The sequence below is a fragment of the Hypanus sabinus genome, chromosome 1 (genome assembly GCF_030144855.1).
Source record: "Hypanus sabinus isolate sHypSab1 chromosome 1, sHypSab1.hap1, whole genome shotgun sequence".
NCBI classification, from domain to species: Eukaryota; Metazoa; Chordata; class Chondrichthyes; order Myliobatiformes; family Dasyatidae; genus Hypanus; species Hypanus sabinus.
This window is the reverse complement of record NC_082706.1, coordinates 176717285-176861463: the sequence shown is the minus strand read 5'-3', so window position 1 is coordinate 176861463 and position 144179 is coordinate 176717285.

Sequence of the window (144179 nt, the reverse complement as noted above, 5' to 3'; positions counted from 1 at the left end):
CAATGGCTTTTGGGTCCATCCGGTAAAGGAAGCCATTGAAATAACATTAGGGGAAAGGAATTTTAACAAAGATGAAGGTTGCTCTTTAAGTAAGAACTGAAATTTGATTGTAAGCAAGGTGGGAGAGTGGAAATCTGATTGGATGAGGACTAATCAATCAGGAAGGATGGACAATGGTGGGTATAAATACCACCGGACTAGACATGTCCGGCCATCATCCCCTATGAAGATGGCGGAGTTTGTCATCGAAACGTTGGTTATAATCAATATCTATAACTGGCTGGAAGCCGAGAAGAGATTATTCAGATTTTCAGCTATTCACACTTACGAAAGGATAAAATAAATCAGTGTTGAATACAAGCTGTTTGGTGCTGTCCTGCGCAGACCTTCGCCAGACCTTTACAGAAGTTTGTTTTCAACTTCTAACTGACCTTGCAGCAATCACTTCTCAAATAAATGTGAAATATAGATAGGTAAGTAATGTGATTCAAAATCAATGATTTTTTTGCGTACTAGCTCCTGCATTAAAATCTCTCAGCCTATCTGATCTGGCTGTAATTACCTTCGACCAAAATTTATTCTTTTGAGTGAATTTCCTTTTCATGAGCTTATTTTCCATAATATTTACTGAGATGCTCACCCACAACAGGACAGTCCTTTCTTTTATACAAAGCATATTTAATGATTATTATCTATAAACACTGAGATTTCAATTTCCTTTGTGCAATCATCCAGGGGCAGCAGCCACACTATGTTATCTTTATTGCTAATGTACTTATTCACATGAATCTTTTTATGATGCTTCACAGTCCAGTTCCCAGCATTCCATTAGAATAACCAATCAAATATACATTCAGTGTCCCTGCGCTCTGTTAGAATAACCAATCAAATACGACATTTTTATTCACACTTTTATCTTCTCCTTTTATATACGTTTAATTTGAAATGCAATTTTCATTTAAACTTATTTTGATACTCTTATACAGCACAAAGATGAGAGCTGTGCAAACACGTGCAACGATTAGTCAGGCTTATCATCAAACAGAATCACAGGTCAGATGAATTTGTGGCTGAGGCACAGGTGCAGGGGTAGTGACAAAGGTTCTTAGTCCATTTGGGTCTCTACTGGGGTAGAAACAATCTACGATTGCACTTGAAGCTGAGAAGGGCAAATATCCTTGAGGGGAAATATGCTGGTGTTACATGAAAGGGTTTAAAATAGATTGCCATGGGAATCCAACGTGCACACAAAATGCTGGAGAGACTCAGCAGGCCAGGCAGCATCTATGGAAAAGAGTAAACAGTTGATGTTTCGGGCCGAGACCTTTAATCAGGACATGATGAAGGGTCTCGATCCGAAACATTGACTGTTCACCCTTTTCCATAGATGCTGCCTGGCCTGCTGAGTTCCTCCAGCATTTTGTGTGTGTGGCTTGGATTTCCAGCATCTGCAGATTTTCTCGTGCTTGTGGTTGGATTACTACTCTGCAGATCTTCCCTTGTTTTAGATTGTCATGGGGCTGGGATTAGTTAGGGAAGTAGGCCAAAGAATGGCAAATGGAGTTCAATCTGTTTAATATGAGGTGATGCAGGTTGGAGGGCGTAGAATTTATACAGTCGGGCATTAAGGAGTGTCATGGAACAGAGGGATTTAGGAATACAAGTACATTGTTTATTGAAAGCAGCACTGCAGGTAGACAGGGTTCTGAAAGAGGCATTTAACATGCTGGCCATCAGTCAGGGCATTGATTATATGAGTTACGATATTATGTTGGAGTTGTCTAAGTCAATGGTGAGGCCACGCTTGGAGTATTGTGTACAGTTTTGGTAATCTTGTTGTAGGAAAGATGTGGAAAGAGTGCAGAAAAGGTGTACAAGGATGTTGCCAGGACGAGAGGGCATGAGTTATAGGGAGAGATTGGCCAAGCTTGGGCTTTATCTCTCAGAGCATAGGAAAATGAGGGGTGACCTTATAATGGTTTATAAAATTATGAGAGGTGTAGATAAGGTGGATGGTAGCAGTCTTGTCACTAGTGTAGGGGAGTTCAAAACGAGGGGTATAGGTTTAGGGTGAATGGGAAAAGGCTTTAAAAGGACTAGAGGGACAACTTTTACACACACAGAGTGGTGAATATATGGAAAGTGGTTGAGGAAGGTACAATAGTATCATTTAAGAAGCTCTTGGACAGGGACTCTTAGAGTTAGGCAGAGGGATATGGACTGAATGCAGGAGTTGCAATTAAATAAAGGAGATTACGGAGCCATGAGGGAAGAGCTGGCCAAAGTTAAATGGGCGGATGCCCTGGCAGGAAAGACAGTGGATCAGCAGTGGCAGATATTCTTGGGTATAATAGAAAAGATGCAAATGCAGTTCATTCCAATGAGAAGGAAGGATTCAAAGAGGGGGAAGGGGCCACAGTGGTTGACAAAGGAAGTCAGAGATTGTATAGCATTAAAGAAAAAGAAGTATGACAGGGCTAAGATGAGTGGGAATACAGATGATTGGGAAAGTTTTAAGGAACAGCAGATCTTAACTAAAAAAGCAATACGGAGAGAAAAAATCAGGTATGAGCTCAGTCTAGCCAGGAATATAAAAGGGGATAGCAAAAGCTTTTTTAGCTATGTGAAGAGAAAGAAGATAGTTAAGAACAATGTTGGCCCCTTGAAGAATGAATTGGGAGAAATTGTTATGGGAAACAGGGAAATGGCAACAGAATTTAATGCATACTTTAGATCTGTCTTCACCAGGGAGGACACAAGCAATCTCCCAGATGTATGGATGGGCCAGGGTCATAAGATATCAGAGGAATTGAAACAGATTGACATTAGGAAAGAAACTGTGATGAGTAGACTGATAGGACTGAAGGCTAATAAATCCCTGGGTCCAGATGGTCTGCATCCGAGGGTTCTAAAAGAGGTGGCTCAGGAAATTGCGGATGCATTGGTAATCATTTTCCAATGTTCCTTAGATTCAGGATCAGTTCCTGAAGATTGGAGAGTGGCTAATGTTATCCCACTTTTCAAGAAGGGAGGGAAGGAGAAAACGGAGAACTATCGCCCTGTTAGCCTAATGTCAGTCGTGGAGAAGATGCTTGAGTCCATTATTAAGGACGAAATAGTGGCACATCTTGATGGCAGTAATAGGATTAGGCCAAGCCAGCATGGATTTACCAAGGGCAAATCATGCTTGACTAATCTGTTGGAGTTTTTTGAGTGTGTAACAAGGATGTTAGACAAGGGTAAGCCAGTGGATGTAGTGTACCTAGATTTTCAGAAGGCTTTCGATAAGGTGCCACATAGGAGATTGGTGAGTAAAATCAGAGCTCATGGCATTGGGGGCAGAGTTTCAACATGGATAGAAAACTGGTTGGCAGATAGAAAGCAAAGGGTAGCAGTGAATGGGTGTTTCTCGGACTGGCTGGAGGTGACTAGTGGGGTACCACAGGGCTCTGTATTGGGACCACAGCTCTTTACGATTTATGTCAACGATTTAGATGAGGGCATTGAAAACTATATCAGCAAGTTTGCTGACGATACTAAACTGGGTGGCAGTGTGACATGCGAAGAGGACGTTAGGAGAATACAGGGAGTCTTGGATAGGCTGAGTGAGTGGGCAGGTACTTGGCAGATGTCATTCAATGTGAATAAATGTGGTTATCCACTTTGGAAGCAGGAACAAGAGGGCAGAGTATTGTCTGAATGGTGTCGAGTTAGGTAAGGGAGAAATGCAAAGAGACCTAGGAGTCCTAGTTCACCAGTCAATGAAGGTGAATGAGCAAGTGCAACAGGCAGTGAAGAGGGCAAATGGAATGTTGGCCTTTGTTACAAGGGGAATTGAATACAAGAGCAAGGATGTTCTTTTGCATTTGTACAGGGCCCTGGTGAGACCACACCTGGAATATTGTGTACAGTTTTGGTCTCCAGGTTTAAGGAAGGACATTCTGGCAATTGAGGAAGTGCAGCGTAGATTCACTAGGTTGATTCCTGGGATGGCAGGGGCTGTCTTACGCAGAGAGATTGGAGAGATTGGGCTTGTACACGCTGGAATTGAGGAGATTGAGAGGGGATCTGATTGAAACGTTTAAGATAATTAAAGGATTTGATAGGATTGAGGCAGGAAATATGTTCCAGATGTTGGGAGAGTCCAGTACCAGAGGGCATGGATTGAGAATAAGAGGTCAGTTATTTAAAACAGAGTTGAGGAAGAGCTTCTTCTCCCAGAGAGTTTTGGAGGTGTGGAATGCACTGCCTCGGAAGATGGTGGAGGCCAATTCTCTGGATGCTTTCAAGAAGGAGCTGGATAGATATCTGATGGATAGGGGAATCAAGGGATATGGGGACAAGGCAGGGACTGGGTATTGATAGTGAATGATCAGCCATGTTCTCAGAATGGCAGTGCAGACTCGAGGGGCCGAATGGTCTACTTCTGCACCTATTGTCTATTGTCTATTGTCTATTGAAATTGGGACCAGATATGTCAGCATCATGGTCAGCACGGATATAAGGCTGAAGGGCCTGTTTCTTTGCTATATTGCTCTGTTTAGAGATAAGTAATACTTATCCTCAAATCATCACCAGATTACACAATAGATGCATTTTCCTAGACAGATGTAATGGAGTGTATGTTGATTTTTCCAGCATTTAACACCTGCAGACTAGCTTTGCTAAAACTTTTTATTTCAAATTCCATCTTCAATAGAAATCTAAGTTACTTGTTTACACTAGTTGACCTGTAAAATGATATTGTATCAATTCTGTGTGGATAATCAGGATGAAAATGATGAATTTCATCTTATGGCATCGCTAAGAGTTTTTATTCCCTGAACACTGTTCTTTTAAATCTCTTCATAGAACCAAGTTTTAAAAACAACAGTTAACATATGTTAGATAATCTTACCCTTGAAATATGGTGTTAGTCTTTACTTCACAGCCAACTGAGAAAGAGATATCTTGGAAGCCAATCTTAAACACAAGGAAGTCTGCACTCAAGGAAGTCCAAAGCAACACAAACAAAATACTGGAGGTGCTTGACAGGTCAGGCAGCATCCATGGAAATGAATAAACAGTCACCATGATAGCTGAACATAATAAGCAAATTTTAAAATGGACATTTTTAAGTCTGTTGAAATAAATACTAATATTGTGCTCTGTTGAAATAAATATTAATATTGTGCTATATAGTGATGTAAATCCAACCCCCAATACCTCATGCAGTTGATCTTGAATATTTTTCAGAGCATCAGAACAAAGCTATTTCCTCAAAGCAGGAGCTGAAACATCATAGTGCCTGGGCAATCTTTTGCACTTTCAAGTTATTTGTCACAAAATTATAGGCCTGTTTACAGGACCTTTTAAACACACAATAAATTCTGCAGGCACCAGAAATTTTGAGCAACACCCACTCAAAATGCTGGAGGAACTCAGGAGGTCAGGCAGCATCTATGGAGGGAATAAACAGTTGACGTTTCGGGCGGAGAGTCCTGCTGAAAAATCATTGCCGGAACAATGACTGTTTATTTCCCTCCATAGATGCTGTCTGGCCTGCTGAGTTCCCCCAGCACTTTGTGCATAGAAGCATTTAATTTGGTTTTTGGTAACTGACACTTCTGTGGCTTATTAACAAGTGTAGTTATCTTGCTTCTGTAAAGTCCCGTCAACAAGTGTGCTATTGATCCAAGTTATAGTGACTCAGTTATCTCTACAACATGTTCTCTCTAGGGTGGAACACCTTATTGTTTGTTTCATGTTCCAGCTTTGGAAGTTGGCACTTGTACTTTAAGGTATGTTTGATGCTGCTTCTGTTATGTTACTCATTGAGGCTGGATTGCTAAATTGGCTCACTGATAGTGAGAGTAATGGCCAAGCTTACAGATCGCAGTCTTACTGTGTTGAGAGGATCATTGCGCCTGATGAGTTCAGACAACTGAGCTGCTGAATACATCTCAAGCTTATACTGCTGTGGTAAAGACATTAAATACAATGAAGATTTTCATTGTGAAACTGGGGCTTTCACAATATCTGCAGAGGTCATTCATGACAAGTCTGATAAGAATGTTGTTGTTCGTCCTTCCGAGTCGAAGACGACCACGACTTCTGTCAGGTTTGTGACTGTGGCTCCCGAGGTGAGTGGTGAGGCCAATCCGGGCCCTGAAAGCTCGCCCACATGTGGGACACATGAGGGTAGGTGCTGCAGTGGAAGTGGAGGTAGTTCGAGCCTCTGAGTTTCCTCTGAGCCTCTGCGGTGTGCTTGATTTCTGCTGCATACGCTCCTCTAAGTGGTCCTGCTCCACCAGGTTGGGCGGTCCAGAGCAAGCGATTCCCAGCTACTGGGATTGATGTTGAGGCCTTTGAGGGACACTTTGAGGCATTCTTTGAAACGTTTCTTCTGCCCTCCAACTGAGTGTTTGCCCTGGCTCAGCTCTCCATACAGCGGCTGTTTTGGTAGTCGACTGTCAGACATCCTGACGACATGGCCAGCCCATCTGGCTTGGGCTTTCTGTAGGAGGGTGTAGAGGTTGTGGGTGCTAGCCTGCTCCAGGACCTCCATGTCTGGGACTTTGTCCTGCCATCGTACCAGACACGGAGTTCCTGATAAGGATAGATATGAGGTAGATCAATAAGGAAAAGTTCATTACGTTTAACCCACATCCTGATTCTCTAACTACCTCTCCTTCAAATTTCACAATAATATAGTGAATGAATCATTTTGAATAAAGAGTTGACGTTTCAGGCCAAGGCCCTTTAAACAGTCCTGAAGCAGGGTCTGGGCTTGAAAAGATATCTTTTTTTTCCTTTCTATAGATGCTGCCTGACCTGCTAAGCTCCTCCAGTATTTTGTGTGTGTTAATTTGGATTTCCAGCACTTGCAGAATCTCTTGTGTTTATAACCAGAATGCATTCTATGTTCTTAGTTCGTGTTTCTTCCACAGCTGAGGAAGGTGTTAATTGGAGAAGTTTTGAGAGAGAATTCCTGAGCTTGTAATGAAGGTAGTTTATTTTCTTTCTATCTGCCTCACCTCTGCCCTTCTGACCCTCAACACAGGTGCCCTTAGGGCTGTGTCCTAAGCCCCCTCTACTCTCTGTATACCTATGACTGTGCCACCACCCACAATGCCAATCTGATAATTAAATTTGCTGACAATACCAAATTAATTGGCCTTACCTCTAATAATAATGAGGCAGCCTACAGAGAAGAAATCATCACCCCGACACAGTGATGTCATGAAAACAACCTCTCCCTCAATGTTGCAAAAACAAAGGAGCTGGTTGTGGACTATGGGAGGAACAGAGACAGGTTAACCCCTATTGACGTCAATGGATCCGGGGTTTGAGAGGGTGAACAGCTTTAAGTTCCTCGGCATATATATCACGTACATACTGGCTGTGTAGTGAAAAAGGGACAATAGTGCCTCTTTCACCTCAGACGGTTGAAGAAGTTTGGTACAGGTCCCCAAATCCTTTCTACAGAGGCACAATTGAGCTAGATAGGTATCTTATGGATAGGGGAACCAAGGGATATGGGGACAAGGCAGGAAGCGGGTATTGATAGTAGATGATCAGCCATGATCTCAGAATGGCGGTGCAGACTCGAAGGGCTGAATGGTCTACTTCTGCGTCTATTGTCTATTGAGACCATCCTGACTGGCTGCATCACTGCCTGGACTGCCCCTTCCACCAGGCCATCAGACTGATTAATTCATGCTGATACAATTGTATTTCTATGCTATATTGACTGTCCTGTTTTACATACTATTTATTACAAATTACTATGAATTGCATGTTACACATTTAGATGGAGATGTAACATAAAGATCTTTACTCCTCATGTATGTGAAGGATGTAAGAAATAAGGTCAATTCAATTCAATCAGTTAGATAATTCAGTAAATACCCAGACTTCCTGGACAATCTGGCCTCATCCTATCACCCTACTCCATTTGTTCATTCCATCATCTCCCTACCATCCTTGTAACTTAAAACTTAAATAGTTTTCCACTTTTCCATATCTGATGAAACAACTTGACCAGAAACTTTAACTCTGCTCCTCTTTCCACACATGGTGTTTGACTCGCAGAGTGTTAGTAACATCTTATGTTTTTGTTTTAAGGTGGAGACTTTGCTTTACCAGGAGCCAGTCTAGTTCAGCAGACCTAGGGTGATGGATGAGTTGCAGTGGAGATGTGGGCATAAGGGTTCTGCATGGTCTCAAGGTTACAATAGTGCTTTGGAATATCCAAATCTAGATTTAGTAAAATATCAACAGCAGATGAATAAAAGAGAACTGAGTCAGTTGATGTATTAGAGGCAGTAAAAGATACATTTGGTGATGAAACAAGTATGAGGTCCAAAAGTCAACTTGGAATCAAATATGACCGGCTTTCCTTTCAGTTTCAGTCAGGGAATTAGAATGCAATATTTCACTAGTGAACAGATTGAGATACAGATTGAAAGTGACTGATTTGGCCTTCAAGGTTTTAGTTGGTGGATATTTTTGCTCACCCTGTGCTGGGTGGCAGGCTGTGCTGGATACAGCCTGACAATTAGAGACTTTGAAGGGCTCATGTGAGTAGTTGGTCAGTTGTTTGATATTTCAAAATGTTGTCCAAATCCTCTTGAAATTTCCTCTAATGATCTAGTCTCTCCATCCTTCTGTGCTAGAGAGTTTCGGAGATTCTCCATACTCTGTGAGACTATAACCATACCTCCTTGTTCAAGACTATCTCCAGATATCAATGCAAACATCGCAACTACCTTGTCAAGTTCCCTTAGAATGTTATACATTTCAACAAGATTCTTCTAAACTCCAAAGAATACAAGTGTTAATTGTTTAGCTGCACACATTAAGACAACCCAATATAGGCCGTTGTCTAGTTGTTAAGTGATACCATTCCTGAAATTAGTTTTTCATTCTGGATTTACTTAACTAACTGAATTAAAACTCCCCAACTGCCACAGTGATTTTTGAACTTATGTCTCCAGATCTAAATGGCTATAGAACTGTTCTCAGTCCTCTGAGATTTGACTGAGAAGCTTGGAGCAATGATTAGTATGCAATGGATTATATGAACTGTACTTATTATTGTTAGAGTTTGTTGGCGGAGGAGTGATCATGTTGTGATCAGTTGGGATTATGAAGGAGTTCGTAAAAAAGATTTTCTTTAAAGATGTATTCACTGACCTTCATCCCGTGTGTGGATTAACTACATTTCCTGCTAAACTGCCTTTCACACATCCGCCTTTACTCTCCAGAGTTTCTGTGGCCAAAGGTGTGAGAAAGGTACATTTTTTATTGTTGATGGCAACTGGAGATTAAGTTAATGCATTTCCAATCAAATAATTTGAGAAAAAAATTGCAAAAGTACTATGTTTGATCAAATAGCTTTGCAGGATTAATTTTACAGCACCTCTGCTTGAGCTGTAAGATGGCTTGAGATGATCTATCTCTGCTGTGTTACCCACTCGTAGAATGTAGTTCAAATGCAAAATTAAATACCTGTGAGGGTTTAGTGATGGTTTTCACCCAGAGGTGACTGAAGGTCATGTAGCATCATCAAAAAAAAGTTCTGGGTGAGTGGGCAAAATCCTGAAAATGTTACCTTAATTCATAGTCCTCAGGTGCAGTGTAAAACCTATCTTGGCCCTTATTTCACAAAATAATGCCTCTACATTGTAAGCTGCAGAGAAATTTCAGTACTCCTGACGGCTAACAGTCTGTTATCAGCTGTCATCTATACCCTTGAGACTCTTTGACTAGTCACTGTTTGCCGCAGAGGGTACATTCAGTATCATTAAAATGTGATGTGTGCACACATCCTTTTCTTTAAAGAGCTCAGTGCTGACGAAAGTTCATGGTTCAAAACGTATCCCATTACCTTGTCTGGCAATACATCACTGTTCACTGGAGGGTTCCCTCTGTAGCTGGCAACATACGGGTCAACTAAATCCATCATAATTGTTGTTAAGTCATTATTAGCTGATTTTGTATTCCTGAAAGATATTTGTCAGGTCATAACTAGCTGATTGTGTGTACCCCACCGTGACAGGCAAATGAGATGGTCAGCAGTGCAGACAAGGAAAGTGATAGTGGTAAATGTATCTTATATAGAAGCAGCAGTGGTTAAATTCTAACAGTTACAAGATTATGTTTTTATCTTGCTGTAATAACAGGAACTGAAGCAGAATGATATATAATTGTGCGATTACTATTGTTAGGCATGAAAACGTGACAGCCAGTTTGCACATGCAAATGTTCTACAAATGGAAATGTTAACAGATTTAGCAGATTCCCTACAAATTTCCCACAAATGGAAAATTTAGCTGAATGAAAGAGCTGATTTTAATAATATTATTTCCAGACCAAAGGGCATTGTGGAGCTTAACGGCTTGGTTTGATGTCTGACGTAAACGGTTTTGACTTTGTGATGCCTCTTTCTCTAGATTATTGACTGCTCAGTGCTCCATGTTTTCAAACCTCCACCTGTACTTTAGTCCAGACCATACTTTCAGATCAGAAGCAAACAAATTCATATAGATGGAGAATCGAATGATGGAAGAAAAGATTTCTCATCTGCATTACCAATCATTGTCATATTTCATTTGATAATCTGTCCATCTTTAATTTATAGATCAGGTTCATCATGCCAGTACTATGATTAACTCAATGCCACGGCCATATTGGACAATGGAAGAGAAGATAGTGAGATCAGGTGGATCTTGCCAAATTTTTTTCTTCTTTATGGTCAAAATCTCATTAGGCCTGGATCTTTTCATTGTAGTGATTCACCAAGAACTGACAAAATTTAAGCCACTTTGATGTATAGTCCCATTTACACTGAAAGTCATGAGACAACATGTTATAGTGCACTTCAAAGCATTACAACCGTTAAAGTTGATCATCTGGTTACTATTTAGAAATTATGCTGAACTGATGCCAATTTTTATAGAAATATCAATTTAGCATCGTTTGTGATGAACGTGGGGAGGGAGGTGAGGGAAGTGGGCAACTGGTGTTTGAGGTAGTATCAACTTGAATACCTGCTATGCCATTTCTACCTGGAACCTGGCCAAGCTGAGGGCTGAACAGAGAAGTCCACGCCACAGTCTCAGACAGAGACCGGTAATCAAGAATTCCGGAGGTCAGAGTGGGGCTGGTGGTGGATGTGGAAGTTGATAGAGGTTATTGGGGGGGGGGGGGTGAAGGCAGCAGGTCAGGACTGAAGATGATGGGAAGAGATATCTGATTGTGGAGGGATGTACATCACGCCAGATTTATCTTATACCTTTGGGAAGGCTTGCTGTTGTTGTAGATCTAATGGCTCTGGTGTTCCCTTGGCAACAGATCTTTTCTCATTTTGGAAGTCTTAAATCTAAATCGCTCAAAAATCTGACACATTTTGCCTCATATAAATAAAATAATTACTGACCATTGTGGATTAGCAAACTCATTCTAAAATGCCTTGGTTTACCTGGAGGCTGATACACTTATGCTGGATTAGGTTCCCTCTTTAAACAAGACACCCTTCCCCCCCGCCTCACGTTGTGGCACTTCATATTCAGATTTATTTATTAATCTACATTTGCATCAAAACATAAAGTGGACTGTGTTGTTTGTGTTAACAACCAACACAGCCTAAAGATGTAATGCCGGCCGATCCTTATCCAGAGGAGTTAGAACACCAACCCCCCCCCCCCCCCCCCCCGGCCTTACCCCTCCTGGGTCACAGTTATTTTCCTGGCTTTAATATCAAGGCAATATATCTGCAGATCTTCAGACATTAGGGATTCAAATATTAATTTATGAGAACATTCCTTATGGTTTGTTTATGTTCCCTTCATGTTGATTGGTGAAATAATTACTGTTTGCAACTGCTTAATGAACTTGTCAAGGCAAGTACAGGGAAAACACCTTCTTTGCTGGGAATATGCGTCACAGATGTACAACAACCTTGGAGTCAGAACAAGGAGACTAAGCAATGAAATAGGTCAGCAACATTTCATTCGAACAATGAAGGAAAGCTGCTCTTTTACCCCAGAAGACTTGTGGTGCTAGGTTGGATGAATTTTTTAAGACTGAAGTTTTCATTGTTCAGGGTATCCACGCGGATGATGGGACGGATGTGTTATTGCACAGACCAGCCATGGAAGTGACCGGCCGAATAGGTTGGAGCCCCTGGACAACCTGTTCCTGCCTTGTAATTTATCAATTAATCTTTTTTTCTTTATCAGAAGCTTGGCTCTAATTAAACCTCCTTAGAAAGCAAAGTTGCCCCCACTGACCCACAGCAAGGCTAAGGTAATGTACAAATGTGGGTTTCATGCATGCATGAGGCATCGACCAGCTCTGAGCCGCCAGGCCTTCGGTATTGGCAGCAGCACCATGGTGTCTGAGACACAGGTGTTAATTTTCTACTGATCGTCACAGATGAGAATCAGCTGAATTAATTGAATGGCTGCGGCGAGAGGTCAAAAGTGGGGTACGTTGTGATTGGTGGCTCCTCAAATTTCATCATCATTTATAAGTCAGATGTATGTTGAAGAATTCACCATTAGCTCAGATGGATGGATTAAGAGGCACATAATGAAGCTCCTTACCATCCAGCAGAATGCCGATGAGTTGGTGACCCCTGATGCTGCAATCAACATCCATCTATCCCTGCACTGTCATTCTGTGTCTGCTTTATTTACACTCCAGGATACATTGCAATAACTCACCAGAGTTACTTCAATGACAGCTTCTCGTGCTACAGCTTCACCCCTCAGGAGTAGCAGGTTCATCAAAGGCCATAATGTTTGTCTGTAGGTCCTTTGCTCGGACAATTACCACTTTTTCACCAATCTTCAGCCAATATCTTGGAATTCCCTAACTTATAGAACCAGGAACCCACGGACAACAGCAGTTTGAGCTACTGTCCTGTCAGCCCAAATATCAAAGGAAACCAAGCACTGTCTCCAGTAATATTTTGCTCTCCAGTTACAGTTTCTCCCAGCTCTTAGGGTGCAGTATAATTGAAGATGGTTTATCTGAGTCACTATTTTTATGCTCCCTGAATGATCTTATTCTAAAGGCATCGAAATGCTTAGACATTTTAAATTAAGAAAATCTCACCTCTGAGCAGAGGGAGACATTTTAGCAAAAACTTTGGGAGCCTGGAATAGGAAAAGTGGATTTTATTACAACATTTCTAAGGCTTCTTATGGCTTTGGTCGTAGCACATTTGGAGTATTGGGAGCAATTCTGAGCCTCACATGTAAGAAAGGAAAGGGTCCAGAGGGGTATTATGAGAATGATTCCAGGAATGAAAGGGTTAACATATGAGTAAGATGGCCCTGGGATTATATTTGCTGGAGTTTAGAAGAATGGGGGGGGGGGGTGTGTGGGATCTGGGATCTCATTGAAAACTGTTGAATATTGAAAGGCCTGGATATAGTGTATGTGGAGAGGACATTTTCAATAGTGGGAGAGTTCTTGGACCAGAGAGCGTAACCTGAAAATGGAAGGACATCCCTTTAAAACAGAGAGGAGGCATTTGTTTTGCCAAAGGGTGGTGAATTTCTGGAATTCATTGCCAAGTCATTGGGCATATTTAAAGGAGAGGTTGATAGGTTTTTGATTAGTAGGGTTCTCAGAGTTTACAGGTAGAAGGCAGGGAATGGGATTGAGACAGAAACTAAAACAACCTTGACTGAATGATGGAGCAAACTTGATGGACCAAATAACCTGATTCTGCTCCCGTGTCTTAAGCCCCATAGCTAGGTTAGGCTAAAATGGGGCTGGACATAACTGCCCTGAGCTGTAACAGATGTCTCTTAATGTTCAAGTGCATGAAAGAGGAAAATCTGTCAATTTCCAATTCCTATCACGGGAGTCCTGCTGGAAAGATGTGCACAGGATTAGGTTTGACTACAGTGTCCCAGAAGATCAACTCACTTGCTAATATTGAGTGCCCAGGCAAGTAAGGAATTGGCAGCCTGGATGAGATGCCAAAGGATCACTATCGCAGAACTGTTCTCTTGCACATGTTGCTGCATTAAGGTCAAAAGAAATTATAGGAAGCATTCGGGGAGGAAATTGAGCTAAAGGAAGGATTGGAAAAGTGAGAAATATGCTGATGTTTGCAAGGAAACATTCAGAACAATATTTCAAGACATTTTCTGGTGACTATTTTAGCAAAGTTACAGATGTTAAATGGACTCTGGTTTTACAAAGAAAAGCACTTGCTGTTTTCACTGCTACGTCAAGAACACTGAAGTCAAAAAGAGACACGATTTCATGGCTTAATAGTTCGCACAGTAATGTGAACTGCAGTAAGGGTAACCTAGTTGAGCTGCGTTGGCTCAAATGATTCAATTAGGCTGGCTGTCCCTATTTGTCACAGCTCAACTCGTTTTAAAATTACCTTGTAGAAGCAATACATGCGGCAGCATAAAACATAGAAATGCACATGTATTATAAATGGGACTTAAAGATGAAGCAGAAGTGTTTTTAAAATATTGTATTGGCAACCTCTGATTTTATCTCTAAACGTGAAACTAAGCTGATTCAATGGCATGAGAGAATCTGTATTTGCCTGAAACTTGCTGCAAGAGAAATTCATATATATCCATTGCATTGGCGTAAAGGAACTGGATCATTAAACCGACACCAGAGTCGTCACAAAACTCGAAAGAAGTTGGAAACTATTCAGATAAAATCAGATCCTAAAATGCATTGTGGGGAGCTTACAAAGGATTTTTTTTTGTTGTTGTCATAAAACTGGATTAGCTCTCTTATGATATTGATAAACTTCTCTGAATGGTGACATCTTTCTTACTTACTGCATGTTATGCCACTGGTGTTTAGGGCAGCAATGAAGGTTCCCCATCTATGTCTGTCTGGAACCAGTTTTGAACTTGCTCTTGGCTGTGTTCAGGGCTTCCTTCATTGTGCCACTAGCTTCTTTCAGTTTTCATGACTGTCAGGCATGCAAGTCCTGGGTGGAGACTCAGGAATAGCATACAGATGGAGAAGGATTCTTCACTGATGTTTCTGTAACAGCTTTTGGGTGTTTGATGCTCCAGATTCCAGCATCTGCCATTTCTAATTGCTCCAGATATCGCCATTTGCTGTCGTTACCTGAAACATCAACTGTCCATTTCCATCCTTAGATGCTGCACTTGCTGAGCTCTTTGAACTTTTTGTGAGTTGCTCCAGCTTCCAGCATCTGCAACTCTTGTGTGTCCAAAGCTTAAGAAATGTTGTAGAGGAAATAAAGGGGGTTACCATTTTGCTCTTGCCTATATTGTGGTTTCCACCAAAAACATATTCACAGCCCTACTTCTATTTAAAGTGATGTGTTCTTAAAATGAACATAAAACCTATGTAATATATATACTGAACAAATGTACCATATTTGCTGTTTGTAAGATTTAGATTCATTGAATATACAGCTTGATGAGGCTTGCAATTTTTTGGTAGGATCTTTAATGATCTTTTAAAATGTTCCAGTTGGATCTTGTTGGATTAATTCCAAGCGATTTCATATTGCCATCAAATTGCAAGTATACCATTCTAAGTGGCAGTGTTCTCCTATGTATATAATGATTCATATATTTCCAAGTTTTGTAGAGAGGCTCTCAGTAGAATAAGGATGCGTTCTGTTTAAAAAAGATGTCTATCAAGTGATTGTAGTCACAATGAGTTGCATCATGTAACCAAGTCTAAACTGCTAATGAAAGCCATACTTCGGAGAAGCCTAGCAATCTTTAGAAATCCATCTGCTCTTACTCAAGGATTCAGGGTTCGAGAAGGTAGTTCACCATTGCCTTCTCAAGAGAAATGAGGGATGGACAACTAAATGCTGACTCTGCCTGAAAAGCATATATCTGGGAATGGAGTTTAAAAAAAGGGAAGAATGAAATAGTTGTGACCACTATTTAATATCCTGTAGAAAACAAGCAACTTGGTATCATCACCTGAATTTGAAAGAATTAGAAAGAGTAGGAAGAGCCCATCCATGTTTGTTTTCATCAATGTTGTATGAGGCTGGAATTCCTCCATTGCCAATTGCTGAAATTGGAACCAGCTTCTACATTGATCTTGGCATTGTGAATTTTGATGCTATTGCCTTGGAATCTCTGCCATAACTGAGAAGCAAAATAAGCAGAAAGCAGCAGATGTAGCTGCAGCCAGTGGACAGGCCTAACGCGTGCTGTCTGTGGGGCCAGTGGACAGGCCTAATGCGTGCTGTCTGTAGAGCCAGTGGACAGGCCTAACGCGTGCTGTAGGTGGGGCCAGTGGACAGGCCTAACACGTGCTGTCTGTGGGGCCAGTGGACAGGCCTAACGCGTGCTGTCTGTGGGGCCAGTGGACAGGCCTAACACGTGCTGTCTGTGGGGCCAGTGGACAGGCCTAACACGTGCTGTCTGTGGGACCAGTGGACAGGCCTAACGCGTGCTGTCTGTGGGGCCAGTGGACAGGCCTAATGCGTGCTGTCTGTGGGGCCAGTGGACAGGCCAAATGCGTGCTGTCTGTGGGGCCAGTGGACAGGCCAAATGCGTGCTGTCTGTGGGGCCAGTGGACAGGCCTAACGCGTGCTGTCTGTGGGGCCAGTGGACAGGCCTAACACGTGCTGTCTGTGGGGCCAGTGGACAGGCCTAACGCGTGCTGTCTGTGGGGCCAGTGGACAGGCCTAACACGTGCTGTCTGTGGGGCCAGTGGACAGGCCTAATGCGTGCTGTCTGTGGGGCCAGTGGACAGGCCTAACACGTGCTGTCTGTGGGGCCAGTGGACAGGCCTAACGCGTGCTGTCTGTGGGGCCAGTGGACAGGCCTAACACGTGCTGTCTGTGGGGCCAGTGGACAGGCCTAATGCGTGCTGTCTGGGGCCAGTGGACAGGCCTAATGCGTGCTGTCTGTGGGGCCAGTGGACAGGCCAAATGCGTGCTGTCTGTGGGGCCAGTGGACAGGCCTAACGTGTGCTGTCTGTGGGGCCAGTGGACAGGCCTAACACGTGCTGTCTGTGGGGCCAGTGGACAGGCCTAATGCGTGCTGTCTGTGGGGCCAGTGGACAGGCCTAACACGTGCTGTCTGTGGGGCCAGTGGACAGGCCTAATGCGTGCTGTCTGTGGGGCCAGTGGACAGGCCTAACGCGTGCTGTCTGTGGGGCCAGTGGACAGGCCTAACGCGTGCTGTCTGTGGGGCCAGTGGACAGGCCTAATGCGTGCTGTCTGTGGGGCCAGTGGACAGGCCTAATGTGTGCTGTCTGTGGGGCCAGTGGACAGGCTTAACACGTGCTGTCTGTGGGGCCAGTGGACAGGCCTAACACGTGCTGTCTGTGGGGCCAGTGGACAGGCCTAATGCGTGCTGTCTGTGGGGCCAGTGGACAGGCCTAACTCGTGCTGTCTGTGGGGCCAGTGGACAGGCTTAACGTGTGCTGTCTGTGGGGCCAGTGGACAGGCCTAACGCGTGCTGTCTGTGGGGCCTTTTGTTTAATTTGATGACTTTGCAACAGAGGCTGCATTTTAACATATACTGAACCAGGCTGTGAAGTACTTTATGAACTCCCAAAGTTATAAAGAAAATATGAAAATGTTTAACAAAAATAGACTGTAACTATGGATGGAGGAACAGAGTTAATATTTCTGGTCAAAAATACTGTGTTAGAACTGGAAACATGAGAAAACAAATTAATTTAAATTGCATGAAGTTTGAGAAGAGATAAGTTGGAGTGAAGATAATGAAGTACACATTGCCACGACAGTAAAAGATTGATGGAGCCAGCTGACTGATAGATTGACTAGGACAGTTAAAAAGAGAAAACAAGCGAAGGAAGATGTCAAAACAGTGAAATGGAGGTAAGATCTCTAGGTAATGCCCTGCAGAATATCTAATGACAGTGAAGAGTATGAAGCTGGGTTACCGCTAATGATAGGTAACTTACAGAAAAATGTCTCCACACTGACAAAAGGCAGTTGCATGAGAAAGGACTTGGACAATAGAAGTGCTGGTGGAGTTGGAAGAGCAGAACAGGGAATTGTGAGGGGAACTTAAGAATGCTTCAAGGGAAAGACATGTATGGTGATGTAATCTCATTGAAGATGGCAGAAATTGCAAGTAATGACCTTTGTACATGGAGAATTGTGAGGTAGAGATGTGGTCTAGAGGAACTCTAGTCTTGTTCTCTCTGTGAGGGGAGAAGTTGAGAGAAAATATCATGGCAGAATATAGCATTAATTCAAATATGATGGCAGAACATAGCATTAATGACAAGACTCTTAGCAATGTGAAGGATCAGAGGGATCCTGGGGTCCGAGTCCGTAGGACTCTCAAAGCTGCTACTCAGATTGACTCTGTGGTTAAAAAGGCATATGGTGCATTGGCCTTCATCAATCGTGGGATTGAGTTTAAGAATAGAGAGGTAATTTTGCAGCTATATAAGACCTTGGTCAGACCCCACTTGGAGTACTGTGCTCAGTTCTGGTCACCTCACTACAGGAAGGATGTGAAAACCATAGAAAGGGTGCAGAGGAGATTTACAAGGATGTTGCCTGGATTGGGGAGCATGCCTTATGAGAATTGGTTGAGTGAACTTAGTCTTTTCTCCTGGAGCGACGGAGGATGAGTGGTGACCTGATAGAGGTGTATAAGATAAGGAGAGGCATTGATCGTGTGGATAGTCAGAGGCTTTTTCCCAGGGCTGAAATGTTTGCCACAAGAAGACACAGGTTTAAGGTGCTGGGGAGTAGGTATAGAGGAGATGTTAGGGGTAAGTTTTCTACGCATAGAGTGGTGAATGCATGGAATGGGCTGTTGGCAGCAATGGTGGAGGTGAAAACGATAGGGTATTTTAAGAAACTCCTGGATGAATACGCAGAGCTTAGAAAAATAGAGGGCTATGGGTAAGTATAGGTAGTTCTAAGGTAAGGACATGTTCAGCACAGCTTTGTGGGCTGAAGGGCCTGTATTGTGCTGTAGGTTTTCTATGTTTTCTAAAATTTGTGGGAAATAGGTTCAGCTAGGGGAGTGTCCATTAATCAATAGACAGTAGGTGCAGGAGTAGGCCATTTGGCCCTTCTAGCCACTGTGATCATGGCTGATCATACACAATCAGTACCCCGTTCCTGCCCTCTCCCCATATCCCTTGACCTCACTATCAATAAGAGCTCTATCTAATTCTCTCTGAAAGCATCCAGAGACTTGGCCTCCACTGCCTTCTGGGGCATTCCACATTCCACATTCCACATATCCACCACTCTCTTGGTGAAAAAGTGTTTCCGCATCTCTGTTCTAAATGGCCTACCCCTTATTCTTAAACTGTGGCCTCTAGTTCCAGAATCACCCATCAGCAAGTACATGCTTCCTACCTCCAGTGTGTCCAATCCCTTAATAATCTTATATGTTTCAATCAGATAAGATAAGACAAGATAATTAGAATTGACAGGGTGTCAATATAAGGCCAGTTTCCTTCCACTTTAATTCTCCTTCCTACTTCCACTCTCGCCTGATTGTCTGGGGTCTCTAGTATTATTCCACGTGGCCCAATATAATCTTGAGGAACAACACTGTACTTCCCATCTTGATGTGCTGGAGCCCTCAGGACATCGTCAAATTCAACAGTAACTCACTTTTTAGGTTTATATCGGAACTGGATCGTTCTGTTGTATAACATCCTTCAGTAATATTCACTTAGTTTCCTTCTCTTCACTGACACTGCCGAAATTTAGCAGAACCCGGACCTGCATTTCACCTTCTATGTCTTTTCAGAATTTTCACTTTTTGTGATTACCACCAGACTGTCTATGCCAGACAGCTTCATCAACAATTTATCAGTGTATCAACCATAGCCTCATCCAAATTAGAGATGTTTTCTTCAACCTGCCCTTCACTCCTCTACCCACTTTGTACCTTAAGACCCATCTTGTTTTTTCTCTTTTCTGGTTCTAATGGAAAGGCTTTGACCTTCAAAGTTAAACTCACTTTCTCTTCCCATAAATGCTGTCTATCCTGCTGGATGTTTCCAACATTCCCTGTTTCTGTTTTCAGATTTCCAGCCTGTACAGTTTCAGATTTTTATTCAGAATGTGAATGTGAGGTTCTTTTTTTCAGTACTTGTAAATACTGTGTGTCATTTGTGAAATCATCTCCCCGCTGACCTAGAAATTGAATCACACATTTTGCTGCTATAAAAATAGCATGTAAACAACCAAGTATCATGCAGCACATGTTTGCCCAATCAAATACAGTTTGTTACCAAGTTGGGAACCTCCATACAGACTCTGTGTATGTGCCAGAATAAGAGCTTCACTATCATATATAAACCTAAATTTCATTGCAGATCCAGTCTGCAAAACTGGTTTGATTCTCTGCAGGGTCAGCTTGCTTATTCACTCATTGAAAGATTTCAGCTTTGATGTATAAAGGATTCATAGTTCCACAGACCAAACTGACCTTTTAATTTTGTTTATGGCTCTTCCTTTGCTTTCTAAGACTGACTTCTGATATTAACAATCTGTTGCTTCTGTGTTGCTTTGATCTGTTGAGTCAGTGACTAGTGCGGAAGGAAAAGGAGTAGCTAAGATTAGGAGAGAGCTGTAAGGAGGGAGGAGGGCACCTCTGGAGCTGATTGTGCACATGGTTTAAATTCTGTTCTCTGAACTGCATTGAGAATCAAAGCCTCGTGAGTTCACGAGGGAGGCTGCCACTGAGACCAGTTATTTGCTGCAGCCCCACTGGAACCGAGACCTTGGCTGAGACAACCCTGCCAATGTACCCTTTAACATTTCTGCAAAGGGCTCCTTTCAAGCTGCAGAGGGTGTCATCGATGTCAACTCCAATTTTCAGTCAGTCAATTTATCAGGAATCTCACTAAGGCTCTCTTTGACAGGAGGTCTTCCCTAATTCCCCCTCCCCACAATGATGCACTGCAATCACCCCATGTTGCCGCAAGTGCTTCACTTAAGCACCTTGACATCTTTTTCAAAGGAGAACAATCTCAGAATGCCTGCTTCATTTCTGCGACCTGACTGTGCATCAATGCCCGCCTGCCCCCAGTTTCCTGGCAGTGGTCACAATTCTTTCATCCAGTGCTCTTTCCCTATGCTGTCTTTATTCCAGTCAGAAAGTTGAGTCACAAACTGGGGGGGTCCTCAGGCAGGGCTCGTATTGTTTGTCACAAACCCCAGCACAGCTGCAGAGCTGCTCTACAAGCAGAAACCTTGGGCAGGGGGCCCGGCTACTCAAGCAATGCTTGCATTGTCAGCCCTTACCATGCACCCTTGAACATGAATGCAGGTTTGTGTTCATCTACTACATGCAACATAAATTTGAGCTAATGAGGGGCTGTTCTCTTATCACTTGAGCAGCAAGACAACACCAGCACGTGCTTTGGGCAGAATGTGGACGCAGTGTTGACTATCACTCGCTCCAGATGCAGGACTCAGAGGAAGTGCATCCAAGAGCTCTTTGAGTGTCCCACCCTCCCATTCCTAACAGTGTACCTAGAAACTCTGCCTTTGGAATTTTTTTGCCCAGTTTCAATCCGGCTTGTGGCTCGTGGGTACATACTGTATATTAACAAAAACATGGTGACCAGAATTAAAATTAATCAAAAAATACTTAGCTGGCCAGTGCTGTAGTGGCATCCGCACTGCACTTGGAGACAAGTGGTCCCAAGTTTTAATCCAGCCAGCTCCTTGCACGCTTTCCATCCGTGCTGGGTTGAGCGTCAAGCTAGCAAATCAACCTCATAAAAAAACAGACAAATGCTAAAGAAATGGCAAGGTTGCTGCCCAATGCTCTGTAAGGCGCAGAGAGGAACAACAAAAAGACTTGCTCTGTGATTCTAGTCTAACTTCATTCAACAGGTTATAGAAATAATTATGAATGATTCATATGTAAATACTTTGATCACTCTTTGAGCTTGTAGGCACTTCTTTCTACATGCACAATGCATATTCCCATAGACTAACAAATAGGAGGTGGAAGGTGGTTGCACGAACACTGGAGGTACTCTCGGTGGCTTTGTTGAGTAACTTCCAGAAATTCTACACTTTAAGGACATAGTTACATGCTCAGAGTAGATGACAGGTAGTTTGAGGTTGAAATGAATATACTGAATAGACATCTTTGTGTGAAGCTGCTGGAGAGGTTCTCAGTGAATATCTTTAATGTGAAGTTGTGAAGACTTCTGAATTTGACTTAATTGTGATGTCTTGTGGATGGTTCATATTACAGAAGAGGAGACGGTGTATAACGTATTAAAGTAGATAAATATTTGGTCCTTGGTCAGGTATATCCTGGATCATTGTCAGCACCTAGAGAAGCAAATCGTGGCTGCCCTGGCTGACGTATATTCATCATTAGACCACAAGACCATAAGATATAGGAGCAGAATTAGGCCATTTGGCCCATTGAGTCTGCTCTGCCATTTCATCATGGTGGATCCAATTCTCAGCCCCAACCTCCAGCCTTCTCCCCGATTCCTTTCATGCCCTGACCAAACAAGAATCTATCAATCTCTGCCTTAAATATACACAAAGACTTGGCCTCCACAGATGCCTGTGGCAAAGAATTGCACAGATTCACCACTCTGTTAGGAATAGGTCCAATGCTGGTAAACTGGAGGGGAACTAAGAATGGTTGCAAAGCAAACCCTAGGAACTATAGACCAGCAAGCCTAACATCTGTGATAGGTAAGTTATTGGGAACATTCTAAGAAATAAGATAGGCAAACATTTGGAAAGGCAGAAGTTGATTAGAAATAGACAGCATGGCTATATGTGTGGGGGAATCTGCCCCACAAATCTGACCGAGTCTTTGAAAGAAGAAACCAAGAAGGTCAATGAGGAGGGTAGCAGTTGTAATCCACAGGGACTTCAGTAAGAACTTTGAAAAGGTTTTGCATGGTAGGGTACCATGGAAAATTATATTGCCTGGGATCCAAGAAGAGCTGGCTAACTGGATACACAATTAACTTGATAGGAAGCAGATTGTGATGGTGGGAGGTCGTCTTTTGGACGAGAGCCCTGTGACTAGGTGGAGTTCCACAGAGGTCAGTACTAGGCCCATTGCTATTTGAAATCTATATCAGTGATTGAAATGAGAATGTACAAGGCATGATTAGAAAGTCTGCAAATGACAGTAAATTAGATGGTATCGTAGGCAGTGCAGAAGGTTACCAGGAGTTACAGAGGGATCTTGGTCGGCTGAGAAAGTTGACGAAGGAATGTCAAATGAATTTTAATTTGGATAAATGCAAGGAGTTGCACTTTGGAAAGACAAATGAAGGTATGATTTCACAGTGAATGGTTGGGCCCTGCAGGAGTGTTGCAGAATAGAGGGATTGAGGAGTAAATGTATGAGTTGCAGGTAGACAGTGTGGTGAAGAAGGTTTTTGGCATGCTGGCCTTCATCAGTCTGGAAATTGAGTATAGAATGTGTAAGGCATTGGTGTGGCTGCATTTGGAATATTACGTTGGGTTCTGGTCCCCCTGTTATAAGAACAATGTCTTTAAGGTGGGAAGAGAGGAGATTTATAAGGATGTTTCTGGGGCTCAAGAGACTCAGTTATAGAGAGAGTTCAAGCAGGTTGGAACTTATTTTTTGGAGTGTAGGAGAAGGATGGGTAATCACGCAGAGGTGGGGGCAAAGGCAGTGAATGCACATAGTCTTTCTCACAAGGTTGGGGAATCAAGAACTCAAGGATAAGTTGAGGATGAGAGGAGAGAGATATAGAAACCTAAGAGGCTATATTTTCATCCAGAGGGTGGTCCATATAAGGAATGAGCTGCCAGAAGAAGTGGCTGAGGCAGATATGTTAAACAGCATTTATAAAACACTTGGGCAGGTACACGGATAGAAAAGGTTGAGATGAATACAGGCCACACAAGAGAAAGTGGAACTAGCTTAGATGGATATCTAGGAAATTATTACATGAAAAGGCTACAAATCCTATGGACCTGATAGTTTGGATCTCCTTTGTTTTGAAAGAGTCATCTGAAGTACAATGGCTTAGCACATAGATCAAAGAAAAGTGGAATGCTATTTGGATGGGAAGGGTTAGAATGATCTTGCTGTAGGTTAAAGGATCAGAACAACATCATGGGCCAAAGGGCTTGTACTGAATTGTACTGTTCCATGCCGAGGAAGTTGTGGACCCAGAAAGGTCAGCAGGAATTCCTGCACACTGTCTCTAGTTTAATAAACTCAGACTCAGAATCAGGTTTATTATCACCGGCATGTGACGTGAAATTTGTTAACTTAGCAGCAGCAATTCAATGTGATACATAACATAGAAGAAAAATAAATAAATCAATTACTGTATATGTATATTGAACAGATTAAAAATTGTGCAAAAACAGAAAAAATATATATTAAAGAAATGAGTTAGTGTTCACGGGTTTAATGTCCCTTTAGGAATCGGATGGCAGAGGAGAAGAAGCTGTTCCTGAATCACTGAGTGTGTGCCTTCAGGCTTCTGTACCTCCTACCTGATGGTAACAGTGAGAAAAGGGCATGCCCGGGGTGCTGTGGGTCCTTAATCATGAACACTGCCTTTCTCAGACACCACTCCTTGAAGATGTCCTGGATACTTTGTAGGCTAGTACCCAAGATGGAGCCGACTGCATCTTCTTTCGGTCCTGTGCAGTAGGACCCCTCCCCCCATACCAAACGGTGATGCATCCTATCAGAATGCTCTTCACAGTACACCTATAGAAGTTTTTGAGTTTTTTTTTTGACATACCAGACCTCTTCAAACTCCTAATTCATAAGGCCAGTGATGTTGTGGGGGTGGAACTGGACTCTCTGACGGTGGTGTCTGAAAAGAGGATGCTGTCCAAGTTGCATGCCATCTTGGACAATTTCTCCCATCCACTCCATAATGTACTGGTTAGGCACAGGAGTACATTCAGCCAGAGACTCATTCCACTGCGATGTAACACTGAGCGTCATAGGAAGTCATTCCTGCCTGTGGCCATCAAACTTTACAACTCCTCCCTCGGAGTGTCAGACACCCTGAGCCAATAGGCTGGTCCTGGACTTATTTCCGCTTGGTATTACTTACTTATTATTATTTAATTATTTATGGTTTTATATTGCTATATTTCTGCACTATTCTTGTTTGGTGCGACTGTAACAAAACCCGATTTCCCTCGGGATCAATAAAGTCTGTCTGTAATGAAGTATACACACTGTGTTGCCTTCTTTGTAGATGCATCGATATGTTGCGACCAGGTTAGATCCTCAGAGATCTTGACACCCAGGAACTTGAAACTGCTCACTCTCTCCACTTCTGATCCCTCTATGAGGATTGGTATGTGTTCCTTTGTCTTACCCTTCCTGAAGTCCACAATCAGTTCTTTTGTCTTACTGAAGTTGAGTGCCAGGTTTCTGCTGCGACACCACTCCACTAGTTGGCATATCTCACTCCTGTACGCCCTCTCGTCACCACCTGAGATTCTACCAACAATGGTTGTATTGTCAGCAAATTTATAGATGGTATTTGAGCTATGTCTAGCCAAAAAGTCATGTGTATACAGAGGGTAGAGCAGTCGGCTAAGCACACACCCCTGAGGTGCATCAGTGTTGATTGTCAGTGAGGAGGAGATATTATCACCAATCCACACAAACTGTGATCTTCTGGTTAGGAAGTTGAAGATCCAATTGCAGAGGGAGGCACAGAGGCCCAGGTTCTGTAGCTGATCAATCAGGACTGTGAGAATGATGGTATTAAACGCTGAGCTATACTCAATGAGCGGCATCCTGACATAAGGGTCTGTATTGTCCAGGTGGGTGGTCTGAGGCCATGGGAAGAGCCATTGAGATTGTGTCTGTCGTTGACCTATTGTGGCAAGTGGCAAATTGTAGTGGGTTTGGTACTCAAAAAAAATTACCTGTAAACTGGGAAAGTCAAATACATCATGCAAATACATGATCTGTTTTGCAGAAAACCTCCATTCAGTTGGCAAGCATGACCTTGAGTTTGCAATTAATTGTCACTTAATTCTCTGTCCCAATCCCACTCTGGTCTTTCTGCCTTTGACCCCTTACAAGGCTTCAATGAAGTTCAATGTGAGCTTGAGGAATAACATCACATCTTCTCTTTAGGCACAGACCAATCCTCCGCACTCCGACAATAAATTCAATATTTTCAGATAATTATCTATCCCAGTCTTATAACTCCAGCATTGTTTATTTGTGCCTTCTCCTCCACTGGCATTTCAGATTTCATTTGGCTGGACGTTTTCCAGAAGTAGCCTGAACACCCTCTTTCAGCTGACTCCAATCTCCTGTAGTCTCAGTCTATATTACAGACCCTTCCTTGAATTCTCCCTGTTCCTCCTCACTTTTACTGTAATTTCAATCTTGTTTGATTTATAAATTTTTCCGGACCTGACAAAAATTCATTGATGTGAAAGATTAATTCTCATTTCTTCACAACTGGGGCACAATCCACTGAATATTTTCTGGTCTCATTTTAGATTTATTAATTTTGGATATTTTTGTGCTTCTAGTACTGTAAAGTGTGAAAACATGCAGCTTCATTTCTCTCAAATTTAACGGACAGTGACAACAAACTGAAGTTATCTTACGTTTTGAAATAGGCTTCAGCGTTCAGCTTTAATATGAACTGCAGAAATTTGCTGGAATATAAAACTCTTCATTTGCAGAGGGCAAATGACTATATTTGATGAACTTGCAGACATTACAAAGAAACCTCCAGGGCACCCAGCAGTGTTCTGGTATTTGAGCCAGAATCCTAATCTCACAAGAGTACATTCTGCTGCTTCAGATCTGACTTTAATTCACTGTGCTGTCCAGCTGGACCTGTTACATCTAAGACAGCTAAATAAGTTGGGCCATAGAATCAAAGCAATTGGGAGTGAGATTATATATTAAACTAGCAAACATTGCCCCACTTTAATTGTAAGTGAGAATGAAACCACCGCTCAATGCAAAATAATTCTTTATGTGTTTCAAGGTTCAGTGAACAGAAATCCACACTGAAAATAAGCAAAATCAATAAAGTGAGGTAAATCACATGCTCTGTTGCAATAATTGTCTACTAATCACTTTATTAAATAGACATAAATACCACAAGTTTCTTTGGAGGTGTCTCTGAATTTCTATTACCAATTTGCCATTAGAATGGTGGACTTTTTGCTTAAGACTTTATCTTAAGGCACTCCACTGATCTTATGCTAAAATAATGGCTGTCAGCTAGGAGAATTTCTGAGGAAATTCCCAGATATTTTTACAGATTTAAGGTTGAAGAACCATAGCTGGATATGAAAATTAAAAATAGAATATTCTGGAAATGTTGGAGGGTGTTATTCTTCAGAAGTGAATCTGTTCTCTTTCAGGTTCTTACTGTCATAATGGTGATGATTCTTCCTGGACAACCTGGGCAGAATTAAAGGGGAACATGTTGCACATCTGGCCCTACACCTCTTCCCTCACTACCATTCAGGGCCCAAAACAGTCCTACCATGTGAGACGCCACTTCACCTGTGAGTCTGTTGGGGTCTAATGTATCCGGTGCTCCTGGTGTGGCCTCCTGTACATTGGTGAGACCCAGTATAGAGTGGGAGACCACTTCGCTGAGCACCTATGTTTCGCCAGAAAAAGCAGGATCTCTTGGTAGCCATCCATTTCAATTCCACTTCCTATTCCCATTCCAACACGTCAGTCATGGCTTCCTCTACTGCAACACTGAAGCCACGCTCAGGCTGGAGGAACGACACCTTATATTCTGTCTGGGGAGCCTCCAACCTGATGACATGAACATCGATTTCTCGAACTTCCGGTAATTGCCACCCCCCTTCACCATTCCCCATTACTCCCTATTATCCTCTCTCACCTTATCTCCTTACCTACCCACCACCTCCCTCTGGTGCTCCTTCTTCCCTTCCTTCCATGGTCTTCTCTCCTCACCTAGCAGATTCCCCCTCCTCCAGTCCGTCATCTCTTTCACCAATCAACTTCCCAGCTCTTTATTTCACTGCCTCCCCCGTCCCGGTTTCACCTATCATTGACTACTTTGTCTTTCTTCCTCTCCTCCCTCCGCCTTCTTACTCTGACCTCTCACCTTTTTTATTCCAGTTCCGATGAAGGGTTTTAGTGAGAACCATCAGCTGTTTACTCCTTTCCATAGATGCTGCCTGCCCTGCTAAGTTCCTCCAGAATTTTGTGAGTGTTTCTTAGAATTAAAGTGTAGCCAGCATTGCTTATCTTTCCATCAAGTTAAATGGAAGATGAATCAGGTGTGGTTGTTACAGAGATGTAATCATAACTGTTCAATGTTCCTTTTTATATCATGCTCAGCTGTTGCTTTTACTCCCTGGTAGATTGCTTGGGCAAAATGCACAGAATTTTCTTTCCATTGAGTCCTTTTTTAATTCTTCCATCCCCTAGATCATCCTGGGCACACCGATGAATAGTGCCAACAGGCTGGTATCTCTGCCTGCAACCATTTTTCAAGAGAGCATGATCATATAATGCTATTATTAAACTATAATTGGGTTGATAATTTCACACACACACACACACACACACACACACACACACACACACACACACTCACACACACACACACACACACACACACACACACACACACTCACACACACACACACACACACACACACCTGACCACTCCACTTCCTTTGCAATTTTTGCTAATTTCTTTCTCAATTCCTGCTAAAACATTGTTTATATTTACATCATTTATTATTATATTGTAATTTGCCCTTTACTGTGCCTATTGTCTTGTTTATTAATTATTGTACTACCTTGCACTGTTTTGTGCACTTTATGTAGTCTAGTATAGTTTGAAGTAGTCTGAAGTCTAGTATAGTTTTGTGTTGTCTCACGTAGTCTAGTGTAGTTTTGCATTGTTTCATGTAGCACCAGGGTCCTGGAGGAACGATGTTTCATTTTTACTGTGTACTGTACCAGCAGTTATGGTTGAAATGACAACAAAAGCGACTTGACTTGATATATTCTGGAGAAAGAGAAGTAATTGTGAGTGTTTCTTCTTTCTGATCTGAGCAGACCAAGTTTAACCCTGTAGAAGGTATCTGGGAATCTCCTCCGAAATTCTCCTAACTGACAGCCATTATATTGGCATAAGATCCGTGGAGTGCCTTGATAAAGTCTTAAGCAAAAAGTCCACTATTCTAATCTGTAGTCAAGTTACTCAGTCCAGATAAAGGCATGCAAGCAGAATTGCTGGAGGCACTGAGTGGATTTGGTAGGACTTGGGGAGAGAGGGAACAAAGGCAACATTTCATAACAAGGACCTCAAATAAGAAGTTAGAGATTTTATAATCATTTTAAAAACCAGTGAATTTTGGAAAATGTGGGTGTAGGAACGGTGAACTAAATAGTCACGTCTATGGATAAGGATTACAGATTTTATTTGAGACCTCCGTACTCTACCTTAATGACCACACAATGATCTATTTCACCACTGAACCACTGAGGGTTGTGGCAAAGCAAATGTTAAAGCATGTAGAATAATATGGGCAATGGTTTGTTCAATATTCAGTGCATTAACTTGGAATTATATACAGAGGCTTGCATTTTCATTAGTGAATGCAAACAAATTGCTTCACCTATGGATTTGCGGTGGCCCTGCCAAAACTAGGTCAAGTTGTGCTCAAATTCCCTGAAAAAAATTGCATATATCTGCATATATGGAGGACATAAATAAATGTAAACATCAAGTTCTAAGGATAAGTGTAGAGAAATTAAATTTTACTGTGTTTTTTTAATATGCCAAGTCAGGTATGATCAGGTGAATTAGTGGTTTATAGAAGGGCAAGTGATTACTCTTCACAGAATCATTAAATATTCCTGTGACGATGTTGTTTTTAAGATGAAAACATTTAGGCCATAAAACCATGAGACGCAGGACCAGAATCAGGCCGTTTGTTATCCCCCTCAACCCCGTTCGATTTGACGGAATATAGGGAGAAAGCAGAGACAGATTACAGAACAGAATGATGGAGCAGCTTGAAAGGCCAATCGCCCTTCTCCTCTTCTTCTCCAGCAAGGCCGGCATGTATAATGTGTTAGTGCAACATGTTCAAAAGAGACTATTTAAGAGAGGGCCTTTATATTTTAGTTATGTAGGAGAGGATTTGTACAGAATTGAAATAAATTCAGAAAGATTGTAAAACTGAGGCTGTGCAAACAAACTTCACTGGATTCTGGGGATTCCATTGTCTATACCGCTAAAGCCATATTTTAATCTAAGTAAATAGGCTGCTTTCTCAAGTACCATATGCTGCAGAGAAATGGGACATAAGTATAGAATGAGATTCTTATCTACCTATGAAACAGTGATACACATTGTTGCTGCATTTAACAAGGCACCAGCTGGTCAATTTTCATGGCTGGTTTTGTCAAATTTCAATCTTTGCATATCAGTGTGATTATTATTTCTTGGCATGTGTGCATAACATAAATAATTTTATGAACAAAACCAAAGTGTGGTCCTGTAACCACCAGCAATACTTACACCAATACACACCTTGCTAATTTGGTCATTTTGACAATTTGTTCTTGATATCTGAATATGCGCTCTGACCAAAAACGAAGCAGTGAATCTGGCACTTCTCCACATAATAGGAAATTAAATGAAATTCTCAGAGTATGGAAATAAAAAGCCATTCTAATTGTCAGCTCCTAACTGGATTCATTCCATTCAATGGTAATAGAGTGAGGTCATTCCACACTACCCCTCTCTTTACAATTTAAACTCCTAATCTGTGTTTTAATTTTAGAACAGAGCACATATGCTTAATTTTTTTTAACAGTATGGTTCCATCTGAAAAAATGTTAACATTAAATAGAAAGCAATTCAGGAAAATGAGAGTGAATTTGCAGTGTTAGATATTTCATTAAATTTGCTTCCTCATTATCAAATGAGAAATGATAATTTTGAACTTGAGCTGTATTCTGAAGATTAATTCCACTCGCATTTTGCTTCACTTTTGACTTGGGCACCAAAATTTAAGTTGCTTAGGTTTGCTTTTTCTTTCTGTGCATAAAGCTCCAATGATAGCCAGTAGAGGGTATATAAAAATTTAATTTGGTAAGGATATTCAGTCATTTGAAATGAATTAAATATATTTCAAAGGGAAGTTATTACAATGTATTAACTGCCAATGCTGCCAAGAAGCTGAAGCTTTTTTGGAGTATTTATTGATTGATAAAGGAAACAGTGGCAGGAGTGTTTGAAGTAAATCAGTGGTAAAATTTAAAGGGCATAATTATCAATGAATGCCTAACTGATTATTTGCAACGTTCAGAAATCGTTCACATTTGAGTGCGAATTGGAAGCTACTCCTTCCACCTTCTGTGATGCCACATACATCAATGTTTTTGAGAAGGACACACCATTTAAATAACCATTCCCTGTTATCCCTTCAGTTTACCAGGTCATTTATCCAGGAAGCATGAAGTTGGCAGATGAAAAATGTGGCCAGGCTTTTGATAGTTTATTGGATATAACTAATTTGATGTGTTTGCATTTCAGTGTAATTTTGAACTGAAGTAAAGACGAGCAGAAGGCTTCTGCTTCCACAGGTAACCCTGGTGCAGCAAAACTATCTGCATAATGCAGTGCTCACCATGCCAAAACAAAACTTGGATCTTGTCCAGCACTTCATTGGAAAGTAATGGTTTTCACTGAACTGAGTTATGACCAGCTGTTTACAGACAGTCTGTGACATACTGATAGAGCATAACACCGTATGTTGCTTTCCAAATCAAATGATACGAGAAGTGTGACAGAGTGGAGAAACATCTGTCATTAGCAATTTTCGGCATGCATCAGTAATTCTGAACAAAATATGGGTAATGAAGTTACCGCAGGAAACTTCAAATACTACTGTCAGTAAAACAAGCCTATAAACTGCCAATTCAAGTAATAGCCTGCAAATTAATTCATTTAGTGTGAGAAAGAAACAAATAAACTCAAGCTATTTGCTTTCAAATATGCTTTGATTTGGTGATCACAAATATTGATGTCAACCAAACAATAGATGAAAGCGTTCAGTTTTATATTCTGGTTTCTGTTCTACGACCTCGTTGTTTTGGATGGTGTTTCCCTAAGGCACTGTATGTGCTAGCAATTTTGCTTTGTAATCCAAAATTATAATTATTGTGTTACATGTCAATAAGATTATTTATTTTAATTGGTGGATATGGTTTCTGCCTGAATACTGATTATTTCTTCCACTTTACTTCATTGGTAAAATGTTCAGCAAAGTGAATCATTATTCGCTATGAAATGAAACACATTTGTCTTTTGGGGACCTGTAAACCACCTTCAACAATGGCACAGATGTCCAGGCTGCAGAAAAGTACTTCCAACTCCTCGATCCATTCCTGTAACACCCGCTCCCCGCCACTTCCACACTCCACCAAATCTTCCCATGCTCGCTATCCTGAGAACATTCCGGGTGTGAGACAAGGAATTAATGACGATATTTTTGTGATGAGGAATTGGATTTACTTGGTCAGATCTTAATTCAAAAGTGATGTTCACTGATAATAGAGGAAGCTTTCATTCTATCAGTTTATATCAGATCTTTGTCTGATTCACACAAAGATTAAAGACCAGAAAAATTGTTTCATGTACTATATAGTATACTATTAATGTTATGTTAAGATTGAAGGTTAATTTCTCTAGTAGATGGGTCTGGAATGGTAGAGGAGGTTTGACCCAAAAGCAGAGCAATGGAGACAATTTAGCATTAAATGATATTTTACTAATAAACTGCAAGATAACAAGCCACAACAGCCCACAAGTCTAACACAACAAGGCAACAAGGTAACTGAAGGCTAGGAGCAACTGGTTAAGGCTGCCTGGTTCGATGGATGAACAAGAACTGTGGATGAGAGCTGGGTTTAAATAGGCTGCAGGTGATGACTAGAAACAAGTGGCGGGTGACTCCTGTTAGCTAGGTAGAGACTCAGAGGTGCCTGTATATTCAGACCTGACAGGTATCATCACCCCTCTCCCACAGCCTTCAGCTGATGGCCCAGGATGATCTGGATAGGTTTGGTGGGATGCCTCAATGAGTGATGGATCCGAGATGAAACTAGGTGGCACTCAAGTCCTCTCCTCCGGGCCATACCCTTCCCAGTTGACTAGGTACTGCACCTTCCATCCATGATGATGTGAAACCATCAACCAGCGAATCATGTACATCAGACCACCTTCCACCGCCCTGGATTCCAGAAGTACAGGATCAGTTGGGTTGAATGGTCTGTGGTCAATGGGGTTGAGGCAGGATATGCGGAAGGTAGTTGTGATCCTGAGGGATGGCGGCAGCTGGAGAGGATAAGAGACTAGATTGATGTGATGGGTGATCATGAAGGGACCAAGGTGAGAGCTGGCAGGAGTTGGTGTGCAGGGGCAGGTCTCCAGGGGACAGCCAGACACAGTTCCTTGGCAGGGCATCAGTGGAGATTGGCTTTGTGGCAGTAAGCATAGTTGGCAACCAGGATGGCCCTCTGTGGCCTTTTCCAAGCTTTCTAGCAGCAGTGAACTAGTGGGATGGACCTCCACGGTTGTCTCCTCCATGGGGAACAATGAGGGTTGACAGCCATGATGCACTTCAAAGGGTAGCAGACCTGTGGCAGAGGAGGCATGCAGATTGAGGGACTATTCAGCCCAGAGCAAATACTTCTTCATTGTGGAAAGGTAAAAGGCAGAGAAGCATTACAAAAATTTCTAAACTTGCTGTTTGACCATTGGCTTGTGGACGATAGCCAGGGGACAAACTCACTGAGGTGCAAAGGAGGGAACAGAAGGCTTGCCAGAAGTGGGAGATTAATTGTGGGCCCTGGTCTGACACAGTGTCCTGAGGGAAACTATGGTAGCAAACTGCAGGTTGAAGAACCAGGTCCACCATCTCAGCAGCTGAGAGAAATTTAGGGAGGGTGATGAAGTGGGCTGCCTTGGAGAACTGTTCCACCATTCTCATGGTAACCATGGCCCCATCCAAAGGTGGAAAACCCATGATGAAATCCATGGCGATGTGGGATCTCGGGCATCAGACTGGTAGAGGCCGCAGGAACCCAGAGGGCCACAGATTGGAGGAATTAGACTGGATACATTGAGGGCTGGCAGTGACAAACTGATGTACAGTACATCATTAGTCACGGTGAGCCATCTGAACTGGTGCTGCAGAAAATCCAGAGTCTGCTAGGCTCCTGGATGGCTGCAGAAGGGTGAGGAATGGGCCCACTTGAGTGCATCAGAGCACACATACATGCAGTTGTCAGGTGTGTCAGGCAGAGCAGGCTCGTGTTTTAAGGCCTAACGGTTCAATTTCTCAAGATCCCAGATGATCAGGGCAAAGATCTGTGAGGATGGAATGTTGGGCTGAGGATTGATCTCTGTTTCAGCTGGGACAAACTGTCGTGGAAGGATGTCCATCTTAGTGTTCTTGGAGTGGGGTCAGTAGGAGATGGTGAAATTGAATTGCTCAAAGAAGAGGGCCTGGAGCCTGACATGGATTGAGCTGGTGGGTCCATTGCAAGGATATGTGGTTCTGGTGGTCAGTCTAGATTAGTGTTCCCTATCAGCCTTTCCTCCAAGGACCAATTAATGGTGAATAGCTCCCTGTTTCCTACTCTACAATGACATCGTATAGAGTTGAATTTGTGCAAGAAGAAGGCACAAAGATGTGCCTTCCCATTTAGTGCTTGCTGAAAGAGGATAGCCTCAGCGTCCATGTTAACTAGTTAAGGAAGCTCTCCCTACCTGCATGAGTGCTGGAGGTGTTGATGGTGAAGATCTTGCAGCCTGAAATGGTTCTGGGAACAGAACTGGGGTTGCGGCTGATGATCTAGAGGGTCGTTCCATACACTTGTTACTCTGAAGGGGCAGAGTGATGAGGCTTTCAAGGTCGGTGAGCATCTTCCAGACAGACAGTTCATCTTTCACATGCTCTGAGAGACCGTGATCGTAACGGGCCAGCAGTGCTTTGTATTTCAGCTACACTTCGCTGCTAGTGTCCTGAATTCCACATCGTAATCAACGCAGAGCATGAGGCTTGACACGGGCAAAGTATTTTATCCACTGCCCCCCTTCTACTTCCCAGATAGTCGAATATCCAGCGTATCTCAGTGGTGAATTCCTCATATTTACAGCAAATGGAGGTTTTATTGTTCCGTTTAGTGGCGGCACAGGTCAGAGTTTGCCCAGTCAGGAGAGAGATGACAAAGGCAATCTTGGCTCGGTCCGTAGAGTACAGAGGTGGCTAGAGGTCAAATTGTAAGATGCACTGGGGCTGGAAGCTGGTAGAAGAAGTGTTCGGGGCTCCGAGGGAAGAGTTTGACTAGTGCAGGGTTGCTGTATTAAGACTGAGAATTGGTTGAGTGTGGTGAGAAGATGTTGGGGATTATGTGCTCCTGTGTCAGAAGACTTTCTTTAAGCAGGAAAACTCTGCTAGGTTCACCATTAGTGAACAATCATTGGTTCATCCATCCTGTTCAGAAATTAAGAGATGGCTTGACCCAAAAGCAGAGCAGCAGAGAGGAATCAGCAGGAAACAATATTTTACTAATAAACATAAAAATAACAAGCCAAGAGGGGCCACGAAACAAGAGAGAACAGATATTTAACATGACAAGGAACAAAGTAACTGAAGGATAGGAGCAACTGGTTGACGCCTGTTGGCTCGATGGGTGAACAAAGGACTGTGGATGCAAACTGGGTTTAAATAGGCTGCAGGCGATGAGTGAAAACAAATGGCAGGTGAGTTCTGTTAGCTGGGTGGAGATTGGGAGGTGCCTGCCTGTGCGGACCTGACATGATGGTTTTATTTATTTTTATTTAGAAATAAAGTGCAGAACAACTCCTTTTCACCCAATGAACGGTGCTGCCCAGAAACCCACCAAAGCCTAATCACAGGATGATTTGCAAAGATCAATTAACCTACTAACTAGTATATCTTTGGACTGTGGGAGGAAATGGAAGCACCTGGAGGAAACCCACATGGTCATGGTACAAACTCCTTAGAGATGGTGCCAGAATTTTATCTCCCATCTGTAATAGCATCACACTAATCATTATGCTGCTGTGTTTTAACATGTGATTTTGAAGAACAGGAGTCTGTGAGAGCTGTGAGAGCTGCCCTCAGAAAATAAAAAAGTTTGAACATTTCTCTCCATCTGTGACATTTAGAATTGAAACTTTCTAGAGTATTGCTCAGAAGACAGAAGCATTGAAAAGTACAAGGCATGAAGAGGCCCCTCACTTTGCTATTTTGTACCCACCATGATGTCATATTAAACCAGTCCCATCTGCCTACATATGGTCCATATCCCCCCATTATCTATTTGTTCATGTGTCTGCATAATGCCTCTAAAACATTGCTACCCTATCTGCTTCTGTCACTTCTCTAGGCACCTACCTCTGTGTCGAAAAAAATGCCTCGCAGATCTCCTTGAAACTTTCTCCCTTTCACCTTAAACCTATGCCCTCAACACTCTGACAATTCCACCCTGGGAACTTATGTTAAAGACTATAGATGGTTTTCTAACTTTTCAGTACAGAACAATTCCAACTGCCTAATTATAGAAAAATGTATTGTTCTACTTAGCAGGCAATCTAAAAGTGAGATATTTCTGTACTGTCATTTTGTAGGATGAAGATCTAAATTTAGAAAAATAATATATTTGTTAAAGTTAGAATAATCATAACTTCATCTTGAATTGGAAACTATTTCTGTCATTTTCCCTGCCACCAAGTGCACTAATTTACATTTGGAGGGTCGTATTTCGCTTGACTACAAGGTATCATTTTAAGTAAGTATAAGAGGAAGAGCAGTCTACATATTTTACACAACAAAACCAATAATTAATTGGGAAATATTATCCCAATGAGAACTGTAACTATTTACTTCCTAGTTTAGATTTTCATGGCAAATGGTTGCCCCCAATGGACTTCTTTTTATTGGTCCTTTAGAACACATCCTGAATTCTGTGTTTAACAAGAAGACAAATGTTCTACAATTTGTTGCTTTTTTAAGCTGTACTTTTTATCGTCTCGAGTGGCTGGGTTAAATTAAGAACAAACATTTATAAATCCAGAAGGGAATTATTAAATTACTAACGCTGTAATGCTGCATATTTTTTAGCAATAAGTACAAAAGTGGATGAATTAAGGAACAGAGCACCACAGGCACATGGAAGCAGAAGGCGGCCTGATTTGTCATCCATTATGGATGATCTGCAACACAACTCAGTTTATCCTCTTTCGTCTAGTGCAATCATATTTACAGGAAGAGTGGACCAAATTTCAATAACCATCATCATGTCTTGGGAAAGCAAAGGACCCTGTAAATGGACAATCTAAGACTTAGAAATAGGGCAAAAGGCATGTTTTTAATGAGGTAAACTAGCTAATAACTGCATAATACTTTCCAAGGCAGTCACAAAAAGTGACCCCAAAAGTCTGGCTTCACATCCAAATACCAAAACTTTTGGGAATGCCACAAGGTCAATGGCTGTTGAGTAAAAAACCATTAGAAGAGCATTTTGACTACACAAATACATACCCCAAATTATCTTAAAGATCTAATTGCTTACATGTGGCATTTGTGTTTCTGTCATTCAGTTACCTGAAAAAAATGACATTGTAATCAAAGGGGTACAGCGCATGTTGAGTGTCTCTTAGTATTAGCACCTTCCCATCTGAAAATCCATTGTATGACACCCCTATTGTAATTGTAACTCCAATGTAACGATTGGGGTTGTGCTTTGCCATCTGGAATGCGATCTTGCAACTTCTTAAGATTGTATGAAAGGTTGATATAGGTACCAGACCAAAGAGAGAGAGAGTCTGGTCTGAAATGGCAAGGAAATGGCCAGGGTGGTGGAGTATGGAGCCTAGTGTAAGATCGAATGGGAAACCGCAAGAACAGCTGGGAGTGGCCAGTGAAGTTTCAGCTTCAGTGTAAGGTTCTCAGCCATGAGGCTTGTTCAGTCAAGTTGTGCTGACTGATTGGAGGTTGACTAAGCTGGTTCGTCATGTGAAAGAGCATGTGCACAGTGCATCAGATAATAAATTAAGTTCTCTGTGATTTCTGAACCTCAAAGTGAAGTATAAAGCTGGGTTGCAGAGCTGCTTCCTGTGAGCTCCTGTGACCCAGGTTCAATCTGTATGATTTCTACTGCTGTCCTTGTTGTGTTTGCCCATTCTTTCTGTGATCCCATAGGTTCCTTTTGCATACTGCAGCTTCCTCCCACATTCCAAAGGTTGACAAGTTCACAGACTGATCTAAATTGTCCTGAGTTGATGGAAATGTGGGGAGAGTAGGTTATTGGGAACAGGATTGCTTTGTGAGCTGGAATAGACTTGATGGGCCAAAGAGCTTCTGAACCAGAGTGGATAGGTTCACTCACCCCAACACTGAACTGATTCCACAACCTATGGACTCACTTTCAAGGACTCTACAAGTATGAATTTAAGGTTAGTGTATGGTGACACATATGTACTTTGATAATAAGTTTATTCTGAACATGAAGTGGCCTCCCTCTATGCCATAAGGAGGTGTGGAAGTAATATTATACAAAGGGAAGCATTGTCCCTTTCTTCGTCAGACATTGGAATTGGTTTTTATTGTCACGTGGACTGAGATGCAGTGAAAAGCTTGCTTTGCATACTGTCCATACAGATCAGATTCTTACACTTTAGATTGAGGCTGAATAAAGTAAAGCAGAATTAAGTCTTATAGCTACATACAGAGTGTAGTGCAGGTATACAATATGGTGAAAAATCATGATAAGGTAGATTGAAAGGTTAAGAGTCCATTTTCTCATACTAGGGAACTATTAAGGGTGATTGATAAGTTTGTGGCCTAAGGTTGAAGGAGTCAATTTTAGAAAACCTAGCACATTTATTTTTCAACATAGCCCCTCCATATTTACACACTTAGTCCAGCGGTCATGGAGCATACGGATCTTGGACCTTCAGAAAGTGTCCACAGCAGGGGTGATTGATGTTTGTGGCCTAAGGTGGTAGGAAATGAGTTTTACAGCTCTCGTTACATGCATGTGCAGTTCAACTCTTTGAGTGATTATGCAGAAATTTTAAAGTTAATAACTCATCGGGGTGATTGGTAAGTTTGTGGCCTAAGGTAGAAAGAGATGAGTTATTAACTTTAAATGTTCTGCATAATCACTCAGAGTTGAACTGCACATGCATGTAACGAGAGCTGTGTAACTAATCTCCTTTTACCTTAGGCCACAAACTTATCAATCACCTATGCTGTGGACACTTTCTGGAGGTCCAAGATCCATATGCTCCTTGCCCACTGGACTAGGTGTGTAAATGTAGGAGGGGACTATGTTGAAAAATAAATGCGCTAGGTTTTCTAAAATTGACTCCTTCTACCTTAGGCTACAAAGTTTTCAATCACCCCTTGTATGTAATAGTGGGGTAGAAAGTGTCCAGGCTTTTTTTGTATCTTCTGCTCGATGGAAGATGGGACAGGTGAGAACGTCTAGCATCTGCAGATTTTCTCTTATAAGTGCCTATACAGCTGATGGTAATTCTACTCCAGTTCTTTGTAAATCTAGCTTGCTTCTGATAGCTTACTGTTGCTGAAGAATTTTAATTGACTATTTAGAAGTGTTTCTGATTGCCAGGAAAATAAAGAAAGTACACAAGTCATCTACCCTCTCAGCCAAGGTCAGTCACTCCATTCAAAATGAACCAAGCTGTGCTGCTTAAACCAACTGTAAGTGTAACTGGGGAGATGCTGAGGGGCAGATGTGCATACATGGTGTTCCACCCTTAGCTTCAATCAACATTAAACCCATGAACACGACCTCACTATCTTTGCTCTACAGTACTTGTTTCATTTAACTTTCATATATACAGTATACTGTACAAGATGCAGTAATTCATTGTTTTTTATGATTATGTATTGCATTGTCCTGTTGCCATAAAGACAACAAGTTTCATGACATATGCTGGTGATATCAAAACTGATTCTGTTTCTGAGTCCAGCAGTAAAACCAGTGAATGGGACTCTGATCCGCTTTTTGCTGATTGCCCGTTGCAATTATTTATGCTCTGTGCCTGCACGCTATTTGACTCTAAAGCTGTAGGTCAATGGGACTATTTAGAATAACCATTCAGCACAGACTAGATGGGCTGAAGGGTCTGTTTCTGCGCTGTAGTACTGTATGAAGCTATGATTCTAACAGAATAGGTGGATCTAGGCACTGCAGAGTGGAACCAATGTAATTTCCCTTTCTAGATCATCCAACAGCCTCTTTTATACAGGATCCCTGCCCTTTCAAGGAGAGTCATGAACAAGAATCGACACCATGCTGCAGGATGAGATACAAGGGCAAAAACAGAATCTGAATGAAGGACTCACTTAAAGGAGGAATGAGAGATAGGGAGTGGTGAGGTTTAGGGAGGGAACTGGAGGACATGGCTGCTGAAGGCACAGCTACCACTGATTACATTGAGGATACTAAAGAGGTCAGAACCGGAGCGTTCAAACACTCAGATTTGCGGTTCTGGAGGAGAATACAGGGAAAGAAGTTTGGAGAACCCGGAAAGGTGTTCCAAAATGAGGATGGGAATTTTAAAACTGGGCCATTGATAAACTGGGCATCGTGTGGGCCATGAGGTGAAAGGGTAATGGGCGAAGGGAGCAGCGCAAGTTATAATAAAGACAGCAGATTTGCATTTGGCAAATTTATGAAAAGGATGGATGCTTTGGCCTCTTTGGAGTAATCACCTGGGTAATAGAGGTTTGGAGAAGAGTTTCAACAGCAGGTGAGTCTAGGTGGGATCAGAATTGGGTGATGTTACAGAGATGAAAGTTATATATCTTACCAATGGAATATCACTTGTCACATTTTATCACTGAGAGAATAAGGCTCCTTGCTACCATGGTTTCTCACCTCCCTCCCAACTAAGTACTGATCCATAGAACAAATATACTCTATTACCATGGGCCACCCATACAGGCACCATTGATAGAAACTCCCCAATATACCATACTAGTGACCTCATTAAAATATGTGATACATCAGATCCCCCTTTTACAAGTGAACACTTAATTATCAGCTGGTACATCCCCAAGTATATTGTCATTATATATTTGCATACATTATACTCACTGCATCAAAATTCTGATAAATATAATGGGACATTAATTAAGGCAACTAATGAAAAGCATTACTCTTGTAGGCTTTTAATATATTCATTCTGTTGATCATCAAAAGCATGCATAAGGACTTACTTGAAGTAGAATTAAAGAATTTGTTCTATTTCAGACCGGAACTGTATCTGGATCATATGTGAACTTAAAGATATCAAATGTAAGTTCTCAAAGTACCAGAATAATCCTGGAGAGTGAGTAGGTTCAGGCCTCACAACCCAAAAGCTGCCTGGCAGTTTGGAGCAAGCAGCCGGGTAGCTCCAATAGTGGTGTGCTTGGCACCAGCCCAGGATGTGGCGAGTCCAAGTCCCAGCACTGCCTGTCACTTCAACATGATTGCCTCAGATGAGTGAGTTTATTGAGTCCTCAGCCAGGATGCCAGATGGAATGACACGTGGAATCAAGGTGCTCCATCTTGGTGAGGGGAAAGCTGACATCTTGCTCAGATTGTGACTCGTTCTGCCACCTGTGGAGCGCGATTGATGCCATGGAAAGCCTGGGATAATGAGCAATCCTTCATCTAAACGGCAACCGAACCAGGCGGCAGGTTCTCAAGGTTCAACAAATTTTTTTACCCAAGGTTATGATGAGGATAATGCATATCCATTTTCATTTAAAGGTGAAGCATTTTAAATTCTGTGCCAAAATGCAACTGTACCAATTGTTTGAACAATTTCATATATTCAGTATATGAATACATGGCAGTTGGCCATGTTGTGCAAGGGGAAACTGTGAAAGCAAGGAAGATAAAATTAAAACAAGAACAAAGGGACAAGATTAATTGAAAGAAATCTCAAATTATTAACACTGTACATCTGAATGGAACTTTCTCCTTCTCTTTGTGCCCAGATTCTCTTATCTCCTATTTTCTGTCTTATATGCTTCATGGATGGAAAATTGCTTTATGCCAAGTGTCCAAATAATAAATAAGCAGCTTTGAAGAATATGTTTAACAATAAAAACATATGCAGAGAAGGAAAATAAAACTTGCACTTCTATGGAGTGAGTCCTTTCATAAGCCTTTTGCAATGCTGCAGAATAATTCATAACAAATATGTAACTTTGAGGAGCGTTGAACAACATGCTGATGGGTGTGCTCAACATTACAGATGGAAGTGGATTTCTAGGCATATCTTTTTGTTAAAAAGTTTGACTGAGAATTAGAGTTTGGATTTAATACTGAGGTTAACTTGTTTGGTTTTCAAGGCAACACATCGACAGGATCTATTATGTCTACCTAAGACAGCAGAAGGAGCTTAGTTTATCATTTCATTGAAAGGTGGTATTTCCAACAGTGAAGAACTGCACTGGAATGTCAGCTTAAATTTGTCTGTACAAATGTCTGGGGTGGGTCTTTAACCAGGAGCCTACTAATTCAGGGGAAAATGTGCCACCAACTGAGCCTCAACTGACTCCAATCTGTTCATCCCAAGGAAAGAAACTTCTTGCTAAGTGGGAAGAGCTCTTTGAAATTAGCACAGAGGACACAAAGCAGGTAAAAATAATCTCTGGTGAAAACATGAAAACAAAGCCATCAGCAAATCAGCAGCTTTTTTATTGCCTTGTCAGATATTCATTCCCATTGTTGAGTTTTGCGCCCTTGAAATGGCTTGTAAAGTCTCGAAACCAGCTGAAAAAAAATTCATTAATTTCATTACTAAATCATGAACAATCGACTCCAAGTGCAGATTACATTTTTCTGCAAATTGCCTTAACATTTATTTGAAGGAGGGAAGAAAAAGCATGCGTAATGAGGCTGTGTAGTGTATGCTATGCAAACATAGGCTTGTATTTGGCATAATGGGCTGCACCATAAGGGCCATAAAATTGTCCATGTGTTAGCATCATTTTAATTATCATGAATGCCACATGTTAAGCAGAGTGTAATACCACACCAGAACAACTAAGACAGCTTAAAAGTCCTAATTGCTGATCACAGTCTTTTAATTACAGTTTTGAACATTTGTAAATCAGTTGCCATAACATCCCCCAACCCCCACAATCCCTAAAATATCTCTTTTAATCTATTTAACATACAGAATTTACAGAGCTAGCCATGATGGGCTTATTTTAGCATTATTTGAAACAATAAGGAAATGAAAAATAATGTACACGTGGAATCAGGTTTTAAAACTTCCATCAAAAGCACCCAAAAGCATCTAACATTTATAAAGGAAAAGCAGCAACTTTCAATCATACAAATGAAGCATCTTAAAAGTTATTGTGAACATCGCAAACTATTAGAGTAAGGATGCAGTAAGGGAAATTGAATCTGCTTGTTTACAGGCTGTATTAATGTTCTTCCAGCACAGCTTTCTATTTAGCAAACCGGTTATCACACCAGAAGCTACTTACACCCATAATGACAGCAAGAATAACATTTAGTTCCTCCAAAACTGGCTCATATATATAAATGAAGGTGATGGTTGTGTAGATTTGATTATGATGAGGAGGAAGACTAAAGAAGCTGACTGGTACCCAGAAAATATTTTGGAAAATGTTAAGAAAACTAGTACAATAAGCTCAGATACCTATTCTCAGATGTCCTGCTTAAAATGAAGATCTTACCAGTTCTGACATTCTGCTCTGCATCATTTGAAAAACCTGCTGTGCAAAAGATCACCAGAATGTAATAATCAACATAATCTCTGAAATTCTAAGCAGCGATCTAGAATTAGCTGGGAGGGGCCCAAGACTTGCTGGTGTCGAAGTGGCCAATGCCCATGCCTTTACCTTGTCTGTGTCCAGAAGCAGAACCTTACTGGCCGAAAACACTCCATTTGAGTGCCAGGACTTCCAGTGATAATTGGTCAGCCAGGATAGTCTTATCCTGTAACCGACTCATGGTAAAGCCCAATCTGCAGCTTTCCCACCTGTCAAATCTATAAAGACATTTGTCAGCACTGACACTCAGAAATATTTAAAGGCAGTTAAAAATAAAATCAAACAATTTAAACGTCTGAACATCAGCAGCAATTTTTAAAGTTAGCAATTAAATCAGCTATGCTTATTATAATTCAGTCATTGCCTGATCTAATGGATGACTCTTGGGGGGAAAAAGAAGTTCTTCGCAAGCCATGATTCCAGTAGTGTCACAACCATGATCTTGGCTGCAGATTTGTGTTGATGGATATCCCAGCCAACTAGACTTTCTTTGTGGTTGTATTTAACTTCCTTCCTTTCATTTCAATCTTGTTAAGTCTTCACCAAAGCAGAGAGTGCAATGCTCCTTGCTTACCTTAATCCACGTTCTGGGAAAGAAGATTACAACTTAGAATGACGCTGTCGAGAAGTGGTATTAATTTCGTATTGAGTTACTGCTTCCAGGCTACAGTGACATGTTAGATTTTAGTTTGAGAGTTTTATTTCATGGCCTTGTTGGCCCAGTGTTCATTATTTTTCTTTGGTTCTGTACAGTTCTTATTAAAACTCAGTGAACTGTTCATTCTGCTGCTTTGTCCCTCCCTTCGGCAAAGCATCGGCCAACATTGGATACCGTGTCAGCAATACTCAATCATCAAAGTGGACCCAGTGGAAAGAGAACAGCTGATCTGGGCTCTGAATTTAGTTGGCCAGGTAGGAGAGAAGTTAAGGTCAGTGGAGACTGGGTTAACAGGCTCATGCAGTCTAATGATTACTTTCAGAGTGGCAAGCCCAGTCTAAGCAGGAGGAACAGGAGTCAACACTCGCAGGGTCTGTCCAGCATCTCGTCACAGGCAGCCAGATTAAGTGGCAGCCATTACTACTCTCACTGTCGCTAGTGGAAGTCCCACTACCAGCATGAGAACCTCCCACAACCTCTACTACAATAGCCTCATTACCCTCAGCTACTATTGCCTTGATTCCCTTTGCAGCTTCCGGACCTGAACCGAGTATTCCTGCTCAAGGCAGAAACTCCAGACACCCCATCGGATGCAGGAACCTTATTACCCAGTGTGAGATTACTTCCCAAGCCCAGCCGGATCAACTTGGTGATGATGTACATAAACTAGCTTACATGGTGAATCATGTTCAATGGTCTATGAGAACAAGGTTCCTCTGCAGCCCAAGTCTTTTCAACAATTTGTAGTTGAGTTCAAGAGAACCTTTGACCTTCCAGTATGCGGCCAAGAGACTCCCCACTGATTCCATCATCTATGCCAGGGGAGAAAGAGAGAAAGGCTACTCAGTAAAGTTCCACACACTTACAGCTGAGACGGGGTTGACTGAGGGATCCCTCATCACTGCTTTCCGGTGTTGGTTGAGCGCAGGTGTCCAGCAGGACAGCGTGGATGACCTGATAAATCTGGTTACTCAAATAGCCGACCGAGAAACGGAGGTGCACAGAGGGAGAGTTCCCTGAGCTTCCCGCTGTTTAGATCACTGCCTCTCTTCAGCCTCTCACTCATCAACCAGTACACAGTCCACGAAGGGCCCCTTGCAAGGGTCTCGGAAGGATGACTGGTGCAGGAGGACAGGTTTTCACCACTTCCAGTGTTCAAATGGAAGGTGCTTTTCTTACCTGTCGCTTGTCTCCTGCAGTGCACAACTATGATGTTTGGAAGCAGGGACTTCTGGTAGTGAAGGAGGCCCTGGAAGCCTGCTGACACTGGCAGGAGGGTGCAGAATGCCCCTTTCTGGTATGAACAGACTACAATAGCCTGGCCTAGATTCATGACATCAAGAGGCCCAACTCCTGCAAGTCTGTTGGGCTATTTTTTTCATCTGGTTTAATTTCATCCTCACCTACCATCTTGGCAGCCAAGAATACCGAGACTCATGCTGTCACCAGTTTGACGGCTCTGAGGATAATGCCAATTTAAAGCCCATCCTTCCTCACTTGAGCATAGCTTGTCTGTTATTTGGGGAATAGAAACGGAGGTGAGGACTGCCCAATTGTCAGATCCTGGTCTAGGTGGGGCCCTCCCAAACTGCCATTGTGCAGCCCAGGGTGTTAGAGAGGGATCAATCTTCCTGTCTGGTTTACCATCCAGGAATTCAATGGACCCTGGAATTATATAAAAAGGTGATTTTGGTGACTGTCAATGTCCCAAGATGTCCACGATGCTGACTCTGCCTGTCCTACTTGTGCCCAGCACAAGGCAACGAGTCAGAGCCCGCTGGTCGGCTCTGCCTGCTGCCTGTGCCCTCACCACCCCACATCCCACCCCTCAGTGACTTTCATCACCGGTCAGACGGGAACACCACCATTCCGGTAGTTTAGGACCAGTTCTCCAAAGCAGCCCCCATCGTTGCTCTCCCCAAGCTCCCATCAGCTCGTGAAGCTGCCACTTTCATAGCTTAACATGTGTTCAGGCTGCACAGCGTCTGATCAAGGACCACAGTTCACATCCCGTTTTTGGAAGGCTTTCTGTATATTAATGATTTAGACGAGGGAATTAAATGCAGCATCTACAAGTTTGCAGATGACACAAAGCTGGGCGGCAGTGTTAGCTGTGAGGAGGATGCTAAGAGGATGCAGGGTGACTTGGATAGGTTAGGTGAGTGGGCAAATTCATGGCAGATACTATTTAATGTGGATAAATGTGAGGTTATCCACTTTGGTTGCAAGAACAGGAAAACAGATTATTATCTGAATGGTGGCCAATTAGGAAAAGGGGAGGTGCAACGAGACTTGGGTGTCATTGTACACCAGTCATTGAAGGTGGGCATGCAGGTACAGCAGGCAGTGAAAAAGGCAAATGGTATGTTGGCATTCATAGCTAAAGGATTTGAGCTCAGGAGCAGGAAGGTTCTACTGCAGTTGTACAAGGCCTTGGTGAGACCGCACCTGGAATATTGTGTGCAGTTTTGGTCCCCTAATCTGAGGAAAGACATTCTTGCCATAGAGGGAGTACAAAGAAGGTTCACCAGATTGATTCCTGAGATGACAGGACTTTCAAATGAAGAAAGACTGGATCAACTAGGCGTATACTCACTGGAATTTAGAAGATTGAGGGGGAATCTTATTGAAACGTATAAAATTCTAAAAGGATTGGACAGGCTAGATGCAGGAAGATTATTCCCAATGTTGGGGAAGTCCAGAATGAGGGGTCACAGTTTAAGGATAAAGGGGAAGCCTTTTAGGACCGAGATGAGGAAAAACTTCTTCACACAGAGAGTGGTGAATCTGTGGAATTCTCGGCCACAGGAAACAGTTGAGGCCGGTTCAGTGGCCATATTTAAGAGGAAGTTAGATATGGCCCTTGTGGCTAAAGGGATCAGGGGGTATGGAGAGAAAGCAGATACAGGGTTCTGAGTTGGATGATCAGCCATGATCATACTGAATGGCGGTGCAGGCTCAAAGGGCTGAATGGCCTACTCCTGCACATATTTTCTATGTTTCTATGTTTTGGGAGCCACAACCAGCCTCTCATCAGGCTTCCACCCCCAATCTAACAGCCAGACTCAGAGTGAATCAGAAGCTGGAGACTGCCCTGCCTGCCTTTTCTCTACCAACCCCACAACCTGGAGCTCCCAACTGGCTTTGGCAGAGTTTTCCCACAATAACCTCCAGTCGCCCTCCACTGGCACGTCCCTCTTTGAATGCCAAAAGGGATTCCAGCCCCCACCCTTCCCTGACCAGGAGACTGATGTGGGAGTTCCTGCTGCTGAGCGACTGGATCAACCTACAAGGGAACGTGTGAATGGGACAGGGCTTCTCTGCTGAGCTCTCGGAAACGCTCTGCACATTCCAGCCAATTAGGGTTGCAACTCACTTCCTTTCAGTTCAGTCTTGTCAAATTGACTGAAGCGACGACAAGGTTCCTTGCCTACCTTAGTCCACATTCGGGAAAGAAGATTAGAACTTCGATTCATGTTGTAAAGAAGGAGTGCCAATTTAGTACTGGATTAAATTACTGACACAGCACATAATGGTGATAATGATTAAGTTACTGCTTTCAAGCTGCAATGACGATGTTAGCTTTCAGTTGGAGAGTTTTAATTAGCAGCGCCCTTGACCTAGTACTTGTTATTTACCTTTTTTTTTGTACAGTTCTTATTAAAACTCAGTGAACTATTCATTCTGCTGCTGCGTCTCTCCCCCTGCATCATCGAACACTGTGTCAAATAGTGTTGTGCACTGAATCTGTGATGAAAACAATGGAAAATATCCTGGAGAACATTACTGGGATCCTAGAGAGAGACATAGATGCTTGAAGAGTTTTGAAGCAGTTCATATTTTGTCATTAGAGACAGAAGATTCAAGTACGTTTATTATCAAAGGATGTATAAATGATACAACCTTGAGATTTGCTTGCTCACAGGTAGCCACAAAGCAAGAAACCCAAAAGAGCCCAATTCAAGAAAAAAAATATCGACACCGCAAGTGTAAGAGAAAAGAAAATACAAATCATGCAAACAATTGATGGGAACAACGACATTCCGAACCAAAAATGGAGTCCTCGGATCCAAACCCTGCAACAGCCTGGAGTAGGCCCAAAGCCTCACTTATCAGTTCATCACATTAATGGGCATAGACAACAGCAGCCGGGGCAGTCTTCATAACCTCAACACCATGGAGATGTCCATCATGGAGAACGAGTGAAACTGGCTCTCGTATGGACCCCAACACCCTGTCTTTTCAGTCTATCTGGGCTTGCATTTAAATGAACCAAGCTATGGAACAATAAAAGGCCTCGGCACCCTGGAGAGAGGAGAGATCATTGTGGAGAGCGAGCGAAATTGGCTCTCGCCTCCGATTTGGGTACTGTATTGTATCTCACACTAAGACCCAGGTACTGCTGCTGCAAAAGGCTCTGGGCCTAGACTACGTTGCCCAGCAATTCGCTCTGGGCTCAGATTTCATCACCCTGCCCGAAGCTGCTCTCAAGCTTTTTAAATCAGCTTGAAGCACAGAGCCTGAAAGAGACTGCGGGCACTGGAAGCTGCAGCAAAAATAACACGAGATACCGGTGGAAGTTCAGCTAGATGAATATCTTGAATTGAAATTTCGGTGCCACCTGTAAGGAATTTGTATGTCCTCCCCATGAACGCTTGGGCTTCTTCTGGGTGTTCTGATTTCCTTCCACATTCCAAAGACATACTGTCTAGTAGGTTAATTGGTCATTGTAAATTGACCTGTGATTAGGCTAGGGTTAAATAAATGGGTTGCTAGACAGTGTGGCCCGTTGGGTCAGAAATGTCTGTTCCTCATTTTATCTCTAAATAAATAAATCGTTAAACAGCTGGATGAAGTCTCTCTCCAGGATCCAACAGGGCATGTTTGCTTCCTCTAGGCCAGCTGAGAACCCTATTCCATTAAAAAACTCAGGAAAACAACATTCAACTATGCCTCCCTTCCGCCAGGCCTAGATACCGTTCAACAATAGGAGGAAAACCAAGTTATCATGGGTAATAAAAGAAATGTGACTGTTCTCTCCCTGCAGCCAATGGCACTTATGCATCCTCGAATCATCGTTGAGAAACTGGTCTGGATCAGCGACTGAATTACCACATTTAAGGCTGCATGCTCCATGGCAAAAGAGGAAACTCTTTACAAAACTTTTCATCATTTACAGGCTGCACAGACAAATAATTCCTTACCTTGAGGAGTGCAGATCCCAACAAAATGAAGAAGTTGGACTTGTTTGAGCTAACTTGGCCCACTTAGTTCTGATCCCCATCATGGAAAAGAGCACAACATTACTGATCATGTTATAGTGTGGTGCCACTTCTGTGCCAGGGCATATCTACTTAGGTGGGAGTGGTGTTACAGAGAGGTCGCTGGGTGAACGGTGGAGGTGTGATACCTAGAGAGTAATGCTCCCCTGTTGGTCATGGGGAGGTGGGTAGATGGTTTCATCTGTTCACTGAACTTGGTTGTATATTGAAGCTCCTAGAACCTTTCTGTGGCATTGTACCCATGCCCTGATGCAAACCTCCTGGCATTGCCTTCTTTGTCAACCTTCTCTTATGGCCACCATTTCTGCTGTGGAGAGCTTCCTCCTCTTCTGAGCAGTGGGAACCTCTATTGCACCCTGTAGGTGCTTAGGCAGTGAATTGTTGAGTCTGTTTGTTTCTCCCTTACTCTGATAAGCACTCAGAAACCTTTGAACAACGTCCAACTTCTTTAAGAGGTTCAGACATAACTTCAAACATCATTAGTTTTTGCCAAACAGGCATGATGACTCCTGAAACCATCCCTACGGATGTCACTAATGTGGAAAACATTGTGATTAGTATTGTTTAAATTCCACAATGATTTTCTGAAATGCATGCAAAATTTTCAGATTAGTCCATCACTGGGATAAATTGGGGAGGGTCTCCCATACATTTCTGATCTATGTTTTTCAGCAGAATCGTATTTCTAGCCGTGGTGTCCTCACTTTTTAAAGAGAGGGTTCGCCCCAGTGTGTCACTGTCTTTGCAGCAATTGACATTTCAGCACTGCTGTGATTACTGAACAGGGTAGTTTGACATTCAAATGAATCTGTCAGCTGAGAGAACCTGCTGCCTCCATCACCACTCAGATCCAATGACATTGATTTGTGAGTGTAATACCTGATTACAGGATGTGTGACAGATAAATTTTATCAAAATTAAAGCACAATTAAACATTTCATCTTCTTAATTACTGGCTGTGGATTCAGCCTGATGACCATGTGCTGTAGGAAATCAGTGACCATTACACATTTTAATGGGACACAGCTGTCTTACAGCTCTGCAATATTTGCACTGTGCAACAGATCTGTAATTTATGATAAAAGGAAAATTACGCTCTGGTTTCTTTTGCCAAAATAGATTTAGGATCCATATACCATGATAAACTTCAGAATCATTTTGTGCTCATTTTCTCTTTCATGGTATGCAATTGGGCTTGTGGAAATTTGAACCCATTACCGCAAAAATGTTATTTGAATAAAGAGCTTCGCTATCGGAAGAGCTTGCAATTAAATAACATTAGGTGATGAAGTCTGCTCAAATTGATACGGTTTTGTATCTGGCGGCTATGTTCTGAGCTTGATATACGCCATGCCATAGAACCACATTAAGGTACACCTTGCTAAGCACAGATAAAGAAAGTTTCTAATGAATAATTTGGAGAAGACATAGAAATTTTTCCTTGTGCAAAATATAGCAATTGTCCTCTCACTGGCGACCCTTTTGCGGTCAGTGTTGGTATAACACCGAAAGGAAGTGGTTGCTAGAAGCATCTGCTGTCCACTCCCTGAATATTTCTTTCTGGTTTTGAAATGGTCGAAATGTAGGCAGCTGTGACTTGGGCAGAAATCAGTCAGGGCATTATGAACCTAAATAGGAATCATTAATGTAATTTTGACCCTGTTTGCTGCCTAGTTACTGCTGTCAAATTCTACCTATCAATCAGGTATGGTCCAAATTTGGAGAAATACAGGTATTCTTAGCTTTTCAAGAAGGATGCAATCCTGGAAAATCTTTGGTAAATCAAAAAGGTTGGGAACAATACATTTGGGCTTCTTGATGTTTTCCTATAAACAGAGGTGACACACTGTAGTGAACAGTTCAAGGACTTACCCTAAAGAGTCAAGATTGTTTAATGTTATTTCCAGTACACAGGAGGAAAGGAGAACTAAATAATTGTTACTCTGGATCCAATACAGCACAAAAAAAAACCATAATTAGATAAGGAACACAATAATAAAAAGAAACACAATAAATATAAATACGTAAGATCACAAACTAGAGCAGATCTGCAGGTGCTGGAAATCTGAGCAACACACAAAAAATGCTGGAGAAACTCAGCAGGCCAGGCAGCATCTATGGAAAATAGTATAGTTGATGTTTCGGGCTGAAACTTTGACTGTACTCTTTGGCCTGCTGAGTTCCTCCAGCATTTGTGTGTGTAAATGCAAAAGATAGCTTGTTGTATGGCCATAAAGTGACACTAGGCACAGGAGTGTCGGTGCAAAAGGTGACTGACAGGAAATGATAAAGTTGTGGTGGAGTGGGTTAGTGGGTGGAGATGTTGATCAGCTTTACTGCTTGGGGAAAGTAACTGTTTTTGAGGCTGGTAGTCCTGGTATATATACTATGTAGCCTCCTCCCTGACAGGAATGAGGCAATGAGCAGGGTGATATTGCTGGCCCTTTTCCAGCACCTATCTGTCCTTGCTGGTGGGTAGGCTGGTGCCGGTGATGTGTTGGACAGCTTTGACCACCAGTTGTAGAGCTTTCCTGTCTGTCGCAGTGCCTGATGCAGACTGTTAGGGTGTGCAGTACTGCTCATCTGTAGAGTGACGTGAGTATAGATATGCATACCGCAGCCTCCTCAAAAAGCAGAGGCATTGGTGAGCTTTCCTGATTGTGTATAATATGTTCTGGGACTATGAAAAGTTGTGTGGGAAGTGCACTTGCAGAAGTTTGAAACTGCTGTGCCACCAATGTAAACAGTCAGTGGCACTATGGCAAGAATTTGGCAGTAGTACAAAATAAAAGAACTTTGGAAGAATTCATCAGATCAGATGTGGAGGCTAAAGTTGTATGCTGCCAAAATGGGGCTGAGACCCAGTATAAGGACTGAGGGAGGAAGAAGACATAGCGTTAAGAGAAAGGAAGGGGATGTTGGGCAGATGGAACAAGATGAAAGGAGAGGATTGGGCAAAGGGAGAAGAAGTCTAGGTGGACAGGTGAATGTTCATGGGAGTAGAACATGGGGGTGTGGGTTACCTGAAAGTGGAAAATTCATTGTTCATACCATTGGACTGTAAGCCACACAAGTGGAACATGAGATAACAATGGAGAAGGCAGAGGACAGGCATGTCGTGGTGGGAATGGGAAGGAGAGTAACAATGATATGCAACTGGAAGCTTACAATCATCAGCAGGGCATTGAAATAGAGGAATACTTGCACTCAGGTGAATCCTACAATATCTTTGGGCATAGGCTTATGGAACAAGTGGTGATATATTTATAGCAGTCACTTAGGTTTCCACCCTGGCTGCAAATTAGCCTTCAATCTAAAAAGAGCATGTGCCACTTGTGACTCCCTAACTGATGTGAGTGAAGGCAGTTCTGTTCTGCATGGACCCATGAGCAGGTAAGCCCATTAGCAGGCTATTCCCAAGCATAAGACGCAGTGCTCAGCTGAGTGCTGGCTCCAGGACACATACACATACCCAGACTTCTGCTGATTTCCCAGCTGTCATGTTGAAATTGGAGCAAGTATAGAGGTCCCATTGAAATGAGTGGTAGAACACAATGAACTCCTTTCAGTCCAATGAAAGTTCATGGACTGGAACTGTTAATGCTGTTTCTGTTAATGCTGTTTCTATTGGTACTGCCTGAGATGCTGAGTACTGTCAACGTTTTTTGTTTTAATTTCAGATTTCTAACACCTGCAATTTTGGTTTTCAATTAATATTCAAAAATGAAAGAGTTTGTGCAAAAAATGGGGCAAGTGCAGAAAGCAGAGATATTTCTGGAGTAAATAAGACAACTGAGAGTGTTATCTGAAATTACAAAAGGACCATACTTGGTTATATATCCAAAATACAAAGAAAATATCCTGAAATTGCTCATTATCTGAAATTGTTGAAGTCAATGTACAGTCCAAAGGTCTTTAATATGCCTAATAGGTAAATGAGATGCAGTTCCTTAAGCTTGTAGTAAGTTTTATTGGAACCATGCGAGGAGCTGATGGCCGAAAGGTGTGAGTGGGAGCAGGAGAATTAAAGGGACGGGAAGCTATGCCCATGTTTTCTTCCAGAAAGGCAGTGTATCATAAAAGAAATCATCCAATCCACACTGATTTCTCCACGGCAAGAATGTGAAATTGTGAGAAACAAGATTTTATTTTCTTCAGATAATTTCAGATAATAATCTGTTCGTTCCAATTGGGCCCATTTTACTCTGATCTGTTGCCATTTAATCACAACAATATTTTGTCCTGCACTATTACCCCCTTCTGGTCTTCTGCCCTTTCACAGAGCAGACTTACCAGCTCGTATTACAGAACATGCCTTCTGAGGATATGCAGAGTGGGCTTGGGCTCTGGAGCGAAAGAGGATGAGATGTAACTAGATAGAGGTGTACAAGATGATAGGAGGCTCAGATTGATTGGATAGCCAGAGACATTTCCCCAGGGCTGAAATGGCAAATAATTTTAAGAATACATCCATTACTTATAAAGGCACTATCTTTTTTTTTTATCTTCCCTCGTTCTGAAGCATATCCTTTTTCTTGACAGCGGGAAAGAGATGCTAATAAGCTTTCCAATTATTGGTCAGTCAGGTATGTTTAAACTCCTTGAAGCAGCAACTTATACAGACTTCAGGGGAGCCTTAGCAGAGGACAGCTGTTTCCTTCCGCTTCTCTTGATGCTGCCTTCTGGCTGTTCCGTTAGGTTTCAGGGCAGTCCTGAGGACAGGGTAACCCACACTCCCAGATCTGGTGCTTAATATGAGTTAAGGAGGTCTGGGGGTGAACTTTCATGGCTGATGCTACACCAGTGTTCATCTGTCTGATATTAAGGTTGCAAATTATATTTCTGAGCTGCAGATTCATTTTGCAAGCCAGGAATTTGCTGTAGCTGTTCAATTCCAACCTCTTCCAACCTCAGCTGAAATGTCCCACAGTGTGAGGATTCATTAAATAAGCTAAAATTATTTCCTAAAGTTATTGTGCTTGTGTGTGGTATTTTCATATAACATTACAAAATCATAACACTATGCTGTTTATTATATTTCTCCTTCCTATGAAGTTTCAGAAACATAGCAACATAAAAACAAAGGAAATGGAAAGGGTAGATCATTCTGCCCCTTACACATGCTTCAACATTCCTGTGGGTAAGATGACATCTAACAACTGGTTGCTTTTTAAAAAGAGAGTTAGTGAGTTCAGGGTGAGCATATTCCAGAAATGGTGAAAGGAAGTGATGACAAAGTTAAGGAACCCTGCATGACAAATATTATTGAGGGTTTGATCGGAATGAAATCAGAAGTGAATGACAAGTATAGGCAACTAAAATACAGAAGCTGGGCCTCTGTACCTCCTCCTCCAATTGGATCCTTGACTTCCTAACCAGAAGACCACAGTCTGTGCGGATTGGTAATAACATCTCCTCCTTGCTGGCTGTCTACACCGGTGCACCTCAGGGATGTGTGGGTAGACCACTGCTCTACTCTCTCTATACCCATGACTGTGTGGCTACGCACAGCTCAAATGCTCTCTGTAAATTTGCTGAAGATGCAACCATTGTTGGCAGAATCTCAGATGGAGTTGAGAGGGTGTACAGGAGTGAGGTATGCCTGCTGGCTGACTGGTGTCGCAGCAACAACCTCGAACTCAATGCCAAACAGCCAATTGTGGAATTCAGGTGAGGGAACATGAATCAATCCTCATAGAGGGGTCAGGAGTGGAGAGAGTGAGCAGTTTCAAGTTCCTGGGTGTCAAGATCTCTGAGGATCTGTCCTGGTCCCAACATATCGATGCAGCTATGAAGAAGGGAAGAAAGCTCCTATATTTCATTAGGAGTTTGAGAAGATTTGTTTTGTCACCTAAAACACTTGAAAACTTCCACAGATGTACCATGGAGAGCATTCTGACAGGCTGCACCACCATTTGGTATGGTGGGGGGGGGGGGGGGGTTGGGGGGATGCTACTGCACAGGATCGAAAGAAGCCACAGAAAACCCCAAGTTGACCTATAACAGGAGCAAGAAGGTCACTAAGAAGATGGAAAGCTCCTTTAGGAACCTAAGAGTCCCAATGTGTGGTGTTAGGGGATGTGGGCAGTTTCGTAAATGAATACTTCTGAATTTACCAGGCTGTAGAATGTGGAGGATGGTAAGTTCCAGGAGGAATACGTTGGTTGTCTAGATCACTTTAACATTCAGAAAATGGAGGTGCTAAATGTCTTGGAACATGTAAATGTGGAAGTACCTATGGCTTGATGAGCTCTAACCCGGAAAGCTGTGGGAAGTATAGGAAGAGATAGCTGGGAACCTGATGCAGATTTGTGTGCCTTCCTTAGCCACATGTGAGGCACCAGAAGATTGGAGGAAAGGAAATGTTACTTCCTATTTAAGAATGGCAGCAAGGATTAAAGAGGGAGGTTCTTGCTGGCCAATGAGCTTACATAAATGCTTGGAGAATTTTCTAAGAGATAGGATTTACATTCAGCATGTTTGGGAAGTCAGGGACTGATTTGGGATAGTCAGCATGGCTTTGCATGGGAGAAATCCTCATATTAACTTAATTGAAATTTTTGAAGAAGTAACTAAGATGATTGATGAAGTCGGAGTGGGGAGAACATTAGACATTATCTATACTATATATCTTGTCAAATGTTCCCTATGGTAGGCTGGTCCAGAGGCTGAGACATATTGGTGAATAGAAATCAGTGGGTGTTAGAAATGGAAGGGTGGATATTTTGATTGGAAGTCTGTAAGTAGTTGTGTTGAGACCTCATGTGATAAATATTAATGACCTGGAGTCTGTTTAAGATGGAACTAAGCTGCAGTTTCTGTTAAGGCTGTTGCTCTGACTTGGTTAGTTTTGAGGTTTTTAAGGATGGTTTTGGGGTCAACAGATTTTAGGGACAGGGACATGGGGAGTTCGAGGTCAGGTCAGAGTATAGAAATCTGTTCTGTGCTCTTGGTCAAAGGCCAGTGACATGGATGCGGGAAGATGATAGGCTGGCAAGCACTGTGGATGAAGACCAGTGAGGTCAAGAGTTGGTGCCCACCCCACCCCAGGTCAGTGAGTCCCCTGTGAGATCGGTGTGATCAGAGGTCTGTATAGGCAGGAAGCATGAGGGCTGGTAACTGAGTCCGCCAGTTCAGAGTTTGAGGCCTGGAGTTTGAAATCCTGTCATCGGTGAGCCCTAGGGTTGTGACCGAAGACTGAAACCCGAATGTCGATTGGAAGCTGAGGTCCGATGTCCGCAACCCTGGGCCTGAGAGTCTGTGAGTCCACTGGAGGCCGAAGGCCATGTGGTGACTTGTGCCATGGCTGGTGGACTGTCTGAGTGTGTGTGTGAGTGGGTGGGAGGAAGAAATGGGGCTTGTTTTGCTGCTGTTGTCTAGTTGCCAGAGATTCTGCTGAACTTTGTGGGAATGCTATGTTGGTGCTGGAGTAAGTGGTGATACTACCAGGCTGCCACCAGCACATCTTTAGGTTGTGTTGGTCCTTTACACACAGCGACACATTTCAATGTATGTTTTGAGGTTCATGTGATAAATAGGTGATATGAATCTGAATGAGATATGAAGAGTAAGTTTTGAGATGATATAAAAATTGGTTGTGCTGTGGAGGAGTGCTTTCTAAGGTCACAGGAGAATATAGATCAGATGGTCGGAGAATTGGCAGATGGAACTTTAATCCTGGGAAGAGCAAGATGATGCATCTTGGGAAGTTGAGGAGGACTTATAGAGTAAATGGTAGGTCACAAAGGGATATTCAAACGGGGAAACACTGAGGTCCAAGTCCATTGCTCTCTGAAAGTAGCAGCACAGGTCAAGAAGGTGGTGAAGAAGGAATATGCCATGTTTACTTTCATAGGTCATGACAGAACATAGGAGCTGGCAGATTATGTTGTATCTTTAGAAATCCGTGTTTAGCCTGCACTTGGCGTATGATGTGCGGTATCATAGTGCCGCATTGTAGGAATGATGTGATTGTGATGGAGAGAGTGCAGAGGATATTCACTAGGATGCTTCCTGGACTGGAGTACTTTAGTGACAGTGAACGATTGAAAAGGCTGGGCTAGTTTTTTCTGGAGTGGAGACGACTAAAGGGTGACCTGACAGAAGAGCTTAAATTTATGAAAGGCCTAGATCATGTAATAGAATAATTTTTCCACAGCAGTGGTATCAGAAACCATAGGTTAACAGTGAATGGAGGGAATTTCAACAGTGATTTGAAAGTAAAGTTTATTTTATTTTATTTATAGATACAGTATGGAATGACCCCTTCCAGTGCTGTGTGCTGTATCGTTCCATAACCCCCAACAATGTTCTTTTACATAGAGAGTATTTGATATCTAGAAATCACTGCTGAAAGAGGTGATGGAGTCAGATACAATCACTATTCTTAAAGGTCATTTAGACTGCCACTTAAATAAGTAAAGCAGAGAAGGATACAGATCTAAATGTAGGCAATAGAGATGGGTGTATATTGGCAAAAAGGGCCGGTAGAGATGCCATGGCCCATTTCTGTGCTATGCCACTCTACCACTCTAAGGTTACGGTTGACCTTTTACCTCAGGGCTATTTTCCTGCATTAACTCCAAATCACTTAGTACCTAGGAACACAGCAAGCCAGGCAGAACCTAGGAAAAGAGAGTACAGTTGACATTTTGGGAAGAAACCCTTTGGCAGGACTGAAGGAAAAAGCTGAGAAGTGGATTTAAAAGGTGGGAGGGGGGAAGGGGAGAGAAAAACACAAAGTGATAGGCGAAACCTGAAGTGAGGGGGATGAAGTAGAGAGCTGAAAAGTTGATTGGTGAAAAAGACAGAAGAAAGGAAAGGGGGGAGAACCACTAGAGGGAGGTGATGAGCAGGTAAGGAGATAAGGTGAGAGAGGGAAAAGAGGATGGGAAACGGTGAAGGAGGGGAGTTCGACAAATTGGTGTTCATGCCATCAGTTTGGAGGCTACCCAAGCGGAATATAAGGTGTTGTTCCTCCAACTTAAGTGCGGTCTCATCACGACAGTGGAGGAGGCCATGGACAGATATATCAGAATGGGAATAGGAAGTGGAATTAAAATGGGTAGCCACTGGGAGATCTCATTTTTTCTGGCAGATGGAGCGTAGATGCTTGGCGAAGCAGTCTCCCAATCTACGTTGTGTCTCACCAATATACAGGAGGCCACACTGGGAGCACTGAACACAGTATATAATGCTAACAGACTCACAAATTGCATCTTTTCCCAGATGCTGCCTGGCCTGCTGAGTTCCTCCAGCATCTTGTATGTGTTCCTCAGATTTCCAACATCTGCAGATTTTCTCTTGTTTGCACTTAAAAACCAGAAATCTTTTTATCTTTGTCTTACGTATATTCTGTGACTGAGCATCCAGCCCCTCTGGAGTAGAGAATTCCACAGCCTTTAGGATGAAGACTTTTCTTCTCATCTCATTTGTCACAACCCCTTTTGTTGGGGTGGTGTTTCTTTGATTATAGACCACCTAGCCGAAATTAAACTTCATTTTGTCATTCCCATCGCATCCCACAAGAATTTTGTTTCAGTAGGATCACCTGATAAACTAAAAGGTTCTTTACTCATACTTAATTCACCTCAAATGTACAATATATCCCAAAATTAGATAATATCTATAACTTGCCCTAATGTTTGTAATTGTATAAATAGTGTGTTTGTTTCTAAATTGATTATTATCCATATCAGTGAAAACCAATTGCTCACAGCTCAGCAAGCATATTTTAAAAACAAAGTGACCAAACAAACTGATAGTTTACTGGCAACTGGGCCAGCTAGTTCAAATAGAGGGAATTTGAACAATGATAAAATGAAGCACAGGAATTTTCCAAATTGCAAGGGACGTTCTTCTAGTAATGAATTATTCTGCAACATGGCATAAAATTGATTTTCAATGAGTCTTTTTAAGCTTCGCACCTTCAAGAATGTACCTTCTTTACAGTAAGGGCAGTAAATATTTGGAATTCTTTATCCAAGACAGCTTTGGTGGTTCAGTCAAAGAGTAAATTCAAGATGGAAACCAATAGATTTTTGGATATTATGGGAATTAACGGATAAAGGGTTAATTCAGGGAAGTGGCACTGAAGTAAAAACCAGCATTCCAGTTTTATGCAAGTTTTTATAAAATGCACATATATGATACGTAAGTGATAAAATCATAATAGTGTCTGTGTTATTAAAACACTCAGTATTTGCCAGGTTGTGAAATTATATAGGTGTAAAGGCATAATGTTGGTATTGTGAAAGTATTGATGGAGACGTTCAGTTTCAATGCTACTGAACGTTGTATTTTCCAGAGTGATGTAATGGCTTTTCTCAGTGTTATAAACACAGCAATGACCACAGGCTCATTTGTGTCATTCTGCTTGCAATGAAGCTTGACAAGTGGTCAAATAGCCGTCTGTTGCCCTAAAAAGCAATCCACTGCCCCAGGTTATAAACATCCTGAATGCACAAAGAGCCACATGACAGTCAGGGCTCCCCACTGTTTACCCCACTGCAGCTGACAATGAATAATGTAAAGGACAAACCATAGGAATCTGTCTGCACTATACAGCAATTCATGAAATGGCTCTTTCTTTTTATATGCTATCTTGAATAAAATTTAGTGAGGTCAAATATACAATTTATTAGCCAAAGAATTCCCGAAGAAGAGTCTAAAATGCACACAGGTATTTTGTTGTATAAACACGAACTGGTTGTGAACATTGTACTATAACTGCAGGCTAGTGGAGTAAGATCTGTGGATTTTAATAGATGTAGTATTGGTTTTAAATTGGTTTGATGCACTTAGGGTTAATTCATAAATAACTGAAGTTAGCTCCATATATAAATGTAATATAATTTGTATTATATTATAAATTTACTTCAGAGAATAATGGGGAAAGGTCACTTTCAGAAATTTAAAATCAGAATAATTGGATCTTAGCAGAAGTAGATATTTACAGATTTACTTCCAGACAAGTATGAAGTATTGTACTCTGAGAGGTCAGATTCTGCTAGGACACAGACAAGGCCCTTTGAAGAGCTCGTGCACAGCGGGCCTTCGAGTGCAAGTTCATAGCTCTCTAAAAATGGTGATACAGGCATATAGGTCAGTGAACAAACAAGAAAAAATCTGCAGAAACTGGAAATCAAAGCAACACACACAAAATGGTGGAGGAACTCAGCAGGCCAGGCAACATCCATGGAAAAGAGTAAACAGTCAATGTTTTGGGCTGAGACCCTTCATCTGGACTGATGAAAGAGTTCTGATGAATGGTCTTGGCCCAAAATGTTGACGGTTTACTCCTTTCCATGCATGCTGCCTGACCTGCTGAGTTCCTCCACCATTTTGTGTGTGTTGATGGGGGTAGAGAAGTTGGCATTTAGCTTGCTCGCTTTCATAGGAAGGGGTCTAACAGCTCATATTACATCATATTGCAACTGTACAAGACATTGATTGGGCCACACAGTGTGTAGTTCTGGTCACCACATTATATATAGATTGTGGTAGCTCCACAAAAAGTACAGGAAAAGTTCACCAAGATGTTCCCTGCCTGGACTACACGGCTTTACAGTATTTACTCGTCTAGGTTCTGAGGAGCATGGAAAGCTGAAAGGTGACCTTATACAGGTTAATAAAGTTATGAAGGCACAGATAAACTGGATAGTTTATTTTTCTGAGGGTAGTCAAGTCTAAAACCAGAAGATTTTGTTTTAAAGTGAGAAGGATTTAAAGGAGTTCTGAGAGACAGGTTGCTTCACACAAAGGGTGTGAAAATGGACTAAGTTTGCAGATAAGCAGAAGTGGTAGAGAGAATCACAGCTTTTAAAATGCATCCAGAGAGGTGCGTGAATAGGAGAGGATTAGAGGGATGTGGGTTAAATGGAGGAAAGCGTGGCTAGGCATCTCAGCCAGCATGGACAAGCTAGGGTGAGAAGCCCATTTCCTCACTCTATGCAGTTCTCAATAGCTGGAAGATGCCCAACTGCCTTGTCTTTGCTGTACCAATTACTGGGAAGGGAATCAAACTTTGTGATCTCTCCCCATGGCAACCACAGTTGTGGGGGCACTTGAGGTGTTAGACGATTAGTGGGGCAGAGATGAAAGGATTTCTTTCTGATGTGGTTATTACAACATGTCAGTGAAAAGGCAAGCATTGATGAGGTTTCAGATATCTTACACACTGAAGACTGAGGTTGGAAGATGTTGCATGCAAAGCAGTGATGTTAGAGTGCAGACCATTTAATAATCAAAGGACCATGTTACTGATCAGGGAAGGTCCTGAATTTCAGCCCAGAGCTGCAGGGTACAGTGTGTGACCTGTGACATACTTAAATGAATAATCAAGGGGAAAATAATGAGTGGTGCTCAGGCCAATGTTCCAAAACTCCCTATTTTACCTTGTGTTCCCAGCGACAGATGAATGTCTTGCCTCTCAGGAGGTCTGCTTCAATGATGTTTTAATCTCAATCTGGATTTTTTCCCCCAATAATCTGATGTGGGGTTTTCACCTGAGATGTCAACAAGTTATTTCTCTCCACAGATGCTGCTCAACCCTTGAGTTCCTACAACAGATTGTCACTCCAAATTCCAGGATCTACAGTCTCTTGTGGCTCAATGAAAGGGTTTAACCAGAAACTAATTTGACTCAGTGTTTCAAATGGTAACTGAGATCATATATTATTTGCCATTAATTTTACTAGCAATTATTTTGAGGATGATTTATTTAAAATTTATCATTTAACTGTTTTACCTATCATTCGATGAGAAGACAGTGCCCCAAAAGTAGAACATATCAACATTTAAAGATTTCATTTGAAATTGAATCAGGGCAGTGCAGGACTTCACAGCGTTAATCTGGGAAGCTAATTGATTCATTACCAGCAAACAGAATGGCCTCAGAAGCAGTTTCCCTCTCCAGGGTACATTAAGGTTGGCTGTTTTGAATACTAGTCGAGTTTTAATCAGAGTTCAGCAGGTGGAAGATGATTGGGGAGTAGGAAGATGGGGAAGTAGTTGCTGTCAGTCAGCCACAGTTTCATTTCCAAGCTTGGATGAGAATTTCTGTTCTTTTAGTTTATTTGGTGATCCTGTTGAAACAAAATTCTTGTGGGATGTGATAAGATTAACAAAGTGATGTTTCCTTGGCTAGCTTAAAACAAATCTTACATCTAATCTGAGGTGCAAAGAGATTTGGGAGTCCTCGTGCAAGTCTCCCTGAGGGTTAATTTGCAGCTTGAGTCTGTGTTGAGGAAGGCAAATGCGATGTTCGTGTTCATTTTGAGTGGACTAGAATATAAAAGCAAGGATGCAATGTTGATGCTTTGTTAAGCACTGGTGAGGCCTCACTTGGATTGTGAGCAGCTTTCAGCCCCTTATATACGAAAGGATGTGCTGATATTGGAGATTCACAACAATGATTCCGGGATTAAAAGGCTTGTTGTATGAGGAGCATTTGATTGCTCTGGGTTTCTACCCACTTGAATCCAGAAGGATGAAGGGTGACATTGAAAACTATTGAATGATGAAAGGCCTTGATAGAGTGGACGTGGAGAGGATGTTTCCTATGGAGGGAGAGTCTAAGACCAGAGGACACAGCCTCAGAATAGTGGGGTGTCCTTTTAGAGTGGAGATGAGGAAGAATTTTTTAGCAAGAGAGAGAATCTGTGGAATTCTATGCCACAGGTGGCTGTGGAGGCCAAGTCTTTACCTACATTTAAAGCAGAGGTTGATAGGTTCTTAGTTGGATATGGGCATGAATAGACAAGGGGAGAAGGCAGGAAACTGGGCCTGAGAGGGAAGTTGCATCAGCCATGATGAAATGGTGAAGCAGACTCAAGGGGTCAAATGGCCTAATTCAATTCCTACATCTTATGGTATTAAATGTTGAGCCTGCAGTTCTTAAAACCTCTGGGAATAATGATGATACACTTTGCAAAGTAGGGTTCCAATACACATTTACTCCCTAATGAAGTGTTTTATTTAAATTAATACTTCATTCTTAAAAGTTGATTCCAATACATCTACACATCACCATTCTTGGTACAAGCCTTATTATTCCAATTATAGTACGTCAACATAGTATCAACTTCTTTACAATAGCAAACAGTCTAAGAAGATTTTACACTTGTTCTAGCTCCTTGGGTGTGCAGTAAAGAGAGGGGCTTGAATTTTGCCCATTCCTCAAAGATCTTTTGCGGCAGCTGCACTAACCTTCATGGTGCTCCTCGCCACATGGTGCTGGCCCAGGGAACGTGTTAGTCTGCAACATTCGGTCTTTGTCAGTTCCTTGCACTGGAAGACCAACAAGCCTTGGGCAGACTTGCGGGTAATCTTCCAGCAGCACTTTGTACTTGTCTTAGTGTGAGTGCCTGGGAACAGCAGACAGAGAAGTCTTATGTTACACAACTCTACACTGCTTTCCAAATCTTGGCAAACATTATTTGGAGAAGTCGATTTCTACTGTCTGTATTCTTTTGCTGAAAAAATGCCTGGATAAAAATTTCAAGTCAAATAAATGTCAACAGAGTAGAGGGTTTTCTTCGACATTAAGCGATCCCATCCCCAATACAGCAGCGTTGAGGGCAATATATGGTAGTGCAGAGGTTCCAGCTATGGAAGTTGGTTCTGACAGGGTAGGGCCCCTTCGCACCAATTAAGCAAGTCTTGGTTCTTGTTTGATTGGTGATGCAATGTTCTGCCAAATCACCATGACAATCTGCTCCGGCAACCATTGTCAGGATCCATCATCGTTTCTTCCCACAGACTTCCAGGACACTCTGCGCAGGCCACACAAAATAAAAGTATTCTTCTGTACAAATGATTCCTCACAGGGACAGGTAGTATGGCACTGTCCAGCTGAAAGGATTGTTGCAAAGCGGGTAACAGGTAAAGCTTAAAGCTCAAGGAATCACTTGGTGCATGGATTGTGCAAGCTTGAGGAAGGGACAACAAAGATAGCCTATTTAAGTATGAAAAAAACAATTTTTTTGCATTTGGCTCAATGCTACAGCCTTTACCACTGTGGCAGACAGGGCACCTTAAATACTGAATAAGCACTTGCATTCCACTTATAGGATGATTAAATGTCGTACTTATCCAATGAAATGGACAGCATACCATTGAATCTCTAGCCCACAGAGTACTGTCTATATTTTTTTGCCTGGAAAAAAATTGAATACATAATTAATTCAAAATAAATAATTGTCAATTAAGCAGAAGGGTTCCTTTGAAGTCACATTTTACTCAAACAATGGCCAACAAAACACAGAGCAATTCCACAGTTGTTTCTAGGTGCATGGGGCAGTCAAGTGAAACAGACAGCAAGTGAATTATATCTGTAAATAGTGACTGTACGTCAGTTAGGATCCCAGTTGAAATTTATTTACAGATCAGTGAACAACATGTTCTGCCTGTTTGTTCCTTGAGCTGTCTAACTAGCTCTCCTGAAAGGACTCTCTGAATGCTACTCAGGAATGTTGGGGAAATGTATTTATCTTTGGAGCTAAACAGAATGTACTAATATACTGCAGGTTGCTGTAATCCTGGGGCTCACTCTGTGTATCACTGTTTTTATTGTCAGGACCTGCCTGTAGTCGATGGTGACATAGGAGCTGGTCAGAGCTGGCCAGGCTACTAACGTTGACTTGCAGTGGTGTCTCCAAAGCAAATGCTTAATATAGCAAGCAAGGGCTAACTCTAAGGGACAGAAATCAGCTCCTCTACAACTGCTCTGTGTACATGAAGAGTTTATCAGCTGTGTGTATTCAGATTACAGAGAATAACAGATTCCTCAGAGACAATCAGAAGCTGAATCAAATGGCAGCAGTGTGGAGAGGTGTTTAGAGAACAACATAAATTATGAGGGACTTCCATTTCATCAATGGTGACCTTGTTGTTTCATTAAAGTACAGCCACATAACCCTCATCCAAGTTCCTTTCTTTCAAGGAATAATCAGAAATCTATTGGCTCCAATTATGTTGTTGTATATTTCAGAATACAGAAATACTTCAAATGTCATCAGAAACAGGGATGGTGCCGGAGGATTGGCATATTGCCCAGGTAGTTCCATTGTTTAAAAAGGGTTCTAAGAATAAACCTAGCAATTATTGGCCTGTAAGTTTGGTGTCAGTGGTGGGTAAATTAATAGAAAGTATTCTTAGAGATGGTATATATAATATATATATAAATATATATATATATATATATATATATATAAAATTATCTGACTAGACAGGGTCTGATTAGGAACAGTCAACGTGGATTTGTGCGTGGAAGGTCATGTTTGACAAAACTTAGTGAATTTTTTGAAGAGGTTATGAGGAAAGTTGATGAGGGTAAAGCAGTGGATGTTGTCTATCTGGACTTCAGTAAAGGCTTTGACAAGGTTCCACACGGAAGGTTAGTTAGGAAGGTTCAGTCATTAGGTATTAATATTGAAGTAGTAAAACGGATTCAACAGTGGCTGGATGGCAGATGCCAGAGAGTAGTGGTGGATAACTGTTTGTCAGGTTGGAGGCTGGTGACTAGTGGTGTGCCTCAGGGATCTGTACTGGGTCCAATGTTGTTTGTCATTTACATTAATGATCTGGATGATGAGGTGGTAAATTGGATTAGTAAGTATGCAGATGATACTAAGATAGGTGGCGTTGTGGATAATGAAATAGGTTTTTAAAGCTTGCAGAGAGAATTAGGCCATTTAGAAGAGTGGGCTGAAAGATGGCAGATGGAGTTTAATGCTGATAAGTGTGAGGTGCTACATTTTGGTAGGACTAATCGAAATAGGACATACATGGTAAATGGTAGGGCATTGAAGAATGCAGTAGAACAGAGTGATCTAGGAATAATGATGCATAGTTCCCTGAAGGTGGAATCTCATGTGGATAGGGTGGTGAAGAAAGCTTTTGGTCTGCTGGCCTTTATAAATCAGAGCATTGAGTATAGGAGTTGGGATGTAATGTTAAAATTATATAAGGCATTGGTGAGGCCAAATTTGGAGTATTGTGTACAGTTCTGGTCACTGAATTATGGGAAAGATGTCAACAAGATAGAGAGAGTACAGAGGAGATTTACTAGAATGTTACCTGGGTTTCAGCACCTAAGTTACAGAGAAAGGTTGAACAAGTTAGGTCTTTATTCTTTGGATTGTAGAAGGTTGAGGGGGGACTTGATAGAGGTATTTAAAATTATGAAGGGTATAGATAGAGTTGACATGGATAGGCTTTTTCCATTGAGAGTAGGGGAGATTCAAACAAGAGGACATGAGTTGAGAGTTAGGGGGCAAAAGTTTAGGGGTAACATGAGAGGGAACTTCTTTACTCAGAGAGTGGTAGCTGTGTGGAATGAGCTTCCAACAGAAGTGGTAGAGGCAGGTTCGATATTTTCATTTAAAAAAAAATTGGATAGATATATGGACAGGAAAGGAATGGAGGGTTATGGGCTGAGTGCAGGTCAGTGGGACTAGGTGAGAGTAAGTGTTCAATACAGACTAGAAGGGCCGAGATGGTCTGTTTCCGTGCTGTAATTGTTATATGGTTATATTGACTGGCTGCGATACAGCTTGGTATGGGAACATCAATGACTTTGAATGGAAGATCCTACAAAAAGTAGTGGATTTGGCCCAGTACATCATGGGTAAAGCCCTCCCAACCATTGTGCACATTTACATGAAACATTGCTGTAGAAAAGCAGCAACCATCATCAAAGATTCTCACCACCCAGGCCCTGCTCTTTTCTCACTGCCGCCATCAGGCAGAACGTACAGGAGCCTCAGGAACAGTTATACCCCTCAACAGGCTCTTGAGCAAAAGAGGATAAATACACTCATCTATTGAGATGTTCCCACAATCAATGATCTTATTTTAAGGACTCTTTATCTTGTTATTCCATGGTCTCATTATTTATTGCTATTTATCATTGCACTTGTGCAATTTGTTGACTTCTATGCTCTTGCTCTTTCATTGATCCTGTTTGCAGTTACTGTTCTATAGATTTGCTGAGTATGCCCGAAGAAAAAGGAATCTCAGGGTTGTGTGTAGTGACGAGTATGCACTCTGATAATAAATTCTACTTGGAACTTATTTGAACTTGTACCCCTAGAAAGATTAAAAATAACACAATAAGCAGTGGAGAGCTGGATTCTTTTGGCAGGCAAAAGATTCTGCTCACAAGCAAACTTCTCACTTAACAGGCAAATATTAGCTAGGTGGGAGTGGGGTTTCCTGAGAATAACTTGTGTAATTACTAACTTCAGGTCTAGATTCTTCTTGAATCTCCTTGTGATACTTGGTGGCTACTTTGAACTCAACGTGCTTGGTAGAAAGCATTGGACAGGAGGTTAGGATTCTGCCTTATTCCTATAGGTGGCAGTTCCAGCTTTTCCTTTTGAGCAGGGTTGGGGCAGTCCATTTAAAGAACGTGTTACATTGCCTTTAGTGTGGGACTCTACACTGGGACACAGCTGCATCTTTAACCACAAGTTGGAAACAGAAAGTTGCTGCGACTCCTTCTCCAGGTCAGCTGGTCACAGCGCCAGAAAAGGATTGGGCCGGACAAAGTCTCTCTGTGGGATTTCTCTGCCTTTGTGACTCAGCTGACTTCCTTCAAAATATTACTCTGATGGATTTGAATGGCTTCTTTGTAGCTCCAGTAATGACCTTCTGTGATCTGAAATGAAACACAGTTTCCATTCAGGCAAACGGGTAACCAGAGTGTCAGCATGCATAGAGCCTTGTGCGACAGAGTATCAGACTGGTTCAAATCTGTCCCAGCAGCCACACATCTGCACCTCTGGCTGGGTGTTCAAATCTGAGCACGAGGAAATCTGCAGGTGCTGGAAATTCAAGCAACACACACAAAATGCTGGTGGAACGCAGCAGGCCAGGCAGCATCTATAGGGAGAAGCACTGTCGAAGTTTCGGGCCGAGACCCTTCGTCAGGACTAACTGAAAGGAGAGATAGTAAGAGATTTGAAAGTAGGAGGGGAGGGGAAAATCCAAAATGATAGGAGAAGACAGGACGGGGTGGGGTGAGGCTAAGAGCTGGCAAAAGGGGTACAGAGCTGGAGAAAGGAAAGGATCATGGGACAGGAGGCCTAAGGAGAAAGAAAGGGGGAGGGGAGCACCAGAGGGAGATGGAGAACAGGCAAAGAGTGATTGTGAGAGGGGCAGAGAGAGGGAAAAAAGGAGGGAATAAATAAATAAATAAATAAATAAGAGATGGGGTAAGAAGGGGAGGAGGGGCATTAACGGAAGTTAGAGAAGTCAATGTTCATGCCATCAGGTTGGAGGCTACCCAGACGGAATATAAGGTGTTGTTCCTCCAACCTGAGTGTGGATTCATCTTGACAGTAGAGGAGGCCATGGACTGACAGATCAGAATGGGAAGGGGACGTGGAATTAAAATCTCTGGCCACTGGGAGATCCTTCTTTCTTTGGCGGACAGGACCAGGACAAACCTACACTCTGTCTGCCAGAGAAAGCAGGATCTCCCAGTGGCCACAGATTTTAATTCCACGTCCCCTTCCCATTCTGATATGTCTATCCATGGCCTCCTCTACTGTCAAGATGAATCCACACTCAGGTTGGAGGAACAACACCTTATATTCTGTCAGGGTAGCTTCCAACCTGATGGCATGAACATTGATTTCTCTCACTTCCGTTAATGCCCCTCCTCCCCCTCTTACCCCTATCTTTTGTTTATTTATTTATTTATCTATCTATCTATTTATTTATTCCCTCCTTTTTTTCCCTCTCTCTGCCCATCACTCTTTGCCTGTTCTCCATCTCCCTCTGGTGCTCCCCTCCCCCTTTCTTTCTCCTTAGGCCTCCCGTCCCATGATCCTTTCCAGCTCTTAACTTCACCCCACCCCCTCCGGTTTTCTCCTATCATTTTGGATTTCCCTCTCCCCCTCCTACTTTCAAATCTCTTCCTTTCTTTTCTTTCAGTTAGTCCTGACGAAGGGTCTCAGCCTGAAACATCAACAGTGCTTCTTCCTGTAGATGCTGTGTTCCACCAACATTTTGTGTGTGTTGTTCAAATCTGAGCTATGGTTTTTCTCTAAAAGGGTGCAAACAAAGATTGAGAATGAATGAGATAATTGTTATGAATTATTTTCATTTCCTATTGGTCTTTAACTGACAATTGCTTCCACTATAACCAATGATGGATGCCATCAGTAAGTTCCCTTATATATAGTTCCAAACTCCCTTGCAACATGAAAAGAAGCCACTTGGTCTACCAAGTCTATACTGGCTCATGGAGCAATTCCATTCCCTGTAACTCTCTCTTATCAAAATAATATTGATTCCCCAGATGTCTATGCTAGGTACACTTTACATAGGCCAATTAACCTACTAACGCAGCAGCACAAACATAATGCTGGAGGAACTCAGCAGGTCAAGCAGAATCTATGGAGGGAACTGAACAGTTAAAGTTTTGTACTGAGATCCTTTATCAACACCTGAGCCCTGAAGAAGGATCTCAGCCCAAAGTATCGACAGTTCATTTCCCTCCAGGGATAATGTCCGACCTTTTGTTTGCCTCCAGCACCGTGTGCATGCTGCTCAAGATTTCCAGCATCTGCAGAATCTCTTGTGTCAGCCAACTAGCACACATGTGATTTGGATGTAGGAGGGAATCCATACTGAAGGAGAACATGCAGAATTCCACACGGACAGCAGTCGAGGTTAGGACTGAACCCAAAGTGATGGAGCAATGAGGCTGTAGCTTTACCAGCTGTACCAACAAGCCATCCTGCTTCAGACTGCAGAGCGGATAATGGAATACTTGGCCAAGTACTTCTTTAACTTCCCATTTATGCTCCAAAAAATAGTTCAGTAGTACAGTCGGTCCTCCTTATCCGTGGGGGATTGGTTCCGGGACCCCTCGCGGATACAACAAAAACACAGATGCTCAAGTCCCCTATTTAACCTTTCTCAGTGCTGTGGACTTTAGGACCCGGTACAGCTCTGAATTCGCAGTGTTTCTGTTCATGAAGATAATCACGATCACAATTGAAAATAAAGTGGAAAATAATAAAGTGATCGGAAAGAGGTGAAACACCATCTTTTTCATGGAAAAGCGTTAAGCTACAGTCGGTCAACGATTGAACAATATTAATGGAGCATGTGAAAGGCCCTGCCCCGATGAAAGCTACAATGATTACTAAGCAATGCAGTGGTTTAATTATTGAAATACATATGTTTCTTAACTGTTTTATATGCATAGAAAGGTAAAATATATACTATATACTAAGAAAAACGTTTGACTAACTGACACTAAATAATACCAGATGTACCTGTTCCGACTTCAAATCTGACTTAAAGACGGACTCAGGGACGGAACTTGTTTATAACCTGGGGACTGCCTGTACTTTTAAATCATCTCTAGATTACTTATAATACCTAATACACTGTAAGTGCTATGTAAATAGTTGTTATACTGTATTGTGTGTTGGCGTGTGGCCAAGTGGTTAAGGCGTTGGTCTAGTGATCTGAAGGTTGCTAGTTGGAGCCTTGGCTGAGACTGTGTGTGTGTCCTTGAGCATGGTACTTAACCACACATTGCTCTGCGATGACACTGGTGCCAAGCTGTATGGGTCCTAATCCCTCTTCCCTTGGTGGTGTGGAGAGGGGAGACTTGCAGCTTGGGCAACTGCTGGTCTTCCATAAAAAAAAACCTTGTCCAGGCTTGGAAACCTTCTAAGGCACAAATCCATGGTCTATCGAGACTAACGGAGGCCAACATACTGTATTGCTTAGGGAATAATGACAAGAAAAAATGGTCTGGTACATGCTGGAGAGAGAAATTCTGGGTTTTCCTGATCTGCGCATGTGGAACCGTGGATAAGGAGGGCTGACTGTCTCCATTGCCTCTAACTTTGGTTCACAGCAGCTTGTCAATGTAACATGGAGGAACTCAGGCTGTAATGTGCTGTAGATTTTCTGTGTTCTGTGTTCTAGTATTGGAACAACACCTTGGGAGGGATCTGCAGACAGATCTTGGGCCGAGTTGTTGGTGCTTTATTCATCTCCAGAGAAGCTGCCTGATCCGCTGAGTTTCTCCAGCTTTTTGTACATGTTGCTCCACATTTCCAGAATCTCCAGAATCCCTTGTGTTTTTGAGAGGGATCACTTTCCTCCATTCACTTCCATGTGTAAAACCAACAGTGCCATCAGTAAATTGGAGCAGCTCATCTATTTTTAATAAAATATATTCATTGGGTTAATGAAAAATATAAACATACTACATAGAAAATAGAAAACCTACAGCACAATACAGGCCCTTCGACTCACAAGGCTGTGCCAAACATGTCCTTACCTTAGAACTAGCTAGGCTTTATCCATAGCCCTCTACTTTTCTAAGCTCCATGTAGCCATCCAGAAGTCTCTTAAAAGACCCTATCATTTCTTCCTCCTCCAAGGCTGCTGGCAGCCCATTCCATGCACTCACCAATCTCTGCGTAAAAAACTTACCCCTGACATCTCCTCTGCACCTGCATGCAAGCACCTTAAAACTGTGCCCTCTCATGCTAGCCAACTCAGCCCTGGGGAAATGACTATTCACACGATCAATGCCTCTCATTATCTTATACACCTCTATCTTATATCACCTCTCATCCTCTGTAGCTCCAAGGAGAAAAGGCTGAGTTCATTCAACCTATTCTCATAAGGCATGCTCCCCAATCCAGACAACGTCCTTGTAAATCTCCTCTGCACCCTTTCTATGGTTTCCATGTCCTTCCTACAGTGAGGCGACCAGAATTGAGCACGGTACTCCAAGAGGGGTCTGACCAGGCTCCTACATAGCTGCAACATTACCTCTCGGCACTTAAACTCAATCCCACGAATGATGAAGGCCAATGCACCGTATGCCTTCTTAACCACAGAGTCAACCTGCGCAGCAGCTTTGAGCGTCCTATGGACTCGGATCCCAAGATCCCTCTGATCCTCCACACTGCCAAGAGTCTTACCATTAATATTATATTCTGCCATCATATTTGAACCACCTCACACCTGTCTGGGTTGAACTGCATCTGCCACTTCTCAGCCCAGTTTTGCATCCTTTCAATGTCCTGTTGTAACCTCTGACAGCCCTCCACACTATCCACAACACACCCAACCTTTGTGTCATCAGCAAATTTACTAACCCAATCCTCCACTTCCTCATCCAGGTCATTTATAAAAATCACAATGAGTAGGGGTCCCAGAACAGATCCCTGAGGCACACCACTGTTCACTGGCCTCCATGCAGAATATGACCCATCTACAACCACTCTTTGCCTTCTGTTGGCAAGCCAATTCTGGATCCACAAAGCAATGTCCCCGGGATCCCATGCCTCCTTACTTTCCGAATAAGCTTTGCATGGGGTATCTCAACAAATGCCTAGCTAAAATCCTTATACACTACATCTACGACTCTAGCCTCATCAATGTGCTTAGTCACATCCTCAAAAAATTCAGTCAAGGTCGTAAGGCATTACCTACCTTTGACAAAGCCATGCTGACTATTCTTAATTATATTATGCCTCTCCAAATTGTCATAAATCCTGCTTCTCAGGATCTTCTCCATCAATTTACCAACCACTGAAGTAAGACTCACTGGCCTATAATTTCCTGGGATATCTCTACTCCCTTTCTTGAATAAGGGAACAACATCCACAACCCTCCAATCCTCCAGAACCTCTCCCGTCCTCATTGATGATGCAAAGATCATTGCCAGAGGCTCAGCAATCTCCTCCCTCGCTTCCCACCATAGCCTGGGGTACGTCCTGTCCAGTCCCAGAGACCTATCCAACTTCATGCTTTCCAAAAGCTCCAGCACATCCTCTTTCTTAATATCTACATTCTCAAGCTTTTCAGTCCACCGTAAGTCATCTGTACAATTGCCAAGATCCTTTTCCGTAGTGAAAACTAAAGCAAAGCATTCATTAAGTACCTCTGCTATTTCCTCTGGTTCCATACATATTTTTCCACTGTCACACTTGATTGGTCCTATTCTCTTACATCTTATCCTCTTGCTCTTCACATACCTGTAGAATGCCTTGAGGTTTTCCTTAATCCTATTCACCAAGGCCTTATCATGACCCTTTCTGGCTCTCCTAATTTCATTCTTAAGCTCCTTCCTGCAAGCCTTATAATCTTTCAGATTCAATTCATTACCTAGTTTTTTGAACCTTTCGTAAGGTCTCCTTGACTAGTTTTACAACAGCCTTTGTGCACCACTGATCTTGTACCCTACCATGCTTTCCATGTCTCGTTGGAACGTACCTGCTCAGAACCCCAGGCAAATATCACGTGAGCATTTGCCACATTTCTTCTGTATGTTTCCCTGAGAGTATCTGTTTCCAATTTATGCTTCCTGCCTGATAGCCTCACAGTTCACCTGACCAGGTTCATTTCCCAATACCAGATCAAGTACAGTCTCTCCTCTTGTAGGCTTATCTACATATTGAGTCAAGAAACCTTCCTGAACACACCTAACAAACTCTACCCCATCTAAATCTCTCACTCTAAGGAGATGCCAATCGATATTTGGGGAATTTAAATCTCTTACCACAACAACTCTGTTATTATTACTCCTTTCCAGAATCTGTCTCCCTATCTGCTCCTTGATGTACCTGTTACTAATGGGTGGTCTCTAAAACACACCCAGTAGAGTTATTGACCCCTTCCTATTCCTAACTTCCACCCACAGAAACTCTGTAGACAACCCCTCCATGACTTCCTCTTTCTCTGCAGCTGTGACACTATCTCTGATCAACAGTGCCACGTCCCACCTCTTTTGCTTCCCTCCCTATCCCTTCTGAAACATCTAAAGCCTGGCACTTGAAATAGCCATTCCTGCCCCCGCCCCATCCAAGTCTTTGTAATGGCCACAACATCATAGCTCCAAGTGCTGATCCACGCTCTAAGCTCATCTGCTTTATTCATGATACTCCATGCATTAAAATAGACACATCTCAAACCATCTGACTGAACATGTCTCTTCTCTGTCACCTGCCTATCCTTCCTTTTGCACTGTCTCCAAACTTCCTCTATTTGTGAGTCAACCTCCCTTTCCTCTGTCATTTCTGTTTGGTTCCCAACCCCCGGCAATTCTAGTTTAAACTCTCCCCAATAACCTTAGCAAATCTCCCTGCCAGGATATTAGTCCCCCTCAGATTCAAGTGCAACCCGTCCTTTTTGTACAGGTCACATCTGCCCCAGAAGAGGTCCCAATGATCCAGAAATCTGAATCCCTGCCCCCTGCTCCAATCCCTCAGCCACACATAAATCTTCCACTTCAATCTATTCCTGTACTCACTGTCACCTGTACTCACCGTCCCGAGATTACTACCTTTAAGGTCCTGTTTCTCAACTTCTTTACTAACTCCCTGTAGTCTTCTTTCAGGACCTCCTCCTACCTACCTATGTCGTTGGTACTAATGTGTATCAGGACCTCTGGCTGTTCCCCTTCCCACTTTAAGATATCGTGGACACGTTCAGAAACAGCCTGGAGCCTGGCACCTGGGAGGCAAACTACCATCCGAGTTTCTTTCCTGCGTCCACAGAATTGCCTATCTGACTCCCTAACTATAGAGTCCTCTATCACTACTGCTATCCTCTTCCTTTCCCTACCCATCTGAACCACAGGACCTGACTCTGTGCTACAAATGATGATAGGAGATGTCTCGTGAATTATTGATAGTAGTTTGAATAGTGTATTGATAACCTATGTGATAGTCAACTGCACAGACCATAAAGGGTTGGAATTTAGGCCTGTCCTGAACCATGTGAGCTGAACTCTGTACTCTGGCTTTTGTGAAAACTGCAGCAGTGGAGATGTGAAAATGTTCAGCTAAATTTCATGACCTATTACAAATTATAGTAGAAAGTGTTTAAATTGTTAATGCTCACAATATGGCAATAACTGATTTGGAAAATATTTATATATTACAAAAGTTGATATATATAGAAAAAGGAGGTGTTAAGGAGTGACTTGTGAAAATTCCCAAGTTGGTGTTAAGTGAATATATACGCAAGTGGTGAAGCCATCCTTACATACACAAGCCCCTGACTGACAGGGGAGTTGAAACAAGCCTACAATGCATCCTAACCATCTGCTATTGTTTTACAATATATACACAAGCTCTTTATCTTCTTGACTCTGCTCACAGAGATTGCTCACCTTTCTGACACAGAGCATTTATGACACAGCTAAGTAGATGACATGTGTTGAAGGACAATTGGAGTGATGTTGAACTCAACAAACACAGCAGATTTACTTGATGTGTACAATATATTAATGTTCACAAAGGCAGAGGGAGAAATAATAAAACAATTTCGAAGGATATTATTTTGAACAATTTTTCTGGAGAGAGGCAGGAATTGGGTTTGTTATAAAATGCATGACCTTTTATTGCAAATGGAGTCTTCTTTCAAATTTGATACTATGTATGGCAATACATTAAAAATTGTATGAGATCATATGCTTAATACTCAGTTCAATAGCTGAATTATCATGCAGCCATTTTTATAAGAAATCAATACAGGGATGTACTGTATAATAGCCAGCATACTGCATGAAGCAGAGACAGTACCACAATAGTGCGATTTTCTCTCTGCTGGTATTGGAACAGGGATAATTGCAGGTACTGACAGAATTTAAACAGCAGAACATATTTCACTTTTTGCAGCTGGGCCTAAGTGAGTGGCTGTTATCCTTTGTAAGGTGAGGTTTGCTGGCAAAATCCCCAAAGTCTGGTTTATTATACACAGCAAGCAATGAAACTACAAATCTTACGTTGCCAATAATTTTCATGGTGGGGGAGCAGTCAGAGATACCTGAGCCCATTTTTTAATGCAGCTGATAAAATACTTGTTTTCTTTTTCTCTCTCTTCCTTTCGCAAATAATCTGGAGGTAGGGTGATGACAGCTGAATAAGGCTGTATTTGCTGAGAAACAGCATGATGCTGGGTTCCTGAGGGAGATCTAATGGTTCCTACCCTTCCTGCACTGAGATAAAGACTCATAATAAGCGTGTATGTTCACCATCTGGCTCTGTGCATGTGGTCCTTATGGAGGCGAAAGCTGCACAATCTGTAAACGATCAGGAGCCATCGTGCTCTCTCCAGAGAATCTCAGATGCAATCAAGGTGACAGATGGCGTGGCCACTGCTGTGGCCTCACAGAGAAGATCAAAATCACCTTCAATAAACTGTGACTGGAATGGGCAAGAACACCTCAAAAGTCAGTTTGTCAGTCAAACTGTGACAGCAAGCTGCACTGGGAACAGTGGCCTGTTCTCTCCAATTCTTTTCCAACCCGCTGAACCTGGACTGTGATCCTTCTCCAGAAGCAGACAACACAAATTGGCAGATTCCTTGTTTTATTGAAGAAAATTGGGAACATGATGTCTTTTAATACAAGGTACAAACAGCTGGCAGTGCCTGGACACCCGAGCACCTTTTGGCAGTGCTTGCAAGTTCTGCTGATACTGTTTCACGCTGGCGGAGTTTTAAGCCACTCCATTTAGTGCAGCACTCCACTGAAGATGGAGGTTGATATGGGGGTGGGGGAGGGTGGACATAGGAGAAACGGATTAGTTTGTACAAACAGCTTAATCTGTTTTACATTTGCATCTAAACGTGGAATATGTTAATGCTTGACAGAGAAAAAAATACCCTCCACCACTCAGCTCCACCAGTTCCTTGCCGAAACCCCACTTCACCGTGAGGTGGGAGAAACAAAACTGGGAAAAAATCAAATTTAATTGACACCTTTGATACGTTGTCAAAAATTAAAATAAAATAAAGCGGCATTGACGCCTAATGTTGGTTCGCTCTTGCTTTATGAAATGAAGGTCAATGATGGAGACACAGTCCCCAGACCTACACTTGGAAGAATATCCAATAATCAACAAAGTCCAGGTTCAATGTTGCAATGGTGTTATCAAAATCTGATGCACTTGTTAAAAAGCACTGCCATAGATAATGAGCAAAGCAGAAATACTCATAAGAAACAGTGGTGGGAGAAGCCTCAATCTAGGCTTTCCCTCACCAAATCATTCTCATTTTAATTTGCTGTTTTTTATATATCTAAACTCCCTCACTTCGCACTCAAGAGGATTGCAGCCTGACATCCTACCTTCCATAAATATTTAGATTAAACACCTGCAATCCTGATTGAGTGTGATTGAATTGTTCCTTTTTTTCCAGGCTGAGGTAATGATTGCCCGGTCATGACGAAGATCGCACAGCACTACTGAATGGGGAACTCCCTGGGTGCCGTGGCAACGAGCTTTCCTCAACCAATTTCACCAAAATAAATTAATAACAGGTTTGGTCAGTTCAACCCTGGTGTGTGTGTTGGTTGCTGTGATTCTAGGTTGATTAGTAATAGCTCCTGAGATGTAATTTGTGGAAAAAGTTCAGTCATGTGATAAAGCATTGCTGTATGTGTAATCATGAACTCATAAAAGGAGGCTATTCATTGTGTGGTGCCGGCTCTTTGCTGGAGAAAACCAATTCCAATCTGACTGCCTGCTTCTCCCACACCCTCTGTTAAAATATTTATCAACTTGCACCATCCTCACCCATTTCCTGAGAAAAAACATGCTGTGCAATTGTTTACATTTTTGAATTAAGACAATCAGATCTGTCAAAATACAACAAATTATATCACACCTAATTCTTACTTACTGTAACAACAGTGACAACACCAGCTTTTTCTAGTCAAGACACTAGTAAAATTCTGATGATGTGGTATCCTTGGTACTTTGGTTGTATAGGTGCTGGTATTAAAATGTTATTTTCACATGTATCAGGATACGGTGCAATGCCAGCCTTGCATTCTGACCATAAAATCAAATCACTACACAGTGCAGTGAGATAGAACAAGGCAAAATAATGACATTGCAGAATAAAGTGTAAACGCTACAGAGGAATGCAGTGCAGAGGAATAATAAAGCGTAAGTTCATACTTCAAGGCAGCACAGTAGCATAGTGGTGAGCACAACGCGTTACAGTACCAGCGACCCAAGTTCAATTCCTGTCGCTGTTTATAGGAAGTTTGCATGTTCTCCCCATGACCGTGTGGGTTTCCTCCAGGTTCTCCAGTTTCTTTCCACAGTCTAAAAGTGTACTGGTTGGTACGTGGGGGAGTCTAGAAGAGGGCACGGCCTCAGGATAGAGGGGCGTTCATTTAAAACAGCGATGCAGAGAAATTTCATTCACCAGTGGGGTTGAATTTGTGGAATTTGTTTTACCACAGGCAGCTGTGGAGGCCAGTCGTTGGGTGCATTTAAGGCAGAGATTGTTAATTTCTTGATTGGACATGGCATCAAAGGTTATGGGGAGAAGGCCGGGGAATGGGGCTGAGGAGGGGAAAAAGGATCAGCCATGATTGAATGGCGGAGCAGAGTCAATGGGCCAAATGGCCTAATTCTGCTTCTATGTCTTAAGTTCTGATGGTCTTAATTGGTCTTTGTAAATTGTAATGTGATTAGACTAGGGTTAAATCAGGTAATTGTTGGGCAGCACAGCCTGAAGAGCCAAAAGGGCCTATTCTGCTCTCTATCTTAATAAGTAAATAAATAATGAGAATGATTGTGAGGTCAAGAGTCCTCATTTTCATACAATTCTTTCAGTAAAGAGTCTGATAGTAGCAGGGTAGATGATGTCCTTGATCCTGGTAGTACATGACTTCAGGGTTTTGCAGCTTGTGCCTGATGAAAGGGTGTGGGACCAGCAGATTTTCTGGACTATTTAATAGACCAATACATTTATTTCACTTTCTTTACTTGTTACCCAGTGGTGTAATAAATGTTGCAGTGCACCAGTGAGTCTAAAGGGGTCAGGAAACGTACAATCACTCCGAATCCTGTCTCTACCTGCAAAGTTAGTGACCGCTGGTGTTTCGGACTCCAACCCGGCTCCCAATACACACCTGACCCACAGTCCAGACCCTGGCCCTGCTTGCAGTGGACCCCTGGCTCACTCTTCGGGATTATGATCACACCTGGTGCAAATTTTACCATGATTCCAGAACAGATAACTGATAATTAAAATTTTACTGTATTAGGAATGTCACTAAGCTGGGGTGCTGATTTCCATAGCTATTCTCTAAGCTCCATTCTCATTAACTTAAATGTGTAAATTCAGTTGTATCTTTGATGAAGGAGATTGCACTGTATTAAAAATCATTGATGCTTCAGGCATGAAACAAAGACATCCTGATATAAAACATAAATTTGAAATTATCAAACAGTTTTGGTGCAGGCCCAGAGGAGGGTCTCCTTTAATCTCTCTCATTAACAAGAAACTTTCACTTACAGAACTGTGGCTCACTGGGTTTCTTTTTGGATTTTGTACCATTCCCTGGGAACTTCAGAGATGGTTTTGTGTGAAGGTCCTAAGGGATCAACGGTCCCTGAGACACTCAAACCACCATGTCTAGAACCAACGATCATTCCACAGTCAAAGTCACCAAGATCAGATTTCTTCCCCATTCAGATGTTTGGTCTGAGCAACAACTGAAACGCTTGTCCATGCCTGCATAATTTCACGCATTAAGCTGCTGCCACATGATCGGTTGATTAAATATTTGCATTAACGAGCAGGTGTACAGGTATACCTAGTGAAGTGCCCACTGTTTGGAAAACAAATAAGAAATCCATTAGAATTGTGCATCTTATATTTGGAGGAATAGAGTAAAAGGAGGTACAACAACCAATGCTGCTAACATACAAAGCCCTGAGGTTCTGATAGTCTGATAGTTAACAAATACTGATAGTTACAAAAGGAGATTATGTAAGCTGGAGTCTTATTCCCTACAATTTAGTTATGAAATGATTGAAGTTCTCAAGGTATTAATTGGAAGTGACAGTCTGGTGAGTGAGAAGTTATTTCTGCCTGATGTAGAATTTAAGGTTCGCGACATAACTAAAAGTTGGTCAGATTTTTCAGGAGTGGTCAGGCAATATCGAAGTCAAAGAGTCAGTTGAAGTATAATTTATTATCAGAGTACATAGATACAATCTAACTACAACCTTGAGATTCTTTTTTTATGCAGGCATACTTAGCAAATCTATAGGACAGTAACTGTAAACAGGATCAATGAGCAAAAAACTACAAATGCAAATGTAAATGAATAGCGATAAATAACGCAAGCATGAAACAACAAGATACAGAGTCCTTAAAGTGAGACCATAGGTTATGGGAACACCAGAAATAGAATGAGTGTAGTTATCTCCTTTTGTTTAAGAGCCTGATGGTTGAGGGGGAGAAACTGTTCTTGCACCTGGCGGTGCGAGTTCTGAAGCAGCAGCAAGAAAACAGCAAGGCCTGGGCGGTGAGGATCTTTGATGATGGATGTTCCTACGGCAATGTTTCATGTAGATGTGCTCAATGGTTGAGAGGGTTTTACCCGTGAGGAACTGGGCCAAATCCACTACCTTGTGTAGGATTTTCTATTCAAAGAAATTGGTGTTCCCATACCAGGCTGTAACGCAGCCAGTCTGCACACTCCCCACCAACCATCTGAGGAAGTTTGTCGAATCTCCAGTCTCCTGAGGAAGTAGAGGCACTGTCGTGCTTTCTTTGCAATTATATTTATATGATGGGTCCAGGACAGATCCTCTGAGTTAGTGACACCCAGAGCTTGAAATATTATTTCATACTACTCACTTCAGTAGTACTACACTAGTTGTGAGATTAATACATCAGTTTATTAAACAGAGCAATTACGAAATCTGGAAAAAGGTGGGAATAAGGAATTAGGTTACAATTCAGCTTTGAACTTACTGAATGCTGGTGAAGTCTAAAGAGACTCATCTGTATTTATGTGTAATATATGTGACTTTTCCCTCAGCTGAAACGCAGATAGACTATCCTTTTCCTTTGTCATTGAGGCACTGAGGTATTTCCAGTGTCTCAGGTCCTGCCTTTCTGCTATCCACTAAGTGGTTCACAGTTGTGGCATCTGACCAGGTGAGTGTGTTCTTTTTTTCACTGTTGTTGTTCTCTTCCTCTTTTTACACCTCCTGATATATTGCAATTCACAGGAATCTGAGATGAAAAAACAGGATGTGAGGGGAGTATTGGAGGACAGTGGGGGTAGAGGTGACAATGTGGTCCATGTAAGCTTGCATGTCCCCTCTGGGTTAATCTTTGCAAAATCCCACTGAGTTCCAGCTCTATTTCAAAACTGAGAGAAATGTGCTATTGGGAGTTGTGGCATCCATTTGTATGATTTGGCTACCACAAATGTATGTCTGATAGTACATAGAACCTGTGAGATATGGTTGTGCCTTATGTGGTATTATTTAGTGTGAGAGAGTATGGTTCTGTGTATGAATTTGTCCTGACCGATTGAGATTATTTTAGGAGACTGATTTGGATGTTATGAGCTGAATGCCAAAGTCAAAGACTGATGGATCAACTGTGCAGAAAAAGGCCCTTCAGCCCTCCTTATTGATGCAGACCATCAAGCACTCATCTAGACTCATTTCGTTTAGTCATACTTGGTTTGTAGTCCTCTATGCCTTGGTGATTTAAGTGCTCTTCTGGACACTCATTAAAAATTGAGCGAGTATCTGCCTGTACCATACACTCAGGTAGTGTAGCTAGTGTGATGCACAATTGGTTCTGATACACCATTCCCTGCCGAAGTTAGCTGCACCCGCCAATTTTGTAGCACTTGTCTACAGAGTCACAAGAGCCCTGCAGATTGACACAGGCATTACTCCCCTATCCACCTGAAACTGAAAACCATGAAGCTGATTCTTTCCTGCCCTGTGCCAGTTCTCACTTTTCCACAAGCCATCGAGGAGCACCTGGCACCTTTGCTCCACGTGTGGTGCACCTGTCCTTCGAAAGAAGCAAAGCAGCTTTAACAAGTGCAAGCTAGCTTTAATTGGTATCAGCCATGCAAAGTATTGGCCCCCAGTTGAAGCATCCAGCTAATGATTATTTTGATGCTACAGTCATTATAATTAGCAGTCAGCATGACATTACCATGCTTCTGATATCACAGTGAAGGGCTGGGTGATTGTGTGTGTGTGTCACTCTCTCTCTCCTAAATGAGAGGCAGATTTTAAAAGGGATTTTGTCAGTGAACAAAATTATCAAATGTTATATTAGATAATTTGTGCTGCACAGGTTGACGCTGTGGTTAAGAAAGCGTACAGTGCATTAGCCTTCATCACTCATGGGATTGAGTTTAGGAGCCAAGAGGTAATGTTGCAACTATATAGCACCCTGGTCAGACCCCACTTGGAGTACTGTGCTCAATTCTGGTCGCCTCACTACAAGAAGGACGTGGAAACCATAGAAAGGGTGCAGAGGAGATTTACAAGGATGTTGCCTGGATTGGGGAACATGCTTTATGAGAGGTTGAGTGAACTTGGCCTTTTCTCCTTGGAGCAAAGGTGGATGAGAAGTGACCTGATAGAGGTGTATAAGATGATGAGAGGCATTAATCATGTGGATAATCAGAGGCTTTTTCCCAGGGCTGAAATGGCTGGCATGAGAGGGCACAGTTTTAAGATGCCTGGAAGTAGGTACAGAGGAGATGTCAGGGGCAAGTTTGTTACGCAGAGATTGTGTGGAATGGGCTGCTGGTGACGGTGGTGGAGGCAGATACTATAGGGTCTTTTAAGGGGCTCCTGGACAGATATATGGAGCTCAGAAAAACAGAGGGCTATGGGTATCCATAGGTAATTTCTAAGGGAGGGACATGTTTGGCAGAGCTTTGGGGGCTGAAAAGCCTGTATTGTGCTGTAGGTTTTCTATGTTCTAAGTTCTCTTAAAGTTTCTTAAGTCTTGTTTATTTTCTGATGTAGAAACTATTCTCTCTTAAAAGTTGTGTATGTCCATAGTCCTTGGTTACCATAGCATTCCTTAGTCATCAGCTTCTTCTCTCTGCCCAGTGATTTTGTTTGCCTTTTTCACATTCTCCTTACAGTCTCCTCTGCTCCAAAGAAAATTGATGAAGTCTATCAAGGTTCTCATCCTAATTGATGAAAGTTGGGACTTCACCAAAGTCTTTGAAGACTCTACAGGCTACACCTATGTTACCCAGGTCATACATTGCACCACTCTCAATATTACAGTCTTATATTGGCTCTAGCTCTAACAATGTTTTGACTTTAAAGTTCTCATTCTCATTTCCCCTCAATGAACCAAGCCTTTCATATTGCTGCAGTGTGCCTCAGGTCAGCACTCCTCCAAAATCCTTAAGCAGCTCCTTTAATTCTAGCCCTTCTTGAATGTTCCTCTCTCCCAATTCCGCCATTAGAACATTCTTCATGAACTAATGCCTTGACCAAGTTATTAGTCATCAACCCTTAAGCTTCTTTACGTGGATGAATGTATTCAACGTTTGATGGTGTTCTTGACAGTTTTTCTATATTAAAGATCTCAATAATTGCAAGTTGTTGTAGTATGCCATGCAATAATGATGTGAGGGGGGATACCTCTGATGTCCTCACACAAAGAGGCCAAAAAACTCAACCACACTTCCACTGGCAGTTGTTGAGTGAATATCAACCACTTCTTCATAAAAATGATGTTTGAATTTGAAGTAAGGAAAAATGATAGATGTCAGAAATCTGAAAACAAAAGCTGTAAAAGTACAGTCAACGTTTCGGGCCGAGACTTTTCTTCAGGACTGGAGAAAAAGAGGAGTCAAAGTAAGAAGGTGGGGTGGAAGGGAGGGGGAAATACAAGGTGATAGGTGAAACCGGGAGGGGTTGAAGTAAAGAGCTGGGAAGAGGTTAAAGAGATGCAGAGCTGGAGAAGGCAGAATCTGATAGGAGAGGACAGAAGGCATGGAAGGAAGAAAAGGGGGAGAAGCAATTGGAATATAAGGTGTTGCTCCTCCAACCTGAGCGTGGCCTCATCATGACAGTAGAGGAGGCCATGACTGACATACTGGAATAGGAATAGGAGATGGAATTAAAATGGGTGGCCACTGGGAGATCCTGTTTTTTCTGGTGGACGGAGTATAGGTGCTTGGCGAAGCAGTCTCCAGATCTACGTTGGGTCTTAATGTTGATATTGAAACTGCAAATTAATAACTTTGACTGTGATCAGTATTCGAGTTTGCAATGAGAGAAGCATTTTTTTCTTTCTGGACTTTGTAAGCAATAAACTCTTGTGCACCTGTTGACGTTTTGAATTTGGCAGAAAGTGAACAGACCAGATGCCATTCGATAATAAAGTAAATAGGTTGGCTGTTTGAGGCACAAAGGGCTGATGGTATTCCATGTGGTGCTATCATCCTGTGACAGAAAAAATTCTTTTCATAGTTGAGCTTTGGCAAACCAAAGATGTGCAATACAAATTTATTTTAAATGCATCAAGGTTGCTCCTGAAGTGATTTTGCACAATGCTTGCTGCTACATAAGCCCATATGTTTTCTCTGCAAAGCCTCAAATCATAAATATCACATAAATTGTATTTTGGTTGAGCTGTGGTTAGCACATTTACTCGCCAATGGAAAATCATACAATTTTTGTCAGACATGCTTTGAAAATAAGGATTTACTGCGGATAATGTTGAATGAATTACAGAAAACCATGTAAGAAATCTGTTGGAATTCTAAACTTGTTAAGTTCATTAAACAAATGAATCAAGAAGAATCAGTGTGAATCATGTTTTCAGACCAATGAGAAAATGTCAGAGTGTGCTTGACCACAACATCATCTATTGTTGTCTCATCACCCAATACAAACTAAATATTTATAGAAGGTGTATTGTGCACTAGTCTTGCTATATAATATGAGAGAAGAAAAACACATACCTTTATTATCCACCAATATCTAAACGGAAGAGTCCATATGAAGTATTTCATCAAATTTATAGAATGAAGTTTTCTCTTCACACTGAAAGCACTGTCGTATTATGTTACACTACATTCATGCTAAATGGGGTAGCATCAGATCAGATCTAGCATCTCACAATTAGAAACCTATGACTGGCTGTGGACCATCAGCAGTAGAAATACAAACCATTACAATTGTTGACCTCATGGTCTGGTGTTTCCTTACTACTGGGGATCATCAAGTTGGAGAGAAGTGGCTTAATAACTAATGAATCAGATGTAACTCTGCATTCTTGCCGCATCACATCACCAATAGTGAGAGATGATTGAGAACACTAATGGGAAGAAGGGGCTTCAAGAACATCCCAGGCTTCAACAATGATGAAACCAGCACGAGAGTAATAAAGGCAGGTTGGTATATTTATAATCACATTCAACTATATGTACAAATTTATTGATCCTTCTCATTTTCTCCTGAGATAAGAGATGCAGAAGACTATTTTTAGATAGCGAACTTCTACTCAAAAGTCCTGAAACTTGGTTCATTCAGCACCGAATGCCTTACAATACATGAGAACACCAAAGAAGCACATATGTAGAATTCAGATTGAATTAACTTCTTTAGCTTCGATTCAGAGCTTTATTAAAATTGGTTCCCAATTTGATTTATTCTCACAAAAATCTGGACTGTTTCGTCAACACTGATTCCAACACTATTGCAGCCTAGGGCATTAATTTTAATTCTTATTCAAAGCTCCACTGGAAATACAATGGCATTCTTTGGATATGGTGAAAACAAAGTCATTTAAAATTACTGCTCTCAGTGGAGAAAAATTACATTGCACATATGTAACCCTCCTGCAGCCAACATTTACATAATTTTGCTCTTGGAAGAGTGACAATAATTTTGGACTGAAGTTAGGCAGAACCTTCCAGATTTATATTTAACTTGAAAGAATGCATTAGACAATTTGGGGTTTCAATTTCAAATTGCAAGGGAATGACAAGGTTTATGGGCTGATTTGCCAATCCATTTAATGTTCAGTGAGAAACTGCCAATATGTATGTAATCCATAGTGACTCATATTCTACATGTACTCTGCAGTATCTGGGAATTTCTGAATTATTGGAAAACAAAAGTACTAGTTGGCGGCAAAAGTAATTATAACCATAGAGGCAACTACACTTCAGTTGTGTTCTGTGTATCTCTTTCTCATCTTCTCTACATCCATTACTTTGTTCCCTTTAGTCTTAACTATTCAAGAGTATTTCAACTTGTGTAGCTTACTCTATGCTTCATAAAAATGAGGTCGTCAAAAACTCCGTTCACTGTATCCAAAATCACTCAAAGACACATTCACCCACCATTTTGGGGTCACTGATCAACACTAGTTCCAATTAAAGTGCTACCCTTTTCCACTGCCTTATGCACTCGCATAATGCTTTATTCTTCTCTATCCCCAGTTACTGTTTCAGTTCTGATTCCTTTGCCATTCCCTTATAAAACACTTTGACTTCCTTTTTGGCCACTACAGGTCTAAGTTCTAAAATTCCCACCATAAACCTTTTCATTTCATGTCCTTTCTTTGCTTCTTTTCTGCTTTGCACCTTCAAAACCTGCGTGCTTTGTGGAATTTTTGGTCAACTGCCCAAGTATTTCATGTGGCATGGTATCGAATCATTGATAATGCTCATAAGATGTGTCTTAGATGTTTTGCTGTATTAAAGGTTGTAAATGTGTATATGCCACTATGACTTTTGCTGCAGTGTCTTGTGTTTAAGGGTGACATGCCTACTGACTAATACTTAAAGTTTTATAGTATATTTACACTGTGCAATCCATGATATGATCATAGAGTAATTTATAGTTTCCACAGCAGCAATGAGTTCATGTCAAACCTTTTTAATATTGATAGCAATTAATGTTCCTCATGTTGTTTTTGATTCTGTGAAAATTTCAAAATGGACCATTGCTTAGGCTGTATAATTAGATAATTATCAATTATAAATATTGATTCATTAATTTTACAGGTTATGCACACCAGCAGGAAGGCCAACACTTATGCCTGTCTCTAATTGCCTGTTTAATTGCACCTAAAATTAATTAAACAAAAGAGATGACATCGCCGTTTACTGACAAGTACTATATGATAATGGAAGCAGTCCTTTACTAAGCTTAAAACTTCATGGAGTTCTCTTCATGAGTAATAGCTACCTCTGGTAGACATGGGGATGTCGGGTGGAAGTTAAGTCAATGACACGATGTTGTCACTGATTCTCTCTTCCTTGCTTTTCAAGGACTTAGTAAATGGTATAATCACTTGAATTTTGAGTAGGGCATACATGCATGCATTTGAATAATGGAGACATCAGAATCAGGAGCAATAATGGTCCAGAATTGTGTGACAATATTTAGATGGGTGTCATGGATATTACTGGCTAAACGTACTTTGACTTAACCTCCTTTGTAGTGCTGTCTGGACTTCAATAGTGAGACACTGCACAGGAGAAAGACCTTGCACATATGAATTCCATCATGTTGGGCAGAAGATAATGTGGGAAGAAAGAAAAGGATGAGCAGGAAAGGGTGGTCCCAGACAAACCCCATCCACTGAAGTGCTGAAAAGAAATTTGACAACAGGTGAAGCTTTCTTGTTCTTATATTCAGAAAACAAAAAAAAAACAATGCAAAATCTGTTAAAAATTGATCAATTAAATGTTTTAGAAATGTTAAAATATAGGAAAAATTAAATCAAAAACAAAACAAATAAAACATATACACAATTTAAAACATTTCAACTCAAAATAAGCAAAATAACTAAAATTACTGGATCCCTCTCCATTCAGATAATTGAGACACTGTACCTGTCCATTCTGATGTGCAGTGCACATAAAACTATAAATTAATGAACTGGTTCTGCAGTACAAGTGCTGGGGAATTCGGGAACTCTGTGTTCCACCATTGGACTCCATGAGCAGTCCATTGTCAGATCAAATGATGACCAAGAGATGGTCTGAACACATAAATTGATGTTGGCCCTCCAAGAAAGTGCCCAGGAAATGCTTCACTGTCTGAAGCATTGGCTTTTGAATAATTGTTAAGTGAAAGTCCTGCAGTTTGTTTTTGGTGGTGTGTCAAAGATTCCTGCGATAATATTTTGTAGAAGAACTAAAAAGTTATCTCAGTAAATTGGCTTGGATTTTTCTGGATTTTTCCATTGGTTCTTTTTGTTACATAAACACTTGATTGGCTGTAAAGCTCTTGGGCCATCCTGAGGTTGTTAATATTGCAAAACAATTCTATTTTTTTCCTGATTTCTGATCTTTAAATGCATGATGTGATAAAATAGTTGATACTCTTTATTAGTTATTTTAGTACTGTATAAATAGTCAAATGGTCAACTTAAAATAGAGTAATGATCAAATCCTATTTCTTAATTTGTACATTAACCATACACTAATGGAATAATAACTGTTTAGGTAACAAATGAAAAGAAATTACATCCTTATCTTATGCCCTGCAATTTAAAAAAAATTTACAAGTGAACAGAAAGATAGCCGCAGGTTTTCCGCAGTTTGGAATCAATATAGATAACAGCAGAAAATATCTGTTCTAATTCCCTCCAGAAACAATCCCAACCTACAATAATTATGATGTATTTTCATTATCTTATACAGGTACATATTAATAGTTTATATTTGGCATTCCCAGAAATATTGACCTGTAAGAGATTATATATTTCATCAATAGAATATATACCATCCCTTCTGCAAAAATTTTGAGAAAATGCAACAAAACTGAATCAATAACTTTAAATGAGTAAGTTTCTGACACAATCAAAATAGGATGTCTTTGCAAGGAAAAAAATAATGGTATATTTGCAAATTGCACTATTATATGATTTTACTTTCACCAGTAGGACAGGGCAGTGTAGAAACTTCATCATGTTGATTTAAGACCAGAAGACCATCAGACAGGAGCAGAATTAGGCCATTTGGCCCATCGAGTCTGCTCCACTATTCAATCCACAAATTCCACAAATTCACCATGATCTGGCTGAAGAAATTTCTCTGCATTTCTGTTTTAAATGGACCCCCCATTATCCTGAAGCTCTGTGTTTCTGTCCTAGGCTCCCCACCATGGGAAAAATCCTTTCCATATCTACTCTGTCTAGGCCTTTCAACATTCGAAAGGTTTCGATGAAGTCTCCACTCATTCTTCTAAATTCCAGCAAGAACAGACCCAGAGCCATCAAACATTCCTCGCATGACAACCCTTTTTACTCCCAGAATAACCTTTGTGAGCCATCTCTGGACCCTCTCCAAATTCCAGCACATCTTCTCTTGGATGAGGAACCCAAAACTGTGCTTTATAAATCCTCAACATCATATCCCTGCTCTTGTATTTAAGACTTCTTGAAATGAATACTAAGATTGTATTTGTCTTCCTCACCATTGACTCAACCTGCAAGTTAACCTTTAGAGCGTTCTGCACAAGGACTCCAAATTCCCCTTGCATTTCAGATTTATGGATTTTTTTCCCTTTCTAGACCATGAACAACATTGTATTTCATTTGCCACTTTCTTGCCCATTCTCCTAATCTATCTAAGTCCTTCTGCAGCCTACCTGACACTCCACCAATCTTAGTGTCATCTGCAAATTTGGCAACAAAGCCATCTAGTTCATCATCTAAATAATTGATATTCGCCATAAAAAAGTGGTCCCAACACTGCACTTTGTGGAATACCACTAGTCACTGGCAACCAATCAGAAAAGGACCCTTTTATTTTTACCCACTGCCTCCTATCAATCAGCCAATGCTCTAAACATGTTAGTAACTTTCCTGTAATATCATGGGCTCTTAACTTGGTAAGCAGCCTCATGTGGCACCTTGTCAAAGGCCTTCTTAAAGTCCTAATGCACAACATCTACTGTAACCCCTGTATCTATCCTACTTGTAATCTCGCCAATGAATTCCGACAGCTTCATCAGGCAAGATTTTCCCTTAAGGAAACCATATTGACTTTGCCCTTTCTTGTCCTGTGTCACCAAGTATTCCATAACTTCATCCTTAATGATTGACTCCAACATCTTCCAATCACTGAGGTCAGGCTAACTGGTCTTTAATTTCCTTTCTGCTGCCTTCCACCTTTCTTAAAGAGTGGAGTGACATTTGCAATTTTCCAGTCTTCTGGTGCCTTGCCAGAGTCTGATGATTTTTGTAAGATCATTGTTAATGGCTCCACGATCTCCACTGCTACCTCGTTCAGAACCCTAGGGTGCAATTCATTTGGCCTGAGTGGCTTATGTTCCCTTAGGTATTTCAGCTTTTTAAGTACCTTCTCTCTTCTAACAGTAACTGCACCCACTTCTCTTCCTTCCCATACTACAACATCAGGCACACTGCTAGTGTCTTCCATAGTGGAAACAGATGCAAAATACTCACTTAGTTCATTTTCCATCTCCTTGACCCCCATTATTATTTCTCTGGCCTCATTTTCTAGTGGTTCTATATCCACATAAATTTCTCCGCATCTCTGTTTTGAAAGGGCACCCCTCTATCCTGAGGCTGTGCCCTCTTGTCCTAGACTCTCCCTCCATGGGAAACATCCTTTTCACATCTACTCTGTCTAGGCCTTTCAACATTCGAAAGGTTTCAATGAGGTCCCCCCTCATCCTTCTGAATTCCAGCAAGAACAGACCCAGAGCCATCAAACGTTCCTTACATGAAAACCTTTTCACTTCTGGAATCATCCTTGTGAACTTCCTCTGAACTCTCTCCAGTGCTAGCATATCTTTTCTAAGATGAGGGGCCCACAACTGCCTCACCAGTGCCTTATATAGCTTCAGCATAACATCCTTGCTCTTGTATTCTAGACCTCTTGAAATGAATGCTAACATGGCATTTGCCTTCCTCACTACTGACTCAACCTACAAATTAACCTTTAGGGTGTTCTGCACAAGGACTCCCAAGTCCCTTTGCATCTCAGATTTTTGGATTTTCTCCCCATTTAGAAAATAGTCTGCACATTTATTTCTACCACCAAAGTGCATGACCATGTATTTTCCAACATTATATTTCATTTGCCACTTTCTTGCCCTTTCTCCTAATCAGTTTAAGTGCTTCTGCATCCTACCTGTTTCCTCAGCACTACCTGCCCCTCCACCAGTCTTCGTATCATCTGCAAATTTGGCAACAAAGCCATCTATTCCATCATCTAAATCATTGATATACAGCATAAAAAGAAGTGGTCCCAACACTGACCCCTGTAGAACACCACTAGTCACTGGCAGCCAACCAGAAAAGGATCCTTTTAGAACATAGAACATAGAACGTAGAATAGTACAGCACATTACAGGCCCTTCAGCCCACAATGTTGTGCCGACCCTAAACCCTGCCTCCCATATAACCCCCCCACCCTTAAATTCCTCCATATACCTGTCTAGTAGTCTCTTAGTTTCTTTTATTCCCACTCGCTGCCTCCTAACAATCAGCCAATGCTCTAACCACATTAGTAACTTTCCTGTAATACCATGGGCTCTTAGCTTGGTAAGCAGCCTCATGTATGGCACCTTGTCAAAGGCCTTCTGAAATTCCAAATATACAACATCCACTGTATCCCAACAGGTTCATCAGGCAGGATTTTTCCTGAAGAAAACCATGCTGACTTTGTACTATCTTGACCTGTGTCGCCAAGTACTCCATCACCTCATCCTTAACAATTGTCTCTTTTCACTGAGGTCAGGCTAACTGGTCTATAATTTCCTTTCTGCTACCTTCCTTCTTTCTTAAGGAATGGAGTGACACTTGCAATTTTCCAGTCCTCTGGCACCATGTCAGAGCCCAATGATCTTTGAAAGATCATTTCTAATACCACCACAATCTCTAACGTTACTTCTTTCAGAACCCTAGGGTGCAGTTCCTCTGGTCCAGGTGACTTAAGTACCTTTAGGTCTTTCAGCTTTTTGAGCACTTTCTCCATTGTAATAGTAACTGTACCCACTTCTCTTCCTTCACACACTACAACATCAGGCATACTGCCGGTATCTTCCACAGTGAAGACTGATGCAAAATACTTACTTAGTTCAGCAGCCAGCTCCTTGTCCCCTGTTATTAATTCTCCTTCCTCATTTTCTAATGGTCCTATATCCACTCTCATTTCTCTTTTATTTTTAACATACTTGAAAAAACTTTTACTATCCACCTTGATATTGTTTGCTAGCTTGCTTTCATATTTCATCTTTTCCCTTCTAATGATTTTTTTTAGTTGCTCTCTGTAGGTTTTTAAAAATTTCCCAATGCTTATCCTCCCACTAATTTTTGCTTTGTTGTATGCCCTTTCTTTTGCTTTTACAATAGCTTTGACTTCCCTTGTCAGTCGTGGTTGTACTATTTTACCATTTGAATATTTCTTCATTTTTGGAATACACGTGTCCTGCACCTTCCTCATTTTCCCCAGAAACACACGCCATTGCTGCTCTGCTGACATCCCTGCCAGCAGCTCCACCCGATTTACTTTGGCCAGCTCCTCTCTCATACCACTATAATTTCCCTTACTCCACTGAAATACTGCTACATCAGACTTTACTTTCTTGCTATCAAATTTCAAGTTGGACTCAATCATATTGTGATCACTAGCTCATATGGGCTCTTTTGCCTTAAGCTCCATAATTGCCTCCGGTTCATTACATAACACCCAGTCCAGTATATGAGATCCCCTTGTAGGGTCAAAGACAAACTGCTCTCAAAAGCCATCTCATAGGCATTCTTGAGATCTATTACCAACCTGATTTTCCCAATCGACGTGCATGTTAAAATCTCCCATGACTATCATAGCATGGCTTTTTCTATTTCCCATTTCCTATTGTAATCTGGTCCACACCCTGGCTACTGTTGTGCGGCCTGTATATAACTGCCAACAGGGTCCTTTTACTCTTGTGGGTTCAACTCAACCCACGAAGTTTCAACATCTTTCAGTCCTATGTCACATTTCTTTACTGATTTGATGCCATTCTTTACCAGCAGAGCCTCACCACCCCCTCTGCCAACTTTCTATTCCTCCGATACAATGTGTAACCTTGGACATTCAGCTCCCAACTACAACCATCCTTCAGCCACAATTCAGTGATGGCCACAACATCATACCTGTGATTGTGCAACAAGATCATCCACCTTATTTCTTATACTCCATGCATTGAGATATAACACTTCGAGTGCTGTATTTGCTATCTTTTTTGATTTTGCATCCTTAATGCACCAGTACTCACCCTGCTGGCTGAAAGTTTATTCTATCATGTGCCTGCCCTTCCCGACAGTCTGACTGCATGTTATCTTTGCTTTTTACCATCGCTTCTATCTGGACTCTTTTCATTCTGGTTCCCATCTCCCTGCCAAATTAGTCTAAACCCTCCCCAACAGCTCTTATAAAAATGATTTGCAAATCGTCTGGAAAAGCTGACAGATGAAAAATCAGATCAGGATAAAACACCACTAGAATTGCTTGCCTCCTGATTTGCTGTGATTTTGAACTATGTTTTGAACACTCCAAGAATCCTAAACCAGCTGATCTCTGTTTTTTTAATGAAGGCAATAATAGTGAATTGGACAACATCAGCTGACATGACTATTTTAAATAGCAAAGGGCTCTCAAAATTTGTGGTCATCTTTCTGTCTCTTCTGGGCTCTTGGTAGATATTCTAACTGTATGCTCCAGGAGATTTTGGGATGCAAGAAGTGACTCATAATATGAATGCAATATGCAGGGAATTATATCAGGAGACATGCATAATGAAAATGAAATAAAAAAGATGTATTCCTGAACATGAAACAATTGAATTATCATAAAATCATAACTGGTTAATGGTAGGAAATCCTGTTATAGTAATTTGGGGTCAAATAAAATTGCATTTTTTCAAGCAAAGCAAGACACTCCCTGAGGCAGACCGCTCTGCAAGAACTCAAGGGGAACTTCACTTGCTTTGGGAAATGCGGAAGGGAGTATCTGCCATTTCTTCCATTATCCACCTACATTCTAAAATGAATTGCATGAAGTAAATGCAATTTACACTTGTCTGGGTGACTCTGTCCCAGATTATAATTTCTAAATGCTTTTCCACCACTGCAGTTAAACTGATTGATTGGTAGTTTCTGGGTTTGTCCTTAGATTCTTAATATTTATGGTTCTTAAGTCATCATATATGGGAGACTATGATCCATATCAGCAATTATTCCTTCCAAAATGCTAGGGTGCATCCTATTGGATCAGATGATTTATCCACATTAAATGAAGCTAGTCTTTCTAGAATGTTTTCATTGCCTATTTTATCATCCGAAATCTCAACTACATCTTTCTTAGCTCAGACTTCCTTGTTTAACATTAAGGACTCTTTCTGGATTACAGCTTCCATAAGATCTCCTCTTCTGTTTTACATATGTGTGTGTATGCACCTGATAGCTCTCTATATACACCCCTTTTGATTCTATCAGTTAATTTAAAGGTTTTATGCTCATTCCTCTGTCAAAATATATTACCTCACTTCCCCGTCACATTTCATTTGGCTGTTTTCACCAGCTTGCTTGCGCTTCCATTAACATTTGATAGGCTGTTACAGTTCTGACATTTCTATAATCTGTAAACTTCAAAATTATTCTGTATAAATCTTGTATATGTTTTCAAAAAGTACAGTATTGTTATAGCAAGTGTTCTATTCTATACTTCCACCTATTGCACAAATCATTCACCAATATTCTGGAGAAGTCAGGAGAGTTTCTGTGTGATTAAGATCAAGATATAATTGAGTAGCTGCAGTTGACCAGAAACTTGGGAGTAATTGATGTTGGATGTGACTGCAAATTAGGGAAGTGATCCAAATTGTCGTGTAGTTGACCAAGGTCAGAATTTGGTCTCGGAGTCCTTGTTGTGATCAGGGAGACAGATTGTGATTATTGAACTGAAGAGTGGAGGGGGTGAGGGAGTGATCAGGAATTTGGGGATGGTGATTGGGGAATCAATGGATGTAATTGGGGAATTGGAAGTTGGTGGAATTACCAATTTTTGTGATTGGGAGATCAGGATTTGAATCGGGATTAGGAATTGTGTTCAGAGAATTGGGATATGATTGGGATTTGGTGCTATTTAGAAGTTGGGATGTGATCAGGGGTTTATTGTGTTGGCGTGTAGCCAAGTGGTTAAGGTGTTCATCTAGTTATCTGAAGGTCGCTAGTTCGAGCCTTGGCTGAGGCTGTGTGTGTGTCCTTGAGCAAGGCACTTAACCACACATTGCTCGACACCGGTGCCAAGCTGTATGGGTTGGCACCTTCCCTTGGACAACAATGGTGGCGTGAAGAGGGGAGACTTGCAACTTGGGCAACTGCCAGTCTTCCATAAAAAAACCTTGCCCAGGCTTGCGCCCTGGCAACTTTCCAAGGTGCAAATCCATGGTCTATCGAGTCTAATGGAGGCCTACGTTACACTACACTGCGAGTGGCCTGGTGGTGACTGGGCTTCCAGGGAATGACTGCGGGGTTTTGATCGGGGCACTTCGGCTATCTCTGGGGAGCTGGGACGCACTTGCCAGCCTTTGGGCTTGATGACATTGAGAAATGTCGGGGCTAGTGGGAACTGGGCAACAAACAGAGGGGCAGTCAGCAGCTACCATCTGACCCAGCAGGTGGTGGTCAGAGATGCTGCAGTCCAGGTGGTGTCCATATGGAGCAGAGGCTGCCTGCCCCCAGCAGTGACCCCTTCCCAACTCACTATGTATAGTGTTCACCATGAAGCAGCAGATCTGCTCACCCTGATCTATCCAACTTCAGCCCTCCCAAGCAGCAAATCACTGCTGGATTTGTGTCTGTGTTCCCAACAAACGGAGTGGAGCAGCAGTTGTCCAGACTCCTGCAGCAGCAGCACTATCAGTAACACGTCACTGGAGCTTATTGTCCCAGTCTAGTGCCCAGTTAGATAGGTGATTTTTTTTTCTTCACATATCTTGCTCACGCTGTTTCCTTCTATTGTATCATTCCTTTCAATATTTAATCTCTCTTGTTTTTCCCCAGAGGATTATTGTTGTCTGTTCCCCCTCCACAGATGCGATCCAGTCTGTTGAGTAATTCCAGCATTTTTATTTTGGTCTCAGATTCCCAGCAGATTCAGGTTTGTTTGTTGTCAAATTCAGCAGGGCACAGTGAGATTCTTGCTCATGACTAGCTGACACAGAAAACTGTACACATGGTAACTAGTACAACAAAAAGTACAGTGACAAACACAGAACAACAATGATTGTAAGATTTAGTGCAATCTGGACTGATGCAACGATATGCTAAAGTAACAATAAGACCATAAGACATAGGAACAGAATTAGACCATCTGGCCCATCGAGTCCACTCTGCCAGTCAATCATGGCTGATCCTTTTTTCCTATCTCCCCCTCAACCCCAGTTCCCATCTTTCCCATATCTAATCTGTCTAGGCCTTTCAACATTAGAAATGAGATCTCTCATCATCCTTTTGAATTCCAGCGAATACAGACCTAGAACCATCAAATGTTCCTCGTATAATAATAACCTTTTCATTGCTGAAATCATCCTTGTGAACCTCCTCTGGACCCTCTCCAATGCCAGTACATCTTTTCTAAGATGAGAGGCCCCAAACTGTTCACAATACTCAAGGTGAGTCCTTGCCAGTGCCTTATAAAGCCAACAATAATGGGTTAACTGAGAGAGATAGAACTAAGAGTCTGAGATTGCGGCAGCATCACCAGGAAAGGGATATGAGGGAGCTGATTGGTTCAGAAGTCTGATAGCAGTGGGAAACTAATTCTAACTTGCCTGAGCTTTCAAGCTTCTCTATCTCCTCCAGGAACCTAGAAGAGAGAAGAGGAAATACCAGGGTGTCAGGCACCCTTGACAATACTATTAACCTTCCTCAAGCAATGCACCATCAAGATAGGCTGGATAGAAAAGGAGTCAATAGTTACAGTAAACAGTGAGAATTCTGAGGCCATGTTTTCATCAATCACAATCATATTGAAAGTTTCAGAACGTTTGAACAAAACTAGGGCTAAGTCCTTCCTTTTCTTATGTTCTTACATGGAAAGAGCGATAGTCAAGTACAGTACATGTGATAACAAGGGGAAAAGTAACTGCAGATGAGACTTAAAGATATGACAAAACCTGAACAGATGTATCACTGGTAGGGAAGAGACACAATTGACTGCAGATGCTAGAATCTGGACCAATAAACAGTTTGGTGGAAGAATTCAGTGGGTCAAGCAGCAACTATGCGAGCAAAGGGAGGTTTGATGTTTCGTTCCGAGACCCTGCATCAAGATTGGTAGGTACTGGAATATGGTGAGAGGCACTGGTGGTAGAGACAGATGCACATTAGGGACTTCGGAATTCAGAATCAGGTTTATTATCACCGGCATGTGACGCGCAGTTTGTTAACTTAGCAACAGCAGTTCAATGTAATACATAATCTAGAAAAAAGCACAAAGTAAAAAAAAATGAATAGACAGATAAATAAATAAATAAATTGCGGTATATGCATACTGAATAGATTAAATCATGCAAAAACCAGAAATACTATATATTAAAAAAGTGAGGTAGTGTCCAAGGATTTAATGTCCATTTAGGAATTGGATGGCAGAGGGGAAGAAGCTGTTCCTGAATTGTGGAGTGTGAGCCTTCAGGCTTCTTGTGTGTGTGATGGTAACAGTGAGAAAAGGGCATGCCCTGGGTGCTGGAGGTCTTTAATAATGAACACTGCCTTTCTCAGACACCACTCCTTGAAGCTGTCCTGGGTTCTTTGTAGGCTAGTATCCACAATTGAAGAGACATTTAGATAGATCTATTAATCTGAGGGAAATGGAAGGATGTGGATGTTGTGTAGACAGAAGGGGTTAGTTTAGTTGGTCATTTAACTACTAATTTATTTGGTCCAGCTCAACAGCGTGGGCTGAAAGGCCATTTCCTGTGCTGTATTGCTCTGTGTTTTATGCAATTACTTTTCACCAGGTTTACCATTAGCCGGAGGCAGGCTCTCATTGTGATTCTGCCATTGATGTCAGTTCAATACGGGCAATGGGCTTTGTTGGTCACTAAAATAACCATGGACGGCAGCTTGGACTAAGTGACATGGAACTGAATCACCAAGTCATGCCAAGACTTTAACACAAGTTTATCACAATAACATGCATTAACATCCGTTTATCACAATACCATCTGTGATTCTAAAATGCATTTAAAGGTAAAATTGCCCATATTCATATCTGAAATTGGAGGAGGCATTCCATTGAATAATTCTCTTTCACCACTGGGATCAATAGATATGTAATTGTTGGTCAAAAGAAGTTTTAATTTAAAATCACACTGATTGATGTGTGCAATTTATGCTGATTAGCAAGCAGAAACACCATAAATATTGTTTCTTGTCTCTAACCATAGGAGGCTTTCTTGGAAACATATAAAGGAGAATGCCCAGTAATTAGCAATAATGTGACCACAGGCACGCATGCACAGAAATTAATGTTCTTCATTAAGGTTGAAGCTCTCTGCTGAAAGAATAAATGTTTCTTTTAAAAATTAAATTGACACAAGTAGTGCAAGGAACCTGTAAAGTGGTAACTAAAATTCAGCCCCATTCTCCTCGTTTTCCTGACGTACATTCTGCAATTGAAAACCTGACCATTTTCCAACAACTTGATTTCACAAATGGAAAAACAGCATCTGTTTTCCTGCAGCTTCACATATGGCTATCATTGTTGCTTAGATGAGCTGAAGCAGGTAGCCCATGAAAAAGTGTCCCTCTGCAGCACGCCTCCTCTTGGGATGGACGCGGCCCGGTCTGTGCTAAGAACTGCTGGGTCCCCAGGCAGATGAAGCCTCATATTTAATTAGAACATGCAGGATGTCTGCCTCTCCTACATGCTGCAGACAAAGTGATCAAACGCTAATCTTTTTCACCTTCTTGTTTTTGTTCACTAATGATTTTTTTGTTTTCACCTAGATATGCTATCACTGAATATAAATTATGGGATTATGTTACAGGAATATTTCATGAGGCACCATCGTCTGAGTGGGATTAATGGTATTCAGATGAATACTAACACAAATAAATACAAATATTTATTTTCAGCATTCATCTTGCATCATCCTCTTCAGTGATGAAATGTGAACAACTTTAGGAGTGAAACTGAATTACTATAAATAATAATAGCATTGTAATATACACCTTTAGGAAAAACAAATAGAATGTTCTTATGTGGTAAACTTTTATCTGACGATTTGCACTCGGCGTGGGGTAGCTAACAGAAACAGCACTTGAGTTCACAGTAAGCATTTAGACACTTGACTGCGTTTCACAAGCTGCAAAACAAACTGATGTTGAGCTCAGGGAGGTCCAGCGGCATATCTCGCCTGTTCGGATCTTAGCTTTGAAACTTGGCACGGGCTGACCAGATAATATAGAGAAGGTGCTTTGTCAAAACACTTGTGGTAATACCGTGGCTGGTCGTGAGCGGACACTGTGCAATGCTTGAGGGTTAACAATGTCAGAGCAAATATTTTATTAAAAAAGGATTCCATTAGAAGTTTGTTAATTAACTGACTTGTAATTTTATGCACAATGTACTTCAGGTCGCACTTAATGGATTTAAATGAAAGTATTTCATTGATGCACGGTAATAACATATTTAAAGATTAGCTTTATTTGTCACATGTACATCGAAACAAGAGTGAAATGTGTCGGTTTGTGTCATAACTTGCGATGTGCTGGGGGAAGCCTGCAAGTGTTTCCATGCTTTTGGCACCAGCATAGGATCCCCACTACTCATTAACCCTAACGATGTGCCTTCAGAATGTGGGAGGAAACCAGAGCACCCTGAGGAAACCTGCACAGTCATGGAGAGAACAGACAGACAGCGGAGGGAATCAAACCCTGGGGTGATCGCTGGTGCCGTAAAGTAATTGTGCTAACGTCCACGCTACCTAAAAGTTGCCCTTCAAGCTGGAATCAAATCAGTGACCTAACGATTTCGAGGTCTCTGCCATTGCAGTTCTCCACTCTTCCAGGTGAGCCATTGAGATTTACTTCAAGTGGTCTCTTATAACTCAGTTGTACCACAAATAATATATGGCTGACTAGTCAACTTGCAGTTTCTCACAATAATTTGCTAAATTGACCATATCTCCTTTAATAACACATGGCACAAAACAACACAATGTGGAACGAGCTGCCAGCACTAGTGGTGCAGGCAAGCTCGATTTCAGCATCTATGGAGCCTATAAAAAATATTGACCCCCTTGAAAGTTTTCAGTTTTTGTTGTTTTACAACATTGAATCACAGTGAATTTAATTTGGCTCTTTTAACACAGTTCAACAGGAAAAGACTTTCATGTCAAAGTGAAGACAGATCACTACAAAGTGATCTAAACTAATTGCAAATATAAAGGACAAAATAATTGATTGCATAAGTATTCACTACCCTTTAATTTGACACACCGAACCATCACTGGTGCAGCCAATTGGTTTTAGAAGTCACATGATTAGTTAAACGGAGATCTCGTTTTGGAGACCTGTGTGCAGTCAAGGTGTTCTAATTGACTGTAGTAAAAATGCATCTGTAAAAAGTGCAACTGCTGGTGAGTCAGTAACCTGGCAAAAACTACACCATGAGGACAAAAGAACACTCCAAGCAACTTCATGAAAAAGGTTATTTGTAAAGCACAGGTCAGGAGATGGATACAAGAAAATTTCCAAGTCACTGAATATCCCTTGGAGTAGAGTTAGGTCAATCATCAAGAATATAGCAAACTGTAAATCTGCCTAGAACAGGCTGTCCTCAAAAACTGAGTGACTGTTCAAGAAGGAGACTAGTGAGGGAGGCCAGCAAGAGACCTATGACAACTCTGGAGGAGTTACAAGAATTAGTGGCTGAGATGGGAGGGACTGTGCATACAACAACTGTTGCTCCGGTGCTTCACCAGTCACAGCTTTATGAAAGAGTGACAACGAGAAAGCCACTGTTGAAAAATCTTACATGAAATCTCGGCTAGAGTTCATCAGAAGGCCTGTGGGAGGGTCTGAAGTCAGCTGGAAGAAGTTTTGAAACCCAAATTGAGCCTTTTTGGCCATCAGATAAAACTCTGTGTTTGGTGTTAAGTCAGACACTGCACATCAGCAAAAGCACAGTATCCCTAATGTGGACCGTGGTGGTGGCTACATCATGCTGTGGAGATGCTTCACTGCAGCAGGGCCTGGAAGGCTTGAGAATATACAGAGTAAAATTAATGCAACAGAATGCAGGGGAATCCTTGAGGAAAACCTGATGCAGTTTGCAAGAGAACTGCAGCTTGGGAGAAGATTTGTTTTCCAGCAAGAAACTGACCCCAAGCTTAAAGCCAAAGCTACACTAGAATGGCTTAAAAACAACAAAGTTACTGGCCTGGAGTGGACAAATCAGAGTCCAGACCTCAATCCAATTGAAAATTTGTGGCTGGCCTTGAAAAGACTGTTCACTCCCATTCCCCATGCACTCTGACAAAGTTTGAGCAGTTTTGTAAAGAAGAATGAGGAAAATTTTCAGTGTCTGGATTTACACCTGATTTAGACCTGTCCACACAGACTCAAGGCTGTGATTGCTGCCAAAGGAGCATCTACTAAATACTGACTTGAAGGGGGTGAATTTATGCAATCAATTATTTTGTGTTTTATATTTGTATTTAATTTAGAGATCTGTATTTATTTTAACACAGTAGAATCTTTTTCTGTTGATAAGTGTCAAAAAAGCCAAATTAAGTCTACTTTGATTCAATGTTGTAAAGCAATAAAACATGAGAACTTCCGCCGGGGGGGTGTTGGGGGGGGTTGAATACTTTTTATAGGCACTGTAAGTGATTTTTGGATAGGTACATGGATGGTAGGGGTATGGAAGGCTATGGTCCCAGCACAGGCTGATGGGAGTAGGCAGTTTAAATGGTTCAGCACTGACTAGATGGGCTGAAAGGCCTGTTTCTGTGCTGTACTTTTCTATAACTCTGTGACTATATCACTCATTGTGACAATATGGTAAATTAATAAGTAGGTTTATTATTGTCACATAAACTGGGGTAGAGAGAAAAAATGATCTTGCAAACTGTTCATACACATCAGTTCATTGGAACATCTTATCCTACTAAGAAACATTCAATATTTGTTTATAATAATAGGACAGAAGCTGCCTTGAGCCTAGTGGTACCTGCTTTCTGGCTTTAATATCTTCTGCCCGATGGAAGGGGGGAGAAGAGAGAATATTGGGTGGGTGGGATCTTTGACTCTGCTGGTTGCTTTGCAGGGGCAGTGAGTATATTTACACTGGAGATCTAATTGAAAGGGTAAGGGATATAAAGAGCAGATTACTGTTGGCAGCTTTTGAACACTTTAGGATTAAAGGAATGTGGGAACCTATCCTCACACCTGAGCTCTAGTGTTTAATGATGGAGTCTCATCCTGATGAAAAAATACGGATGTTTAGTTATCTAATGTAGCCAAGAAAGATTATTTATGAACTATTCTTGTGTCTAGACAAAATAACTCATTTCATTTCCTTTTCAGCCAGTAAGCTAACTTTCCTCTTACTTTGTGTTCTATCGTAGTACTTGGTCTGAGGCATATATACTTCTGCCTGAAGAGCAGAAGAAATATATATTAATCATTATTTTGCAAAGAAAATGTTGGGCCTTCAACAATCATGATCTGTCAGGTAAAACTCTTGGTCAGTAAGAATAAGCCATGAACGATGCTGTAGACTATATGGTGTGCCACTGTATACTGTACTTTGTGTTTAACTTGGCTATCTAACTAATGCAAAGGTACATTATATTGCAATCATTTTGAGCATCAAAGATAGCTGATTATTTCAAAACTCTTTTGCCGCATTCCTTCCTCTAAAAGCATTAGATTTAGAAAAGAAGTCTAAGGAATAAGTATATATCCTGCTGGGGAGAGCTCAGTTCTTCTCTCAGTGAATAGTTATGGATGGCATGTGGGTCATATTTTTAAAAAGGTAGAAAGCAGTAATATAAAAGCCCAAAGAGACAAAGAAACTAAACAAAAAAACCAGCTGAGATTGCAACTACTTAGTACAACTACATTCTCTTAAAGGATGGTGATCTAAGCTGAGTGAGGCACTTGTTATTGATGGGCACCTAATCTCAACATGACGAGTTGGACACTGAGTTTGCCCTATTAAGCTTATTGTCATTCAACCATACACATGAATAAAAACGAAACAGTGTTCCTCCAGGGCCAAAGTGCAAAGCATAGTACCAACAACACACAGCACATATAGTAACGGCAGCAGAAAAACTGTTACGGAAAAGTAATGTAGCCCTGAGTGGCATGCCCTTTAGACTGATAGTGCATAGGATGTAGTCTTCCACCAAATGGGCACTGGAGGGCAGCACTGATAGGAAAAGCCAGCCCCCAACTCTGCATGAAGGCAATGTAGCTCCCCCCCCCCCATCGGTCTCACCAATGAACCAGTGAACCAAGCTTGCAGTATTCAACATTACCAATGTCCAGTAGGAACTTGTGATCATAATGAAAGTGTCCAACACAATCACTGTGCCCTGCCTCTGCACAACAGCACCCAACAAGTCCAGAAGCCAACATGGTCTGCAACAAGTCCAGCTCCACCATTATCGAGCAACTCGCTTATGGTGTAGACCTGCAGTACCTGGCGTTCTTAATATCAGCAGTGTCTTACAATTGAGAAAAAAAAGACGCAAAGGATGAACAAATACATCTTGTTTAGACCCAGAGAAGCTGTTGTGACCATACATGCCATAATCTTACAAGAAACATATTTATATGATTAACATGTTTTTGAAGGTTACAAAATTAACATGCTTTATCAGATCCTTGATATGTTTCATAATTTCTGAGTGCTCAGCATCTCAGAACAAATGCTTCCCAGCCACATTATAAAGGACCAAAGATCTGCTTTATACATCTTATACGTTCATATATTCCATGCAAGAGGTGCAAGGCTTTGTGCCCTTAGTGATCAACAAAATTGATTGAATAGAATTAAGTCCTTAAAGGGTTTCAGCCAGAATTGCTGACGGTTCACTCCCCTCCATAGATATTGGCTGAACTGCTGAGTTCCTCCAGCATTTTCTTTCGTGTTGCTCTGGATTTCCGGCATCTTCAGGATCTCTTGTGTTAACACAGTTGTTGAGTTGTTCCTGATGTGCAGAGGTGCAGGAAGCCTTACTCCTTATTTGAATGTAATCTCTGCTGTCACTAGGACAATGCTGAATGCATGCAGACTCGGCCTTGCGCACTAAAAAAACCTGACCTACCTGAGCAAAGGCGATTCAGATCAAAAAACTGTACATCTTGGCTTATTTCTTTTCATACATTTGAACACTAGAAAGCCACGATTAGTTAAACATTTTGATACAGAAAATCTGTTGGAGAAATTTCACACCCTTTCCATATAAACAGCATCTTTCTCACCTGCGTGTACGCCAGATGGCGCTGTGTTGTATGTGTCAAAATATAATAAACTGTAAAGCCACATGCTTAAATATGTTTTAAATAAGTTAGTTAGAGTTGGGGCAGCAATATTCTTGAGATTGTTAATAGATACATTGGGGTAATTGAGTGACACTGTAGAAGCCCATGTGCCTGTACTGGTTTTGTGTAGGATTTGTTGAATTAGTTACACTTTCTTACTCTTTCCCAACATCCCTGATGGAAGTTTATTGTCAAGTATTCATATAGTTCCAATCTGAAACTTATTACTGATTCAGTTTATGAAGTCACTTTTTCGGACATTCCATACCAAATCACAGTAATCTGTGGTATATATGAATAACATTTAAAAAAAATCTTATCTCCACTTCTTTTGCCTATTATCTTTAATCTGAAGCATTCTGGTAACTTCCCTTCGAGGATCCTAGGTACTGACGTAAAAGTTATCAGAATTTCAATGCACCTCTTTTTTAATCTTTCCTTAAACCATTTATTGAAGGAGAATAAAGTTAATTTCTCCTAAACACAAGGGATTCTGCAGATGCTGGAAATCCAGAGCAACACACATAAAATGCTGGAGGAACTCAGCAGGTCAAGCAGCATCTACGGAGAGGAATAAAGATTCAATGTTTCCGGCCAAGATCAAATTCTGTCCTGATGAAGGGGCTCAGTCAGAAATGTTGGATTTTTTACTATTCTCCATAGGTGCTGCCTGACCTGCTGAGTTCTTCCAGCATTTTATGACTTCAGGTAAGTACCTTGTTCTGGCCCCAGTGTAGTTAACCTTCTCTGCAACTTGTTGAAGATCTTGTCAGGTTTCCACAAGATGGAGTCAAGAATTGGGACATCATTCCAGGTGGGAAGTAACCAATTAGTCTACATATGTGTTTTATCAGCACCATAAACGTGTGCTGTCTTCCACCATTAGGGAAGGACTAAGCCTACATTTTGTAATATGTAAATATAAACTTATGATCATGCACCAATTTGTCTAGGCAGAAATTATAATCTCAGATTTAGATGATGTAAGAGAACAAAACAAAAATGCTGCCAGCCTCCAGTTTGCGAAAAGCTCTTGGCTCCAGAATGTCGGCCATTTTTTTTCTTTTAACAAATGCTGACTGACCTGCCATTTCTGTAATATTTCCAGTCATCATTATTGAAAATGCATCTTAATGAAAATAAAACTTTACATTAGCAGGTTCAAACACCCTCAAGCATCAGCAAGCAATTGATAGCTTGCTAAATTTGCTCTGGTTTACCGAGAAAAAGGAAACATACCTTCTTTTGTTTAAGTGGGAGCTAAATACCTCAGCATTTTAGACATTCTGTCTTCTTATGTGCTTCACAAGATAACATTTTCGCAGCTGTTGGTCTGCTACAAACTGCTTGAATCCTCCAGAGGATTTGTATTTACAACTGCAGTCACCTGTCACAGTAATCCAGAAATGAAATTCAGCATCCTATTGTCCTGATCAGCATTTTCTATCACTGTAAACAGTCTCTTGAGATGATAATTATTACAGGGCATGCTCCTAGGATTAGGTAAATAGAACTCAACCTGCCAGCAAGCATAGAGAAAGAAGTACAGCCTGTGCAATTCTCTGCCAAAAAACCTGAAAGGGCTTGGAGCTTTATTGACATTTAAATCAAAAATAGTTAGCATTGAAAGCAGCTGTTCAGAAGAGGTTTCGTAGGAAGATGTTTGCAGAGTAGAAGGAATATGCTTCGAATTGAAATACAGGCCTCTTGACAAGCAATTTACCTTCTGTCATACTCCATGTGCTGTAGCATTACTGGGTACTTGTTGTGATAGCCTACTTAAAGTCACACATGTGTACAGTTTAGGATGAAAGATTAAGCACAATTTAAAGAGTAACAAATTGCTGAATGTCATTCACCACTGCTGACATTGTCATGCACATTGTGGCATTGCAGCAATAAGGTGTCTCTGTTGTGACTGGCTCATAGAATCAGATGTCACTCATTCTAATGGAGCACTGACTAGCGTAGCTGGAACTATACCATCAGGCAGGCTGAGATTATGTGCATTAATCTGAAGCATTTGTTGACACTGAAGTGGTGACTAAGATCACATTATTCATGAAATGCTATGAGCTGCTGTTAGAAAATGTGAACCTTTATGGTGAGGGACAGCAAGGCTGTGGTAAATACTCGTAAATAGAAATAAACAGTATAATCATCAAATAACGGCTCCCATAGCTGTGTCAATAAATAAGATTGTTTTCTTTACTTTAGGAAGTAGTAGGCATAAAAATTATACTGTGATAAAAAATTACTTTCAGGGGATTTCATGCAAAAGTTCTTTTTTAGGTAAGTAATTAATGGCAGTTTCATACACAATAGGCCAATTTACTAGCTAATGTGATGATAACTAATACTGAGATTAATATTACTCAATAACTGTCAATGCAAACAATAAAACCCAAATAATTTGCCTTGTTGCCATAAATGGCAGCTATAAAAATAATATATTGGCCTCTTGCACAAACTCTTTAAAAAAATGTTTCACTGGCATCTGCAACACGTCCTGTAACGTGGAATAATAACCATATAACAATTACAGCACGAAAACAGGCCATCTCGGCCCTTCTAGTCCGTGCTGAACGCTTATTCTCACCTAGTCCCACTGACCTGCACTCAGCCCATAACCCTCCATTCCTTTCCTGTCCATATACCTATCCAATTTTACTTTAAATGACAAGAACGAACCTAATGATGTGAAGTAATGTTCTTATTGGCAAAGGTCCATTACTGAGACCGTTTTTCCCAAGGTCATCTCTCCAGTAGACGTTATACCACCCCTTGTAGTGACCCTGGTTTTCAGTTGTTGAGAATATTTTGAAATCAGATCAATTTCAAGAAATCATATTAAAATAAACAACATCTATTATTTCAATTATTGTTACAGCTATTTTTTATTTAATACTGAAATCCAGCTCTAGTATGTAACATGAAAAATAATGATTTTAGTGCCATGTTGTCACTGTATTAGATATGAACTGAAAAATGCAGTGGAAGTGGGGTTCTTGTATTAAAGAAAAATATTAATATTAATTAAGTCGTAAATTATAATGTGCTGATTTTTAATTTATAAATGAATTAAAAACAGTTTAATCCAATTCTGCCATCTTACATATTGTCTTTTATCATTAACTATTTTAAACCATATCAGGGGTGCTGATCCGGAATAGAATTCTATGGATGCTCTGTGACCTCTCTGCTTAAATAAGATATGGTTGGGATGGCGGCAGCTGCTTTTCGGCCTTGGTGTGCGGCTGCGAAGGTGGCAGAGAGGAATGCCTGCGCGTTGAGGGGGGGTGGAGACTAGCGTTCCGGATGAAGTGTAACTTCGAGGTTTGAGAGCGGTTAAAACTTTTGGCAAAGTGGAGGTTGTATCATGGAACTTTGATTTTGAGGCAGGTACAGATATGGTGTTAGTGCAGATAAGTGCTATAAGAGGGGCACTTCTGGAGAGACTGTGAGAGGCAAGGGGTGTGCTACAACTGCGGGGAGGATGGCCACTTCCGGAGGGAATGTGAGCGTCCGGAAGCCCCTAGGCGGGCAAGTCCCTGGGTATCCAAGAAGGGAGAGGTGTCGGGACCCAGTGAGGGAATGGCCTGGTGTCTCTAAGGGAACACGTTCCCAGCAATGTACCAAGGAACCCCTGAAATCAAAAGACGCGATTCTGGAAGGATTAGTGGGACCCCGCTCTACCGTGTCGCTATGGATAGAGGGAATCTCTGCGAAAGCCATACTCGACACCGGGTCACGCAACTGTACCGTTCGTTTTACAACCAGTACTTAAAGCATTTGCCATTGACCCCATTCCGTGCACTGGAGACTTGGGGCGTCATTGCTAGGGATTATCTGTACGACAGGTATTTGTTGGTGAAACTGGAGTTTTCAGAAGCTGACGTGGGAGTGTCTGAAGTTTTGCAGATGTTAGCGCTGGTTTGTCCGGACCCAGTTGAGATGTGGGGTGGGGGTGCTTCAATTCTGGTGGGGACCAACACCCCTGTGGTGCGGAGGCTCACAGGGGCCTGCCAGGAGAGGGCGAGTGGGAACTGTTTGGGGGCCCGGGCTGTGCATCCAGCGTTTCATGCTGCTTTTGAGGAAGTGCGGCACCGCCCTGGGCCGGAGACTGAATTTGAACGAGGGACTGTGTGGTGCACCCAGTCGAAGCCTGTGATAATAAGGCTCGGGGAAGTGGCAAGAGTGATGGGAACCCCCAGATTTCTCGGAGTTCCTGATGGCAAGGCCCTTTAAGTGGATGCCCCGGAGGCACAATTTCTGGCTGGGGCGCTGGAGAGGCCCAAAGTGCGGAGGCCTTTGATGGTACAGGCGAGGCGGATAGCTGAGAGTGTCAGGAATACTACGAAGAGAGAAATAACCTTTAAGACAAACACAAGCCGTTCGCCCTAATGTCAGCATTTTGGGCCAAGACCCAATGAAGAGTTTCACCCCAAAATGTTGACTATATATTCTCCTCCATAGATTCTGCCTGGCCTGCTGAGTTCCTCCAGCATTTTGTGTATGTTAGTCAATAAGTTGCTTTAATGCATGTCATCTGTGCACTGAATTAGAGCATTTGCAGAATTCCAAGGTACTGATACTCTTCCAGTCTGTTTCCATACATGCACATGTTATTTCAAATTTTAAGCTGTATGCTGAGGTGTGAAGGTTTCCCTGATTAACTTTAATTTTGCAAGAACACAGTATCAAATCTGTCAAGTCTCACTCATTTTAGTCTCACTGATCTTCATTTAAAAAGTAATATATTTTTTATAACATAGTGTGGAAAATTAATAATCTCAGGCTGTTAAGTGGTTTTGAAATGTATGTTCTTTGTTTCAATTGCAGTTCTCGCCCGAAGCAGTACTAATGCCAACATTGTTGAATCAGGATGCTAATTATCTCACCTGTTCCAAGCCATTTCTACATCTTGTTTTCACCTTACTTTCCCCCTTGTCTGTTCCCATAATTACATGGAGAGAGTATAACACCATACTGTTACAAATGAGTATGACAATTTGTCATTGTTCTTATAGAATCCTTAAGTACCAACACAGCAATTAACAAATAATTTAAACTAGTTAAATTGGAATAATCAGCATAGTACAAACTACATCATGACACTACTCATGCCCACCTACATCCATGGAACTACTCATGCCCACATACATCCGTGACACTACTCATGCCCACCTACATCTGTGACACTACTCATGCCCACCTACACCCGTGACACTACTCACGCCCACCTACATCCGTGACACTACTCACGCCCACCTACATCCGTGACACTACTCATGCCCACCTACATCCGTGACACTACTCATGCCCACCTACATCTGTGACACTACTCATGCCCACCTACATCCGTGACACTACTCATGCCCACCTACATCTGTGACACTACTCATGCCCACCTACACCCGTGACACTACTCATGCCCACCTACATCTGTGACACTACTCATGCCCACCTACACCCATGACACTACTCACGCCCACCTACATCTGTGACACTACTCATGCCCACCTACATCCGTGACACTACTCATGCCCACCTACATCTGTGACACTACTCATGCCCACCTACATCCGTGACACTACTCATGCCCACCTACATCCGTGACACTACTCATGCCCACCTACATCTGTGACACTACTCATGCCCACCTACACCCGTGACACTACTCATGCCCAGCTACATCTGTGACACTACTCATGCCCACCTACACCCATGACACTACTCACGCCCACCTACATCTGTGACACTACTCATGCCCACCTACATCTGTGACACTACTCATGCCCACCTACATCCGTGACACTACTCATGCCCACCTACATCTGTGACACTACTCATGCCCACCTACATCCGTGACACTACTCACGCCCACCTACATCCGTGACACTACTCACGCCCACCTACATCCGTGACACGACTCACGCCCACCTACATCCGTGACACTACTCACGCCCACCTACACCCGTGACACTACTCACGCCCAGCTACATCCGTGACACTACTCACGCCCACCTACATCCGTGACACTACTCACGCCCACCTACATCCGTGACACTACTCATGCCCACCTACATCCGTGACACTACTCATGCCCACCTACACCCGTGACACTACTCACGCCCACCTACATCCGTGACACTACTCATGCCCACCTACACCCGTGACACTACTCACGCCCAGCTACATCCGTGACACTACTCACGCCCACCTACATCCGTGACACTACTCACGCCCACCTACATCCGTGACACTACTCATGCCCACCTACATCCGTGACACTACTCATGCCCACCTACATCTGTGACACTACTCATGCCCACCTACATCCGTGACACTACTCATGCCCACCTACATCTGTGACACTACTCATGCCCACCTACACCTGTGACACTACTCACGCCCACCTACATCCGTGACACTACTCATGCCCACCTACACCCGTGACACTACTCACGCCCAGCTACATCCGTGACACTACTCACGCCCACCTACATCCGTGACACTACTCACGCCCACCTACATCCGTGACACTACTCACGCCCACCTACATCCGTGACACTACTCATGCCCACCTACACCCGTGACACTACTCACGCCCAGCTACATCCGTGACACTACTCACGCCCACCTACATCCGTGACACTACTCATGCCCACCTACATCCGTGACACTACTCATGCCCACCTACATCTGTGACACTACTCATGCCCACCTACATCCGTGACACTACTCATGCCCACCTACATCTGTGACACTACTCATGCCCACCTACACCCGTGACACTACTCATGCCCACCTACATCTGTGACACTACTCATGCCCACCTACACCCATGACACTACTCACGCCCACCTACATCTGTGACACTACTCATGCCCACCTACATCCGTGACACTACTCATGCCCACCTACATCTGTGACACTACTCATGCCCACCTACATCCGTGACACTACTCATGCCCACCTACATCTGTGACACTACTCATGCCCACCTACATCCGTGACACTACTCATGCCCACCTACATGCATGACACTACTCATGCCCACCTACATCTGTGACACTACTCATGCCCACCTACATCCGTGACACTACTCATGCCCACCTACATCTGTGACACTACTCATGCCCACCTACACCCGTGACACTACTCATGCCCACCTACATCCGTGACACTACTCATGCCCACCTACATCTGTGACACTACTCATGCCCACCTACACCCATGACACTACTCACGCCCACCTACATCTGTGACACTACTCATGCCCACCTACATCCGTGACACTACTCATGCCCACCTACATCTGTGACACTACTCATGCCCACCTACATCCGTGACACTACTCACGCCCACCTACATCCGTGACACTACTCACGCCCACCTACATCCGTGACACTACTCATGCCCACCTACATCCGTGACACTACTCATGCCCACCTACATCTGTGACACTACTCATGCCCACCTACATCCGTGACACTACTCATGCCCACCTACATCTGTGACACTACTCATGCCCACCTACACCCGTGACACTACTCATGCCCACCTACATCTGTGACACTACTCATGCCCACCTACACCCATGACACTACTCACGCCCACCTACATCTGTGACACTACTCATGCCCACCTACATCCGTGACACTACTCATGCCCACCTACATCTGTGACACTACTCATGCCCACCTACATCCGTGACACTACTCATGCCCACCTACATCTGTGACACTACTCATGCCCACCTACATCCGTGACACTACTCATGCCCACCTACATGCATGACACTACTCATGCCCACCTACATCTGTGACACTACTCATGCCCACCTACATCCGTGACACTACTCATGCCCACCTACATCTGTGACACTACTCATGCCCACCTACACCCGTGAAACTACTCATGCCCACCTACATCCGTGACACTACTCATGCCCACCTACATCTGTGACACTACTCATGCCCACCTACACCCATGACACTACTCATGCCCACCTGCATCTGTGACACTACACATGCCCACCTACATCTGTGACACTACTCATGCCCACCTACACCCGTGAAACTACTCATGCCCACCTACATCCGTGACACTACTCATGCCCACCTACACCCATGACACTACTCACGCCCACCTACATCTGTGACACTACTCATGCCCACCTACACCCATGACACTACTCATGCCCACCTACATCCGTGACACTACTCATGCCCACCTACATCTGTGACACTACTCATGCCCACGTACACCCATGACACTACTCACGCCCACCTACATCTGTGACACTACACATGCCCACCTACATCTGTGACACTACTCATGCCCACCTACACCCATGAAACTACTCATGCCCACATACACCCGTGACACTACTCATGCCCTCCTACATCTGTGACACTACTCATGCCCACCTACACCCGTGACACTACTCATGCCCACCTACATCTGTGACACTACTCATGCCCACCTACACCCATGACACTACTCACGCCCACCTACATCTGTGACACTACACATGCCCACCTACATCTGTGACACTACTCATGCCCACCTACATCCGTGACACTACTCATGCCCACCTACATCTGTGACACTACTCATGCCCACCTACACCATGACACTACTCATGCCCACCTACACCCATGACACTACTCATGCCCACCTACATGCATGACACTACTGCCCTTGGTACATCTAGAATTGAAAACTCCCACCCACCACCACCAAGCAATCCCCATCCACCACCGCCCTCCTCTGTCCTCCTGCCATCTTAGCAGCGATAGAGTTCCTCTTGTTCTTATCTACAACCCCATCAGCTCCTGCTTCCAATACATCATCCTCCGCAATTTCCACCACTTTCAAAGAGATGTTACCACTAAACATATCTTTACCTCCCTACTGCTTTCCAGAGAGATTGCCTTCTCTGCAATTCCTTTCTCCACTCATCTCCCTCCTGGCACTTATCCCTGCAAGTGGCTGAAGTGCCACACCTGCTCATACATCTCCTCCTTCACCTCCATTTGGGGCCCCAGGCAGTTCGTCCAGGTGAGGCAACACTTCACCTGTGAATCTATTGTGTCCAGTACTCCTGATGCTCCTCTGCATCGGTGTGACCCGTTGTAATTTGGAGGACTGCTTCGTCGAGCACCTCCGCACTATCCGCCACAAGTGGGTTTTCCTGGTGGCCGAACATTTTAAATCCAATTCCCATTTCCATTCGGGCATGTCGGTCTATGGTCTCCGCTTGTGCTAAGATGAGGGCACTCTCAGGGTGGTGGAGCAACACCTTATATTCTGTCTGTGTAGCCTCCAACTTGATGGCATGAATATCAATTACTCCTTCTGGTAAACTAATTTCCTTCTCCCGCTTTTCCTCTATCACCCACTTTGACCTTTTACTCCTTCTGACTTGTTTATTATTCCTGCTAGATCCCCTCCTCTATCCCTTTCTCCTGTGGTCCACTCTCCTCCCTATCAGATTCCTTCTTCTCCAGCCCTTGACCTTTCCCACCCACTTAGCTTCACCTATCACCTTCCAGCTAGCCTCCTTCCTCTACCCCCACTTTTCAGTCTGGCGTCTTCCTCCTTTCTCCTCAGTTCTGAAGAAGGGTCTCAGCCAGAAATGTTGGCTGTCTATTCATTTCCACAAGCGCTGCCTGACCTGCTGAGCTCCTCCAGCATTTTGTGGGTGTTGCTTTGGATTTCCGATGTCTGCAGACTTTCTCGTGTTTATGACACCGTAGAAGTTGTGTTTCAAAAAGAAAGAGGAGCAGGAAGAGACAATTTGACCTCTTGCTCCTGCACTATATCATTCAATAAAATCACAGCTGACTTTATTTTTATCTGATTGACACTTTCCTCCACTAAGTCCCTATCCTTGATGGCCCTTGCACTCTTAGTATCCAAACTATCCTCCACCAGCTTGAAAAAACTGAGTGAGCAATACTTCTCAGCCTCGTATGTAGAGAATTTCAGAAACACATCACACTGCAGGAAAAAGATTCTCACTAAATTGTCATATACATTAATGATCTGGATGATGGGGTGGTAAATTGGGTTAGTAAGTATACAGATGATACTAAGATAGGTGGCATTGTGGATAATGAAGTCGGTTTTCAAAGTTTGCAGAGAGATTTAGGCCAGTTAGAAGAGTGGGCTGAACGATGGCAGATGGAGTTTAATGCTGAGAAGTGTGTGGTGCTACATTTTGGTAGGAATAATCAAAATAGGACATACATGGTAAATGGTAGGGCATTGAGGAATGCAGTAGAACAGAGTGATCTAGGAATAATGGTGCATAGTTCCCTGAAGGTGGAATCTCATGTGGATAGGGTGGTGAAGAAAGCTTTTGGTCTGCTGGCCTTTGTAAATCAGAGCATTGAGTATCGGAGTTGGGATGTAATGTTAAAATTGTACAAGGCATTGGTGAGGCCAAATTTGGAGTATTATGTACAGTTCTGGTCACTGAATTATAGGAAAGACGTCAACAAATTAGAGAGAGAACAGAGGAGATTTTCTAGAATGTTACCTGGATTTCAGCACCTACATTACAGAGAAAGGTTGAACAAGTTAGGTCTTTATTCTTTGGAGTGTAGAAGGTTGAGGGGGGACTTGATAGAGGTATTTAAAATTATGAGGGGGATAGATAGAGTTGAAGTGGATAGGCTTTTTCCATTGAGAGTAGGGGAGATTCAAACAAGAGGACATGAGTTGAGAGTTAGGGGACAAAAGTTTAGGGGTAACACGAGGGGGAATTTCTTTACTCAGAGAGTGGTAGCTGTGTGGAACGAGCTTCCAGTAGAAGTGGTAGAGGCAGGTTCGGTATGGTCATTTAAAGTAAAATTAGGTAGGTATATGGACAGGAAAGGAATGGAGGGTTATGGGCTGAGTGCGGATCGGTGGGACTAGGTGAGGGTAAGCGTTCGGCACGGACTAGAAGGACTGAGATGGCCTGTTTCCATGCTGTAATTGTTATATGGTTATACAGTTAAATTGGTCCTGAATAACTGAGTCCTTCCTTTGTGATTGTGTTTGCCTGGAATAAGCCATCCCAAGTTCAGGGAAACATTATTTCTAAGTGTCTCCTGTCAAGCTGCACAAGATAGGGTGGCAGAGTTAATCCGCAGATAGTCCTGCTGTCTGACAGTTCCAGGGAGCTTCATTCAATCCTGAATGTGGGTGCTGTCTTTGTGAAGTTGGCATGTTCTTCCTGTAACTGTGTGTGTCTCTCCTCAGAGCTCCCTTTTCTTATCACAGGACAAAGATATCCAGGTGAGTGGGTGACAGGTGAGTGGGTTGGGGAAGGTAAGTTGTAAAAGATGTGAATGGAAACATGGGGTTACTGCATTTGAATGTGGAGAGCTACGTGCATATTCTCCTTAACCTTCTTCTCAAACAGCAACCCTGCCACATATACCTCCTAAGTATATGCCTGGAATCAAACTGCTAAACTTTCAATCCATGTTCTGGGTGTAGTTTCACCAGGTCATGCAATCCTACTGATATCCTCATGCAATTTATCATCTGCCCTCCTCAATGCTTGATACCAGAATATTAATTTGATAATACTCCTTTAAGTTGGACGATCACACATTTTTCCACATTTTGTACTTTTTGCCATAACTTTGCATCTCTATGCCCCCTGAAGATGCTTTGCACATCATTATTTAATGCACACTCTGAACAGATTAGTTTCATCAGCAAATCTGAATATATAGCACTAGGTTCCCACAACCAAATCATTGATAAAAGGCTGTGAATCTCTACAGCCCCAACTCCAAAATCTGCGGCACAACAAAAACTGTTCATTTCTTCCAGTTCTCTGTTTCTGTGCTTTAACCAACCCACATCAATAGTTTGCCTCCCTTTCCATGTAGTAGGCTATAATATTGTTTAAAGTTTTTCTTGTGCAGTGTGTTATTGAAGGCCTCGTGAAAGTTCACACTACCAGCTTCTCTTGACAAACACAATTCTCTGCCCAATCTAATTTTCTAAGTGCACTGTTAACACGTACTTAATAATAGATCCAAGCACTTATTTCACTGTGGTCTGTAATTTCCCTTTTAAATGAGTTTTATTTGCTACCTTCCATTTTGTTGAAACCACACTATATATTATATTGGAAGTTGTCAACCAATGAGTCCACATTCTCATTGCCTTTACTTTCAAAACCTTGGAAGGCAGATGATCAGATATGGGTGGATGAAAACTAGCTTGAGGTGTGGCAAGTTGATGAGAGATGACCAGTGCTCTTGGCTCAGCAACCCTGTAATCGGCCACTGGTTGTTACTGTATATTCTATGCCATGCATGTTGACTTGAAATTGTGCTGATGCTCAGAGCCTGTAATAAACCCATTAGCTCTGTACATCTGAAGCACTACAGGGGAAGCAACTTCTGCTTAATGTTGTAGATTCAGAATAGCGACTTCCACTGGGTGCTACAGGAGCTAATAGATCAAAAAGGTTTCATATTGTTCCTCTTCAAATAGATGGAGAACCTAGTAAATGGATATTGCAAGCACAAGAGATTCTTCAGATGCTGGAAATCTTGAACATCACACACAAAATCCTCGAGAAGATCAGCAAGCCCAGCAACATCTATGGAGAGGAATAAACAGATGATGTTTCAGGCTGAAGCATTGGGAGTGTATATTATCTTCTACTCTGCTTGTATTTACAGACAGTGTTGACAGCGCATTTCCATCTTTGAACTATGATCTTCCAGATATTACTTATATTCTATATTATTTTTAGAGGTTGAAGTTGAGTGTAACACTAAATGAGCCCCTGTCTGCTGCTCTGATGCAAGCAGATTCATTGTGCTGATTTATTTACATAATATCTTTGTGAGGATGTGCTATATGTGACATTTGTTCAGGTCATTGTCTTAGTGAGGAGTCAGTGTCATTAGTTGTTGATGCCATATAAAATAAACCTGTACATCTTAAACTGGAGATGCACTGTAGAAGACTTTGGCAGGTGTTCTGGAACTTCTGACTTGAGGGACATTGAAGAAAGGCACATCATGGAAGATATTGGCTCCACTTTTTTCTAAAGGTACAATGGTGGTAAAGTAAGAAAGGTGTTCTTTTTCCAAAAGACCCCAGATGACATTTTCCTAGGTCTCTGTTAAAAGATCCCTCAGACAGCTGCAGCTCATTCAGAACGCTGCTGCCAGAGTCCTCACTAAGACCAAAAAAGTAGAACATATCGCTCCAGTTTTCAGATCACTACATTGACTTCCTGTTCCTTAGAGAACTGAGTTTAAAATATTACTACCGGATTATAAAGTACTGAATGGTCTAGGGCCAAAGTACATCTCTGATCTCTTGCTGCATTATGAACCTTGCCAAGCTCTCAGGTCATCCGGGGCCAGCTTGCTTACTGTCACCAGGGTCAAAACTAAACATGGTGAGGTAGCTTTCAGTTACTATGTTCTACATATCTGGAATAACCTTCCAGAAGATCTGAAGTCTGCCCCAACTTTAAGTTCTTTTAAACTGAGACTTAAAACTTTCTTTTTGCTGTGGCTTTGAATTAGAATCTCCTGCATTGTAACTTCTCTTTATCATATCTATTTTTGTGTGATTTTATTCTTGTATATATTGTCTGAAACTTGATGTTTGATTTTTATATCTTGTTCTGTGTAAAGCATTTTGAACTGCCGTTATGTTTGAAAAGTGTTGTACAAGTAAACTTGCTTCCTTACATTGGACAGTATTAAAAGGGGACAACTGTCAGAGATCAGCTTCTGAGAATTTGGATCTCAAACCCTGATTAAGGACAGTGAACGTACCTTCAAGTTCCATGTCTCACCAGCTACACCTTCAAAGAGGCTGAATGAACTGCCAACCACCAAGGTCAATCAGGCAGAAACCTTCCTGTTGGCCAACAATCACACATAGACAGAACTCAGCATGGTTTCCTTAAAGGAAAATCCTGCCTGACAAACCTACTGCAATTTTTTGAGAAAATTACAAGTAGGCTAGACAAGGGAGATGCAGTGGACGTTGAGTATTTGGATTTTCAGAAGGCCTTTGACAAGGTGCTACACATGAGGCTGCTAAACAAGATAAGAGCTCATGGAACTACGGGAATGTTATATACGTGGATAAAGCATTGGCTGATTGGCAGGAAACTCAAAGTGGGAATAAAGGGATCCCATTCTGGTTGGCTGATGGTTACCAGTGGTGTTCCACAAGGGTCCGTGTTGGGTCTGCTTCTTTTTACGTTGTATATCAACAATTTGGATTATAGAATAGATGGCTTTGTGGCTAAGTTTGCTGATGATACAAAGATAGGTGAGGGGGCCAGTAGTGCTGAGGAAACAGAGAGTCTGCAGAGAGACTTGGATAGATTGGGGGAATGGGCAAAGAAGTGGCAAATGAATTACAATATCGGAAAGTATACGGTCATGCACTTTGGTAGCAAAAATAAACGGGCAGGCTATTATTTAAATGGGGAGAGAATTCAAATTTCTGAGATGCAACAGGACTTGGGTGTCCTCGTGCAGGATACCCTTAAGGTTAACCTCCAGGTTGAGTCGGTGGTGAAGAAGGTGAATGCAATGTTGGCATTCATCTCTAGAGGAATAGAGTATAGGAGCAGGGATGTGATGTTGAGGCTCTATAAGGCACTGGTAAGACCTCACTTGGAAAACTGTGTGCAGTTTTGGGCTCCTTATTTAAGAAAGGATGTGCTGACATTGGAGGGGGTTCAGAGAAGATTCACTAGAATGATTCCGGGAATGAGAGGGTTAACATATGAGGAACGTTTGACTGCTCTTGGACTGTACTCCTTAGAGTTTAGAAGAATGAGGGGGGACCTCATAGAAACATTTTGAATGTTGAAAGGCATGGACAGAGTGGATGTGGCAAAGTTGTTTCCCATGGTGGGGGAGTCTAGTACGCGAGGACATGACTTAAGGATTGAAGGGCGCTCATTCAGAACAGAGATGTGAAGAATTTTTTTTAGCCAGAGGGTGGTGAATCTGTGGAATTTGTTGCCACGGGTGGCAGCGGAAGTCAAGTCATTGGGTGTATTTAAGACAGAGATTGATAGGTATCTGAGTAGCCCGGGCATCAAAGGTTATGGTGAGAAGGTGGGGGAGTGGCACTAAATGGGAGAATGGATCAGTTCATGATAAAATGGCAGAGCAGGCTCGATGGGCCGAATGGCCGACTTCTGCTCCTTTGTCTTATGGTCTTATATATTGACCACTCCTCAAGGCTCACCCTGATGCTCAGCTTGCACTTCTTACCATGAATGTTGCAAACACTTTGTTGAGACTCACTGGTGCATACCTCTCAGCAGGACAACAAGGCATGTCGATGCAGGGAAAGAGGCTCTGTGGTAAAGCACAGCCTCATTAGCATTGTCCAAGCTCCTAAGAGGAGACAGTGATGGTCGTTAGCAGAGTAGCCATTGCTGGAACTAAAATCACAGAGCATCATTGTGCATAGATGCATAACATCATAAAATCTTTCAACGTGAAAACAATCCCTTTAGCCTAAGCTTCTGTACCTATTTTCATTAATCCTAATTTAACTCAATTTCTCCTGTTTCATTCCCATCATCTCTCCCCACATTTCACCTCCCCCCCAATTCTTCTACAACCTTCCTACATTAGGAACAGCAGCCTGTCAAGCATTTTTACCTTTTCAACTGTGAACAGAGATTTCTCACAAATAATTCAAAGTATATTTATTATCAATGAATGTACAGAATATGTTCATACACTACATTGAGATTCATCTTCTGGCAGGCATTCACAGTAGAACAAAGAAATACAATAGAATAAAAAAAGCCAAAGTATGTAAATACTACTAATAATAAATAATACTGAGAGCATGAGTTGTAGATTCCTGAAAGTGAGACCATAGGCTGTGGAATCAGTCCATTGTTGACGTGAGTGAAATTATCCACAATCGTTCAGAAACCTGATGGTTGAATAGTAATATCTGTTCCTTACCTGGTGGTGTGGGACCCAAGGCAGCAGTGAAAAGAGAGCCTGTCCTAGATCAGTGTTATTCAACCTTTTTTTAGCACTTTCATACTTGCCAATGTCCCTCTTAGGCACAATATATATTTTCTGGAGCCCTCATAGTGTAAAAACATATCTACCATATACAAACATGAAAAAAATGATCCTGCTTCAAGTTTTATTTGTCCTCAAACCTAGTTTACACAGTACCTATACATTGCATAGCAGCTTTGATATCTGGGTGATCCTTGAGCTTGATGGTTTTTAGCAAGAGTTGAAATATCTGGTTCAAGTTGTGACCACAAAAGCCTTAAGTCCCCATGCATAACAATGTCCAAGTGGTTTCCATGTTTTGTGAGTATGTGGTTCACCGCACTTCCAACAAAGTAGGAGGATGGAAATGCAATGAAGAGCAGTTTGGCTCTTCTCTAAAGACCAGGAAACTTCATATGCCAGTGTAGCCACATACCACAAAAGCCAACATTTTTTAATGCATTTTTGTTTCTTCATTATTCTGAATTTCGATAATTTCTTATTGCAAACTTTCTTCCGGATCTTCTACCTTGCACAGAAATGGGTTAATTACCCAGTCTGGAATTTTCAAATCTTTCAGATCCTTAAATCAATTTGGAAAATCCTTCTTCAGTGACTCCAGGTGTAAGCAGCACTCTTGCAAATCACCATCTGTGAAAGAGAATGCCATACTTCCCATGTAGGGAAACTGTAAGAACATTCTTCTCCCAATGTTTTGCTTATAAACTTCCAATTTTCTGATAAAAGTGGACACAGCACTTTTTGCCTGGATCAAATTGAAATTTTCACCCTGCAGTTTCATATTTAGAATGTTCATTTTGTCATACAGATCAGCTAGGTATGCCACATCTCCACGCAGAAGTTCAATCTTGTTTCCCAAGCTCTTGTCGACTTTGAGCAAAAATTCAACCACAGTGTCAAAAAGATCAAAGAATGTTTTGAAACAGCAGCCTCTTGACAGCCAATGCACTTCAATATGAAGAAGCAGGCGTTTAAAGTCTTCACCGTTATCATGGCGTAACTGGCGAAATATTCTGCTATTTAATGGTTGAGCTTCAATTTTGTTGATAGCAGATACTACAAGAGACATGTTTGAAAAATGTCACTGGCTGAGGTTTTTGGCTGCAAGTTGTTGATGATGAATTACACAATCGATTGCAAGCTGACTTGGAATTTCTTTTTTCATAAATGCCACTAAACCAGCATGGCGATCTGTTATATATGGTGCTCCATCTGTTGCACAAGAAATTATTTTCTTAATTGGAGTACTTTTATCCTGAATATACATTTTGAACCTGTAGTAGATTCATTCTCCATTGATATTTGTTTTTAACTTTTTACAAAAGAGAATCTCTTCATAAACTTTTCCATTTTTGATAAACTGTACATATGCCATTAGCGTGCTTTGTTGTCTCACACAATTGGCTCAAGCAGTTGTATCCCAAATTCTGTTCTTTTGTAGCTCTGTGCATAGTTGATACTCAATGTTTTCATTTCGTCAGTGCAATGAGCTACAGAATTATTACTCAGAGGAATTGATTTTAAAATATTAGTGATTTGAAACAGTGGTGAGTATCTGATACAGTGGGCATTATTAATATTTCCCCAATTGTATGAGATTTTCCACACTTTGTTATCATTTTGGAAATGTTATCAGAAGCAATGAGACTACTATCAAGGTAATTTTTTAGCTTTCTTGGCAAATGATTCAAGTGTGCAATGCTTATCAAATGCTTCTTTCATCTTCTGGAACTGAGTAATACCATAAGTAATCTTTTCAGGGTGTCTTTAACAGAAGTGTTCCTGCAATCTTGATGTTTTTGTGGTTTAGTTAAACAGCACAGTATTACAAATAAGACACGTGGAGCATCGCTGATCTGATGGAACAGAGTAAAATCATATTCTTGGTACGTAATATTGTATTGATACACTTTCTGTAGTTTCTCTTTGTTATCAGGATTAAACTTCAAGCTTCACCACCTTCAGGTTCATAGTGATCATGCTGTACATATTTATCCAACATTAATGGGGCTAAATTAAAATTAAAAATTAAGACAAACTGGCATTGCCTATTGGATGTTGACAATGGCAGCGATTTGACAAGAATGGAACGATGGTAGCGGAATGGCAAGTTGAGGATGAAGATGATCACAACAGCGAAAATTATGTTGACAAAGATTCAGATTGCAATCTGAATGTTAGACAGGAATCTAACTTTATACTATTCCAGTTAGTGCAATTAACCAATCAGATAAGATCGCATAATCCCCAAAGATGGTTCTTGACCGCACAAATGAACCTAAGGCCACTTTGAACACTTCAGGAGGAATCCTCAGGGTCAGCAGGTTCACCGATTGGCTCTATTCCACCATTTGGTTCTGGCTAGCACTGTATCAATGCATGACCAGTATTCTGTAGATCTGTAGAGAAAGTTGAGAGGATGTACTTGATTTAATGACTGTTAAATTGTATGAGCTCATTCTGTGACGTGAGTCAAGGGGAACTGTTGGACACATTGGTTGCTAATTTAAGCATCCCCAATAATGTCTGTTCGCTTATTAAGGCTGGATGAGATTGCTGAGTCTCAGCCATGTTGTGACCATGAGTGTTCACTGTCACCAGAGCTACGGCTCTTCCTGTGTTCCAGTGCCTCAACCTTTAATTATTGGAAGTGCCTGCTACACTAACAGTCGGTCAGGGTTTGTGCCTCAAACTGGGGTGCCATTTATCCCCACCAAGAATTTTGAATGCCCCTAAGGACTTCTATTTCCCCTAATGCCCGCTTAGGACATGTACCACCCCTGTGGGGAATCACTGGCTTAGATAGTGGTGGTCCATGATGATGGATGCGGCTTTCCTGTGATAGCACTCCTTGTGGATGGGAGTAATGGTGGGGATTGCTTTAACTGTGATGGACTGGGCTGTATTCACCACTTTTTGTTAGCTTTTTTGTTTTGGGAATTGGTGTTTCCATATCAGGTCATGAATCAACCAGTCAGGATACTCTCCGATGTGCATCTATAGAAGTTTTCAAAGTCTTAGATGACATGCCAAATCTGAGCAAACTTCTAAGAAATTAGAGTTGCTGTTGTGCCCTTGAAATGGCAGTGACCTGCAGATCCTAGGACAAATCCTCTTACGTGATAAAGCAAAGGAATTTATAGTAACCTCTCCATCTCTGATCCCCTAATGAGCACTGGCCCGTGAACACATTGTTTCTTACCCCTGCAGTCAATGATCAGTTCTTTGGTTTTGCTGACGTTGAGTGAGAGGTTGTTGTTGTGGCATCGTTTAACCAAATTGTCAGTCTCCCACCTATATGGCAGTTCATCACCACCTTTGATTTGGCCAGTAACAGGTCCTCTTCCCCACTTTATCAGTCCACTCCCTTTGGATGGGCCTTCTGGTACATAATCTACATACAATCCTGTTATCAGCATTTAAAGTCAGTTTCTGCATGAATGCTGGGTGTTAGGTCTGCATCAGTTTGCATCTCTATATTGTTTGAATTCAAATCATTCTACTCTCTACACATGCTACTGTTGGTTGTGGATCCATGCCCATCTCACCCAATCACTTAATCTTCTCTCTCAGCTTCCTATCAATTTTCCTTTAAATCTTTTGGATACTAAGAGGTTACTTCAATATGTCTGGGAGAAAACTGGAGCACCCAGTGAATTTCAAATAACCATAGGGAAAATATCCAGGACATCTTGAAGGAGTGATGCCTCAATAAAGTGGCATCCATCATTAAGGACCCACATCACCCAGGCCATGCCTTGTTCTCACTGTTACCATCAGGAAGGAGGTACAGAAGCCTGAAGGCACACACTCAATGATTCAAGAACAACTTCTTCCTCTTTGCAATCCAATTTCTGAATGGATATTGAACCCATGAACACTACTTCATTACTTTTCTCTTTCCATTTTTGTACTACGTTTTAATATAACTACTTTTTAACTATTTAATATAGTCTTGGCCATGTTTTGGTCAACGTAGCGTCTGCGTACAATGCTCCCAAGGTTGGCATCTTCTGGATAGATATTGAAACCATATATTATACTTCTTTTATGTCTTTAACATTTATTTTTTGTCTTCAACGTGATTCTGGAACTGCTGGAACCTGTAATTTCCAGTTTAAAGATTGTCTGGGTGTTTCAGTGTTCTGCAGTCTCCAAGAGGAGTAGTGTGTGCTATCCTCATGGTGAGAAGACTGCAGGACAGGGTGCAAGCCATTTTTCGACTCTATTTCATGGATTAAAGCTTCCATTGTTTGCTGATTAAAGCAATGAGGGAGATAGAAACATGGAGGCAATGCAAAAGATGAGCGCCGGCTTCCTGCCTTTTGACCACTGGTAGGATTGCTCTGCTGCCAGAGGGGGAAGCCTGTGTAGCCTGCCATTGTGCCCGAAGAATGTTACCCAGGTTTGAATCTGGGCTTGCACTATGGACTTCTTCTCAGTCTTATAGTTTTTTATATTCGGTGTTTTTCAGAATCAGAATCAGGTTTATTATCACTGCCATGTGACATGAAATTTGTTGACTTAGCAGCAGCAGTTCAAAACAATACATAATCTAGCAGAGAGAAAAAATCTAAAAATAATAATAAAGAAGCAAATAAATCAATTACGTATATTGAATAGATTTTAAAAAATGCAGATACTGTATATTAAGAAGAATTGAGGTAGTGTCCGAAGATTCAATGTCCATTTAGGAATCAGATGGCAGAGGGGAAGAAGCTGTTCCTGAATCACTGAGTGTGTGCCTTCAGGCTTCTGTGTCTCCTACCTGATGGTAACAGTGAGAAAAGGGCATGCCCTGGGTGCTGGAGGTCCTTAATAATGGACGCTGCCTTTCTGAGACACTGCTCCCTGAAGATGTCCTTGGTACTTTGTAGGCTAGTGCCCAAGGTTGGATTGTCTTGCCTTCTTTATAAATACATTGATATGTTGGGACCAGGTTAGATCCTCAGAGATCTTGACACCAAGGAACTTGAAGCTGCTCATTTTCTCCACTTCTGATCCCTCTATGAGGATTGGTATGTGTCCCTTCGTCTTACCCTTCCTGAAGTCCACAATCAGTTCTTTCATCTTACTGACATTGAATGCCAGGTTGCTGCTGCGGCACCACTCCACTAGTTGGCATATCTCACTCCTGTACGCCCTCTCGTCACCACCTGAGATTCTACCAACAATGGTTGTATCGTCAGCACAAAACCATTTCTCATTTTTCTCATTTTTTTGTGTGAAGGGGAGGGGGAGATTGGGGGTCAGTGTGCCTGTTCTGTTTTTGTATGATTTTTTCTGTGGGGGAGGGGGGATTTAGGGGTTGCTGACTGTGCTGTCATTCTTTTATTTCTTAGTTTTGTGGCTATCTGGAGAAGAAGAATTTCAGAGTTGTATAAATTGATAATTTATACAATGAATGTATATTTGTTTTTTTTCTATTATTATGTATTGTATTGGTACTGCTGCCACAAAGTCAACAAATGTTATGACATATGCCGGTGATATTAAACCTGATTCTGATTTGGATCCAAACTCCTGACAGACAACACCCAAGATGAGAACCTTGGTCCCTGGAACTCTGAAATTGTGACTTGCTGCATAACATATTATCATGACAGTTCTATGGTTTGCTATATAGTACTGACTGGTATTTCCATATTAAACCTAGCACCATACAGGCCCTTCAGCCAATGAACTTTTAATATACTCTACAATTAAACTGACCTTTCCCTCCTATATAGTCCTCTATTTTTTAATCATCCATGTGCCTGTCTAAGAGTTCCTTAAATGCCCCTAATGAATCTGCCTCTCATGATAATCCTATGCTTTAATAACACAATTAAATTGAAAACCTGACTGAGATATATGTCGAATGCACATAAGCACTTTAGTATTTTAAACAAGTAATTCTGAAGGAAATGCTCTCAGGTAGCAGCTAAATTATTTTTCTGCATCATCTCTATGTATAATTCTTAAGTCTCTTCCAGGCATATATCAGCCTTCATCTGTCAGCTTAGAACAGTTACAGTCAGTGATGCAGAATCTCATCTAGGCCATAAAACATTGTGTGTGTAACTAAAAGGTTTTGATCACGATATGCCCATTAGGGGTTGTGTTTCTGCAGTGTAATTAGGTAGATGAGGCAATGCTTCCAAACTTTTTATATCACCAAATAATTTGCTGAAAGGATTATAAAAGTTTATGATGTGTTGATGAAGCAATTAGTTTAAAGTGCCCACAATACTAGACATAAAGAGAATTCCAATCTTAAATAAATTATGATAGGTAGAAATGTTCTTGAGCAATATTAGGAATAGTGTAATCTAAATAGGTCCAAATGTGAATCATAATGTTCTCTTTTGAAAGTTACATGTGTTTAATGTTTTATTTGTGAAGCAATTTAAATTATTTCAAAGTTCAAAGTAAATTTACATTTTGTCAAAGTACATATATGTCACCATATGGAACTCAGACTTTCATATTCTTGCGGGCATTTGCAGTAAATGCAAAGAAATCAAAACAATGAAAGACCGCACTCATCAAGACGGGCAAACACCAATGTGCAAAAGACAACAAACTGTTCAAATACAAAACAAGAAAATAATAATACTAATAAATAAATAAGCAATAAATATCAAGAACATGACGTGCAAAGTCCTTGAATGTGAGTCCATGGGTAGTAGGAACAATTAGTAATGGAGTAAGTGAAGTTGAGTGAAGTTAGCTCCCTCTGGTTCAAGAGCCTGATAGTTGAGGGGTAGTAACTATTTGTGAGCCTGGTGGTGTAGGTCTTGAAGCTCTCGCACCTCCTTCTAACGGCAGCATTGAGGAGAGAGCATGGCCTGGATGGTGGGGGTCCTTGTAGTTAAAAGCTGTGTTCCTCTGACAGCACTCCATGTAGATGTGCTCAGTGCTGGGGAGGGCTTTGCCTCTGATGGACTGAGCAGCATCCATATCTTTTTGTAGGATTTTCCATACAAGCACACTGGTGTTTCCATACTAGGCTGTGATGCAACCAGTCAATATACTCTCCAGAGCACTTCTATAGAAATTTATCAGTGTTTTAGATGTCATGCATATCTCCACAAATGTATAAGAAAGTAGAGGAGTGGCTGTGCTTTCTTTATAATGGTACTTATACCATCACCAACCTCTCAAAGCACTTCCATCGCAGTGGATATAAGGGCAACTGGGCCATAGTCATTGAGGCAGGTTACCATGTTCTTCTTAGGCACTGGTATAACAGAAGCCTGCCTGAAGCAGGTGGGTACCACAAACTGTCTGAAGCGAGAGGTTAAGGACTTTGGTGAAGAATCCAGCTAATTCATCAGCACAGGTCTTTAGTGCTTGGCCAAGTACCCCGTCTGGGCCGGATGCTTTCCATGCGTTCACCCTCCTGAAGATGCTCTCACATCGGCCTCAGAGACTGAAATCACAGGGTTACTGGGGACTGTGGGAGTTCATGAAGGTACCTCCATATATTGACTGTCAAAGTGAGCATAAAAGGCATTGAGCTCATCTGGGAGTGGAAGGTTGTTGTCACCTATGTCACTTGTCTTCACTTTGTAAGAGGTGATAGCATTCAAACCCCACCCACGACTGTCAAGCATCCTTCAGTGATTCAAGTTTGGTCCAGAATTCTCATTTTGCATGTGAAATGGCTTTCTGGAGGTTGAAGCTGGACCTCTTTCATTTTACTTGGTCACCAGACCCGAACACCACTGATCTGGGCCTCAGCAGATTGTGGATCTCATGCTTCTTCTGTCTGGGGTCTCTGGCTGGGGAAGACCAACCAGATCTTTTTACATGTGATCTTTTTAAAGATCGTGAGAAAGCCTCTTTATAATTTAAAACTGGAGCTTAGAATCTATCCCAAAATCTAAGCTATTTGATGTTTTGGAAAAACTGTTTGGAAATTTCCATTTGGCAATCTTGAAACACTGGACAGCTGTTTTCATTTGGATCTTGGTAACAGAGCTGGAGCAGCTTCAGCTCTGTGGCTGAATGCCCAAGCTTGTCATTGTGATATGCTGTTGTCCCACAATTAGCTGATGAAGAACTTGCTGGCGGCCAGCATTCTGGACTAGAGCAGTATTAGTGCCTTGTATAACCACTCTGGGTCAGATGGGTGGCCAGAACAAACTCCACCAGCACAGGCGCACCATAAGGCTGCCTGCATAGGCCCTGCTTTTCTCAATTTATACCTATCATTGTAGGTTAAGTACAGATTCAATGTTATATTTAATGACACTGCTGCTGGTTACATCAAAGGTAATAATGAATTAGCATGTACAATAGGAGGAAAACTGTAAGTCTGGTTGAGTGGTGCCACAACACCATCCTCTCATTCAATGTCAGCAAAACCCAAAGGGCTGATTATACGTTATAGAAAGAAGAAGGTAGAGGACATGTGCCAGTTTTCTTACGGGATTCAGAGATGGAGAAAGTTAGTAATTTTAAATTCCTTGGTGTTATGTATTCAGAGAATCTGTGCTGGGGACAGCACATAAATACCATCACAAATAAGACACAACAGCACTTCTACTTTCTTAGAAGTGTGTATAGATTTGGCATGTCATCAAAAACTTTGACAAACTTCTGTAGATGGACAGTGGAAAGCATCCCAACTGGTTGCAGCATGACCTGGTATGGAAATACTACTGCCTATAGAAAATAAGTGGTAGATACAGGCAAAGCCTTCCCGCCATTGAGCATAGTTACATAGAGTGTTGCCACATAAAAGCAGCATCCACCTTCAAAGACCTTAGCTCTGCCAACACCATCCACGCCATGCACTCTTCTTGCTTCTTCCATCAGGAAGGAAGTACAAAAGCCTCAGGTCCCACATCAACATGTTCAGGAGCAGTTATTACCTTAAAACCACCAGGCTTCTGAGATGGCGTTGATAACTTCCCCTCAACTGATTCCACAACTACATACTTACTTTCAGGGACTCCACAAAAAGTTCAAAGTTCAAAGTGAATTTATTATCAAAGTACATATATGTCACTATATACGACCCTGAGATTTGTTTTCTCGTGACCATTCACAGTAAATACAAAGTAACACAATAGAATCAATGGAAGATTGCACTCATTAAGACAAATACCAAAAGAGAACAAATTGTGTAATCGCAAAGAGAAAGTAAGTAAGTAAATAAATAAATAAATAAATAAGCAAGCAAGCAAGCAATAATAATTGAGATCATGAGGTGAAGAATCCCTGAAAGCGAGTCCAAAGGTTGTGGATCTGCTGCCACGGCCCACACTTTTAAGGAATTCAAGGGACTCTTCGTCACCACTCTCATTTTGCATCATCTGAACCCCTCCAGACCTTTTGTGGTAGAGGTGGACCCACAGACGAGGGTGCTGGGGCCATCCTCTTTCAGTGAGGACTGAACACTCTCATGCCTTCTCCTCAAGCAAGTTCAGCTATGCACAGTGCCTTTATGGAGTAGGAGACAAGGAGCTACTTGCCATTAAATGGGCCTTGGAGGAATAGAGACATTGGCTGATGGAGTACACTGAACCCTTCCTGATCTGGTGACCATCAGAACCTCATATCCACACAACAGACCCACCAATTCCATCCACGTCAGGCTCGCTGGACCCTCTTCTTTGAGCAATGCAACTTCACCTTCTCCTACCGAGCCTGCTCCAAGAACAATAAGGCAGATGCCCTTTCTCAACAGTTTGACCCAGATGAAACGGAGATCGACCCTCAGCCCATCATTCAGTTAATGCAGATCCTTGCCTTGATCATGGGGAATCTTGAGAACCAGCTCCGCTAGGCCAACACACCTGACAACTGCATGTAAGTACCAGGTGCCATGTGTTCTGAGGCACTCCAGTGGGGCCACTCCTCACCCCTCTTCGGCCAAGCAGGTTTTCTGCCACACCAGTTCTGGTGGCCCACCCTGATCACAGGTGTACACCACTTCATTGCTGCCTGCCCTCAAAGTGCCCAGTCAATTTCTTTTTACAAGTGGCTCTCAAGGCCCCTGTGGCATCTACAGGTCCCCCAACTCCAGTGGTCTTACTTCATCAGGGGTTTTGTCACCTTCCGATGTGGCCATGGTGATCACGACAGTGTTGGACTGGTTCTCCAAGCCAGGCCTCCTCTCTGCCCTCTCCAAACTTCATCATTTGCTGAGATGGCAGACCTGTTCTCCAACATGTAGTTTACTTTCATGGTCTCCCTCAGGGCATTGTGTCGGTCTGGGGCCCTCAATCCCTCTCACACTTCTGGCTAGCCTTCTAATCCCTCCTCTGCACATCGGTCAGTTTGTCCTCTGGCTATCATCTGCCGACTGACGGACAGTCAGAAAGATCCAATCAGCAAGTACAGAAGTCTCTGCTCTGTTTCACCACCCCCAGCTTCCACATAGAAGAAATATCTGCTCTGGGCCGAACACTTCCACAATCTACACACCTCTTGTGCCACGGGTATGTCACCCTTTGAAGTGCTTCATGGCTACCAACCCCCATTGTTCCTCATGGTGGAGCCAACATTAGAAGCCCCATCCACCAGGGCCCTGGTTTGCTGCTGCCAGATGCTTGAAAGTAGACACGGAACCCTAGCTTGCAGCCACACCTACTATCACTAAGCCAAACACTGGCAGTGCCCAACTAGCCTACTCTGGCCTGGGGACTGTGTCTGGCTGTCCTCTGCTCACTGACTGCTGCAAGCTTTCTCCCTGGTTCATTCTCCCCTTCAAGATCACTCATCATATCAATCCAGTCACTTACCATCTCCAGCTGCCACATTGCTCAGGCTCACAGCTGCATTCCACATGTTCTGCCCATCGTCCATGGACCATTGGACACACCTGATCCTGCACCTCTGGAAACTAGAATGACAGAAAGTGATCCAGTGTACACAGTTCACACAAAATGCTGGTGGAACGCAGCAGGCCAGGCAGCATCTATAAGGAGAAGACTGTCGATGTTTCGGGCCGAGAGCCTTCATCAGTCTAACTGAAAGGAAAGATGCTAAGAGATTTGAAAGGTAGACCTGACGAAGGGTCTTGGCATGAAATGTTGACAGTGCTGCCTGGCCTGCTGTGTTCCACCAGCATTTTGTGTGTGTTGTTTGAATTTCCAACATCTGCAGATTTCCTCGAGTTTGCAGTGTACACAGTTCACCAGTTAATGGATTCACACAGTCATGGATGGGGTGTATAGTACTTGGTCAAATGGGATGAGTAGATAGATAGATAGATAGATACTTTATTCATCCCCAAGGGGAAATTCAACATTTTTCCAGTGTCCCATACACTTATTGTAGCAAAACTAATTATATTAGTTTTAGTTACAAAACTAAAAACTAAGTATGGCTTGGAGGAGAGATCTTGGGTGATATCCAGTTTCATCTTGGATCCATTGCTCATTGAGGAGGTCCACCAGACCCATTTGCTTTGTTCTGGGCTGTTGGGTTCTGGCCATGGGGTGGGTGTGGTCCTATCATGTCGGACATGCAGGACCTCCCAGTCTCTACCCAGCTAACAGGATCCACGTGCCTCTCATTTCCAACTCATCACCTGCAGCTATTTAAACCCAGCTCTCATACACAGTCCTTGTTCACTCATCGAACCAGACAGCCTCAACCAGTTGCTCCAAGCCTTCAGTTATCTGGTTGCCTTGGGTCAAGTATCCATTCTCTTATGTTTTGTGGCCTCTCATGGCTTGTTACTTTGCAGTTCATTATTAAAATGATCGCTCACTGCTAAATCGTTTCTGTTGCTTTGCATTTGGGTCAAGCCTGCACTACATTTCCTGACAATTGGAGGAAGCTGCAAATTAAAAGAGTAGGAAGCAATGGAGCAATTTGAAAATAATGGTGAGGGCAAAAACTGAGGCAATACGAGATATAAATCAGTGGGTATAGGGATGATGGGACACATAAAGATTGCTGGAGGAACTCAGCAGGTCAGGCAGTATCTATGGAAATGAATAAACAGTCGATGTTTCAGCCCAAGACTCTTCTTTAGGACTGGAAAGTAAGGGGAAGATTCCAGAATAAAAAGGTGAGAGGAGAAGAAGGAAGACAAGCTAGAAAGTGATAGGTGAAGCCAGGTGAGTGGGAAAGGTAAAGGCTGGAGAGGAAGGAATGTGACAGGAGAGGAGAGTAGACTATGGCACCAAGGCAAGAAGGAGGAACACCAGGGGAAGGTGATAGGCAGGCCAGGATAAAAATTAAGAAGCCAAAGTGGGAATAGAGGAAAAGGGAAAGGAAGGGAAAAAAATTACTGGAAGGATAATTCAATGTTCAAGCCAGCAGGTTGGAGGCTACCTAGACAGAAGATGAGGTATTGATCCTCCACCCTGCGAGTGGCCTCATTGTGGCAATAGAGAAAGCCATGGGCTGATATGTTGAAACAAGAATGTGGATAGAAATTAAAATTGTTGGCCAATGGAAAATTCCACTTTTGATGGATAGAACAGAGGTGCTCAACAAAGTTGTCTCCCAATTTATGTCGGGTCTCACCAATGTAGAGGAGGCTGCATCAGGATCAATGGACACAATAGACAACTCCAAATGATTTGCACCTGGAAAGATTGTTTGGGGCCCTGAATGGAGATGAGGGAGGAAGTGAATGGGCAGGTGTAGCATTTCCGTCGCCTGCAGGGATATGTGCCAGGAGTGCGATTAGTGGGGAGGAACAAATGAAAGAGAGTCACAGATGGAGTGATTCCTGCAGAAAACAGAGATTAAGGGGGTACAGAAAAGATGAATTTGGTGGTAGGATCCTGTGAAGATGGGGGATGCTGCAAAGAATGCTGTGTTGCATGTGTAGGCTCATGGGATGGCAGGTGAGGACAAGAGAAAGTCTATCTCTGTTAAGGTGATGGGAAATGGGGTGAGCGTGGATGTCCGAGAAATGGAGGAGGCACGGGTGGACGTAGCATCAATGGTGGAGGAAAGGAAAGCTCATTCTTTGAAAGAGGTGGAATATCTTCTGTCTTGGAAAGGGACGTCTCATCCTGGGAACAAATGCAACAGAGACGAAGGAACTGAGAGAAGGGAATTGCATTTTCACTGGAGACAGGGTGAGAAGAGGTATTGTCAATGTTGCCGTGGGAATCAGTAGGTTTATAAAAATGTTGGTAGACAGCTGGTCTCCAGAGATGGAGACAGAGAAATCGAGAGAGGTGTCAAAAATGGACCAAGTAAATTTGAGGGCAGGGTGGAAGTTGGAGGCAAAGTTCAGCATGGGAGAATGAAGCAGCACCAATGCAGTCGTCAATGTAGTGCAGGAAGAGTTGGGGAGCATTACCTCGGAACATGGCTTGTTCTACACAGCCAATGAGATGGCGGGCATAGCTGGGACCCTTGAGGGTACTGATGCACCATCAATAACTCACTCTGAAACGTAAAGGCGAGATATTGGCTTTTATTGACTGGAAGAAGGAACAAGCAGTGAGTGACCACCATACTACATCCTGGAGACAGAGAGGCCGGGCTCAGGCCTCAATCGCCTTTATACAGGGGTCTGTGGGAGGAGCCACAGGAGCGGTCAGCAGGGGGAGTGTCCAGACAGGTATATGTAGTTCACCACAGGTACCCATGGCTACCCCTTGAGTCTGGAGAAAGTGAGATGAGCCAAAAGAGGAAGTGTTAAGGATGAGGACTAGTTCTGCCTGATGGAGGAGGGTGCTGGTGGAAAAGTGGTTGAGAAAGAAGCAAAGAGTTTCCAGACATTCTTGATGGGGCTAGAAGTGTATAGGAGTAGATATCCATGGTGACAATGAGTTGGTCAAAGCCAGCGAGTTGGAAGTTGTTGAGGAGTTTGAGAGCATGAGAAGTGTCGTGGATGTAGTTGGGAAGGGACTGAACCAAGGGGGTCAAGGTAGGTGGACATGAGTTCAGTAGGGCAAAGACAATGGACCTGCATGGACAGTCATGTTTGCAGATCTTGGGGAGAAGGTAGAAATGAGCAGTGCAGGGTAAGATAACTATGAGTTTGGTGGCAGTGGATGGGAGTACTCCTGAGTTGATGGTGTCGGAGATAATTTTCTGATGGTACAGAGCGGAGTCCTTTTCAAAGCGTAAGTAAGAGACGGTTGCCACCTACATCAAAGTAGAGGTCAGTCCACCACACTAAAACAGCACCCCCTTTGGCTGTGGGTTTGAAGGTAAGGTTGGGATTGGTGACGGCAGTGCATTCAGAGGGGAAAGGTTCAAGGAGGAGAGAGGAGTGCTGAAGTCAGGCCTCATCAGCAATTAGAGTTCAAAAGACACAGGGCAGGCAAAGAACCACAGAGAGGTCTCCAAAAGAGGAGGAAGGTTGGAGGTAGGAGAAGAAGCCATTGGTGTGGGGTGGGGAAACAAGTGAACTTGGAGGAGAAATGCTTGGCATCGTGGCTGGCACAAAACTCACTCCGGTGTGGGTAAAGGGGGCAACGGTAAGGCCCTTGCTGAGGACAGTATGTTCTGCCTCGTAGAGGGGAAAGTTGAAGGGAATGGTAAATTCACAGCTGGGATCAGAGCTGGGAGAAGAGCTGGTGGCATCTGAGGAGGGGGAGGGTTGTGATGTTCAGTGAAGATAGAGTGGAAGGAAGATGGGAGCTCAGAGTATCTAAGAAGAGATGGGGGAGCCTGGGAAACCCAGCTAGAGATTGATGGTGTGTGGGGAAGGGGAGCCCGGGGGCCAGGTGGCAGTGAGGAAGGTCTTGGCCTGGAGGTGGTGGCAGCCAAGGTCCAGGCTGGAACCAGAGCTAGAGACTGTAGACATTCAGGGTTGTTTGTTGGAATCGGAGTTGGCAATGATGATATTCATGATCTGGAAAGTCCAGGGTCATCAGAACCGGAGTAGGAGATGGCAGGATCTGCTGTCTGGATGGGTTTGATCAAATCATTGTCCAAGTGAGAGATGGCAGAGACCACAATCTGCATGCATCGGGGAGCCTGGGAACTGGAGATGCCTCAATTCAGATATGCCTGCAGGGCTTTGTTTATTTTTGAATTTATGGAAGATGGGAATAAGATCAATAAGGAATAGCCATGTTGAAAGTAAATGATGGCATTGCTAAAATGTTAATCTACAAATGGTCTGAGAGGTCTCAGATATGAGTACTGAGAACAGGATTTTTCTGTCATTTTGCTGACAGAATGGATACATGCTCAGAAACTGCAAACATATTAGCGCATCATATAAAGACCACTGTGCTCAACCTGGCTAGTCCCTATGTTTGGGACATATTGCATCAAATCTTTGCTGCCATATTTTAATTTTAATCTCTTTTGAATCAGATATGATGCTACCATTCTCCTATTGTGCTTTGAAAAGGTTGTGTAAATTGTTTTTAGCCATCCTGTTTTCTGCAATGTTTACAAAATGATATGAAATTCTGTGAAGTTTAACAAGGGATTAATTCATTTATTTGGGCACTATCGCTAGTTAAAAAAAAAAGCAACCTCCAACCAGAAGAATTAGAGCTAATGATGATACTGAAGGTCGAATCAGAAATGGATAGGAAAAGCCATGCATATTTTTTTCAGGAATATTCTGTGATATCCTGAAGCAATTTTGCGCAGTTTGATTGAAATGTGCACATTTCTTTTCCTGATCATTTGATGGGTTTAAGGAGTAAGTGAGCTATCATATAAAATTATTTTGAAATTTGCCATAGTTGTAACAAGATTTTCAGCTAATCACATGAAGAAAGGTGAAAATGAGGTGTTGGAAGTAGGCTATGTATCATAGTGATACATCAAAGTAGCAAACCAGTGAAAGAATAAACATATCACCAAAATAAGCATGTAAATTAGTTACTTGCCTTCTTTACTGAACACCAGAGAGAACTGGTTATTTTATACCGTCATTGAGAGCATATTATTATTTCAGATGGGGACAACTAAAACATTTTGCTTCTACATAGTTTGTAAAGAATATAACCAAAGTTTTTCACTAGAGCATAAGTAGAAAAAAAATTTCAATGATCTTGCATCAGTTTTGTGTTTTTTTTCCCAGGTCTATTAGATGCTACCTGTCAATCGTTATGATTCCAGGTACTTGTTTTAAATGATTCTATAGAGAAAACTTCAATATTTCATTTGAATTTAAAGTAATTAGATTATTACTGCCTTCCAAAGTTCCTTTTTCTTTGCTCTTTCCATAGTTGTGACAACAAAACATCATCTTGGGGATTGAAAGGCTGCAAAAAAAAAATTTCCATCAAAACATTCCTGAATACCCAAAACGCTCACCAGGGATCTCTCTGAATCAGTACAGAATCAACAAACGTTGCAATTAATTAATGAGTGGATCATAAGGGATTCTCTTTAAACAATACTGACAGCCAATGCCTCAAGCCCAATAACACAAAAAAGTTGCTGTTGGTTTGAAGGGAGCGATTCATTTTCCCAAAGCATCGGCCACCTGCATTGGATGCAGTAAATATCTTTCTCTCACACAGTCACCACATGGGTATATTTAATTACCAAATTACCAAATTAGGTGATGCTTCTGCACATTAGAACCCTGAGGTGAGCTAAACGAAATGGCAACTGGTGTGCATAGTATATATATAATGCTGAAATTAGAGAGGGATTTGAAAATTGAGTTCTTTCTCAAGTTGTAATGAACTAGGACAGATGTTAGAATAAAATTACATTTAACACCTTTCAATTTAATTGGGTAATAAAAATATCAGTAATGGGCAATTTATTTTTATTTTCAGGCTTGCCATGTAATGCTGTTAAAACACAATTAATGAATTTACTTATTCAAAATCTTGCAACATGCCAAAACATTTAAACGTTCTTTGCACTTACATGCAATTGTTGATTTTTTTCCCTGTCAAGTAGCAAGACATAAGCTAAACTTAACTGTGAATCTCAGAGCTGGTTGATGACATCAGCAGATGTTTTGTTTTTATCCTGATAACTAGATTTAGAAACATAAACTTATAATTAGGTGGGGATGAGAAAATCTTTCTTTCTCTTTAGAACTGAATTCACTAGCTTGCTGTTTTCCAATTGCCAAAGGAGCTCAGATTCAGGTCATGGCTGAGGTAACCAAGTGTATCTTCTCTGCTTTCCTCACTGAATTAGATTTAATGGTGATATGTTATTTAACTTTGGGTGCTTTTGCATTTCTGAGAGATGATTCACAAGAAATTGTCTTTACCAATTACTACAGAGATTTCAACACAAGGAACATATATTGTATTCTTCATACTATAGGAGGAAATCTCAGTCCTGCTCGACTTTTTGAACTATCAACAACTACCTTCCCACCCAATTCCTTAAGGCAAGGTGAAACAACTGCATGAGGTTGATAAAGTTCTGAACATACTGAACATTACTGAGTGTGTGAGAATAGATCTGATCAGGTGCAATAGTGGAAACGTGTGCATGGAGTCAGAGGAGGTAGCAGAGGTATTGAATGAAAACTTTGCTGGCAATCATGGGGGTGATTTAGAGTGGACTGATACACTTGAGTGTACAGACAGTAAGAAAGAGGATGTGCTGGAGTTTATGAAGAGCATTTAGACCATAAGATATAGGAGCAGAAGTAGGCCATTCGGCCCATCAAGTCTGCTCTGCAAGCAAGTCGCCAGGACCGGACGAGATATACCCCAAGCTACTGTGGGAAGTGAGAGAGGAGATCGCTGAACCTCAGGTGATGAGCTTTGCATCATCAATAGGGATGGGAGAAGTATCAGAGGACCGGAGGGTTGCAAATGTTGTTCCCTTGTTGCTTCCCTTGTAAAGCATTTGGAAAGACACAATCTGATTAAGGATAGTCAGCATAGCTCTGTCAAGGGCAGGTCGTGCCTTCCAAGCCTGAATTAATTAGTTGAGGATGTAACAAAACACATTGATGAAGGTAGAATAGTGATTGTAGTGCATATGGATGTCAGTAAAGCATTTGATAAGGGTCCCCAGGCAAGACTCATTCAAAAAGTAAGCAGGCATGGGATCCAAGAAGATCTTGCTTTGTGGATCCAGAATTGGTTTGCCCACAGAAGGCAAAAGTTGATTGTAGATGGCTTGTATTCTGTAGGAGGTTGGTGACCAGTGGTGACCAGTTGGTGACCAGTGGTTCTGGGACCCTTCCTTCATGTGGTTATTATAAATGACCTGGATGAGGAAGTAGAAAGGTGGGTTAGTAAGTATGCTGATGACACAAAAGTTGGGGGTGTTGTGGATAGTGTGGAGGGCTGTCAGAGGTTACAGCAGGACATCGATAGGATGCACATCTGGGCTGAGAAGTGGCAGATGGAGTTTGACCCAGATAAGTGTGAAGTGGCTCATTTTGGTAGGTAAAATTTGAAGACAGCATATAGTATTAATGGTAAGATTCTTGGCAGTGCGGAGGATCAGAGAGATCTTGGAGTCCATGTCCATAGGACACTCAAAGCTGCTGCACAGTTTGACAGTTTTGCTAAGAAGGCTTATGGTATGTTGGTATTCATCAACTGAGGGACTGAGTTCGAGAGCCTTGAGGTAATGTTACAGCTATATAAACCTTGGTCAGACCCCTCTTGGAGTACTGTGTTCATTTCTGGTCCCCTCACTACAGAAAGGATGTAGATACTATAAAAAGAGTTCAGAGGAGATTTACAAAGATGTTGCCTGGATTGGGGAGCATACCCTATGAGAATAGGTTGAATGAACTTGGTCTTTTTTCCTTGGAGTGACGGAGGATGAGAGGTGACCTGATAGAGGTGTATAAGATGATGAGTGGCATTGATTGTGTGGATAGCCAGAGGCTTTTTCCCAGGGCTGAAATGGCTAACCTGAGGGGGCATAGGTACAGAGGGGATGTCAGGGGTAAGTTTTTCACACAGACAGTGGTGGGTGTGTGGAATGGGCTGCCGGCGTCGGTGGTGGAAGTGGATACAATAGGGTCTTTTAAGGAACTCTTAGATAGGTACATGGAGCTTAGAAAAATAGAGAGCTATGTGGTAGGGTAATTCTAGGTAGTTTGTAGAGTAGGTTGCATAGATGGTACAGCATTGTGGGCCGAAGGGCCTGTAATGTGCTGTAGATTTCTATGTTCAATGTTATATTGCTCAAATGATCTACTTTTCAGTTTCTTTTTCAAATCTTATAAGCAATTTGAATTTCTCCTCTTCGAAAACCTTTTTAAGTATCCAGAAGGGAACACTCCCACTGTGCTACATGTGGCACAATTCCTGAAAGAAAACATTAAAAACAATTCCTGACAATGTTCAATCTGTGATCTTTCACTTACTAATATTACTCTTAGGTTAAAGCCTATTTTATTATATTTTAGTTACACAGGTTGATTATAACTGAACAAGATGAAGTAAAAGATATTTGTCTCGGTCTAATAATGAAGACTTGTAATTACAGTTCTTAAGCAGAATAACTCACAGGAATTTTGAATCTCATCTGGACTCTTTGCCCTTTTAATTGGGGGACACTTTACCCTTGGAAAAAATGAATTGACATAAAGAAGATTTTTTTCCCTCCTATATCACTAGATAGACTCCTCAGAGTTAATCAACCCAGATAAGTTGTGAGGTGGTTCATTTTGGTAGGTAAAATACGATGGCAGACTATAGTATTACTGTTAAGACTCTTGGCAGTGTGGAAGATCAGAGAGATCTTGGGGTCTGAGTCCATAGGATACTCAAAGCTGCTGCACAGGTTGACCCTCTGGTTAAGAAGGCGCACGGTGTATTGGCCTTCATCAATCGTGGAATTGAGTTTCAGAGTGGAGAGGTAATGTTGCAGCTATACAGGACCCTGGTCAGACCCCACTTGAAGGACTGTGCTCAGTTCTGGTTGCCTCACAGCAGGAAGGGTGTGGAAACCATAGAAAGGGTGCAGAGGAGATTTACATTGCAAGCATGCCTTATGAAAATGGGTTGAGTGAACTCAGTCTTTTTTCCTTGGAATGATGGAGGATGGGAGGCGACCTGACAGAGGTATATAAAATGATGAGAGGCATTGATCATGTGGATAGTCAGAGGCTTTTTCCCAGGGCTGAAATGGCTAGCTCGAGAGGGCACAGTTTTAAGCTGCTAGGAAATAGGTATAGAGGAGCTGTCTGGGGAGGGCCTGGCATGGGCTGCTGGCGGCAGTGGTGGAGGCGGAAACAATAAGGTCTTTTCAGAGACTCCTGGATAGGTACCTGGAGCTCAGAAAAATAGAGGGTAACCCTAAAGTAAGTACATGTTCAGCACAGCATTGTGGGCTGCAGGGCATTCTGATATGTCTATCCATGGCCTCCTCTACTGTCAAAACAAATCCAAACTCAGGTTGGAGGAACAACACCTTATATACTGGCTGGGTAGCCTCCAACCTGATGGCATGAACATTGACTTCTCTAACTTTCGTTAATGCCCCTCCTCCCCTTCTTACCCCATCCCTGACATGTTTAGTTGTTTGCCTGTCCTCCATCTCCCTCTGGTGCTTCCCCCACCTTCCTTTTTCCCGAGGCCTCCCGTCCCATGATCCTTTCCCTTCTCCAGCTCTATATCACTTTCGCCAATCACCTTTCCAGCTCTTAGCTTCATCCCACCCCCTCCGGTCTTCTATCATTTCGCATTTCCCCCTCCCCCCACTAATTTCAAATCACTTACTATCTTTCCTTTCAGTTAGTCCTGACGAAGGGTCTCGGCTGGAAACATCGACAGTGCTTCTCCCTAGAGATGCTGCCTGGCCTGCTGTGTTCCACCAGCATTTTGTGTGTGTTGTTGTTTGAATTTCCAGCATCTGCAGATTTCCTCATGTTTGCCCTTTATTGTACTGTAGGTTTTCTTTGTCAGTCCATCATAGAATTACTTATACAAATATTTTCATCAGATAAATGAATGATTTTCTGCTTCACTTACAAGAATGTGTGCTTGGTAATAAACTAGGTGGGGTGCAAAATGGGTTGTGACTTGTTGCAAGATATTTTGAAAAAACATTAGGAAATAAATCAGCTTAAGAATTCAGTCTTCCTTCCAAGACTTTGAAACATAATTTATTATTTCCAGCCTTGTTGGAAAGGTGAAGTGACTCATGAAGATATTTACATACGATTTTGGTTGAGTAATAGCAGAACATCAGTATTGTTCCTGCCTTGTAACTTTAGGAACAGGAAATAATGAATATTAGCTGCAACAGGACTTTAAATGTTGCAGACATCAACTCCACCAGTTAAGTAGATCTTAAATTCTTTTTTTTTCAAAAACTGTAAGTGATTATCTTTTTTTCCCAACAATCATATTTATTTTGTTTGCCTTTCTTGCTGACTTAGAGCCATAAAGAGGTTCCGCACAGAAGCAGGCTCTTCAGCCCATCTAGTCCATACTGAAACCATTAACACTGTCTGCTCCCATCGACTGACCTGCAGCGGGACCATAGCCCTCCATATCCCCCCTAATAGAGTTATAACAGATACCACAAATCTGTTCCAGAAAGGTATGCTATTTCAAATCTTCAATTTGCTTTCCCCACTAACGAACCTGTCACAAGCATGAGCAATTTACTTGGATACATCTTTCAAATTCTCTTTACAGTATTGAAAACTTCAATCAGGTCACTTCTTTTCCAAACAGTATGAGCCCAGTACCTAACAGGTTACATTAGTAAGAAACTGAATACTGCAAGTTTTAAATAATTTTAAAGAATTATTCTTGCCTTAAGAAAATGTTATCATCATTTACATCGTTTAGGAAATGTTAAAACCCCAATCTGAGGATACCATGGAATTGAGTGAAATATGTGAGGTGGAGTGGAGTAGGAGAGAAATAGAGAGGGTAGCAGGAAATTGAGGGGTGAGAAGGGAAATCTAGAGGAACAATTGAAAGAGAAAGGGTGGGGATTTGAAGATGGGAGGGTTTTAACATGGATCCCTTGATTTGGCATGATCAAGCTGAGGGGAGAAGGTGGATTGAACTGAGAGTATGGTTAATAGACAGATTGGGCTGCGCTGACCAAAGAATGAACTGGGAACCAAAATCCATTTTTCAAGTCAAGTCACTTTTTATTGTCATTTCAACCATAATTGCTGGTACAGTACACAGTAAAAATGAAACATCGTTCCTCCAGGACCATGGTGTTACATGAAACAATGGAAAACTACACTAGACTACGTGAGACAACTCAAGGCTACACTAAACTACGTAAAACAACGCAAAAACTGCACTAGACTATGTGAAACAACACAAAACTACATTAGACTTCAGACCTACACGGGACTACATAAAGTGCACAAAACAGTACAATAATTAATAAACAAGACAATAGGCACAGTAAAGGGCAAATTACAATATAATAATAAATGATGTAAATGTAAACAATGTAAACAAAGTTTTAGCAGGAATTGAGAAAGAAATGATGTGTGTGTGTGTGGGTTGGTGTGTGTGTGTGTGTGTGTGTGTGGGTTGGTGTGTGTGTGTGTGTGTGTGTGTGTGTGTGTGTGTGTGTGTGTGTGTGTGTGTGTGTGTGTGTGTGTGTGTGTGTGTGTGGGTTGGTGTCAGATTACTCTCGGAGAACTGAGGAATCTAATGGATTACAAGATCTACATAACTACATATCTACATAATCTACAAGATTATGAGAGGTATAGATAGGGTGGATAGCCTGTACCTGTTTCCCAGGGCACCAATAGCAAACACCAGAGAGCATATGTACAAAATTAAGGGAGGGAAGTTTAGGGGAGACATCAGGGGTAAGTTTTTTACTCAGAGGGTTGTGAGTGCCTGGAATGACTTGCCAGGGATGGTGGTGGAGGCTAAAACATTAGGGGTATTATATGGGTCAGCACAACATGGAGGGCTGAAGGGCCTGTACCGTGCTGTAGTGTTCTATGGTTCTATGGTTCTATGGCTTGGGGGAAGAAATTGTTACACAGTCTGGTTGTGAGACCCCGAATGCTTCAGTACCTTTTGGCAGATGGCAGGAGGGAGACGCATGGGGTCCTTCACAATGCTGTTAGCTTTGCGGATGCACATGTGGTGTAAATGTCTGTAATGGCGGGAAGAGAGACCCCAGTGATCCCTTCAGCTGACCTC